Source organism: Coptis chinensis, chromosome 2 (assembly GCF_015680905.1).
Source record: "Coptis chinensis isolate HL-2020 chromosome 2, ASM1568090v1, whole genome shotgun sequence".
NCBI classification, from domain to species: Eukaryota; Viridiplantae; Streptophyta; class Magnoliopsida; order Ranunculales; family Ranunculaceae; genus Coptis; species Coptis chinensis.
The window spans coordinates 51,278,144-51,413,607 of record NC_141457.1 but is presented as its reverse complement, the minus strand read 5'-3'; the positions used below and the strand labels follow the sequence as shown (position 1 = coordinate 51,413,607).

Genomic DNA, 135,464 nt, shown 5'->3' with positions numbered 1-135,464 from the left:
TGTATTCTTTTTGAGATGTGTATACCTGCGTATACACGTTTATATATTGTATATAGATGAACTATTACTGTGCGTATGTGATGATTAATATTGTTGTACCAAGAAAACATGCATGTGTAGATTGTTTTCTTAAGGTCACGTTACTAATGATTAATTAAAATAATGGTGATAATTGTTATTTTTAATTTATGTAGAGGATGTCTTAATATAATGATGATCGTATTTCCACAACAAACGGATTTTTATTTTGTCTTATAAGTGTGTCGTGCCTATAAATTATGACATGATTGATTAATATCGTTAAATTAGTTTCACATGATTTTGGCATATTCGAGTATTTACTCTTAATTGTTTTGTTTCAGTCTATATGATTTTGATAGAGGAACATGAAAAATTATTTTTTGAATACGTGCTATATTTGATCCAGTTGCAAGCATGAATTAGGATTCAAGGGTTGTTTTAAAATTTAATATTTACGAGCATGACTAAATTAAATATAAAGTTTTATTTTAGTATCAATGACATGAGTAATTTTTGTTTTAAGTGTATCAGGACACTAATTTTCTTTTATGCATAATAATGAAAGACTCCATAATGTTTTATACCGGGATGAACTTTCTCCATATTATTGATTAGTTCGTAGAATATTATTTTTTAAGTAGAGATTTAGCGTGTTAAGAAACTACATGCTAATGAGAAATGATGTATTTATCTTGCGTTTAAGTGACAATAATAATTTGTTTTAATATAGGCTGACTAAAACTGTAATAGGTTTTGTAATGGCATGATGACATATATTCAGAAATTATTTAATAATAATTAATACCAATGTTATCTTGCTTAAGTTTAATCAACCTGCATTCTTGTATAGGTTCTAAGTTAATAACCAACGTTTTGTTCGTATAGCTTTACGTCCGAATCTCGGGGACGAGATTCTTTTGAGATGTATAAATTTTATGCTTGCCCGTGATATTTTAAATCGTATTTTTCTATTTATTAATTAAATTATTTAATTATTTATTTTCAAAATTCGTCGGACCGGACTCGAGATACGTGGGCCTGGTTTTGGGCCCGAGTCGGTGTTGGGCTTGGGTTTCGGACCCAAGTATATAAACACTTTTTTCTAGAAAATAAGGTTCATAAAATAATAAAAAATATTAAAAATGGAGGCAAAGATAAAAGCTGAATTTACGGAGGTGGGAGTGGATGCGACGGTTGGGACCTCGAGGAGGATTAATTCGGGTTTTAATTGGTGAGTAGCTATTTGGCTATTTCACGATTTATGGTTTTCGTGTATCGGGTATATTGTTTAATGTTTATGTTTATATATCCGCTTTCATGATATTGCTTTATTCGACGCGTCATCGTGTTTTGTCGATTTTGAATCTTGTGTTCTTGAGCTTTTAGACCGTCGAGCGATGGAACGTGGATACTTGGTTTCTTTGTTGATATAGTAAAACTTGTTGGGGTAGGTGGGTTGATATCGGTTTGTCGAAGCTCCGTCTTTCGACATTTTGCAAATTGCCGTTTGGGCTGTGTGTTTTTGGTTTAATTTGTTTTGTTGTGTTGGGTTAGGATGTTTGGAGTAGTGGGATTATGTTGGAGGTGATGGGGGTCGTGAGTGAGTCTTTGTTGGGGCGGTTTGGAGCTTGAATCCGTCAATGGCATCTCGCCATTACCGAGGACTTTGATTTTTGTGTATTAATTATTTGTGTTTGAATTTGTTTTGTGGTATGGTGAGTTGGTGTTTGATGTTTGGTGGTAGTGGGGATGGTTGGGATTTGCCGATTGAAGCTCGAAGCTCCATCAATGGCGGTCGCGATTTTCGGATCTAGAATTAGGATGATTTTTCGGATTTGTATGATTTTCGGTTTTAGCATTTACTAAAGTTGTAGGGGTTGTTGAAATGAGTCAAACCCGCTTGGGTTGGATGGGTGGCCGATTAGGATTTGTGGTGGCGGATTTTGGTGGTGTGGTGGAGGAGAGAATTGGAGAAGATGATGTTTGTTGGCGATTTCGGTTTGGGCCTTGGGCGAAACCTTAAGTTTTGTTTTGGGCTTTAGTCTATTTTGTTAGTTGGGCGAAATTTCAAGGTTTGGTTTGGGGCCAATTTTTTTTTATGTGGCGAAATTTCATTGGGAGTTGGGCGAAATTCGATTAAATTTTGGACCACATTAGTTAGGTTGGGCAGTTTCTTTTGGTTTTGTTTGGGCCCAATTTAATTAAGTTTTGGGACCGGTTCTAATATTAGTCTATGGCCCGTTTCATTTTGTATTTTAGGCCGAACCCCTTTAACCGCTTTTTGGGCGGTTTTAAATATTGCATGGGACCGGTCCATTGGACTTAAAATAGATCTACATGGGCCTTTTTTGTTTTAGACTTCGGGTTTAAGGTTTGGGCTTGGCGGTTAGGTCCGAACCATGACCTTGGCCATGAGCCATAGCCATACCTTTTTGACTTAGCCATGAACCATGGCTATGACCTATGAACTTGTCGAACACGAAAACGCGGTTTGACTTTGATCAGACACATTGACTTTGACCGGGACACGTTGACTTTGACCAGGGACGGTTGACTTTTGACCGGAGACGGTTTGACTTTGACCGGGACACGTTGACTTTTGACGGGGCGGTTTGACTTTGACCGGGACTGTTGACTTTGACCGGGACGGTTTGACTTTGACCGGGACATGTGGACTTTGACTTTTGACCGGGACATGTGGACTTTGACCTTGACCATGGCGTGTTGACCGTTGACCATTGACCGGTTGACTTTGGCTTGACTTTGACCGTTGACTTTTCAGGTTTTCACATATTTGATCATATGGATATATATAGTAAGAAAATATATTGATATTGTATAACTTGGTTGGTCATTATCTAATTAAGATTTGGCGTGAGTAGTGTGTAAAAAATATATAAATATTGGGCTTTGATTGTAGACTTTTTGGTATCCTAATTGTCTTACGTTTTATGTTGTATATTGTATGGACAAGCCATAAAATAAAATGGTACGAAAACACGCATAATTGGTTAGTCATTATCTAAGAAAGATTTGATGATGATGTTGTGTATTTTTGACGCGTGGCGATATTGAGATGTTAGGAGACATTATATTCGACGATCGTTATAATAAATAATGTATGCGATCACGTGGAAGCATTGTGACATGACATGATATAATACGTTATAATATATTGATGCAATATCTTGGAGAAATGTATATACACTCCATTATTTTATATGTGAGATGCTAAGTATAAAGATTGGTGAATATTTGCCCACCCGGGAAGTGTGGCGTTGTGCAATAATATATTGACGTGAAAAAAACGAAAGTGACTATGAGATATAATTGAGATGTTTCTAGATATTATGGCTTAGTGCAATAAGGTAATTGACTGCGACGCGTGATATAGTAGAAATGTTTATGAGTCATTAATGTATGACACTGAATAAATTACATAACGAAAATCCTAGAACCCGACTACCACAACTCATGTGATTGGCCCTTCCGGCGTTTGATTAATCTGAATGGGCCCTGACCTTCCGGCGTTCGAGTTAATTTCGAATGGCCCGGCCCTCCCGGCTGGCGTAGCCGAATAATTAAGCTTGATTATTCCGTCGCAAAATAGAGCGATGATGCGCATAATATTTTATCCGAATAGTGGCGGCTTACATAGATTTGGCTTCCGGTGTGAGGATTTACGGTGTCGCGGCATCATTTCGGGGTGGTTACGCGCGGAGTGGCTCATTATGTAAAGGGAGGCATGTGGATGTACATGTTGGTTGGGTTTGCGATTGTGGTAGCCAGGGAAACTAGGTAAGACATAGATCTGACGTGATTTTTAGGACACGCAAAGAAAACCTTAATTAATATAATTATGGTAATATATTTGTTAATGATATATCTCTAGATAGATGATTGTATATGTTTGGTGGTTAGTAGTTTAGTTAGAACCTAAGCGCTCGTGGAGGAACTAAATGCCTTTTATTATCGCGTATGGTATGTTGTTTAGTTGTTGGAAGTTAAAGGCCTCGATTGGAGGAACTACCCCCTAGATTATTGTACTTAAGTATGTTATATTAGTTGTTGAAAGTTAAAAAGCCTCGGTGGAGGAACTAAGCTGCCATTATGGATTATGTATATATTTGTATAAGTATATATGTTGTTTTAGAGCTACTCACACCAAAGATTTTATAATCTTGACCCGATTTGCATGTTTGCTTATCGGGTGTGTTCATTCAATGAACATAGTTGATAAGTCTTGATGAGGTTTAGTGATGAAGAAGATTGGTTCTTTGCTTGTGGTTTTGCGTTAAGCGTTGCATCTCGGGATAAGTTTTGTTTTCTCTTGAGGTGATATAGATTTTCAGTTGAGATAAGGTTATTTGCATTTTCATTTGTAAATTGTTTTATAATAAAGATGATTTAATTGTTTTAAGTTAAAATTTTTATTGGCTTTTAATTATCCGCGATATTTTAAAAACTGTTTATGGGCTTTTGGGAGTGGAGAGTCGTCGTCACACATCGGAGATCGAAGTGGTCGAGGGGACAAATAATGTTTTTCAGACTCATCGAAATCGAGGGGTGTAATGATTTTGTATCGAGCCTTTGGTTAGCTTAGACTAGGGTGAGTCTAGGTGATTCTCGGATCGTGGTTTATGGGTAGTGTTTAAGAAGTTTTATTTTCAAAACTATTTCCGCTAGTTGTTTTATTTTTACAAATAAAATGAAAGAGATATAGAAACAAAGAGAGTCAATATTTTTCTTGATTTGTTTGTACGTGTAATGTGTATATTTATATTAGTTACTCTTGTGGAGTGCATATGAAATGCTTTTATTTTTCCTTATCATATGAGGAGTGGTTATATGTGTAATATGTTAATTATTAATGGATTTGATCAAGATGATGTGTGCTGTTATAATGTTGTTTTATTGTTTGTGTTCATTTTCACATGGATTATGGATTAAGTGCAATAACATGTTTGTGAACTTTGTATTTGAGTATTATGTTATTATTTAAGAAATAATAAGATATTTAATCTATATTGCATGAGCTGCATTAAGTGATGACTTTATGACGTACTGAGTAAGGAACTAATTGCCTCGGTGTTGGAGGAACTATCTCGTCTCACTCATACACGTTAATGGATGAATAGTATTTTGAAGTATAAGAGATTAATCTGTTAGAGGTGATTAGTTAGAAATAGACTGAATAATATAATAAAATATATGTGTATTCTTTTTGAGACGTGTATACTTGTGTATACACGTGTATTCTTTTTGAGATGTGTATACTTGCGTATACACGTTTATTCTTTTGGAGATGTGTATACTGGCGTATACACGTGTGTTCTTTTTGAGATGTGTATACTTGCGTATACACGTGTATTCTTTTTGAGATGTGTATACTTGCGTATACACGTGTATTCTTTTTGAGATGTGTATACCTGCGTATACACGTTTATATATTGTATATAGATGAACTATTACTGTGCGTATGTGATGATTAATATTGTTGTACCAAGAAAACATGCATGTGTAGATTGTTTTCTTAAGGTCACGTTACTAATGATTAATTAAAATAATGGTGATAATTGTTATTTTTAATTTATGTAGAGGATGTCTTAATATAATGATGATCGTATTTCCACAACAAACGGATTTTTATTTTGTCTTATAAGTGTGTCGTGCCTATAAATTATGACATGATTGATTAATATCGTTAAATTAGTTTCACATGATTTTGGCATATTCGAGTATTTACTCTTAATTGTTTTGTTTCAGTCTATATGATTTTGATAGAGGAACATGAAAAATTATTTTTTGAATACGTGCTATATTTGATCCAGTTGCAAGCATGAATTAGGATTCAAGGGTTGTTTTAAAATTTAATATTTCTGAGAGCATGACTAAATTAAATATAAAGTTTTATTTTAGTATCAATGACATGAGTAATTTTTGTTTTAAGTGTATCAGGACACTAATTTTCTTTTATGCATAATAATGAAAGACTCCATAATGTTTTATACCAGGATGAACTTTCTCCATATTATTGATTAGTTACGTAGAATATTAATTTTTCGTAGAGACTGCAACGTGTTAAGAAACTACATGCTAATGAGAAATGATGTATTTATCTTGCGTTTAAGTGACAATAATAATTTGTTTTAATATAGACAGCTAAACTGTAATAGGTTTTGTAATGGCATGATGACATATATTCAGAAATTATTTAATAATAATTAATACCAATGTTATCTTGCTTAAGTTTAATCAACCTGCATTCTTGTATAGGTTCTAAGTTAATAACCAACGTTTTGTTCGTATAGCTTTACGTCCGAATCTCGGGACGAGATTCTTTTGAGATGTGTATAGCTGTAACGCCCGTATTTTTAAATACGTATTTTTCTATTTATTAATTAAATTATTTAATTATTTATTTTCAAAATTCGTCGGACCGGACTCGAGATACGTGGGCCTGGTTTTGGGCCCGAGTCGGTGTTGGGCTTGGGTTTCGGACCCAAGTATATAAACACTTTTTTCTAGAAAATAGGGTTCATAAAATAATAAAAATATTAAAAATGGAGGCAAAGATAAAAGCTGAATTTCTGGAGGGTGGAGCGCGACGGTTCGGACTACGGAGGATTCGTCGGGTTTTAATTCAGGTGAGTAGCTATTTGGCTATTTCACCGGATTTATGTTTTTAATTATGTATCGGGTATATTGTTTAATGTTTATGTTTATATATACCGCTTTCATGATATTGCTTTTTATTCGACGCCATCATCGTGTTTTGTCGATTTTGAATAACGCGGTTTCCGAGCTTTTAGGCCGAACGATGGAACTGTGGGTGCTTGGTTCATCATTGATATATAGTAAAACTTGTTGGGGTCGTGGGTTGATATCGGGCCGAAGCTCCGTCTTCGACAGCGTGCATGTAAATTTTTGCCGTTTGGGCTGTGTTTTGGTTTAATTTGTTTTGTTGTGTTGGGTTAGGATGTTTGGAGTAGTGGGATTATGTTGGAGGTGATGGGGGTCGTTGGAGTGAGTCTTTGTTTGGGGCGGTTTGGAGCTTGAATCCGTCAATGGCATTACCGCCATTCCGAGGACTTTGATTTTTGCGGTATTAATTATTTGTGTTTGAACCGTTTTTTGTGGTATGGTGAGTTGGTGTTTGATGTTTGGTGGTAGTGGGGATGGTTGGACTGCCGATTGAGCCTCGCTCGAAGCTCCATCAATGGCGGTCGCGATTTTCAGATCTAGAATTAGGATGATTTTGGATTGTATGATTTTCGGTTTTCGTGATTTACTAAAGTTGTAGGGGTTGTTGAAATGAGTCAAACCGCTTAGGTTGGATGGGTGGCCGATTAGGATTTGTGGTGGCGGATTTTGGTGGTGGTGGTGGAGGAGAGAATGGAGAAGATGATGCTTCGTTGGCGATTTCGGTTTGGGCCTTGGGCGAGAAACCTTAAGTTTTGTTTGGGCTTTAGTCTATTTTGTTAGTTGGGCGAAATTTCAAGGTTTGGTTTGGGGCCAAATTTCTTTTATGTGGCCGAAATTTCAGTGGGAGTTGGGCCGAAATTTCAGTTAAATTTTCGGACCACATTAGTTAGGTTGGGCCAGTTTCTTTTGGTTTTGTTTGGGCCCAATTTAATTAAGTTTTGGGACCAGTTCTAATATTAGTCTATGGCCCGTTTCATTTGTATTTTTAGACCAGAACCCTTACTTGTTTTGGGCGGTTTTTAATATTGCATGGACCAGTCCATTGGACTTAAAATAGATCTACATGGGCCTTTCACTGTTTAGACTTTCGGGTTCTAAGGTTTGGGCTTGGCCAGTTGGGTCCGAACCATGACCTTGGCCATGAGCCCATGAGCCATACACCTTTGACCTTAGCCATGAACCATGGCTATGACCCTGGACTTGTCGAACACGAAAACGACAGTTTGACTTTGATGGGACTGGTTTGACTTTGACGGGACTGGTTGACTTTGACCAGGGTGGTTTGACTTTGACTTTGACGGTTTGACTTTGACTTTTGACAGACTGTTGACTTTGACCGGGACAGTTTGACTTTGACCGGGGACTGTTGACTTTGACCGAGACGTTTGACTTTTGACGGGACACATGGACTTTGACTTTGACCGGGACATGTGGACTTTGACCTTGACCATGGCGTGTTGACCGTTGACCATTGACGGTTGACTTTGACCGATTGACTTTTCCAGTTTTTCACATATTTGATCATATGGATATATATAGTAAGAAAATATTGTTGATATTGTATAACTTGGTTGGTCATTATCTAATTAAGATTTGACGTGAGTAGTGTGTAAAGTATATAAATATTGGGCTTTGATTGTAGACTTTTTGACTGTCTAATTGTGCTACGTTTTATGTTGTATATTGTATGGACAAGCCATAAAATAAAATGGTACGGAAACCTGCATAATTGGTTAGTCATTTCTCAAGAAAGATTTGACAGTGATGTTGTGTATTTTTGACACGTGACGATATTGAGATGTTAGGAGACATTATATTCCTGATACGTTATAATAAATAATGTATGCGATACGTGGAAGCATTGTGACATGACATGATATAATACGTTATAATATATTGATGCAATATCTTGGAGAAATGTATATACACTCCATTATTTTATATGTGAGATGCTAGTATAAGATCGGTGAATATTTGCCCACCACCTGTGTGGCGTTGTGCAATAATATATTGCAGCACGAAAAAAAAAAAGCGAAAGTGACTATGAGATATAATTGAGATGTTTCTAGATATTATGGCTTAGTGCAATAAGGTAATTGACCGCACGTGATATAGTAGAAATGTTTATGAGTCATTAATGTATGACACTGAATAAATTACATAACGAAAATCCTAGAACCCGACTACCACAACTCATGTGATTGGCCCTTTCGGCGTTCCGGTTAATCCGAATGGCCGGGCGGCCCTTTCCGCGTTCGGTTAAAATTTGAATGGCCGCGGGCGCCCCTCTGGCGAAATTTAATAGTGCTTTGATTATTCCGTTAAGAAAATAGAACGATGATGCATAATATTTTATGCCGAATAGTGGCGGTGCTTACATAGATTTGGCTTCCGTGTGAGGATTTTACGGTGTCGCGATCCCATTTCGTGGTGGTTACGCACGGAGTGGCTCATTATGTAAGGGAGGCATGTGGATGTACATGTTCGGCGTTGGGTTTGCGATTGTGGTAGCCAGGGAAACTAGGTAAGACATAGATACGACGTGATTTTAGGGACACGCAAAGAAAACCTTAATTAATATAATTATGGTAATATATTTGTTAATGATATATCTCTAGATAGATGATTGTATATGTTTGGCTGGTTAGTAGTTTAGTTAGAACCTAAGGCGCCTCGTGGAGGAACTAAATGCCTTTTTATTATGCGTATGGTATGTTGTATTAGTTGTTGGAAGTTAAGGCGCCTCAGTGGAGGAACTACCTGCCTAGATTATTGTACTTAAGTATGTTATATTAGTTGTTGAAAGTTAAGGCGCCTCGGTGGAGGAACTAACTGCCGTATGGATTATGTATATATTTGTATAAGTATATGTTGTTTTTAGAGCTACTCACACCAAAGATTTTTATAATGTCAACCCGATTTTGCATGTTTGTTTATCGGGTGTGTTCATTCAATGAACATAGTTGATAAGTCTTGACGAGGTTTAGTGATGAAGAAGATTGGTTTAGCTGCTTGTGGTTTTGCGTTAAGCGTTAGATCTCGGGATAAGTTTTTTTTTTCTCGAGGTGATATAGATTTTCGGTTGAGATAAGGTTATTTGCATTTTCATTTGTAAATTGTTTTATAATAAAGATGATCATTGTTTAAGTTAAAATTTTTATTGGCTTTTAATTATCCGCGATATTTTAAAACCTGTTTATGGGCTTTTGGGAGTGGAGAGTCGTCACACCCGAGGAGATCGGGCGGTCGGGGACAAATAATGTTTTTTCCGAATTCTGTCGAAATTCGGGGTGTGACACAGATGGTACTCCAACTCCGGTTAGCGGAGAAGGTTCTATTATGTTATCTAAAACCCCCACTCTTGAATCTGTCTTAGTTGTTCCATTCCTTGCTTATAACCTATTGTCTGTTTGTCAAATCATTCTAGCACTTGCATGTACTGTGACGTTCTATTCATCCTTCTGTGTTTTTTAGGACATTTTGACTCAACAAGTCTATCTGGATTTAGAAAGGGGAAACTGTTCTATCCATCCTTATGGTGTTAGAAAGGGGAAACTGTACTATCTGGATTTGACAGAAACTGGAGAGAAATAGAAGAATTCTCTGGGGCAAGCTAATCAGGTCAATAGGGTCGAGAATGCAAAAGAAGTTGTGTGGTTATGACATCGTCGGTTAGGTCATCTTTCGTTTAGTTATCTTAAGAGGTTGCAACCTCAGTTATTTTCAGTTGTTAGTGATTCTGAGTTTCATTATGACATTTGTGAACTGGCCAAGAGCCACCGTATTTCTTATTCACCAAGTATTAATAGATGTCCTGTTCTTTTTATGAAAATTCATTCTGATGTTTGGGGTCCTGCCAAAGTTTCTTCATTTTCTAGAGTTCGCTATTATGTGACCTTTATTGATGATTGCACTCGCATGACTTGGGTGTCATTACTGAAACACAAAAGTGATGTATATGGGATGTTTACTATTTTTTTATAAAATGGTGGCAACACAGTATCAACAATCTATCAGGGTCTTTCAGTCTGATAATGGTGGAGAATTTGTGAATGGCCTCATATCTGAATTTTGCCGGTAAATTGGAATTCGTCATCAAACCTCCAATTCGGTACCCCCAACAAAATGGTTTAGCGGAAGAAAAGAAAAAAGTTGTTGGAAGTTGTTCGTGCTTCCTTGTTTGACATGAATGCACCTCGATCCTATTAGGGTGAAGTAGTGAAATCAGCAGCCTATGTTATAACCGTACTCCCTCATGGGTAATTGAGTTCCAGAATTCTTATCAGAAACTCCATACACTTTTGTCCATCTCATCCATGCCTAACTTGGAGCCTCGGGTGTTTGGATGTACAGCTTATGTCCATATCCCACAACCAGAACGAAGTAAACTTGATCCTCATGCGAAGAAGTGCATTTTTGTGTGTTATGCCGAGTTTCATAAAGGGTATAGGTGTTATGATCCCATTATTGACAAGATGCATATATCTCTTGATGTCTCATTCCATGAATCCGACCCGTATTACTCAGGCGGAGTTTCCCAGTCTTCCCTTCAGGGGGAGAGTGATGGTGAAGGGAATCCTGATGTCTTTGGGGAATTGGAACACTTGGAGGAACGATTTGAAGTTCCTGAAGCAGATATTTATCCTGTAGCAGTAGAGATAGAAACACATGATCCGGATGTATCTAAAAATGTAGCACATGAGCCGGATGTATCTAAAATGGTAGTACACGACATTTTCCCTTCTACATCAATAACTGAAGATCTCGATCAACATGATCCACCTCAGGTACCTCCTATAACCGTTAATGAATCTATTGGGTTAGAAAGTCTTGAACCTAGACAATCACAAAGAGCGAGTAAGGGAGTTCCTAAGAAACAATATGAACCAGACATCAAAGCCAATGCCAAATATCCTATAGCTAACTCTATGTCTAACCATAGCCTTTCTGAGTCACATGTACTTGTCATAAATCAATTATCTACTGTATCTATTCCTAGTAACGTGCAGGATGCTTCGAAAGATCCAAAATGGAAGAAAGTAATGAATGAAGAATTGGAAGCCCTTCAAAAGAATGTAACATAGGAGGTAGTTGATATGCCTGTTGGAATGAAGACTGTTGGATGTCGTTGGGTGTTTACTGTGAAGCTTAATGCAGATGGAACTATTAATAGATATAAGGCGAGATTGGTTGCCAAGGGATACACACACGTTATGGAATTGATTATGAGGAGACTTTCACACTTGTGGCTTAAAATCAATACGGTTCGAATTTTAATTTAAACTGCGACAAATAAAGATTGCCCCCGCACCCGACTTGATGTGAAGAATGCATTCCTAAACGGGAATTTGGAGGAAGAAGTATATATGGATATGCCTCCAGGTGTGAAGAACAATCCCAAAGATGTTGGGAAGGTGTGTAAATTGAAGAAGGCTTAATTTGTATGGCTTGAAACAGTCTTTAAGAGCTTGATTTGGAAGACTTACACAGACAATGAGAGTTTTTGGGTACAAACAGAGTAATTCTGATCATACCTTGTTTATCAAACACAAGGATGGTAAAATTACAGCTCTAATTGTGTATGTTGATGACATGATCGTTACAGGGGATGATCCGAAGGAAATAAATGAATTGCAGAAGTATTTGTCGGCAGAATTTGAAATGAAGGATCTAGGACAACTGAAGTATTTTCTGGGTATTGAAGTTGCAAGGTCTAAAAAGGAGATTTCACTCTCACAGAGGAAATATGTCCTAGATTTGCTTGCTGAAACAGGAATGTTGGATTGCAAACCAATGGAGACACCCATTGAGATGAATCATGGACATACTCGCCATTCATCTTGATCAAGTTCCTACTGATAAAAGAAGGTATCAGCGTCTTGTAGGAAGGTTAATTTATCTCTCTCATATGAGACCTGATATTGCTTATGCTGTGAGTGTGGTTAGTCAGTTTATGCATTGTCCTAGTGAAGAACATATGGATCACGATCTTTTCAGATCTTGAAGTATTTGAAGAAGGCACCGGGCAAAGGTTTACTGTTTGGAAAGTATGATATATTGGATATTGTCGGATACACAGATGTAGATTTGGCTGGTGATAGAACTGATAGACGTTCTACATCTAGATATTTCACTTTTGTTGGTGGAAATCTTGTACCTTGGCGTAGTAAGAAGCAGAAAGTTGTTGCCAGATCGAGTGTAGAAGCTGAATTTCGAGGTTTGGCACAGGGAGTATGTGAATTGTTATGGATCCGTACTGTCTTGATGGAATTGGGCTTCAAGCTTCAAAAACCTATGGATTAACATTGTGATAATCAAGTCGCCATTCAAATTGCACATAACCCAGTTCAGCATGATCGAACAAAACATGTAGAGGTTGATCGCCATTTTATTAAAGAAAATCTTGACAAGAAGGTTATTCGGTGTCCGTTCGTAACCTTAGAGGAGCAATTAGCTGATGTTCTTACCAAAGGTGTATCTCACAAGGTGTTTGACAGCTCAGTTGACAAGTTGGGCATGATTGATATCTATGCACCAACTTGAGGGGGAGTGTAGAAAGCGTATATAGCTTTTCTTTGTATGAGAGCGATTGTGCTCTTTCAATAAAGCCGGCGAAGGGCCTTGACGACTGCGCTGCAGGCATTCGATGTCCAAGAGCTAGATCATGAACCCGCCTCGTCTCGGTAAACAAGACAGCTTGCCACCGCTTCGTGTTTCTCAAGTCACCGACTGTTTTGTTTCTTTGTTTGTAACCTCTATATAAACAATTGTAACCTCTTTAGAATTCAATCAAGTAAATATACAACTGAATTGAATTGAATTCTCTGGGTCTACACAGTAGTTATATGTGCATTGTATATATGCTATTGATGATTATGAATAAAAGCAGACAAATTATGTTAGTAAAATGTTGGAGGAAGACTCCCCTTGAAGTGAATCAATTGTTCTACGATTAGGATCCTAATACTTTTCGCTTGCTGGCTTTGACGCAGTGAGAAGGAAGACCTTGAAAGAAAATAACATAGGAATTGCATGGAGAAGATGAATTTCAATAAAGTAGAGTTTAAAAACTTGAAATGACCGAACTTAGGGATTGCAATCCATCGTTCACTGTTGGTTGCACAATGCGGTAATCAATGGATGATACGTATATGTAAAGAACATTGCTTTTTGGAGAAGAAGTAAAACTCTGGAGAAGAGATTAATTAAGCGAGATGGGTGTAAAACTGAAAAGAATAATAATAATAAAAAAAAACTGTAATTTGAGAGGCAGATTATTATTATTATTATTTTATGAAAGAGCTGACAGACAAGAAGACACGAAACATGACCATGTTTATTTCCCTCCCTAGCGCAAGAGACCTCCCTACGGTGGGTCGGATGAAGAATGAAGAGCTAGAGTGGAAAATGAAGAGTTAGATGGTCAGTTAGTATCATATGTTTTATGAAGATATGTAAGGAAGATCAAGGTTATGTGCTTACCCGAGATTGCTGAGAAAACTTTAAGGTTCGGATTGTGGGCAATCTTGTGCCAGTCCTCCCCACTGTCCTTCTCACATCGTCTACGTAGTTCAGGATGGCAACATTCAATCTCAAGAGATCGAACATTGGTGAGGTATTGCAGTCCATCCGGCAACGTGGTAAAGTTCTTGCAGGACAAAATACTAATATCCTGAAGTTTTGTGAGTCTCCTGGTGGATCTGGTAGAGAAGTCAGGGCCTCACACTTGATTATTTCTGGAGTTTGAAGCGCAGAAAGGTGTCCTATACCATCTGACAAACATTTCAATTCAGGTAATGCACTAATTGTTAGAACTTCAAGGGAAGTAAGGCATTGCAGTCCAACTGGCAAGACTGTAAGGTTCTGACAGCAGGAGAAATCCACAGAGACCGAAGTTTTGTGAGACTCCCGATCCAATCTGGTATAGAAATCAAGGCAGAACAGTCCGTGATTGCCAAAGTTTGAAGCAGAGGAAGGTGTCGTATTCCCCCTGGAAAACATGTCAATTTAGGTAATTTTTCAATCTTTAGATCTCGAAGGGAAACGCCGTGCTAAAATTCCACACTTGACAAGTCCAGTTTGCGACATTGGTTAATTTGCAACTCCTGGAGAGTAGCTTGATGTCTCAGCACGTCTGACAAGTTTTGCAGAATAGGACAATCTAGGATGCCCAGATTTGTGAGTGAACTCCTTCCTACCTCCGGCAAAGACACGAGGTCACGACAAGAAATGACAGAGAGGGATTTGAGGGAGGAGAGATTTATCATTTCCTCTGGCAAGGAAGCAAGCTCCTCACAAGCGTGGATACGCAAGCTTGTAAGTCTAATGAGATTTCCTACCTCTGTAGGCAGAGTCTTAAGCTTGTTGCAGTACCAAATGAACAAAGTTTGAAGAGCAGTGAGGTTTTGCAACATTTTTTTTATTTTTTTCCATGTGGGAAATAGAGATTAGCTCCCTAAGACGAGAGAATTTAAGATAAGAAAGACAAGCAAAATGCAGACTCTTCAGTGATTGCAGTACCATTTCACTACAGTCATCCACTTTCAAATATTTGAGAGACGGTGACAGTGGAAGACTTGTCAATAGAGGACAATTCATGACAGTCAACCTGTTAAGAGAAGGGAACACGGTTACTTGCATGTGAGCGGCCTCCAGATCATCAGTTAGAAAAGGGCTCGATGGAAGAAGATGTGGCTTCAGATACCTCTGTTACATTTGCAACGCAAGTTCGGATAATTTCACTACTCACGAACATTTCAGTAAGTCGCCTAATATACAGCCTATGACATGAATTTTCAAACTGTCTCTTTCTTTTTAGTTTGAGTTTAAATATCTGCTACTTTTGTATACCAAATTATATTTTTTTTTGCCATTTACGCAAGGATAATCAATTTGGAGGTTTTCGATCTATTAGTTAGGCTTCATAATGTGCATCTAATTGTATTTACATTTTTTTTTTTTTTTTTTTTTTGCAGAAAGTTGCATTTTTTTGGTGCACTAATATAGTGATATTCTTCGTAGAAATGAAGAAGATTATCTGAACAAGCCCAATACATTTTATGAAGAGTTAATCGGTATGTACATGTCTTTGATTTTTTAATGTAAATATATAGGTGAATATTCTTAACGTAAGTTCTTAAAGACTTTGTTGTTTGGATTTCAATGAATGATTCTTGTTTGTGTTGGGTTGTGGAACCGTCGAGCTTTGCTCCGGTGTCCGTATGCCGCGTCACAATTTTTCTGCTTGGAGAGGGGAGCGCGACCCGCGCCCTGGTTGGCTTTGGAGGAGGCGCGACCCACGCTAAAGTTACTGGAGCTGGGCGCGACCCGCGCTCGGATTAGCCTTGGCCGAGGTGCGACCCGCGCTCATGCCTTCTGAAATTTTCACTGTTTTTCGAAATTTTGGCCCAAAGCCCATTTTATATATAAAGGAAATAGAATAGGGTTTTGAGATAACTTTTGAGAGATTCATTTCTTGGGTATTGTGGGAGCTCTATTGAGGGCTAGGGTTTGAGTGATGCCTCTTGTTCTTGATTCTTGATATCTCTTGTAAACTCTTCAATCTTTGCTATAAAGGAAACTCGGCTCTTGTGTGGATGTAGGTAACATTTACCGAACCACCTACATTTTTATGTCTCTTTGCATATTTACTTCCTTATTTATTGTTTGCTTGTTATGGGTGATGATAAATTAGTGGTTTTGCTTGTTTGAGTTTGTTGTGATAACTACCAAAGTCTTGGATGGGTGATTTCCTTGGTGTGATCTCCAAGTTGAAATCATTTGGGATAGAAAGTAGCTAGATCGAGGTGTGACTTTCTAGTGAAATCTCCCAACAAGTGGTATCAGAGCACGGTTTTGAATCATTGGAACAAGGTGTGTGAGGAAAGACTCCACCTTTAGCATTGAGAGCTAGGTGTTTGAAGAAATTCCTCTGAGAGATACTCCATCGTTGTGTTGGTTCAAGTGGAAATCATGACAACCGAAAAGAAAAGCTACAAGATAGAGAAGTTTGACGGAACAAACTTCGGCTATTTGAAGATGCAAATCGAGGACATACTCTATCAAAAGGATTTGATGGAAACATTGATAAGTGAGAAGACCGATGAGATTCCGCAAGACAAATGAGATTTGCAAGATAGAAAGGCATTGGTCACAATTCGATTGAGTCTCTCGAAGTCGGTAGCCTTCAATATTAAAATCGAGAAGACGGCGAAGTCTCTCATGGAGGTACTTACTACGATGTATGAACAACCCTCGGCCGCGAACAAAGTCTATTTGATCACCAAGCTATTTAGTATGAGAATGTCGGAGGGGACCTCCTTCAAGGATCACCTAAATGAATTCAACCAAACTAAGGACTAATTGGAGTTGGTTGAGATTACATTTAGTGATGAGGTGCTAGTTTTGGCGATACTTGGACAATTGCCTCCAAGTTGGAAGGCGACTATGGCGGCTATTAGTGGCTCTGCGGGAATGACCAAGTTGAAGTTTGAGCACGTTGTTAGTATGGTACTAACCGAGGAAATCCGGAGACAGGATTGTCCGTCATCTTCGGGGTCATCGTCATCTTCGGGGGTCAACTTTAGGGTCGGCATTGAGCACTGAAAGTAGGAGAAGAAAGTCAAACTAAAGAAAAAGTTGAGGGGGAGATCGAAATCTCAAGCCCCCCAATTGCAAAGCGTTGAACACAAACCTCGAAACTTAAGTGAAGTTGTATGCTACAACTGTGGTAGGCCTGACCACTATAGTCCCAATTGCCCGACACCAAGAAACAACAACACATTAATAAGAACAAGAAAAAGAATCAAGAAGCTAATGTTGTTGAGATAGTAGATGATGCCTTGATATGTTTGATGGAGCAAAAGAAGGAGTCTTGGGTACTTGATTCCAACGCATCTTTCCATGCTACCTCAGATCGAGAGTTCTTTGAGAACTACGCCGAAGGTGACCTTAGAACGGTCTTTCTCGGCGATGACCAACCTTGTGACATTGTCGGCAAGGGTGACGTGCATGTCAAGATGAATGGCTCGTCATGGTTATTGAGGGATGTCAGACACATTCCGGATTTGAGGAAGAATTTGATTTTTGTGGGGCAATTGGCAAGTGAAGGATTTGTTACAGTCTTCACCAGTAACACTTGGAAGGTCTCGAAGGGTTCAATGATTGTTGCAAATGGTAAGAAAGATGGTACTCTCTATATGACTACACATGGGTGTGAGTCGATTGCCGTGGTACATGGCAAAGAGGATCCGAATGTTTGGCACCGCAGACTTGGTCACATGAGTGAGAAAGGAATGAAAATCCTTCACTCTTCTAGTAAACTCCCAAACTTACAGTCGACTGAAATTGACTTCTGTGAGAACTGCGTATTTGGAAAGCAGAAGCGGGTGAGTTTTCAGAGAATGGGTCAGACTCCAAAAGCTAGAAGGCTTGAGTTGATTCATACAGATGTCTGGGGGCTAGCAAATGTCTCTTCACTTGGTGGAAAATTATATTTTGTGACTTTCATTGATGACCATACTAGGAAGGTGTGGGTCTATTTCTTAAGACACAAGTCAGAAGTATTTGAAGTGTTCAAGACTTGGAAGGCCATGGTTGAGAATGAGACAAGCTTGAAAGTAAGGAAGCTGAGATCCGACAATGGTGGAGAGTATGAGGATTTAGGTTTTAAGAAGTACTGTGCTGACAATGGCATCAAGATGGAAAAGACTTTGCCAGGGACACCTCAGCAGAATGGGGTTGCAGAGCGAATGAATAGAACACTGACAGAGAGAGCTAGGTGTATGCGTACACTAGCAGGCTTGCCCAAGAAGTTCTGGGCAGAAAGTGTTAGCACAACAGCTTACCTGATCAATAGAGGACCATCAGTACCTTTGGACTTTAAGATTCCAGAAGAAGTGTGGAGCGGAAAGGATGTGAACCTTTCCCATTTGAAGGTGTTTGGTTGTGTGTCCTATGTCCACATTAGTGACCAAGCTAGAAGCAAGCTTGATGCTAAGTCACTAAAGTGCACCTTCATCGGCTATGGCGGTGATGATTTTGGGTATTGCTTTTGGGATGATCAAAATTGGAAAATTATTCGTAGTAGAGATGTTGTGTTTAATGAGAAGGTGATGTACAAGGACAGAGATGAAGCACAAACCAAGGAATCGGGTACAGAGAGCGGCACAGAGTATGTTGAGTTGGAAGACTTCGATGTAAGTCGTGGTATAGTAGGAGCCCCACAGTCAGAGGATGACAGTAGTAGTGACTAAGAGAATAATGAGGATAATACACCACCGAGTCCATCTCCACCTTGTGCCCCAAGGAAGACATCCAGGCCACATGTACCGAGTACGAGATATCCGCCCTCCACCTATGTGAATTACTTGCTACTTACTGATGGTGGCGAGCCTCAATACTATGATGAAGCATTGGAGGTGAGTGATGCAAGCAAGTGGGAGCTTGCTATGCAAGATGAGATGAAGTCCCTCATCTCTAATGGCACATGGGAGTTAGCCAAACTACCCATGGGCAAGAAGGCTCTACAGAACAAATGGGTGTTTAGAGTCAAAGAGGAACATGATGGTTCCCAGAGATACAAAGCGAGGCTAGTAGTCAAGGGTTTTCAGCAGAAAGCGGCGTTGACTTCACAGAGATATTCTCCCGGTGGTGAAACCGAATACTATTGACAAGATTGAGTATTGTTGCTGTGGAAGATTTGTATCTTGAGCAGTTGGATGTTAAAACTGCCTTCCTCCATGATGACCTAGTTGAGGAAATTTACATGCAGCAACCGGAGGGTTTCATCAAGAAGGTTAAAGAGAATATGGTATGCAGGCTCAGAAAGAGCTTGTATGGTTTAAAACAAGCCCCTAGGCAGTGGTACAGGAAGTTTGATAACTTCATGCAAGGAAATAGCTACTATAAGTGCAACGCTGACCATTGTTGCTACTTCAAGAGGTTCGACTCCAGCTATGTCATCCTATTGCTATATGTTGATGATATGTTAGTAGCGAGTTCTGATATGTCAGAAATTGGGAGATTGAAAGAGAAGTTGGCAAGTGAGTTCTCTATGAAGGACTTGGGTGCAGCGAAACAGATTCTAGGGATGAGGATCAGAAGAGATAGGTAGAAAGGTATTCTGGAGTTGTCTCAGGCTGAGTATGTTGAGAAGGTATTGAAGAGGTTCAACATGGGTGGTGCAAAACCAGTTTGCATACCTTTGGCAGTCCACTTCAAGTTGTCTAAGGAACACTCTCCCAAGACTATTGAGGAAAGCAACTTCATGGCTAAGGTACCATACGCCTCTACCATTGGAAGTCTTATGTATGCCATGGTTTGCACGCGTCCGGATATAGCCCAAGCAGTGGGAGTTGTCAGTAGATTTATGTCTAATCCTGGCAAACAACATTGGGAAGCGTGAAGTGGATATTGAGATATCTGAGAGGTACTACAAAGAAATGCCTATGTTATGGAAGGGGTGTTGTGAACCTGCAAGGGTACGTGGATGCCGATTTTGCAGGTGAGGTAGATCGCAGAAGAAGCACTACTAGTTATGTTTTCACAGTAGGTGCTACTGCAGTGAGTTAGATTTCTCAGTTATAGAAGATCGTTGCTTTGTCTACCACAGAAGCAGAGTATGTGGCCGTTACAGAGGCAAGCAAAGAGATGATTTGGTTACAGGGATTGATGGAAGAGCTTGGGATGAAGCAAGAGAGAAGTGTGTTATCTGATGCGATCGAGTGCTATACATTTTGCTAAGAATTTCGCCTTTCATTCTAGGACCAAGCACATTGGTCTCCGGTATCATTTTATCCGATCTCTGTTGGAGGATGAGGTTTTGGCACTTGAGAAGATCCAAGAGAGTGAGAATCCGGTGGATATGTTGACCAAGACCGTGCCTACTGAGAAGTTGAAGTTGTGTTCAACTTCTGTGGGTCTTCTTGCTTGAAGACCATGATGGATGAGCTGAGTGTTTCATTAGTAAATTGGATTTGGATTGAGTTGTTACAATTGAGATGTGATGTGTATGTAGAATCTCGAAGGTTCCAAGTGGGAGATTGTTGGGTTGTGGAACTGTCAAGCTTTGCTCCGGTGTCCGTATGCCGCGTTCACAATTTTTCTGCTTGGAGAGGGGCGCGACCGCTACCGGTTATCGAGTCTCGACCACCAGGCCGGATTAGCTTAGCCGAGAAGGACCAGCTCATGCCATGCCTTCGAAATTTTTCATTTGTTTTGAAATTTCGGCCCAAAGCCCATTTTCTCACCTTTTTCTATGTGTACCTATATAAAAGAAATAGAATAGGATTTTGAGATAACTTTTGAGAGATTCATTTCTTGGGTATTGTGGGAGATCTATTGAGCTAGGGTTTGAGTGAGGCCTCTTGTTTTTTATTCTTGATATCTCTTGTAAACTCTCCAATCTTTGCTATAAAGGAAACTCGGCTCTTGTGTGGATGTAGGTAACATTTATCGAACCACCTAAATCTTTGTGTCTCTTTGCATATTTACTTCCTTATTTATTGTTTGCTTGTTATAGGTGATGATAAATTAGTGGCTTTGCTTGTTTGAGTTTGTTGTGATAACTAACAAAGTTTTGGGTGGGTGATTTCCTTGGTGTGATCTCCAAGTTGAAATCATTTGGGATAGAAAGTAGCTAGATCGAGGTGTGACTTTCTAGTGAAATCTCCCAACAGTTTGGTAGTCAGAGGGGTTTCAGAGGATCTGCAACAAACCCATGAGTGTAAAGAACAATAGGATAACTTCCTTTTTGAGTGTTTTTTGGTGTTTTCATACGAATCCATTTTTGTTCTTTCATTCCAGGTAACCCCCTAGAATTATCAACTAATGGGGAATAGAGGAAGATAAAAAAACTGAAGATTTCACATAGTACTTTTGATCGACAAATAAATCAGATTTATTTCGTACCCCTCGCTTGATAAGAAAATGGGTCATATATATAATTCCTCCACGATTGCATGCCTAAAAGAACAGTAATCATTGTAAATATTACAATCTTATAGTTGTTAAATATTAATCAGAATTCAGAGTCAGGCTGTAACTGAGAGATCGACCCAATTACTTTCCTTACTCCTGTAACAAGAGCTGTCATTCCCTTGAGAAAACACCTTCTTTCTTTGCTAATACTATTTGCATTTGCCATGTTTTAGCCAGGCATGCAACTTTTTAACTGATATACAAAACATGTTCTATGTTGTTTTCTGCCCTTGATAGTTTTTGTTGTTAAGTGAGGTTTAATGTTTGTTCCAGATTGTTACTTTTAAGTGATAGTTTTTTCTTTTAAGTGTCACTTGATCTTAAAGCGCAACATCATATAGACTTGGAGTTAATTTTTAGCTTTTTCTTAGAATGCGAAAGAAAAGATGTTTAAGTTACTATGTTATTTTCTCTCATTTCATCGTTAGAGTAATAACATTAGCTCTTAGCTATTGGATTCTCCCCAACGAATGTAAGTACACTTGATATATTTTACTTTAGTTAAGTTAATTAATAATCAATTCTGCTTTTAGCCTTGGGATGGTTTGTAATTGTATTACAACCTGCTGCTTTTCCTGTAAGAGTTAATACTAAAAAAAAACTTAGCCTCCGTTGATTTATGGCTTAATTAGTTGCAAAGTTAAAGTAAATATTAATTCAATTGAACTTTTGGTGTTTCAGCAGCCAGATGTAATCACTACCAGTTTTGAAGAAGTATCCTCGAATGCAAAGCCTTTCGTCCGAGAACTACGGAGATTCCCTAGGAGATTGAAAAAACTTATTGCAAGAATTCCTCATCAAGAGGTTATTTACTTTGTCTTGACCTATCCTTCGTACTTCCTTTCCAGTAACCCATATCTAGTAAATTCGTGGAAGGCAAAAATTTGGTATGAAAATTATTCCTCAAAAATCTGAAAATTTGGATTCTAATTCGTTTAAAAATTTGGCTCAAAAAAACAAAAAAATGCCAAACATATAATTCGTGTTTTATACGGGTATAATACGAAAAAATTCGGTCATATTTTGTTACAGTATAAGTTTAGAAGGTAATATTTTGCCCAAATTGTAGTGTGTTTTTTTTATTTAAAAAATATGGACCTTATTATTCAGCAATTATAAGCATGGATCATAAAATTCGAGCATTAATATGAAAAAACATATAAAACGGAGTATAACTAGCTATGCAGTAGCCCTCTTTTATGTTGGTCCTTTTCTTAGTTGACAGCCTTTATGTGTGTTTCTCTGTAGTCTTTTGATTGAATCATGCTCTAATCTTGTTGTTCACTTTCTTTGTGTTAGATAAATGAAGAGGAAGTTTCCCTGTTTGATATGCTGTGGTTATTGCTTGCAAGTGTCATTTTTGTGCCTTTATTTCAAAAAATACCTAGAGGTTAGGTGAATACTTTCGCTATTCCTTTTCCTCTGCTACTTCTGTTTTATTTATCCTTTTAACATTTTTCATTTTTGATGTAATTTGATTAGATAGTCTATCAACTGCTGGATTTTTTATACTAGAAATGTAATGCGATGTCTTTAGCTTTATCTCATACTAGATTCTGATCTATTATGCCATCTTACTACATGGATTCTCTGTCAATATGCTATACTTAATGTGATAATAGAATGTAGTAGGACGCATGAGATCGAGACATTCCTTTTAGAGTAACTACATAATCCATTTGTCTTGCCATCAATGTTTTGAAAACCGAACCGGTAATCGAACCGAATTTTTGTTAAAATGGTTCAACCAGGGTTTGACTCAGTCGGACCGATTGATGTTTATTTAGCAAAATTTTTAATAATTACAATAATAAAATGAATAAATACATGTTTTAATTCAATATTAATTGGTATTATATATCAAAATGAATTTCTTATACAAGAAACACATAGTAGCATGTTGGTTTGGAATTTGTACTATTTTGTTTAGGTGCTAGGTTCAACTCCCCACATTATCAATTTAAATATATATATATATATATATATATATATATATATATAGGGGATGGTTATATGAACTCCACTTAAAGTTACTCCAAACAAACTCCACCACTAAATACAATGAATTAGAAGTTAATTTTTGGTGGAGATGTTCTCTACATAATAGAGATTATCCTTGCAAAAAATCAATTCATTTGAAGATGTACAACCTCGTCAAATATCATTTATAATGTTTTGAAATTATCCAACGGCCCATATTTGTTTAATTTCGGTATAACTTTTGACAAGGTTAAACATATTCAATTAAGTTGATTTTTTGTGGGGGCGTTCTTCATCATATTATGTATATCTCCACAAAAAATTAGCTCTCAATTCATCTTATAAAGTCCACTATTAGAAGTGGAGTAACTTTGGAGTCACTATAAGGTGGAGTTAGTATAACCATCCCCATATATATATATATATATATATATATATATATATATATATGCCTAGCTCCTAAAAGGACCTTTAATAAGTACCAAATCTAAAACACTCACAACTTCACCTACAAAATGATTTAAACCCTAATCTTTTGTGCATATGATCTGCTTACTATAAAGAACATCTCTACAAAAATTCGACTCGTTTGACAATTTTTAACACTGGCAAAAGATGAATGCAAAAACTATACATTTCTTGACCTTTATATATATATATATTCAAAAGTGGAAAACAATTTTATCTAAGTTAGAGGATATCAAACGAGTTGAATTTTTGTAGAGATGTTCTTTATGGTTAGTAGATCATATGCACAAAAGATTAGGGTTTAAATTATTTTGTAGGTGAAGTTGTGGGTGTTTTAGATTTAGTACTTATTTAAGGTCCTTTTAAGAGCCGGGCAGTATATATATATATATATATAATAAGGGTGATCCGGTTTAGAGCTGAACGCCGGTTCAACCATGGTTTAAGCTTAGACCGAGAGTCCAACCAAAAACTCAAGTTTTAACTGACCCGAACAAAAAATTTACCGGTTTCGGTTGGACCCCGATTCAACCACTGGTCCGGTCCGGTTTTCTAAACACTACCTACCATTGTGTCAAACGTCAAACAAATTTTTTCTCTTATTCACTTAACTCCTCTAACATTTGTATATATTTTTTTATTGATATCTATTTAAAGTCTAGATTCCTTTGCCAACATCAAAAGTCTAAACTCCTCTAACATGTAGTAGACAACATAAACAATTTATACTTATTTCCTGAGATTAAGATGGATGTTACTTCACTATAGTTTCTTTTCTTTTTTCAGTAATTCTTTGATGTTGGCGGGATTCGAGCCCCAGACCTCTAGTATCATCACCCAAAAGTTTTACCAACTTTGCTAGTCGGCACCTGCATCTGTATCTGTGTTAGTTCTCCCTAGGGGTCGATTGGAACATGATTTTTGTTCAGTAGCATCCATTCCGATAATATATCACGCATGTTCAGCTTTTTCTTATTCGCTGCTCCAATTTTCCATTCCTTGTTTTGCCAAAGCTAAGAGGCAAAGATATTGCTACTGATATTGTTCCTGGTTTTGGCAACGATAGTTTTCTTTCATATATTATTTGTGCTTGGGCAATCGCCTGGATGCGGCTTGATTATGTCTAAACTTCTTAACTCCCATTTGATTTATTTGTATATTTACACTCTTTGAGTTGATGCATGTTTAGGAAGTCCTGTCCTTGGTTACCTAGCTGCTGGTATCTTGATCGGTCCCTATGGTTTTTCAATCATCTGTCATGTACATGGAACAAAGGCGATTGCTGAATTTGGAGATTAATTAGATCTTTCCTACTCTATGGTGCATTTCTGCTACCAGATACGGTCACTGGGGATATTGTGTTTGTCCTGCAGCAGAAGGAACACCCCAAGTATTTTGTTTGACCTGTACGTTGAGCACAGTTTGTCCCTGATATAGGCTCTCTGTGGATTCAAGTTCGTATTGACTCACTTGGATAACAGACAGCTCCTCATCAAGTCCAACCCTGGGGAAGTTGTCAAGCCTAGTAAGGGTTTTCGGATTAGTTTAACACCATTCATATATTAAAAAAAAAAAAATGTTCTTATACATGTTGAAACTGATGTACTGATGATTTCCTCTGACACCAATGAACAGATCAATTCAAGGCAATAAATGACAAGGGGATGCCTATGTACCAGAGGCCCTTTATGAGGGGAAAGCTATACATCCACTTCACCGTGGAATTTCCTGATTCACTGACAACCGACCAACCGAAGGTATTAGAGACAGTGCTGCCACTAAGGGCGTCAACTCAGCTAACCGACATGGAGGTAGATGAGTGTGAGGAGACAACTCTCCACAATATAAACATCGAGGAGCAAATGCGGAGGAAGCAAGCCCATTCTCAGGAAGCGAATGACAATGACGAGGAGAGCCACGGAGGTGCTCAGAGAGTTCAGTGTGCCCAGCAGTAGTGAACCATGATTTAAAACAACTATTTTAAGCAAGAACCTTTTGAATTATCCTGGAGTAGGCGAGTGGAATTGGGAGGTCTATGCCATTATGTGGATATGCTATATGCAATCTTATATGCAAGTATTGTATTGAAATTATGAAATTTTGGTTGCAATCTTATTTTTTATTTAAAATAAGCTGCTTCCAAATGTTATTCTATAATATATAGGCTCTAGTATGTTTTTGTAAAATGTAAGTAATTGCAGGGTGCGAAAGATAGACCAAAACCTATTATGTCGTCCAACATCCACATAGACTTCTGTTTTAGAGGGTTGCTCAGTGATTCCTAATTTCCAATATCTATATTTCCAGTGGATGCTATTATCAACTCGGTCAAAATAGCTCCTAGCCTTCTTCAACTTATTTCCATTTTTGGAATGGTAGGGTATTGGACACCTCATTTTCGCATCAGTATACTCTGTAGTCGGTACTCTCTTCTTGGTAGGAACACTCCTTACAAATATAGTTTTATCAAATGGTTAGATACTCAATTCAACCACGGACACAACATGATTTTGGAAAGAACCGACATTAGTATTCATTTTAACGTGACTAATTTGTTTTTCTTTTTTGCTCTTGATTTTTTCCCAATAAAATTGGGGTTAAAATAATAAATTGACACGATTTTATTTTGCTAAATTCACCCCTAATGACTCGAAAGTATGAGCCACAGGTAGGTGTAATCACGGGCGGGCGGGTCAAATAGTGATGGGGCGGGCGGGGGGGTCTAGGGATACAAATCCAGATGGTGGTGACGACGGGCGGGCGGGCGGCGGGTTGAAGTGTCATGTCTTAAGTACCATCACCGACACTGTTAGGTCACTTTATGGGGCGGGTTTTATGGTCATCCGAGTCCGGTGGAAATTATCATTTTAACCCAATTTCACCCAAAAAAAACTTTATAATTCTGCAAATAATATATTTCCAATTCACAACATAGAGAAAAAAATAGAATCAATCAATAAAAAATAAACAAATATAAAAAAACTTGAACTTGAATCCAAAATCATATCTGCAAATTTGAAACTTCTTTCTCGTGATTTACTATTTGTAAATTGATTATTTTCCATAGCATGATAAAATAAAGATGGGAGCGAGGTTCTATGGTACAAAACAATAAAATATAAACTAAAAGAATTCAAAATTAATACAAGGATGAATGATTCATCTTCTCCAAAATTCGAAAGTTGAATTTGAACTTTTGATATTTGCGAAATGTTCAAACTTGAATATTTGAAATTGATGTTGAACTCATAAGTTTGTGTTCATATCTCTCAAATTCCTACTAAAGTTAAAACAAAATATAAACCAAATACAAAAAATATTAGAGTTAGAGTCTTGAAATTGTGCGGGTCAACGGGATTGGGTCAACGGCTTTTGACAAGGTGCAGGTCGGGCGGCTTAACTGATCGGATTTGATCATAGGACCTATACCCATAGCCCGACCGCGTAAAAATGGTGGCGGGGCGGGACGGGTCTATTTTTGGGTCGGTGCGGGTTTGGGTGGCGGATGAAGACCGGGTACCCTACCGGATGATGGGTCAACGGTTTTTTTTTACACTCTTAACCACATGTTAAATTCTAGTAAATATACAAATTTACAGTCTCACTTTGTGGTTCTTTCCCTTCTTTGGTGGGAACATGTGAAATGTGCTTGTCATGCACTCATGTCATCGTGTCAGGTATTTTGGATGGCCAAGTAAATCTTGAGTACAAGCTTAGGACTATGCGAGGGTGCCATTACACTGGTATTTTCTTGAATAAGTTTTGTCATTATACTGTTAGTCCCGAGGAATTCCGACTTCTTGATTAAACAATTGTCAAATTTATTTAGAATAAATCGCAGTAATTTTACTATACACAAACTTTTCATTTTGGCGATGAAATTATAAATTAATCAATACTAGATTTCATGGCTTGTTAAATTAAGAAATTGCTTTAAAGATTACTCTTTCAACGCAAAGGTATACTTGGTTTTTTCTTACCGAACAAATTTTCTTTGTAGAGATTGTAAGTACCCTCCGTTCTACATTCATATCACTACAGCACACGTGTCCACACACCAGGTCGTACCTCACCAGCTCGTACCAAGCCATCAGGACGTAACAACGACCCAGACTCAGGTCGTCCCAAATCTCAATTACCGCCATATATGGAAGCATATGATCTATCGATCCTTGATCTCAGTCAACGCACCAATCAAGGAGACATTTACTTTGTAACATCAGGAGTAATGACGAATCATCAAGATAGCACAAAATATGGATCTACACTTGACAACGGCTTAGAGCAAATAAGGAAAGTCAGCTCAAACATCTATAAATAGAGAGAGATGAACTACGTAAGGCTTGATTTAAGTTTACCCAAGAAACTTGATACGTAGACAACTCTTGTCCCAAGAAAGAGTGCAGCCATTCCCTATCAAACACAACATTAGGTCTTTGAACCCAAAATATACACCTCTACATTGGCGCCGTCTACCGGTTTGTTTTCTTGAGAAAAACACATATACTATTTTCTCAAGCCCACGAAGCTGGTCAAGAAAACCACTATGGAAGCACATCTACAAGCTCTAGTAGATTAGGTCAAATTCCTCAGCGAATCAATCACCATGCTCCAGCAAGAGAACCAAGATGCGCGCGAGCAAACCACCTCCAACACCAACAACGTGACTCCAAATGCAATCGAGAACAATGCAGTTACAATCCTCACCACCACCACCAATTAACGACTAGAAGACTTCGCCCAGAGATTGTAGAAGTCAAGCGAAAAGGCCAGCGCAACCCAGATCGTTCAAAAGATGCTCTAGTCGTACAAGGCGTCACCATTCACCACTGAAGTTAGAGACAAGCAGCCTCCCTCAGATTTCATCCAACCAAAGTTCCTGTTGTACGACAGTAGCTCATGTCCAGGCCAGCACATAGCTCGCTTCAACCAGATCCTAGAGCTTTATAGCGTTCCAAACTACGACTACCTGAAGTGCAAACTCTTTCCAGCCAGCTTGAAGGACGGAGCATTAGAAGGTTCTACACGCTCACTCCTGATTCAATCAGCAACTTCAACAAGTTGGTAGAGACGTTCACAACAAAGTTCGTCTACAACAGGAAGAAACAAGCCAACCTAGACTCATTGTTCCAGCTGAAGCAAGCACACGGCGAGACGATCCACGCTTTCCTAGGATGTTTCAAAAAGGAACTCCTATCAATGGAGCCAGGCCTCAAGGATAGCTTTAAAACTTCTGCATTTACCAACACCCTCCTAGACGACTCCGACCTAGCAGGGTTTCTCATGCGGATTTGAAAAGTACATAAAATACGAAGAATGGATGACCCAACGCAAAGGCAAGGAAGCCCTCACAGTAAGCGACAAGCGTGGACCCAAAAAAAGCCATCAACACTCAGGTAACAACAACAAGGGCAGCAATTCCCACAAGCTATATCCTGAAGAAGATATATACAACAACTTACTTTAAGCCAAACATCAACAAAGTGATAGCAATACCAGAACGTCCATACTGCCATTTCCACAAACTCCACCACCATGAGACCGATGAATGTTAGAGTCTCAAACACTACCTCCAAGACTTAGTTGAAGAGGGAAAACTGAAATAGTTCCTGCCTGGAAGCGACCTCAGGCATAAGCTGAATGCCAACCGCAACAGAAGCAGGAGCCGGAGCCATGAATGACCTGCTCGCAGAAGGAGCAGGAGCAGAACAACCCGACGATCTAAATCTCCAGTCGGTCGAGGCACAACAGGAGACAACACTCCTCCGATCACGATGAGGAAAAGGTAATCCACATGATTACAGACACCTCCAGCAATGAGACCTCAAGTAGTGAAAAGCGCATACGTGTAGGAGCAGCCGCCCTACCAAAAATTTGATTTTCCCCAACAGTCGAGCCAGAGCATCCTCGATAGTCATCAATCATCGTTACCTAGCAACGTTTAAGACTATAAGTGCTAGTAAATGACCATCACAATTTTTTCGAGTTTGTCATATTTTATAATTGCAACTCTTTGACACTCATTTTTTGTTGGGAACTGTGTCCCATCATAGATGTCGGTAAGAAAAACCGTCGCATTGTTATCCGCGATAGTTTTTTGAAATTTGCTCGATGTAATTTAGCCGTTGGAAGTAGTAATTGTTGCAGAAACTATCACAAAATCTTCTATTATCATTGTTGACTTCTCTTAATTTCTTTTATCTGGAATTAAAACCTTTTTCATTAATATTAATATTTTTTATTGTTTTTTGAATAGAAGAAGCATAATTATAATAATTTTGAATATGGAATGAGGTTTAAGATCGATGACATTTTTTTTTTTTTTTTTTTTGAGACTACATACAAATACAACTTAATTTAGACTCTTTTAAATATATTCAACCAAGTTTTTGTTCAAATTCCAATAGAACACCAATATTAATTTGTTCAATTCAAGAAACATGCATTATTCACTTATATACTTATCGAATTAAACTTTAAAAATTGGTAATAATCATCTAGCTAGTTACAAACTTCGAGATAATTAAAATCAAGAAGTGATGATATTATTATTATTGTTAATTAATTATATGCAGTTAGGTACAGTTTCAAAGTTTAATATTGGAATCAAATTAACCAATGGGATAAAGCAATGTGAAGAGTTCAAACATCAACTATACAAAGTTTAAACTATGCAATATATATTAACCAACCTATAAGTTGTTAAAAGGCATGAGCATCACATCCCTCTTTAGTTCTAAAGTGTCGATTTGTAATTAATTAAGGATGTTGCTCCAAGTGACGTCCAAGTTTAAAATCCTATTTTTTTAGCGTCTCTCAATCCACTTGCCGGGAACTATAGGGTGTAGATAGTTATTTTTAAATCTATATAAGTATTTTTTTAAGTTTTTTCTACATGTACCTTTGTTCAAAGAATTTTCGGGGAATTGAAAATCGAAATAAAAACAAAAAATAATAGTGGATGTGTATGAACCCAATGTATTTTTAAAAATTTAACATAAATTGAGAAAGTCCAACCTTATTTACTATACCAAAATACAAAAGAACAAAAATGGGATTCTTTTCTTATATTAATACGAGAAATCTTCTTCAACTAAAATGATAATTATATCATACTTTTAAATTAAGTCAACTATTAACAATTTCAAATGGATCACTCCCTCTATTGAAAATGGGTAATGAGTTTTCAAAGGTATAATTGGTTTTAAAATTAAACCAATTTGTTATGATTTTTTCATTTGTTTTAATCATGATTCTTGAGCAAATCTTCAAAAGAGCTGTTGCGTATGGGGTGGTATCACTACACCATTTTTCCCTATTTGGAACGGACTGGAGCCGTTCCTGTTAGGTCCGTCGCTAAGATATGAACAAATTTACTAATTCGGCAGTTTATTTTTAACTGATTTTTGGCACACACCAAACAGGAACGGTCCCCATCCGTTCCAATTTGCCAAAATCCTGGCAGTATGTAAAAGTATAATCTTAATTTGGTATTAAATATGCTAAATATTTAGTTTTTTTTATGGGAATAATTAAAGTGAGTTTATGACAATTAATTGAAGTTTATTAAGAATGAAAAATTGTTAAAAACAAAGAGGAACGTGGATTAATAGGTTAATGAAATTTTCTCATAAAAGTCAATTTTAGGTTTCGCCTCTTGCCATAAGATGTGATTTCACCGTTGAGATACGAAGCAAAATACATCTCGATGCGAAACGACTGATGGTTTGTGAAGCCGCACATGTGTTTTAATGAGGGATATTGCTTTGAATCCCAACGTCTAAAGAAAAGCAACTAAAATGGGAAGTTAAGTTCCCATAAAACAGTTATGGGAACTTCCAATCTATCTTTTCTCTGTCTCCTCCTTCCCTTTCAACACAACCTTTTTTTTTTTTAATCTCTTTCCCCAAATTTAGATTGTGTATATCTACCGTCACTACCAGTTCAAGGTTTTACGTGACCATCGATCAGTATTAACCAGGGTTTTCTCTTTGATCAAGTAAGCACTTTTCTTCATTATTAAATCTTATTTTTAGTTGTCTAATTGTTTATAATTGCATAGATATATGCCTTTACCTATCTAAATTATGCTTGTTAGATATATGCCCAGGTACTTTTTCAAAATAAACAATAAGTGACTTCTTATTGTACTTTTTCTAACTTTGTTCGCTGGGCTCAAGTACTTCTTTTCAAAAAATTCTGTAGGTTCCTCAGTCACAAATCTTTCTGCACGGTGGGAAGTTGACATGGACTTACCTGGCATTGCTATAAATCCATACAACATTCAACAGATAAATATTCCATAGATTTAGTACTTTTTTTCTTAATTAGTATATCTCTGTAATACTAAAGCATCTTTTCCATCTATAGCATCTTTCAATAATGGCAGCTCAGAATCTCTAAGTTGGCCCAGTGACTGGGATATACAGGTCGATATAGCCTCATTTGAATCACTAGTGCTACCTGAGTTACATGTTAGTAGTTTATTAGTACTTCTAGATAGTGACTGTAATTTAGGAGTACAGGATATGTTATGGACCTGAGTTCATCGTCCTTAGTGATAGTTTATATTTGTGGGGAACTTCCATATCCATTCATTCATCCAAGACCAATCAGTAGAGCTTATTTCCTTGTCAGGATCTAATTCAAGGCCAGAGTTTCTATATACTTTGAGTGCTGTACGTTGACCTATATGGGATTCTCCAAGATGTCCAAGAGTTTAAACTCTACCTTTCAAGGAGAGGGTCTAGAACATTTAGGATATTCTGGTTATGAAGCTAGTGTTCATAAAATTAGCTATTGATTGTAAAGTCAGGATGAATGGGGTGGGTAAGCTGCGTTAATGCATTATCAGGTGTAGCTAATCGAGTATTAACCATTCTTGATTGCTTATCTATATAAACTGAAAGGAGTTGCCTTCTCAGGTCATTGACGAGGTTGGTAAAATGGAGCTGTTCAATTTATCATTCTTCCTTGCTGTTCTGAAAGTGCTAGAATTCAATATACCACTCTTGGCCTCCATACAGATTCCAAAGTTTGGTCATGACATACCTGGAGGTACTTTCCTTATGCTCATATTTCTCGATCCATGTTTTCGCATTTTGCTGCAAGTAGTTTAACATTATCTCTCACAGACATTATTATAATCTTTTCATGCATACCTTTTTGGCCCAATCGAATCCTTGATAAAACTTTTCCGCCCTTGGTTTTATTTTCCTGATTTATGTAACATGATGATGCATGTCTGATTAAAGTGTTATAATGTTTTTGACCTTTTTTTTTTATTGGCAAGCCAATTTTAAATGAGATCAGTAACTTTTGATGTTGGTGGGGTTCGAGCCCCAGACCTTTAGTATCATCACCCAAAAAATTTACCGACTTTGCTAGTCGACACCTGGAATGTTTTTGACTTTCACCTGTTGCAAGTTGAGCAATCATCCAGGAGCAACAATATCCACTCGAAGCTCGAGTAACAGGGGATGTCATTAGAAAGCAAATATATGATTAGCTGTTAGAGTGGCTACATAAGTACTAGAGATCTCCATAAAGGATTCATATTCTCTCGTGAAGTGTTATGTTGTCATTAAGGTGATAATTTGTCAATCTGAATTAATTTACGTTTTTATGACAAATGACTCGATATTTCTCTTTATTCTGCCTCTTATAAGAGGAAGAATATAAAAGCTAGATTCACTTTGGACACCAGACTACCAGAGGATGGCAAAATTTCGGAGATGTATTACCCTTTACGATTGTATTTTATATTTTTATTAAGCTTGTTTTTTAAAATTTATCGTGCATCGGGGATCTGAATGTTTATTAGTTTTCTTTGATCTGCTGATTGAACATTTGATTGTTCATATACCAAAAATCTTCTAAAGTAAAGTCACTTATATATTCTTTTTAATCATATATGACGTGTTATAGTTTTGAAGGCCATGTTCTCTGTATGCAGGAAACAATTCCACAAGGTTCACAGTATCTGTATGTTTCTTTTTTGTACAGGATTTCAATGGCAGGATAAAAGGTTTATAGGTGGATGCTGTAGACACTACTGGTGCTAGAGATGCTTTTGTAGCTGGAATATATTGCTGATTGCTGCTGATCTTTATGGCTGCAACAAAGCAGTCCGGTTAACAAAAGTGGGAGCTAGTATGTCAAAGACACGGCTCTTCCACTAGCTTTGTATTCAAAATGGCAGAACTAATTGGTGCAGAGCATGATCACTCCGTTGTAGGGGTATACTGTGAGTATCATATTGAACTAGATCCCATTCAATTGAGTGTTTATATATATATATATATATATATATATATATATATATATATATATATATATATATATATATATATATATATATATATATATATTCTTATGTGTGAAGTAGATCTTATTCAATTGAATGTTATGCTTTTCATCATCATCTATCCTTATGTGTGCTTTCAAGTGTTACATATATGTCAAACTATAAAACTAGGTCCATCACATCCTCTTGGTGTTATTTTCGGAGATTCAAGTTTTTGTTTGATGTCATTGATTCTATGACAGAGAACACTGAATCTTTTATTGGGTCATAGATTTCATTGCACTTGTTATTGATTAGGAGCAAGAGCATTCTGAAGATAAGCAGGCATACAATTACCGGTGCCATTGCTCTTCCCTAAACGTGTGTTTCTCATACGCCTTACAATGAGATGTACGTAGTTTTGCTTGACGCATTTAGCTTTTCATAACTATTTTTTACATTATAGGTAAAATGAGCAGATCACTTACTCAACCCCAATTAGAGAAACCTTAAGGTTGAGTTTTTACTATCTTCTTTATTTATTTTGTTTTACTTAAGATGCTGTAATGTGCAGTGCCTTTGTTTCCTTTCTTAAATACCAACTTGGATCAAAGAATGGCTTTTGCATATGACGTTTGCTTTGGGGAAATCACTTGTAGTTCGCATGAATCACTTGTAGTTTGCTTTGGGGAAATACTAATCGATTTTGTCCCAACTATTAGTGGGATTTCATTGGCTGAATCCCTCACATTTAAAAAGGGTCTAGGAGGTATACCTTCTATTTTTCAGTCTATACATTCTATTTTTCAGTGTACCACTTAGTATCCCTTTAAGGCTGAGGAGGTGTGACTAGAACCTGTAAGATATCTTTGTGTAAAATAAGTTTAGTTAAGTCTCGTCTCATTGAAACCAGTGATTTTCACTTGTGACATGCCATGCCCTTGGCTATGGTATATTTCAAAGTACCCAGTGACTATTGTTCCTCTACTGATAATGTGCGTCAATTACATTTTTTTTCCCATCTTATATACCTTGGAACTATATAACAATTATACATTTCTAATCAAGTGCCCAAGTCGTATAGTCTCATTTTCCTTAATTTGTGAACCACACATAGGTGTCATGAAGATGAGTTTGGATATATGCTTGTTGATAGTCTAAAGGAGAATAATGTGAACAACAGGCAAGGGAATGCGTTTTGATCCTGGTGCTGATATTCTAGCTTTTGTCACGTTTAGGTCCAATGGGGAGCGTGAATTCATGCTTTCACAATACTGGTGCTGAAGGTGCTTTTGTAGCTGGAATATGATTAATGCTGATTTTTAATTACTACAGGTATTTATTTTCATGAATTAGTGTGGTCGATTTTTTATGCATGCCTAAATAATTTTTTGCATGTAGACTTTGATCTGCATCAACTTCCCTTAAAGTCCAATTTTGTTGTTTTAGGCAATATTCCATGCTGAGGAGTATTTCACTAGCTATATGATATATAAATTTTGCTTGAACAAATTAGGAGATTCCTAACTATATTGCTTCTTATGTTGAAAGGTTAATGATTCATATCCTCATCTAATGTATACTAGTTATATAATATGGATGATATAGGGGCATCCAAATAGAAAGGTTGCAACAACAAGCTTTAGCTCCAAAACTCCAAGAGCTCTCGGAACAAATATTGTTCTCACTTGTATCATGTAAAAACTCGGTGCAAGGTATCCTAATAAATATCAGTATTTGCTTTATAAATGCACTCTTTTGTATTCAAGTATTTATATTTGTGTATTGTGAACTCAGATTGGAAATAACTTTAATTGACTTATTATACTGTTCAAATTGGTTGCAACAAATGATATTGGGCTAAAAAAGGTCAAGGGATGCACTGCAACAGAAGGAGCAAAGTGGAAGCTGCTGCAAGTAAATAATGCAGTGATGAATCTATCTACTAGGCTGAAGCTTTGCTATATCTCAGGTGTCTAGTTGTAAATGTGTTGTTGTATTTCTTCAATTATCCATTGATTTTGGGAGCTAAACATTTTGTAGTGTAGTATAAGAGATTGTAAATGTTTTGTACTTCTATGTCATGTACATTGATTTTTAATAAAAAAAAGGGTATTGGTTATGGAACTTTGTTTGAGGTGGTTTTGTGGTGTACGAATTGTTTTAATATTATAATCTTTGGCGACTATGCTTTAGTATTGGTTTATGCCGTTTTCAACAGCAAAAGCTCGTCATTGTTGAGAATTAATGACACATTCTGCAACAATTTATAAGTGTAGGCCATTCTGAGAATTACCGTTGGAAATTTTTTGGCTATATTGACCATTTTGAGTCGTCGAGATAGTTGTCAATATTTGCGAAAGAAATTAGCTGTTGGCAACTCCGATGACTTTAAACCATTGAAATATCTTGTTTAAGCTGACAATTTTGGGTCATCACGCTAACTGTTGGAATTCTTGACAAGCTTTAGTTGTCGTTCTGGGTCATGGTTGCAAACAGTTGCATAGGTGTCGCGGATATGGAAGCATTGCCAATGGTTGTAGTGACAATTTTAACCCGTCAATGATGCATTTGTGACACCACCTTCACCAACGACTTTTCTGACAGCCATAATTATCACGAAAGCCTTTTAGTGACAACTTTTAGCCATCGAATTATATCGAATTTTTGGTGGTGCGCGCACTGCAAGAAATCTACCACCTCTCCCACAAAGCTGAGGTGATCACTCTTACTAACTCTCAATCCACAACCTCCATATCATTCACCGAGGAAGATCTTGACAAGGTGTGCCTACCCCACAATGATGCCCTGGTATTGCACGTCAAGATCAATGGAAGGACAGTCAAACAGGTCCTAATCAATCCAGGTAGCTCTTGCGACATTCTCTTCTACCAAACATACAAAGATATGCACCTGTCAGACTCGGTGATGATAGAGTCAAATGCACCACTCTATGGGTTCAATGGAGACAGCACAGATGCCATTGGAGACGTCATCCTACCAGTCTCCATTGGAGAAAAGGAGGACATGGCCTGGTCAAGACCTTAACACACTTCAGTGTGATTGACGTCAAGTCGTTCTCTACACTACCATCTTAGGACGCAAGTGGATTCACAAGATCCAAGCAGTTCAATCAACTTTACACCAAGTCCTGCGATTCCCCAGACCCCGAGGCATCATAGAGCTCAGAAGCAACCAACTAGAAGCTCATCGATGCAATCAAGTCAGCGCAACAAGCATGGCCAAAGCTCAGGTTGTCCAAACAGAAAAAATCCCAAAGCCGCAAGATCCTCAAGCTTCCAGCACTCCAGCATTAACAGCAGACAAGCTTAAAAGGGAACAAACACAAATCGAACCAGGAGAAAAAGTCAATTTGGGCACAAATGATGACCTAAAATTTGTTTATGTAAGGGCTAATTTAGACCCCAAGCTCAAGGAGCAACTTGTCAAATTTCTATCTCTCAATAAAGATATTTTTGCTTGGTCGTATATCGATATGCCAGAAATCGACCCTCAGGTCGCTTGCCACAAATTAAATGTAGATCCAACTGTAAAGCCTATCAAACAACGACCTAGGAAACTAGCACTCAAATTTCAAAAAGCCATCAATGAAGAGATAGAAAAGCTCAAAAATGTTGTATTCATCAAAGGAGTCGAGTACCTGACCTGGCTAGCTAACATTGTAGCCATCTCTAAGAAAAATGGCTAGGTATGACTCTGCATAGACTTCACCAACGTCAACAAGCATTGCCCAAAGGATAGCTTCCCTCTACCAAGGATTGACATACTGGTGGATCAAACATGCGGACATGAACTTATATCATTTATGGACGCATATAGTGGATACAATCAGATACCACTCGCAGAAGAAGACCAGGAGAAGACGTCCTTCATAACCGAACAAGGAACGTTCTGCTATAACGTCTTACCGTTCGACTTGAAGAACGCCGGTGCGACCTACCAAAGGCTTGTCACGAAGATGTTCAAAGACTTGCTGGGCGACACCATGAAAGTCTACATAGACGACATGGTAGTCAAAAGTGAAAAGGACGGCGATCACATTTCTCACCTACAAGAAGCCTTTGAAAGATTATGCCAGAACAAGATGAAACTCAACCCAACAAAGTGTGTATTTGGGGTAGCCTCAGGGAAATTCCTAGGATACCTCGTCTCACAAAGACGCATTGAAGCAAACCCAGAGCAAATACGAGCTCTCCTTGAAATGCCAGAACCAACTTCCAAGCCCAAATTCACAAGCTATCTGGCATGGTCTCAGCCCTCAACAGATTCATCTCACGGGCATCTGAAAAATGCAGACCATTCCTGCAAATACTCAAGAAGGGCGCAACATTCACATGGACGGACGAATGCCACAAAGCTTTCAACGACCTGAAGGCTTACCTATCAACTTCGCCCGTCCTGTCCAAACCAAATGAAGGAGAAACAATAGGGCTTTACATTCACACTTTGCTTCAGAACAGAAGCAGTCATACCATCAGAACTTACAATCACAACCACACGTTCTGACATCGTCGAATCAGGAGAAAATGACAGCATCTTGGCCAAAGAAGTCGACTTCCTAGAAGAGCGAAGGGAAACAGTTGCAATATCCCTAGCTCGATACCACCAAACAATCCAACAATCTTACAACAAGAAGGTCGTCCCAAGATCTTTCCAATCTAGCGACCTAATCCTCAAAAAGACCCTAGCTCCAGCCAAGCTTGACCCAACATGGGAAGGCCCTTACATCGTTCACAAAGTCGTTGGAAATAGAGCATACTGGATCAAAACTCAGCTCGGTGATGTGTTTCCCCGACCTTGGAATACAGCTCTACTCAAGAATTTTTACTAATAATATGTCTCCAAATGTACCAATCAATTGAATAAAATTTCATCAGCATTTTGAGTATATATGTTATCCTTGCATTACATGAATACCACGCATCTTGCACGCGATGCCCGATCTGAGGTATCAAGATAGCCGACCTAGCACCAACGCCAGAGTTAAACACAACTCAACCAGAATTACCACGCGGTGGTTAATTTCCATTCAAATTCAATTTATGGTCCCCCAAAAGGACCGCAATCAACTTAACACCAACGCTAGGGTTAAGCATGATTTAATTGTAATTGCCACACAAAGGACAATTATCAATCAGATACAATCCCAGGGACCCCTAAAAGGACCACAAGTTAACTTAAGGCATTTGAAAGGGTTAAGTTTGGCTCAACTATAATTGCCACTCAAAGGCTAATTATCAGTAAAAAATTAATAAGAAGTTCCCCCAAAAGGAACGACTCAGTCAAAACACACACCTAAGGACACGAGGAAACCTAGGTGCCAACTACGCGTATCCATCAGGTCGTACACAAACGCTTACGACCTACAAGCATCAGACGACCTAGCAAAACATCAAACTACCTTCAAACATCTACTACTATGCAGCATAGGTCATCAAATAACAAATCACAGAGCAGGAGAAGCAATCACGACAAAATTCAAACACAATATCAATTCAAGACAAGTAAGTAATTTAAATATTTTTAATATAAATTTGGTTAGATACTAGAGGTCCCCCAGGTTATCTCGGGAAAATGACCTCAGCATCCCCATCACAAAATATGAGTTATCAGTATCAAAAAGAGATATAGTTCAAAAATTCATCTAACATCACTCAAAATTACAAGACAAGCACAATCAGTTGACACGGGGAAGATTCTCCATATTCAAGGGGTCCAGTGGGCAGCCCTCTTCACCAACAGGGCCACTAGCTGGATCACCACTAGCAGTCAAAACTTCTGTGGCAGCATCTTCAGTGGGCTGAGCAGCTGGAGTAGCACCTAGGTCAAATGGTAGATCAGGTCATCTACTAGCATCTACAACAACACTTTCCACATCTACTGTTGCAGCCCCACTGTTAACCGATCTCTTGAGGGTTTTGTACTTACGTTCTAGTTCCATGTAATCATCCACTAGAATGTAGACATCCCCACTCTCTACCAAATCGACCAGGTCGTTATATTCAGCTTAAGCTAATTCAGCAACGTCTTGCACTCGTTTGCTCTCAGCAATCCAATGCTGAACCTCCACTCTTGAAACATCAAGTGATGGTTGCAACAAGACCACCTGCCGAGCCAAATCCCCAACCTACGACCTCAGCCCCGACACTTCAGCCCGTTCCACCTCTTTCACAGCCAACAACTTGTCATAGGCATCCTTGCAAGCATCCAGCTCCTTCTTGTACAGGTCGGAGATAGTTGCCATCTCCTTCAGCTTCCTATACATGGCTAGAACCTGACAAACCAACAAAATAAGTCATAAACTAAAGCACCAACTCAAATCACGAAACATAAGTCAAATCGGAAAGACACTTGTAAAGCAGATGGAGTGATCCATATCTTTCAGATTCACCTCCAAATGCTTCCCATGCTCTAGCTGGTGCCTTTCACCATCCAAGGTAATACTCTCCAGCAACTAGTGAAGACTTGAAATTGCATTCCCTATTCTTCACTAGCTTTGTCAACCCACTCACTAGGTCGTAGTAGGTGACCATCATATCCAGGCACTACTATAGAAAAGTACATAGATAGCATCCCAAAAACACTATGAATTTTATTTGATAGCACTTGCAAAACGCTATCAAACACGATGCTATGCTTTTATTGATAGCATTGTCCAAAAAAAAGCTATTGATTTGATAGCGCTTTTTAGTAAATGCCATTAATTTAATTGCATTTTTTGTTAGTGTTGTTAATATATCTATAGCGTTTTGTGCTAAATGCTATCAATATGATTGCATTTTATTTTAGCTCTATTAAAATTTCGATAGTGTTTGTTATGAAAGTGTTATGCATTTCAATAGCATTTTTCTTTAGCGCTATCCCTGTTTTAATAGGCTTTTTTGTAAAATGTTATTACTATTTTAAGACATTTGAAATGTAACCACCTGTGCAAATATACACTGAAAAACAAAAATGCAATCGGATCCAGATGGATTCGAACCATCAACCTCTAAATTATTTGAGTGCTCTTGCCATTTTGAGCTTATAGATCCATTCTATCGCTAACACAAATTGACTAACTACTAGAAGAAAGGCAAGAGTTAGCGTAAGAAATTCATAAGCAAAGAAAAGTTATAACCAACACTGGTTCAATGGTATCTCTACATGACTAATGAACCATAGATATTAATAACAATATTTAATTACTAAAAACAATCATGTTCAAATATACTAACAAGTTAAGGTCAACAGGATATATGAAAAAGGTATCCACAACCTGAGTCCTTGTGGAGCCAAATGTGGTTGAAATTACTAGGAGTTGAGATTTATCTAATGCTTAAATAGGTACTAACCTCTCTTCCATTAACATGAAACCAAATGTTGACTCTTGCACGAGGAATTTAAATGGGCATATTTCTTCAAATATCACTTTTATAACATAAACAAACATCCATTATATTATTGCATGAAAATGCATGCACAAAGCAAATAGACATTTATGTAAAAAATAAAAATAAAAAAAATAAAAAAATAAAAAAAACACTTGCGTAGTCACGTGTCAGACTAGAGTCAAGATAAAAACAAATTATCACAAATTTGACATGAATTCACTTGCAACAATCTTAACCTAAAAGTTGCATAATTGTTTTTAAAGAAAATCATCAAAGTTGAGATAATGATAATTATATAGCAAAAATTCTACAAGAACATAGAATAGGAAACATCAGTTCAAAAATAATTGAGGAGACCAACCTCTTCTCTACTAGCAAGCAAGAAGCGAAGTATACTAGTTTGGATCTGCATCATTGGCATAATCTTCCCCGTCAATCTGCTCACCCTTAGCCTCGACAATCTCTTTGCACTTTGGTGATAAGTTCTTCAACAGTTCTCCTAATTACTACAACTGATTTTTCTGCTTTTATTTGTCGTGGAATTATCTTGCACAAAAGATTAATTAATCTGCATTGAACAGACCAACAACAAAAAGTTCAATTTCTAATTATCAATGACAACAACATAACTGAATTGATGTAATAACCACTGCCTTCCAAGCCATATACCAGGAAATCCAAGCCATTGCAGCTGGGCTTAAGCAGGCCCAAGAGATGGGTATAGAAAATCTAGAAGTCAACTCGGACTCACTGGGAGCCATAAACATTTTGAAAGGGAGTGAACGCAGCCCATGGTATTGTGCTAATACGGTTGCCTGTATTAGAAGTATTACTCGCTCCTTTGTTAAATGCTCTTTTAGCCATATCTTTCGAGAAGAAAATCAGGCAGTTGACTATCTCTCAAAATTGTATAGATCGCCAGATGATGGTGATGTAGTTTTCTCTCCTCCTCTAGATGAAAAGCTTCACCGTATTATAGAGGAAGATAGGAAAGGAACTTTGTATCCCCGTTTTTCTTCTAATACAGGTTGAGGTCCGCCATAACCTCTAGATTATTAAAAAAAAAAAAAAAAACCACTGCCTTCCAATATAAAGAATATACTCATGTAAAGTTCACCCCTAGTCAAGAGTTCCTAACGAATTTGGTAATAACTAAGGAGAATAAAACATCAGTATAAAATAATCATGCCATGATACCTTGTACAGAACGTGCAAATAACACTTTTAACACCTACACAACAGAGCTTCAACTGGTGAATCCTGAAATGAATTAAGGGGACAAAAAGAGGTGTAAATTGTGATTATATAGCACTCTTAAAATGAACTTATATAGCTCGCACAAATAGTTGGCCACACAAGCAGTAGAATCTTTTGAAGCAAATATTAAGACTAAAAACAAATGATATGATGATTCAAATTCCAAACATAAACAATAATGGCAGCGAAAAGCAACACTAACACAGTAGCACCATCTACTATCACCTTATTCTATTTACCCTTAGGATGCTTTAAAGGATAATCATCTTTCACTCTTCCATTTTGTAATTAATATGCCAAATTCTGCAAGAGCACCGAGCACCACACATAAAGTGAAAAATAATCAACTTGCTCGAACGATGAATAAGGTGCAGAATTAAGTGAAAAATAATCAACTTGCTCGAACGATGAATAAAGTGAAAAATAATCAACTTGCTCAACAATAACGCACGACAATGAAAGAAAAAGAAGTCTGATTTCAATCACCAACAAACGAATCCATTGGACCTCAACACGGAAATAATCAACAAAAATAAAACATAACTAGCAGATTTAGTCTTAAGAAACAAGACTGTCCTATAATGCAAAGGATCAAATGGTTGGTCTTGGTTAAGTAGCAAGGAAAGACTGTAAGAGGCAACTATGTCAATAGCAAGAATGCCCAATCAGGTCAACCAAACAAAACAATAATGTTTTGTTCCAAGTGCAATTAAACAAAATCTATTAAAAGGCTTTTTTCTTGTAGTGAAATAACACTCACATAATATAAAAAAAAGCACATGGAGCGCTATGATCCTTCTTCGACCTTGGTACCAACCACATTAATGTATGTATGTATGTATGAAGGCCAAATAGTGATCGAGGCAAAGTGGAGATGATCTGGGGAGTTTGGTACTAGATCTGGGGTGCTAACTGGATGGCAAAGTGGCAAGCTACCTCCAGCTTTCTTATTGATCGAGATCTGTAGTAAAAAGGTATGAGCTTTAGAAAGGAAACAACTTTGCAATTTTTTCCCCGTTTTTCTCAGTGTGATGGCTGTGCCTGCCTAAGGTGGTAGAGAATCCCAAAGTTACGGCCCTTCAGAGTTATTTCCGGAGATATACCTCTATAGGGATCAAAACTAAAAGTGAATGTATGTATGAAGGCCAAATAGTGATCGAGGCAAAGTGGAGATGATCTGGGGAGTTTGGTACTAGATCTGGGGTGCTAACTGGATGGCAAAGTGGCAAGCTACCTCCAGCTTTCTTATTGATCGAGATCTGTAGTAAAAAGGTATGAGCTTTAGAAAGGAAACAACTTTGCAATTTTTTCCCTTTTTTTCGGTGTGATGGCGGTGCCTGCCTAAGGTGGTAGAGAATCCCAAAGTTACGGCCCTTCGTGAGTTATTTCCGGAGATATTCGTGCCAACTATGTAAAGATTCCGGTCGTCCCAGTTTTGCTTCTCTTTTGCAAAGATTGGTGGTGATGATGTGGGTTAGCATATAAAGACACAATTGAAGTTAGGATTTAAGAGAGCCATCTCCGATCATATCCAGCCAACTCGATCATTTTCGGCCAACTCCGGATTAGTCTATATAAGAAGAAGATGCTTTTCGCTCCGATCGCCTAGTTCACTCAATCACTTTCTTTCACCATCGCGAGGGTCTCCCGATTTGTCTATTGCTATTGATTTTCCAGCTTCTCCTCATTTCTGAATATGTTTGCGGTGGAGATGTATCTTTTGTTTGCGTGTGATGGCATCACCGCATTTTGGGGAGAAAACATCGGTTCGACGAGATACAAATTGCTTTGCAGAGAGGAATTGAGGCCTTAATTAATCGATTTCCGCTTGTTTGGGGGATGAATCGATGAAGTGAGGGATTTCCATTGATAGCGAGATTTTTCCGGGTCATGCGGGTTAGTTCTTTTCCGGTTTTTGTCCGAGTTCATGAAACACCAAATTTGGATGATGTTGCCGCAAAGATTAATCGAGAGAGAGACAAGGCCGATATTTCCGTTGTAATCAATTTGAGAATAACTTTCGGATGGTGGTAAGAAAGTGATTGAAGTTTTATTCCTACTGAGTTTCGAGAAGTCGGGTGTGACCTATGTTGTGATTCTTTCTGAGTTTACATCAGTTTAGGTTTTGTGGTTTCTTGTTCAAGGCTTTGAGTTGTATGGGTGCTGATTTTAGTTTGTCTTGGTGGTTTTTCTTGATATAAGATGAGTGGGTTAGTAGGGTGTACTGTTGTAATGAGAAGATTTCGGTTGCTCAATAATTGCCTATGCTACTAAGACTGTACCTGAGTAACCGTTTCTTTGTAGTTGTATAATTGTGAGTTTGTTGGGCTTTGGAAGTTTACCTGAAGCAGACATGATTACATCCTCGAACTGGCCGGGAATGGGCTCTTTCTGAGGCCATTCGTAGTGTGTTAGCTTTAGTTAAGAAGTTTGATCCTGATGTTTTATTTTTAGTCGAGACTAAATTATTATATAAGAAGTTGAAGCATGTACAGAATAAACTGAAGTATCCTCAAGTGTTTGCAGTTGATCCTGTTGGAAGAAGTGGGGGCCTTGCTGTTCTCTATAAGGATAACATTTCTTTCTCGGTGGTGGATGGGAATAAAAATGCTATCTCGGCACGCTTTTAAATTATCTCTAATGTTTCATGGCATGTATCATTTATATATGGAGATCCCATTTGCTTATAAACGTATTGTTGTTTGGAACTATTTGAGAGATTTGAGAAATGTTCTTTCTGGGCCTTGGTTGATTATGGGTGACTTTAATGCCATTTCTAGTTTGTCTGAAAAGGAGGGTGGGAATCCCACACCCTCTAGGTATATTGATGAATTTGTTTCCCTGATGGAGGATCTTGAGATGGCTGATCTTGGCTATCATGGTCCTGCTTTTACTTGGTCTAATAATAGATTAGGGGCTGCTAATATAAGGGAGAGGATTGATCGTGTTGTTGCTAATGTTGAGTGGTTAAATCTCTTTCCTCTGGTTTCGGTGGATCATGTCACTACTCCTTCTTCTGATCATGTTGCCTTAGCTGTTTATGTTTTTGGGAAGGTGGATAGTGGCCCTAAACCCTTTAGGTTTCATGAGATGTGGACTAAAGACCCCTCTTGTATGGATGTGATTAAGCATTGTTGGCGGACTCATGTTCATGGGTCTCCTTCATTCATTCCGAACTCTAAATTTGTTGAAATGCAATCCTCTTTGAGGGTTTGGAACAAAACTTATTTTGGAAATATCTTTTCTCAAATTAAAAAGAGGTGAATCGCTCTCTCTTCTCTTTTGGTCGGCCCCGTTTCTCGATCTCGTCTTTGGTGGAGATTAAAAATATAAAGGAACATATCTTGGAGTTGTACAAAAAGGAGGAATCATATTGGAAGCAAAGACTCAAATACTTCTATGGTTTTGGAGGCTGATAACAATACTAAATTCTTCCATTCTAATGCTAGTTTCGTAAGCTTAAGGAATAGTATTGACAAAATTCAGACTCGGGTCCGGTCTTTGGGTTACTTCTAGATCGGAAGTGGCGCAAAGAGTTCATTTCATCTTTTGAGGATACTTTCGGACCTTCACCAAATTCAGCTCTTCTCCCTTCCCTTGATATCATCCTAGATTTGTTTGACCCTTGTATCTCTATCTCGAGAATGATTCTCTAACTAGATGTCCATCTAGAACTGAGATTAGAAAGGTGTTGAAGAGTATGGGTGGTTTGAAAGCTCCGGCCCTCACGATGGCTTTCCGCAATGTTCTATCGTAAGTATCAAGGCCGGTTGGGGAGGATCTAGTTAGGATGGTACAATGTTTTTTCAATCTTGGCGGGGTTTGGAATATACCTCAATCAAACTTACATTTCTTTGATTCCTAAGATTGATTGCCCCTCACATACTTCTCATTACTGCACCTATTAGCCTTTGTAATGTCTCTTACAAGGTTATTTCTAAGATCCTTGCAAAATAGGTCGAGAAGTTTCTTTGCCTAAGTTTATCTCACCTAATCAAGGGGCCTTTGCTCCCAAAAAAAAGATCTATTGGGGATAATATAGGAGTGGTTCATGAGATTGTGCATAAGATAAAAAGGGCTAAGAAGAATAAGTCGGGTTTGTTTGCTCTTAAAGTTGATATGTCGAAAAGCTTATGATCGAGTTGATTGGGGAGCTCTTCTTGCTATCATGGTTAAACGGGTTTCTCGAGCAAGTGGATAACTCTAGTGGAATTTCTGCATATCTACGGTGAAGTATAATGTCTTATTGAATGGGTCTCCCCCTTGGGACTATCACACCTTTGAGGGGACTTAGACAAGGGGATCCCTTGTCCCCCTATCTCTTCATCATTCTCACCGAGGCCTTGTCAAGACTTCTTCTTCAGCCCAAGCCGCACAAGATATCTCCGCATTAAGATCTCGAGGAGGGCACCTAGTGTTTCACATATGCTTTATCCGACGATCTAATTGTTTTGGAAAAACTTCCCTTTTGAAGTTCACAAAATCAAGAAGATTATGGACCTTTATTGTAATGGCACTGGTCAGATGGTGAACTTGGATAAGTCTGCCATTCTTTTTAGTGGAGGTACTTCTCGAGACACCCAAGAAGCTATTATGCATACCCTTCAAAGTGAGACCTATGTCCGTGAGAGATAAATACTTGGGTTCTCCCATTATTTTCTCGACATCAAAAATCCAAGACTTGAGTTTTTTCTTTTGGATAAGGTAACGAGGGGGCTGTCTCAAATTGGCAAGGAAAAAACTGCTTTCAAAGTGCAAGACTATCCTAGTTCAGCCGTTGCCGTGCAAAACCTATTTACTCTATGTCTGCCTTTTATCTACCTCTTGATATCACCTCTAAAATGGATAGAGCTTGTCGTAATTTCTCGTGGAATAATCCGATAGTAATGCTATTCATTTATGCACATGGGATAAGTTATGTATGCCTAAAGTCGGAGGGGGTTAGGGTTTAGAGATTCTCATCTCTTTAATCTAGCTCGCTATGTAAACTATTGTGGAAGGTTGTCTCGAGAAATCTTTATGGAGTGATCTTATGCTTGCCAAGTATGAGAAAGATCGACTCTTCATAATCATGCTAACCCTCCTCCAGGGGTGTCTCCTATCCGCAGAGGTTTACAAAAAGTTAAACGATTTGTAGAGTTTGGGGGCTATCCGGAGTATTGGGGATGGTGCTTCGCGGAAATTCGGACCGATCAATGGATTAAGGTAATGGATAAACCATGCTCTCGATTGACATGGTGGTGCCTCGCCACCTTTGGTGGATCTTAATCTTCTTGTTAATGAGTTCATTAATCGATGGTTCTTGGGATTGTGTGGGACTCGTGCTTTGGTTCCTAGTCTAGTTCTAAACTCTATTGTGAGTATCGGTGCTAGGCCATCTTCTTTCGATAAGTTGATGTGGAACCCCGCAGTTAATGGGAGATTTTCTCGTGAAATCGCTTTCAATTTTATTAAAGCTACCGGAAAGTAATATTGGCGGTGTTCTTCCTCGCTCAACAATCACATGATTTTATGATTATTTGGAAGCTGAAAATTCTCGCAAGAGTGAAACTTTTCTATGGAAAATTGCAAATAATCTATTATCTATTGGGGCTACTCTTGAGCAACATCATGTTCCCGTGGATAAGCTGGCGTGTTTTTTCGCAATAATCATGTCGAGGACTTCCAACATCTCTTCTTTACTTGTCCTTGGACTTCCGTGCTCTGGTTCTCCCTCTTGGCTGGGTTTAAGGGTGGATTGTGATGCTTTCAAAACACAAAATTGGTTTAATTACTTTTCGAGAGTAGACAAAGTGAGTTATGAAAATTTATCTCTATATGCTTTCTCTCTTATGTACAATATATGGTGGCATCGAAATGAGTGTAGGTTTAGCTTTATGAAACCTAACTTTATCTCTGTCTTAGAGAAAGCTTTCTATGCTTGGCAAGAGTGGACGATCGGAGAGTGACGTTTACGATATATCTCTTGAGGTTGGTTTACCTTGCATAGAGGAGAATTGGGTTGCTCCTCCTTTCTTCGGGTAAGGTTAAAGTAAACTACACCGGGTTTGTTTATGTGTGCTAAGAAAACAAGTGTGTCGGCTGTGGATTATTAGAGACCTGGAATGGAGGGTGTATTGTCTTGCAGCCTACGATCGAGTAGAGCTTTATCAAAACTGAAGCACATTTGTTAGCGGTGAGTTTGCGTTGAACTTGGCGTGAGTAAGCGGTACCGGGTGGAAGCTACTTTTGAAGGCACCATAAAAAGAAGTTACTAGGATTCGATGGAGCTGAAAAAAATTCAAATTGGACCTGGAATGCTATGATAGAAAGCATTCATGCCTCTTTAAGTTCTTTTTTCGCTTTTTGTTTTAGAACCACTTTCAGAATCTGGTAATTCTTGGTCAATGAGTTTACCGACCGGGCTAGATCATATGGACCAACGAACTTTTATATGTATTCTCCGGATGCTATTATGCAGGTTTTAATATAAATATATCTATGAAGTTTTTATCAAAAAAAAAAAATATATAAAAAATAAAAGTTGAAAGAAGAATCCAGAAGACCAAATAACTAACCTTCGGGATCACCAGACCAATACTAATAGTTAGAATATATGGCAACCAAGTCAAGCTTTGTATATGATACAACTTGCAGTTCCAAATCCATATGCTCATTTGCAGAAGTCTTAAATGAGGAAAAACATGGAAGTTGGAGCTTGTACCGCAAGTGCCAGCTACCCAAAAAGATTTGAACAAGAAAATAGCATGCACATCTAGCTTCTAGGTGTTGTGTATGTAAAGGTGATTGTGAAAACATTGAACATCAATACCCTTTCTCTAAAGGCACATGGGAATGTACCGAAAGTAAATTTCGAGTCAGACCTGATTTCTACTACCGACAAAAAGCAATAAGCAATTAGAGAAGGCAGCAAATTCAGTGTCCGTTGCTTAAATCTGCTGCCCTATGGGAGGCTACCATGGGTGGTATGTTCTAAAAACAGAACCATTGGTTAGTCCACTAATCAAGATTTACAGTACTTTGCTTTAGAATTCTAAAAAAAATACTTGCGAAAGTGAAGTAATTGGAGCAATAATTGACTGTATCACTTGCTCAGTCACAACATTTTGACTTTCACCCTACAAAGATATATTAAGATTGTCAATTCAAGTACACTATCAAGACAATACAACAAATATCAAATCAACTATTGTACAATGTTTGTTCGTAGTCACTTGTCTTTTGGGAGTGAATTCGGTGAAAGGCAGCAAGAGATTCAGTTATGACATATACTACTGAAGGATAATCGGTAGTTACTTTTGCTGAAGTTTAGCAGCTTTTTCCTGGATCAGAATGGGTTAAGGCCTGACTCGAGTCAACATTCAATTTGTGCTTGCCTATGTCTGCATCAAGAGTACCTACAATCAACAAGCAGATCCCGAAGCAGGTGCAGGACTCGAACAAGCAAGTCATTATTAAACTAAAAAACCCAAGTGCCAAACAAACCTTGAAAAATTCAAAAGAAAAAAAAATATATAACTAAGCAAAAGATACCAATGTGGTAGTCATGTAAGCAAAAAGATATTGATGCGTGGACTGTTGGGTCTCTAATAGCATTAGACTATTTGCCGCAGAGTCTGCTGGCCAAGGTTTCAAAGAGACACAGATTTGAAATTACACTCGAGAAGATTTGCTGGGTTGAAGTTCATATTTGGTACAATTAGCAAGTGCTCAAACAGAATAACGTAAAACTTTCTCCCAGCATAAACAAGAATCTATAAGAAAGCCTTGGCATGAGAAAGTCATTCAGAAAACCATTCAAGCTTGATCATTCCAAAGAACGTTATATTTGTCTTCTATTTTTCAACTGCTGGAACTCACTTTAAGTCAAAAAGAGGATACGAAAATCACCAATTCTTTTGGGACCTTCTTGATTACTATTAAAGTTGTAAGTTTATGTACTAACTCAAGTTCCTCTGCACTTCTTCTCTCCTTAACTTTGTCAAAGCAGATTTCTCTATCTTCCTTATCCACTCTTTGGTACATTTAAAAATCTTTGCAATCTCCTGGAGAGACTTGCATTGATCATCCCACAAACCAAATCGTAGAACCAGCACCCGGCTCTCTCTAGGATGCAACCATTGTAGAAGCTCATATTAGTCTTTCTGCATATGCTGCCTCATGACAACTTCTTCGGGACATTTTATCGATGTGTCTACAGTAAATTCCTACATCACAACCCACTTCTAGTTGGTAAAATGACTACAGAACAGGGAAAAAGTATAAAAGCACACATGTAACGTTGAATATTCTAATAAAATTCAGTATCAATGTCATTCTTTCAAAACAGTTGGAACATCATTGTCATTCTTTCAAGGAAAAGAAAAAACTGTGCTGGCAATCAGGAGCATCCAAGGGAATTCTTACCACCTTCATCAATTTTAATGTGATCATTTACATAGGGAGGCTGATAAGCACCCAAAACTGTAATATTAAACCCCGAGAGACATAGCATTTTGGTCGATTATGTGTTTAATAATCATGTAATAATTATATTTTTCGTACTTTTGCAGGTTTCCGCATTTAAAATGAATATAATGATAAAACATGCATCGAAGTACAAGAATACTGGGATATTTGAAGTTTCCCACTCAACCCCAGTGAAGCCCAACAAAGGTTGACTAGAGCTAAAGTTTCCAAAAGAACAAAACCCAGGCGTAATCCGGTCCACATATAAAGAAGCAACAAATTTCCGGCTCACATCCGATAAATCGGGTGCCGACGTTGGCTAGTGAACCGCCAGAGCTTACCAGTGGTGACAAACTCTACGAAAGACGTAAAGTTGTAAAACGCCAAAATCCAAGACTTAATTGGACATACTAAGTGGACCCACTATGCGGGCCCAAAAGACATGACGAGTCAGCATATGCAAGTGGCAAGTGATGGTCACAATTTAGTGCTACCTTGCAATGGGAGAAGACACGTACCAATTCAAAGTAGGTGGTTTGAATTGAAATTGGCTAAAGGACAAAACCTTAATAAGGTAAAAGACAATACAAATAGGTAAAGACAAAACTTTTCAAAGTTTTGAACGTTTCAATTAGCAAACAAACAAAAGCCAATTAATCCTTCACGAGACATCAGCCTATATATATGAAAGGGGGGTCTTCAGATATTCTCCTTCAGCATTCTATGCTTTAACTATACATTAGTTTTACTTTAACGTTTGTAGTTTCATTCCAGCACTTAAACTCTGTCATTTTCATTCCAGCAGCTTAAATACTGTAGGTCATTTTACCCTTAATAACATTCATTTCTTATCTAGTTTAATTCATGTCCTGCATTTATTTACTTAATGTATACAACAAGTTTTATTATTCCTTCAATGACCATGAGCTAATCCTCGTGGGAGGGTTATCTTTGCCAGGTAAGAATCCGGATTGACTCTTTAATATTCTAGAATCACTACTTAGGAATTAGGCATAGATTAGACATCCGGTCCCAAAATGACTGAGACTGTACCAATTTGGAGTGCCGATGCTCTCTCCGTATCAGCCTCGCGGCGCTTAATCTAAAATGTCTCAAGGCGACTTTTTATGGTGTCGACATACTCTCCAATTTGTCCAAATTGATGTGGATTCGAGCCAGGAGCTGAAATAATATTCCAAAGATGAAATATTAGTTCAATTCCTTATGCTAGTGCGATGCGGCTCAGAGATGTGGGCATGCGCTATGGATAGACGTCGTCTCCAAACACGAGACGAATTAGAGATGTAGTGATAATATAAACTGTTGAAAAATGATTCTTGCATGAGTATGACTAACTCTCTCCCTATTTCTCTATCTTTGTTTACCTACATATAAATCATCGTAGCAATTTACATTATTTGTATTACCGTTAATTTAATTAAAACCAACTAAAAAACCTAAAATCCTACTCACCAAAAGTTGTAATTTCAGTTGTGAACCTTTTCGAGCCCTAAGGTTTGGACGATCCCTTACTCGACCTATCATACCAAACCCACGTGAGTAAGGTAACTTGACTAAAACGAACGACTAAACGGACTTTGGACTTTGGACTTTGGACTTTGGTCTTCGGACTTTGGACTGTGGACCTCAGACTTAATCAAGAAAACCAATAAACATTCAATTAAAAGTTTTTATCAAATGGCGCTGCTGCACGCCGAAGGACTCTGGACTTAATGTAATAACTGGAACACATCACGTATAGGCCAATTTCCTTTTCAGTACTCTTTTGGACTCTCTTGTCCAGTTTATCCAGTAAGTTCACGAGCTCGGGAGTTAGTTCGATCGTGTACGAAGAATCGCGGGACGCCAGGTTTCAAATTCTTAAACTCCTCAAACTTTGTCGATGATATTATTTGGTTGTTACTATAACCTGTTTTACCTTGCATGTTTGTGTGTTGACATAAGAACTCTTTGCATATAAATGTGTCATTACATCTTCACGTTAACACGATTAATATGATTCGAATATATTTGGATGTATAGGTAGTTTCAAACCACCTGCTTAGAATATTTTTGTATGTGTATGTTACATCAATTCACGTACGCGGTATTCATTTGTATGAGTTCGTTCTCGACATTCCCCTAGCTCACATATAACTCACATATAGTTTCACGTATAAGTAATATAGATTTGCATGTGTAGACTTTCTGTGTAAACTAGTATATGTTAATTAGTTTATATTTTGGCATCTATCGTTTTTAATTGCATATTTCGTAATCACATCTCCATAATACATTAATTACGTAAACTAAAAAAATAAAAAAAAAGAATAAAAAAATAAAAAAATCCTAATAATTAAAATTTCATCTTAATTATCTTAATAACACCCCGCATAATACACCATCATAAATCATCATCCTATTCCATCAGTGTGTAGGAAACTTGAAAAAAATTGAGGTTGCCTAATTAAGGAACGTGCTAGCACGAACAACCTCCCTCAATTCTCTCAGGTGATCCAAGGGCGGAATATTCACACGTTATCCTAGCTTACCTGCTCAAGTTAGCAACAGCTCAAGAAGACGTGCTTCACCTCCCTCTTTCCTTAATTCTAAAACCTCCAGTCATAATTTGTTCCTTATGAGCTTTAAATTAAAATTTATATTTGTATGAGACTACGGTCTGGTAAACATAAGGAATTAGAACTTACATATCGTCGTCGAAAATACAATAAACAACTGCTATCTCCTAGACATAGTTCCTCCTTCGTAAACCAACCTTGTCAAACATCTCCGTTGCCGTCATCTCCCTTAATTATGGCCCAGGAAAATTCCACAGTCGAGGGACCCCTTTCGGATTTCTATACTGCCTTACAAGAAGGACCTGCTTCTTGCATTAAACTCGATGCTATTGTAGGTGATTTTCGAATTCCGCCAAACATTTTCGGTTTGTTACCTGTTTACCATGGTCTAGACCATGAAAAACCGTACAATCACCTTCCTCGGATGCAACAAGTAGTCACCACTTTCCGCCATCCGACTGTTACCAACGAACAAGTCTTGCTTAGGTTGTTTCCCTTCACCTTAGCCGATAAAGCTTCGGTTTGGCTCTCCGCACAAGCCGCTAATCGATTGACACATGGGCCAAACTCGCATACAAGCATTCATGATAAAATTCTATACTTTAAGAAAACTACAGAAATGCTTCAAAAGATTCAATTTTTCGCCAAAGACTTTAAATCCTTTTCGAAGCATGGAGCAGATTTTATCGACCGCTTCTCGAATGTCCCCATCATCAACTCGACACCACTGTATTAGTCCGTTCATTCTTTAATGGTCTCAATGACCATCAAAAGGAAACATTAGATATCATGAACGGCGGTTGTTTCATAGACAAGGGCGCTACTGAAGCATACACTTTTCTTGAGAAACAGGCTTCACGAAGCACACATTGGGGAAACACTGATTCTTCCAGATCTTCTAAAGACACTCCTACCAAGGTTACGTCTATGTTCGAGGTCAAATCTGATCCGAAATTAAAAAATCTAATCGAGTCCCTAAACAAAAAGGTCGATACTATTTCGGTACAAGTAAATGATCAAAAACCCAAACAGGTCATGGCTGCCAACGCTTCCCCATGTCCTCTTTGCTGAAGTCTTGAGCACGCCGATTCATATTGTCCTTTGGTACACGAGTGCCCACCCCAACCTTTTGAAGAGGCTTGTGCTTTCAACATCCCTAATGCACCTTGGCGACAACATCCGAATTTAGCTTGGACACCCCCTGCCCTGCCCAACAACAAGCTCCTCCGGGTGTCAACAACGTTCCTCTACGACCACCCGCGAACTACAATTCCTATCGTCAAGGAAATCCTCCGCAATTCCAGCAAGGGCAAAATAATTTTCCCAACAATGCAAATATAGGGTACCAAAACAACCGCAACCTTGTTCCCGCTAATCAAGGATATGGCTACCAAAATCAACCCATAAATAATAACCGTGAACTAGTTCCTGCTGCTCCGCTGGTACAATCCACAACCGATAACACAGCTGAAACTTTTCTAACATACATGAATCAACAGAATCAAATCCTAACTTCTATCCAACAGTCTCTTCAGCTGTTAGCTCAGGATAAAAGTCAAAAGGGCGTGTTCCCTGGCCAAGCAAATCCAAACCCTAAGCCTACAAACACTGCCTTTGAACTCAACAATGCAATAGGATCTAGTAATCCAAGCCAGGGTGAGGTAAATGCCATTACCACTCTTCGTTCTGGCCGAACTATCGACAATAAAATACGTATGCCAGACGAGGAATTGACGGAAACCACAGCTGACGTCCTTCCAACTACTACCTCGCAACCTATAACGGACGAAGTTGTGCCTTCCAATTCTACACCCACGTCCCTAGGGAAAGACGCCACTAATCCTTATGCGCGATTCTGCCCAAAAGCTCCGTTCCCTGCCCATTTGGTAAAGAACAAACGTGACGAACATTTCGCTGAGATCCGTGAAACCTTCAAAAATTTGACCATAAACTTACCTTTCCTAGATGTGCTTAAGCATTTACCCAAGCATGCCAAGTTTTTGAAGGACATGTGCACCACCAAACGACGTACGAATGTTCCTCAACAAGCGTTCGTCACTGAGTAGTTTCCCTCGATCACCACTACCAATGGTGTGGTCAAGTACAAGGACCCAGGTTGACCAACTGTACCATACACGTTGGGCGACAAGTATACCGCTACCGCACTTTTAGACCTAGGTGCCAGTGTTAACCTACTTCCCTACTACTTATTTAAGCAGTTAGGTCTTCATGAATTAAAACCTACTAATATGACTCTGCAACTCGCGGATCGCTCCACCAAGTACCCAAAGGGCATAGTAGAGAACGTCATAGTCAAGGTCCAAGATTTTTACTACCCAGTTGATTTTGTCATTCTAGATACTGAAGTGGCATGTGACTCCATTCCTATCATCTTGGGACGTTCTTTTCTTGCAACTGCTAACGCTCTCATAAATTGTCGGGACGGTTCAATGACATTATCTTTCGGGAACCTTTCTGTCGAACTCAACGTATTCAAATTAATGAAACAATTTCCCGATCCTATAATGGAGGGAGAGATTAGTTTGGTTGATAGTTTGGAACATGATTATTTCACAAACTCTTTTCCCCTAGACGAGATACACCAATTTCTTTATTTTGATAATCCTGAGTTTGACGATGACTCGTACATAAAGAATGTCCACGCATTATTAAAGTCGGTACCACTATTTGACCCTACTGCTGCGTTGCAAACTGATTCAGAAGAACCGGATTCGCTCTTTTCCATTGAAGAGATGATCCCTCGCGAATCCTTGATCCCTAATCCTCCAACTCCGGATTTAAAACCTCTACCCTCTTATTTGAAGTACGTGCATCTCAATCTCGATGGTAGTCACCCTATAATAATTTCTGCTCACTTGACTACCGACGAAGAGGCACGTTTGATTCATGTCATTCGTGAACACCGCTCCGCTATCGGATGGTCCTTAGATGATATCAAGGGAATAGATCCTAGCATATGCACGCATCGCATACATCTCGATGACGGCACAAGGACATCGTGAGAACCACAACGCCGCCTTAATCCCGCCATGAAGGAAATGGTGAGAGAGGAAGTTTTACGTTTACTTGATGCAGGTATCATGTACCATATCTCTGATAGCGATTGGGTTAGTCCTGTCCACGTTGTTCCCAAAAAGTCCGGCATTCAAGTTGTACAAAATGAAAATGGTGAGTGCATCTCCACTCGCATTCCATTAAAATGGAGAATTTGCATTGACTATCGCAAACTTAATGCCGAACACGAGAGATCACTTCCCTCTCCCATTCATTGACCAGATGCTAGAACGTTTAGCCGGTCATGCTTACTACTGTTTTATTGATGGTTATTTCGGATACTTCCAAATTGTCATCGATCCCGCCGATCAAGAAAAGACAACTTTCACGTGTCCCTTTGGAACCTTTGCATACAGACGAATGCCTTTTGGTCTTTGTAATGCCCCAGGCACCTTCCAACGCTGCATGCTTCACATTTTCAGTGATATGGTGGAACGTTATATGGAAGTCTTCATGGACGATTTTTCCATCTACGGAAATTCCTTTGACGACTGCCTATCCAACATTTCTAAAGTATTAACGCGTTGCGAAGAGAAAAATCTGGTACTCAATTGGGAGAAGTGTCATTTCATGGTTACCAAAGGACTTGTTCTAGGTCATATTGTTTCGAAAGACGGGATAGAGGTTGATAAAGCTAAAATTGTTAAAATTGTTTCGCTACCTTTCCCACGTACAGTTCGGGATATCCGTGCCTTTTTAGGCCACGCTGGGTTTTACAGGAGATTCATTCAGGATTTTTCTAAAGTTGCTCGACCTTTAACCAATCTCCTGCTTAAGGATGCAGTATTCGACTTCAATTTCAATTGCAAACAAGCTTTTGATACTCGAAAAACCGCTCTGACTACCGCTCCTATCATTCAACCCCCTGATTGGTCTCAACTATTTGAACTAATATGTGACTCTAGCGACTTTGCTATTGGCGCCGTACTAGGCCAAAGACGTGATAACAAACCCATTGTCATTTACTATGCTAGTAAAACTCTTAATGACGCTCAACGTAATTACACAACAATTGAGAAAGAGTTCATAGCTGTTGTCTATGCCTTGGATAAGTTTTACCTTTATCTAGTTGGAACATCCATCATCGTATATACTGACCATGCCACACTTCGGTACTTACTCGCGAAAAAGGACGCAAAACAATGATTGTTCCGCTGGATCCTTCTCTTGCAAGAATTCACCCTGGAAATCAAAGCTAAGAAAGGAACCGAAAATGTCGTGGCTGACCATTTATCAAGGCTGGTTGGTGACATTGATAGTGATTCTGAAGTCATTTGTGATTCCTTCCCAAACGAATATTTGTACTCTATTTTCTCATCTATATGGTACGCGGATATCGTTAACTACCTAGTTACTGAGGAAGTTCCTTCCTCTTGGTCACATCCTGATCATAAAAAGTTATTATCCACTGTGAAATATTATTTTTGGGATGACCCCTACCTCTTTAAGTATTGTTCGGACCAACTCATTCGTCGCTGCATTCCTGACTGGGAGCACACCGATGTATTATCCTTTTGCCATGAACAATCTTGCGGAGGTCATTTAAGTGGAAAGAAAATTGCGGCCAAGGTATTACAATGTGGTTTTTACTGGCCTACCCTTTTTTGCGATGCACACGAACATTGCATAGCTTCCATTCATTGTCAACACCTAGGTCGAATTACAAAATGAAATATGATGCCCCTCAATCATATCTTGATTGTAGAAATTTTTGATGTTTGAGGCATTGATTTTATGGGACCTTTCCCTATTTCTCAAGGTTTTCTATACATTTTAGTCGCTGTAGATTATGTGTCCAAATGGATTGAGGCACTCGCATGTCGCTCAAATGACTATAAGACTATCGTGAAATTTGTTAAAGAAAACATTTTTTCTCATTTTGGTGTCCCCAAAGCTATCATCAGTGATGGGGGTACACATTTTGGTAATAAAAGTTTTGGGTTTTTAATGAAGAAATATGGAGTTACTCACAAGGTTGCTACTCCATATCACCCACAAACGAGTGGCCAAGTGGAAGTCTCCAACAGAGAGGTAAAGTCTATTCTGGAGAAAATTGTCAACCCATCAAGAAAGGACTGGTCTCTCCGCTTATCGGATGCCTTGTGGGCATACCGAACAACATTTAAGACACCTATAGGGATGTCTCCTTACCGCATTGTTTTTGGAAAACCTTGTCATCTGCGAGTTGAACTTGAGCATCGTGCCCTTTGGGCCATCAAAAGCCTCAATTACAATATCATCGAGGCAGGCGAGAAGCGGAAACTGCAATTAAATAAGCTTGAGGAGATTCGGAGTGATGCTTATGATCTCTCGAAATCTTACAAAGCTAATATGAAAAGAGTGCACGACAAACACATTTTGTGTAAGGATTTTAAAATTGGCCAAAAAGTTTTACTGTACAACTCCAGATTACACATTTTTCCTGGTAAATTGAAAACACGACGGTCTGGTCCTTTCATTGTGTCAGCTGTGAAACAATATGGGGCAATCTCTTTGCTTAATCCACAAGATAACAGCGAATTTCAAGTCAATGGACAACGCCTAAAACATTACCATGAATTACGCTCACCAGATGTTGAACAGACTCTTCTTCAAGATCCGGTCTACACAGACTGGATGTTTCGTTTGGCGTACTCAATCTTGTTTCTTTAGAGGGTATGCCATTTTGGTAGCCGGGCCATCTTCTATCTTATGATCTCCATATTTCTTTGAAGTGTTTGGTTGCAAGCGCTGGAACTTTAGTCCACGAAAACTCTATTTCAGAACTGAGTATAAATGTCTTCTGCAACACGAGCAAACGTGCTTTTTGGTAAATGATGGGTACCTAAAATTTCACCTCCTTCCTTCTCTTCCCTTTTCTACTCTCTACCTCGCGAACTTCAACTAATCATTTGGTGTAAGTCTCACTCATCACTCATCACGAATATGGAATGGTCATAGTACTTTTGCTCGTAAACGACGTGCACGAAGGATGGGCTGGTGTATGCATTGTCAAACACCCTTCTGTCTAGGCCTTGACTTCCTATCCGATACTAGCCAGTTTAAGGTATACTTTTGTCTGACACCAGCTGCGTAGGATAATCTAAATTAAGCGCGCCCGTTTCTCCCATAGGTTGGGATTCGTCTTGAGAATCTGACGTTAAAAGACTCGATTCGTCTTGAGAATCTGACGTTAAAAGACTCGATTCGTCTTGAGGATTTGACGTTAAAAGACTCACCTTGTAGATATGTTTATATTGTTGCCTTTTCCCTTTGCATTAAGTTTTGCACATGAGATTCGTGTCTAACCTCGGATGTCGCATACTTGGAACACAAACGGGCAATGGATTCCACCAGACCAACCCTAGAATTGGTTACTTTGAGTTCCCCTTGGGGCGGTTTGAGGATAGCCATATGTAATAAGGGCAATTTTATTAGACCGTATCGCACACGGTCCAGGATGGTACCGTCCTGCCCCTAACCCCATAATACATAGAGGTAAAGCCACAGTCTGGCTGGATTGGGTTCGCTCCAGAGCCGACATGACAGTTGTCTATGAATTTAGATGGTGACTCTTCTGGACATCCAGTGTTCTTCACGTATATCTCCTTTGTATATAAATAAAATCTTTGTTTATAAATAAAACACCCTCCTTTTCAAAAACTCTTGTGACCTTTGAGAATGACTCATATAATTGGATAGCATTTTTCGTGCCGATCATTTCGATATCTCATTCATTCAATTCGGAGTCCAAACGAGTCGTAGGTAAGCGTTTAGATTTTTTTAGGCTTAAATCGGCCTTTATGCTTGATTTGGGCTTGGGAAATTTTTTGGCCCAACCAAAATATCGAAATCTCGGGCCCTTTAAACCCGACCACACGCGTCACCATCACTCATTTCTTCTTCCCTAAATTCCAGATCTTGCCCCCTCTCGTTTAAGTCTCGCACGAGACAGGCCCACGCTAAATCCAGGTATCGCGCGAGACTCTTACAACTCCGACCACAATTCCCTTCCGTCAGCAAGTCCCATTTCTCCCCTTCATCATTAATCAATAGCCAGCCTCTCCCTAAGACCAGTGATGGCCGGTAACAGGCGTATTTGTGTGGAGAAAATTTTTGGAAATTTATTTGAAAACGGGATGTTTGCTCCATTCTTTGATAATGAAATTCACTCTAGAGGATGGGAGTACTTGTTATATGCTAATGGAGGGCTTTATTCCAAGGATTTGGTGATGAAATTGTACGACAATGGGAGCTTTAATGGCGACCATTTTTGGGTTACCGTCGAGGGTGTGCGCCACGAAGTCACACCTGTTTTGCTCTCCGGGATCACGGGCATTCCTCTGGTCGACCACATGCTGACTTACAGCAGTTCGTGTACCCACGGACTTACGACCTAATGCTTGACACGCTAATCGAGGGAGAGTACAATATAGACGGAAAATGCGCATATCAACACTCGGTGTGACGGAACCAGTTGGCTGTGACTCAATGGCTGGGAATGAACGTCATTGGCACCTCGAAGCCCTCAGACATCAACAAGACCTTCCTCCACCTTCTCTGGATCCTCCAGGAGCGAAAGGGTAACTTTTGCATCATTACCTTTCTTTTTGATATTATTACACATGCCACTCTTAGATTATCCCCTCTTGCTGTTCTGGTAACGCAAGTTATGATTACCTTGGGTTTTCTGTCCGCCACCCCGCTACTCCCTATACCACAATATGAGAATATGCTTGTCTTCAAGAAATGCATACTGGACCCTTGGGAACCCATAACACCTAGGGCTGCCGAGCACGCTAGCGTAGGCTTATCTCACCCACCTTACTTTGATGAGACTGCCATGAGTAAGATGACCCAACCCATAGATGCCTTACGTGCTGTGAACAGTGGTTTGAGAGACATGTACACTCGCCAGGTATCGATGAAACGTACCTTGGGAAAGTTAAGGACAGATATGACCACTCGCCACGAGTCGATGACAGACAACATGGGCGAATTCCAGCAGGAAATGAGAGCTTCCATGATTGCATTTCAGGACCATATGCTTACTCGCCAGAACCAGTTCTAGCGAATGTTCATGGCAAACCAGCATCAGTTTCAGGCTTAGGTGATGGATACTCTGGGTGATATCCAGGAGCAGTTAGCCTCCATGGGAGCTCATACTGCACGACGTCGCAGGACTCCTGGTTCTTCTTCTGCAGCCCCCGAGGATTCTTCTGCAGCTCCTGAGGATCATCAGTAGCTAGTTTATTTTTCCAGTCTTGTATAATATTTAGGTCAGATATTTGATTTACGTGTTTGCATTTCCAGCTTAATAGTAGGTTATTTCCTAAAAATTTCTGCCTGGATATATTAGTTATTTCTAATATTATATTATATAGGTAGGAACATATATAATAATATTAGTAATAATAATTTATATAGATATATATAAATATATATACATATATATTTTAAATGTCACACTTAACAGCAAACTTTACCGTAAACTAACGTTTTATTAAACGGTCAGAAAACGGTCATGAAAACGCACAAAAAAACGGTTAGAAAATGGTCATGAAATCGCATCTAAAAACGGTCAGAAAACGGCAATTTTCTTTCTATAAATAAGTTCGACACTTCCTCCACATTCACTCATTTCATATTCTTCCCTCTACACTTCTTATTCTTAAAAATAGTTTTTAGTCCGCTCCAAATTTCAAGCTTCATGGATGCACTAGAAAAATTTGATCGAGCAGCGACAAATTAAATATGCTACTCTAGTCTTCATGCTTGTTTGTTTCATTATAGTAATGTTGTTAATGTGGCATATAGTTCTATCTAATATTTAGGTTTGTATTTCATTCCCCGTATCATTATGTTGTGTTTCCATACTGTTGTACGTTCTTACATCTTATTATGATAGTATATCTACATTTTCCTTGTCCTTCAACTTACGCTATCTAGTTAAAAAAAAATAAAATAAATAAAATAAAATAAAAGGGGCACTCCTTGTCACATGCCCCATTCTTCTCATCCACACTACATCCAGTTTTGCGCATATCTTAGAAGATACACGTGGTCTAACTACCCTGTGACACCTCGATCCGTATCTTTTACATTTTCGGATTGGTGCCTATTTATAACAAGGATAGACACTTCAAAAATCTAACTTCCCTTTTTTTTTTTCCAATTTTTTTTTTTATTCACCACTCCATCTTTAATGGCCCTCACTTGAAGTTTTGTGCCCGAGCAAAATTTTATGGAAAATTTCCAAAATGGTCTTTTTCATCCCTTTTTTGACACAGAAATATTACGTCGAGGATGGTACCCTCTTTTACATCATAAGCATGCATTTTATTCCAGGTAATTAGTCTTGTTGTTCTATAAAAGCGGTTATTTCCAAAACGGGCAATTCTTTGTCCGTGCTAACGGATGCGAGTGTGAATTGACTATGGAAATCATCTCTGAGGTACTTCAAATTCCTATTACAAACCAAGGAGTACACCTTCAGGATTCACCTTTCGACAATATCAGGCATCTGATGTTTGCAACTATCCTTCACGGCGAATATAACCGGAAAAACCGTATTGTTTATCAGCGATCTTTGCAAAAAAAACCAATTATTTGTGATCCAATGGGTAGCTCATAATGTGCTCAGCATGTCTAAGACTTCCGAAATAACCAAACCTCTCCTCCATCTACTCTGGGTCTTATAGAGTAACTGCAATGATTTTTGCATTATTAAGTTTCTCTAGAACGCGATCGTACGTGTCAGGAAAAAGGCAGCTCCTTTACCAACCATTGTGACACTTATCATGATACGTTAGGGTTTTTCTAGTACTTCTCCTCATACACCTCTTCGAACAGCTAACACTCTTACCATTCACTCAGTATGTAGGAACGGATTCTGGAACCCCGACGTTGCAAAGAACCATGTTGGTGCAGAAAACGGATTTAAGATTGTTCCACCGACAACAACTTCACCGAAAATGCATTATGCAACGATTTAATCCCATGGAAGGCCTTCGTTTAATTCAACAAGGATCGATGACATTATTCAAACGTCGTAACATTATCATCATTGCCTTCTTGAATTTTAGGACTGCGGACAATAAACTAAGAGGAACAAGCACAATTCTTGCACGTACCACAACCAGTTCTTGGCAAATCACACTCTCATAATGGAGAACCACGCTTGAGATTTTACCGCACGTAAAGTTTAAATGTTGCAATGTGTCACAATGCGGATTAACGGCATAGAAAATCTTATAAATGGATCCCTCCCACAAAAGGATCGGCCGCGTTTTGGGCCCATGACACCATTTAAATTTTGCAATTTTATATTCTTTGTCATTTTCTTTTTAGTTTTTAATTATAGTGAAATTTTCTTATGGTAATTTGTTTTTACTTAATTATTCTCATCATACTCTAATATTTGTTTATCCTTGTCTAAACAGGTCACATTTTTTTTCACACATTTTCTACAATGGAAGCTCCAAAGATGATTCCAGAACAATCCTTCCATTCGTTGCTGAATTCTCCTGCGTATGGACATCTCTTCAGAGATTTCATCACACGAGTTGGTTGGAACTCCCTTATTCTACACCCGAAGCAAACATATTCCCCAGGTTTGGCAACTTATTTTTATAATCACATGGAAGATCTACCTGCTATATAGGGTTTCCCTTTGAATGGATTTACAATCCGTATTGGTAACACCCGACACTCTTTTTACGAGCCAACTGTTGCTATGGCTCTAGACCTTCCTCCTCTTCAGCCATACCTCCCCATTCAATACATGATAGAGAATGACTTTAATGACTATTCTAGGGAAGATTTTGCTGCCCGGTATGGCGATGGCATTGCCCACGTCAGTGAACGTGCCGAAGCTGGCCGATGGCCAGACTTCACTATTCCACTAGCCAGTATGACCATGAATGTTGAAACTGCCATGTTATTTATTCATCTGAACATCATGGGGGATTGGCATTTTTCCACTGCTTCAAAGTCAGCTTGTAAGACATTCCATGCCTTGGCCCAACAACATACCGCCTTTGACATTACAGACCTAGTAATTGAGAATCTTAAGAGGGCTCGGTCTTTTCGGCAAAGACTATATCACCCCCGCCACATAAAGATGGGATAGTGAGGACGCATACTCCCACGATTTTATGCCACCTTTCAGGACTGGGTAAAGGTCGACTCTATGTGTCCAACAAACAAGATAATTTGTTCTTTGCGATTTCGGACATGGCGACGCCCTGCAAGGTATCTAAAGAAAGTTCGTTCTTTCCCTAATGATGATAAAATGATAGCTCATCTAGACAATGCAAAGAAGAGGAAGTGGAGCGAAGTCTCGAAAGCTATGATAGATTGGCGTGATGCAAAGGAATGACATTTCTACAGGGACGAGGCACGGATGGACTATCCCCCAGTTCAAGGTTGGGGCAATGTGAGTTGATGCATGTACATATTTGTTTTACATTTTGATGTGAAATAAATAAATAACCTAACAGTGTGCTACTCTAACAGTGTGCTTCTATTTTTATGATGTATAATATATAGTGTTACAATAAATTTCTGTGGAAGATGTCAGCTATATTTTTGCTCAAAGCTTCTCAGGTATACTCTTTCTTCCTCTTAACACTTTGAGGACACAGTGTCCGACTGTTTGGGGGTGGTGAGAACCTTTCGCAAAAATTAGGCATGCATAGTTGTATATAGTTTACTTGATGTCTAAATAAACGTATTTAGTGACAAATTCTCGTTTCCCTTTCTATGATGAAAAATATTTAGAAATCTCACCCTAGCATCAGAATTAGGACTTGTTCTTAGAAAATTAATTTAATACATATCCAATAGTTTTTACATCTTTTCATGAGCATTCATGCACTGACTATCATTAAATGTACATGAAGAAGAAGTTTCGGGACCCACGGTTAGACAACTTAGTTTCCATATCCCGTAAGAATCTAACCAAAAGCCTCAAAATGTGTGATATATGAGTAATGATACGAGGAGTAGTTCTTCCGAATAGAGAAGTTCACACGCCTACTTACTTGATCACTACCCAAATCCTAAAGAATTTAGGCCTTCTTTGGATCGATATAGCCAAAAATTCACACCTGTAAAAAAAATTTACCGCTAATCGCTCCACTGAACCTTTCATTAATCCTTTGTACTTCACCAAAAAAATCATTACCCATCTATTAACCACAAATAAATAAGCCTACCTAGATGATGAGTATGAGAAATAGGATGAAGTGCAGAAAAATGAAGAGAAAAACCTTGTCACAAATCAAAATCGGGCTTTTTGCTTTAAGAAAAGAAAAAAAAAAAAATAGGAATATGTTTCCAAAAATCAAAAGAAATATTAAGGTTAGAATTCCCCCCAAAAATAAAATCAAAAGGGAATACAAAAGCTTGAAAAATCCAAGTATGGAAACCCATGTTAGAAACTAGAAAAAAAATTAGGATTCTCTAGTATAAATATCTCGAAGACCTTATTCTCTCATACTTATCATTTTTGAATTTTCCATTCCAGTTTCTTCTACACTACCTCCTAATCCCCATAACACCTAATAAAGACATCTAGCTCAATTAGGAGTAGGATAGTGTGATAATAAGTAGTAGTTGTGACTTCTCAACCTCGGCTCCTCTGACTGTCATTGAGTATGTGAGGAAACGTGTGCCCACTGCACACTGGAGATAGCAAAACTTGAGTGAAAAAATAAGAGATCGAGAAATTGTGTTTCGACACATACCTGTGAGAACCTATTTAAGAACGCTATCCAAAGGATCCGAAACGCCCCCGCCAGACATTTCATTATAAGATCACCGTGATGCATGCTCATACGTAGATGTTTTGATTATTGTATGTATATTAACTTGAAATTCGAAAAGAATTAAATCCTTGTTTCCGCTAGTGAGATGTCTAGATACCGAGATTAATTAAGGAAACAAGCCTTTGTTATCGAAGTCGTTGTAGTATAAACGAAGTTTGTGAGTATCTTCTCGAAAACTCTCACGAGGTTATAACTCGGCCCACTAGGGAATTCCTAGTGGTTCAAGGCCTTGTTGCATACTGGTCAATGCAACTACACTGCGGAAATGAGATTTAGCTTAGGACAACACATTTTTACCACTTATCATTTTAATGTCTCCTCTTTGCTTGAGGACAAGCAAAATCTTCGTTTGGGGTGGTGTGATAAGTACCCAAACCGTAATATTAAACCCCGGAGACATAGCATTTTGGTCGATTATGTGTTTAATAATCATGTAATAATTATATTTTCGCATTACTTTTACAGGTTCCGTGATTTAAAATGACTATAATGATAAAACATTCATCGGCATGCGAGAATACCGAATATTTGAAGTTTCCCACTCAACCCGGTGAAGCCCAACAAAGCTTGACTAGAGTCAAGTTTCCAAAAGAACAAAACCGGTCGTAATCGGGTCCACATATAAAGAAGCAACAAACTTAACGGCTCACATCCGATAAATTGGTGCCGACGTTGGCTAGTGAACCTGCCAGAGAGCGACCGTGGCGACAAACTCTACGCAAAGACAGAAAGTTGTAAAAACGCCAAAATCGGCGCCGCCACTGGACATACTAAGTGGACCCACTCTGTAGGCCCAAAAGGCATGACGAGTCAGCATATGCAGGTGGCAAGTGATGGTCACAATTTAGTACTACCTTGTAATGGGAGAAGACACGTACCAATTCAAAGCAGGTGGTTTGAATTGAAATTGGCTAAAGGACGAAACCTTAATAAGGTAAAAGACAATACAAATAGGTAAAGACAAAACTTTGATTTTCAAAGTTTTGAACGTTTCAATTAGCAAACAAACAAAAGCCAATTAATCCTTCACGAGACATCAACCTATATATATGTAAGGGGGGTCTTCAGATATTCTCCTTCAGCATTCTATGCTTTAGCTATACATTAGTTTTACTTTAACGTCAGAGTTTTTCATTCCAAAGACTTAAACTCGGTCATTTTCATTCCAAAGCAGCCTTAAAATCGTGAACTCATTTTATCCTTAATAATAGTCATTTCTTATCTAGTTTAATTCTCGTCCCCGCATTTATTTATTTAATGTATACAAAGAAGTTTTATTATTCCTTCAATGACCATGAGCTAATCCCCCGGAGGGGAGTGGTTATGCCGCTTCGTGTGAGAACCGGATTGACTCTTTAATATTCTAGAATCACTACTTAGGAATTAGGCATAGATTAGACATCCGGTCCCAAAATGACTAAGACTGTACAAATTTGGAGGCCGATGTTCGAATCAGCTTCGTCGCGGCGCTAACCTAAAATGTCGTCGCGACTCTATGGTGTCAGACAGCTCTCCAATTTGTCCAGCTGATGTGGAATCGAGCCAGGAGCTGAAATGATATTCCAGAGATGAAATATTAGTTCAATTCCTTATGCTAGTGCGATGCGGCTTAGAAATGTGGGCATGCGCTAGGGATCAATACTCGACGTCGTCTCCAAACACGAGACGAATTAGAGATGTAGTGATAATATAAACTGTTGAAAAATGATTCTTGAATGAGTATGACTAACTCTCTCCCTGTTTCTCTATCTTTGTTTACCTACATATAAATCACCGTAGTAATTTACATTATTTGTATTACCGTTAATTTAATTAAAACCAACTAAAAAACCTAAAATCCTACTCACCAAAAGTTGTAATTCCAGTTGTGAACCTTTCCGAGCCCTAAGGTTTGGACGATCCCTTACTCGACCTATCATACCAAACCTACGTGAGTAAGGTAACTTGACTAAAATGAACGACTAAACGGACTTTGGACTTTGGACTTTGGTCTTCGGACTGTGGACCTCGGACTTAATCAAGAAAACCAATAAACGTTAAATTAAAAGTTTTTATCAGAGGCCATGAAAGAATTTTTATGGGGGAATTCTTCATGAAAGCTCTTAAAGGTGGTGATATTCCTTCTAAGCTTTCTACCATATGAAGATTCTTCAATAAAAAAAATGGTGGGTTTACCAGGAAAAAGTTCTCTACAAACAAACACACCTTAAACCTAATGAGCAAAGCAAACTCAAGACAATACACGACCATCACCATATTATAATATATATAGGATTAAAAAAAAAAAAAAAAAAATACAACACAGAGAAATAATATACCTAAAAGCATTTAAAGAAAATATTATCCTTACACAAAACAATAATCTTTATTATCCAAGCTTTCAATACACACTTAAAATACTCATTTATAGACAAATCTATACATAAAAAAAAAATTGACTCTTTGACACCGTCCAAACCTTCAAAACCAAGAACAGATTTAACCTTTGATAACTAAACAAACTCTTGATTAAAACCTTCGAAAACCAAATCTTCTAATAAAACTATAAGTTTAACATGCCTACATGTATATATCTGCAACAACTCCCCTGCCTTTTCTATAAAACTCATTATGTGAAACAAGAAGGAAAACAATTACAGCAAAATTGTTACAGCAAAACAGCAGATGTGATGCTACTGACTGCCATCTACTATTGCCACTTTGACTGTGATGGAATACATGGTGACATGGTGTTGAATGTGGCAGATAGTCATACATGTAATTGCACAGGGTTGGAAGTAATCATTGTTGCATTATATACCCATTGATATCATTCTAGGCCAAGGCGCCAAGCCAATCAAGACCCCTTAAATTTATCCTTCCCTTGGTCAATTTAAGCATCAGTACATACTCAAACTTGCATTTTAGCTAGAAGGGTATAAACAATAAAAATTAGGATTTGGCTGCGGTAATCTTGATTGGGCAATTGATACTTGTAAAAACAAGACTTAGTGGCCTAGTGGGAATACATGTTAAAGATTATAAAAAGTTAACTTCTAATTTTTCAATCAGAGAGTTTGATTTACTGCCATTTGTATGGTATGATGTACGATAATTTAAATAGATGCGTAGTAACAGTTTCAACTCCAGATTAATTTGTTGCAAGCATATCATGAAGTTTCATACTTACTGTAAGCTGCTAGTCCAACCATCACCCCGTGAGCTCCTTGTCTTCTTGCTGCATTGACCTACACAAAGAAAGCACAGATACCAGCTAGATCCAGTTAAACAAAAGAAAGAGATACTCTCAAGTCTCAACCAATGAAAAAAAAAGAGATAAGAGGTATCGAGCTAAGCAAAAAACCCCTTCCATCAATGTAATTGTATGGAATAAAGTTGAACAAAATAAGGAATCAAGAAAATGATGGGTTCAATCCAAGCATCTAAACTCTGACATCATGGAGCTAAAGCGAGCATATAACAAAGCATCTAAGCCAAGCATCATTAACTAGAAGAAATTCACTCAAGCATAAACAAGTATATAACAAAGCACTTCATACACCATATAACTATTCAATAGCTTGAGATAAATAGCTACTATTATTAGGGTAAAAACAATACAATCGCTATTACTAAGTTGTGAAATATGCATGCAAGATGATACGCACAAACAATCTTCACAAGTTCCTCATTAACAAAAACAAGTTAAGATAAACTATGATTGCTTGAAATGGAAGAGGATTGTAATCCAAACATATTAAATATAATATCACTGTAGGCCAAAGTAGTACTCGTATCAGTGCATCCAAATGATAGGCTGTGTCAATTGTCAATAGAGTAAAACCTAAACCAGTATCCCAGGTTGCAATCTCTTGGCTCTAGATTTACTCATTCACTAAACATGGCAGATGGTATTTATTAATAGTAAAATAATCTGTAAGAAAATAGTTAATCTCCTTAAGTCCCTAATACTCTTGCATGCAGGGGAGATATCCTTGGATGCCCCAATATACTATTTGTACTCCTTTTGTTAACTATATCCCTATCCCTATATAGTCAGACATTTCATTTCTTTTAAAAGTTGGAAGCTTAATTGACAAACGGGACAACAGATATACTTACTTCAAGGGAGGAACTTTTCGATTTGCAGCGGGACTTATGCCATTGAGCAATGCCTTCCGTGCATGTATAACAAAATGTTTAGTTGGTGACTGAGAAGCAACATTGTAGACAAAATCACCTATAATCGAAAATGGAAAATATATGGTGAAAAATCTTACAAACATTAGGGGAAAAGATATGCACCAAAGTAGATCCACATAAAATACGTGTGAGTGTGTGGCATTCAACATAAACAAAGCTTACCTATTTTCTGTTCCAATCATACTGATGTTCATCCATTGTTGAAGCTTCTGCAATCATCATGTGTCCTCACATCACATATTGCCTGACCCCAGAAGCAGGAGCAAACTGAAAAGACACTAATCCCTCTTTCGACAACTTAACGCACCCGACTGCACCCATAATGAACCATTCACACATCATACAAAAATAAACCATTCCAAACAAATCCAATCATGTAATAATACTAGAAGTACCACAAACTTACATCCAAAGAAGAGAACTCAAGAGCTTTGGGTTCAATAATTAAAGCTGTTTTTCCTTTATATATAGAATGCCCAACAAAAACCCTTGGTGGAAAAGCTACAAAACTAACAGTTAACTGGATATGCAAGGTCAAAGCTTTTATCATAAATGGAATTCCAGTGGTTTCAACAAGTTGAATTGATTGAAAACTAGAGTCACCACACACCTTGTTCTCCTTACATAGATTATTTTCTCAAATAATTCCACCACTTCCAACATAAGCCTGAATGCACTTAAATTTCGAAAAAAAAAATTAGTTAAACTTCAAAGTGAATGAATGGGTTAATTACCAAAAAAAAAATTAATGGGTTCTCTTCCTCCAATAATCAGAACCTATAATTGGTCATGAAAGAGATTATATCTGACAGTAAATCTAAGTTTTTTGGAGATTGAGGCATACCTTGAGCTTGTACAGACTCTGATTTGATTAGAAATCCGAACCAACTTATACAAGAAGAAATAAAAAGAGAAATGAAAGGGAAAACAAAGAAGAAAACGAAATTAGGCTGGAACAGAGAAGAGGGAGACAAAGATACTTACCATTCGTGTAGCAGAAAACGACCTTGGCGGCTAGGTCTACAAACCTCCTCCTTTGTTTATGTTTCTACAAGAGATTTATTTCTTTTTTTGAGTTGTTATTATATATATCTTCGTTGGTTTTGTATACGTGTTCCAACTTAATGTCCCGGCCTTCCCACGTGTAAAAAAAAAGGATTGCGTTTGTAGGAAAGAAACGCAATTGACCCGGGAACCATTCAATAAAAATGATAGCGTAACACTTACACATGCAATCTTAATTTTTTTATAGCGCTTTTTTACAAAAGTTATTAAAGAAAAGCTATCTATGTGCTTTTTCCTATTAGTGAGGATGTCAGACTCAGCAGCCTTGTCACCTGGGGCCGCACTCCCCGACCCCTTGCACTTCTGGACAGCTGGCTCAGTCTCACTAGCCTTTTTTTTTCCCCGGGCATCAGCTACCCCCACATCAATAACCAACTCCTTCAGATTAATTCTCTTTAAAGGAGCCCGACCTGAAGAAGTACGACCTTCCACCATACCAGGTCGTTCCTCGGACTCAGCTCGGGTCCTCTTCACCCCCTCAGGCTCAACCACCTCAGAACGCCTCTTCAGCTGAGGCCTCCAGAAGGGTGCAGGAGCATCACCACCTCCCCCAGCACTCCCACCAACACGACCAGCCTGGTCACTGTCACCCCCTCAGGTAATCTAGAAGTAGAACAATTATCAGCAACTCCTCCAACCGTTCTCACTCCAGAAACAGGTGCTCTCCTTTGATTCTCTCTCTCCATCCCAGTATCCAAGCTATAATCAAAGATATCAAACACGAGCTTGCGATCCCTTTTCTTTTGCTCCACCTTCTTCCGGTTGATCTTCTCTCCTCCACGCTTTTTCAAGTAATGTGCAACCTCCCCCAAGACAACTCATTTATTTTCCCAACTCAAACAAGCAAACCTTTCTATAGCTCTGATGCTCGTACGCCCACGAATAGCAACCTATGCAAAAACAAAACAAAGCTATCAGAACATTCAAAATATCAAATACAATACATATAATACGACCTATAAAATAACGACCTAACATCTCACTTTATAGTACGGTTATTCAACTCCCAATCAAAGGGGTTGTAATTACCTACAACCAATAATGACCTACGCCCCCAATCATCCTTACTCACCACCACAATCACAGTAGACTTCCCCTTCACGACCTACAAACTAAAGTTCATTGCAGACGATCTCTTCAAAAAGAAATGCTCTAGCACATCTAATAAACAGATGTTATAGCCCCTCTCATTCAGCAAATCCAACACATGGAAAACCCTCCAACTATTCCCTATGAACTGCCAAGGGGCTTTTCCACAAAAGTTCAAAACTTCCACAGTAAGCCGTGAGAATGGCAGCCTCATCCCAACCTTCAGTTGACCATAACAAACCACAACACCCCCATCTCGAGGAACGTAATCCATGCCAAACACATTCCTCTCTCCACCCAGGTCGTATACAGTCAGGTCGGAGTCCACCCAGCCAAACTCCTCCCTCAAAGCAGCTGTACAATCCACCGACCTAGGTACCACCTCCTCAACCATCGTCTCCAATGAGGAAAACGATGAGGCCTCACCTCTATTACGAGCCCTAACACCACCATCTTCATCACTCATAGTTCTCTCTCCACTTATCCAACTCAACCTCCCCACTTAAATTATCACTGGTAATAGACATTACGAAACCAAAAAGGAAACAAATGATCAAATTTTTAGATTGAAAGAACGCACCTGAAGATGAAAAGACAAAAAGTTTTCTTTTTTCTCTCTGCTTTTTCTTTCTTCACTTGTGTTGATAGAATGAGAAATGAGAAGCCTTCCCACGCCAAAACCCTTCAGTTGCACAAATCTCATAAAACTGACACAACGTTTTGCATTCCCACAAAAAAGCAATTATAACCTAGCCCATAAACCGTCGCGATTTGGGCCCATGGATCAAGTCCAACTGTTCCCACATATTTTTCAAAACCATTCAAACGAACCAACTGTATGACACGTGTTCGAAAGCTTTATTTTATCTTTTCTTTTCACACCACAGCTATCCAAAGAATAAATAAAATAAAAGGGGCTGTGTAAGTACCCTTTGTTCTACATTCATATCACTATAGCACATGTGTCCACACACCAGGTCATACCTCACCAGCTCGTACCAAGCCATCAGGACGTAACAACGACCCAGACTCAGGTCGTCCTAAATCTCAGTTATAGCCATATATGGAAGCGAATGATCTAGTGCGATCCTGGAGCTCAGTCAACGCACCAATCAAGGAGACATTTACTTTGTAACATCAGGAGTAATGATGAATCATTAAGATAGTACAAAATATGGATCTACACTTGACAACGACTTGGAGCAAATAAGGAAAGTCAGCTCAAACATCTATAAGCAGAGAGATATGAACTACGTATGACTTGATTCAAGTTTACCCAAGAAACTTGATACGTAGGCAACTCTTGTCCCAAAAAAGAGTGCTGCCATTCCTTATCAAACACAACATCAGGTCGTTGAACCCAAAATATACACCTCTACAGAGATACTCAACTTATAATACTTTATTTGATTCATTTTTTTAATGTTGCCCTGTATTGCTATACACTCTCCAATGCTGTTTTTTTTTTTTATTGGTTGGTAAATCTCATTTGGGAGGGGAGAAGTTGTACCCTCCCAAATTGTCAAATTGGTGATAGTTGGGATGCTATCAAATCGTTGATTTTGACCGATTTGTATTAATATATCAACGATATTTCTGATATAATCGATGATATTTTTGATATTTTTTGATATATTGACCTACAAAACAAAATTTTGACTGGTCAACAAAAATATATATATCCACTGATATATCGTTATATCCGATATATATCGGTTTTTGAAGGGTCTAATATATCACCCGACATCGAAATATTTGGCCTTGAGTTAAAGTAAGAAGTGAAAACCACTTGGCAAGGATTGTACACATAAATTATTGCTTCTCAAATATCCTGGTAATTGTTTTGGATTTTTCTTGAGCTTAAAGTCTAAAACCAGCCCATGTAAACTCGTATTATGAATTACTAGAGTATGCCCGTGCCTACAGCCCGCGAGACCTCAACGCGCCTACGGCGCTACCCCGACAACTCGTCGCGCCTCCCGTGCTAAGCAACACGTCACCCCTTCGGCGCAAGGCCAGCCCAATTGCCCATTATCCATAAGTACAATAGCATCAATTGGGCCAGCCAATTATGTAGTACCATGTCCAATGTTCTAAAAAATGCTAGGCGGTAGTTGGACGGTAGGGGAGCACTTACGCCTTCTAGGCGCTAGGCGGTTTTATTTATTTAATTAATTAATTAATTAATTAATTAATTATATATATATATATATATATATATATATATATATATATATATATATATATATATATATATATAATTATTTTTCTGGATAGAACAGGTTATATATAGATTTTGATAAAGGCCATTAGCCATTTAAAACAGTTTTTGCTAAGTTTAGATCTTGAAAATAATCATTCCAAAAAAGCCAAGTCCATACTGCTTATTAAAAGCCCAATTTAATCCTATCTAAGTATCTATGGAAAAAAGAAACAAAATAGCCCAAGCCCACATCCTTTATTAAAAGCCCACATCCCTTATTAAAAGAAACAAACCCTAGATCTTAGATCTGGGTTGCAGCCGCCGGCCATAGAAGAAGATGGTCACAGCCGACCACATCAATCCACCACCACTCGAGGAATTCAGGTCAGTCTACTCCATTTCTTCCTTTCTTCCTTCTTTCTTCTTTCTTAATCTTCCTTCTTTCTTAATCTTTTTTTTTTTTTTTTTTAAACTGAAAACCGTCCAGCCCCGCCTAGGCCGATTAATCCGCCGCCTAGGCCCGATTAAACGGTCCACTATTTTATCAACCGATTAGAGTGAAATACAATACGGCTAGGCATCGCCTAGGCTGTTTTTTAGAATACTGATCATGTCAAATTTGGAGGCCCAACAGTTTATAAACTCAGCCGCAATTGTTGACTTTTAGCTGATTTTTGGATATATCTCATGTTATTGATTGCACTTAACAAAATTGCACAAATCCTCCAAACACTTGGATCTGCCAAGTCATATTTTGGTGAAAAAGTAACCAAATTAGCTTGTTTAGTTTGTTAATGAGGACCTTTTAGAGGGCGATATAAACTTTAGGGGTATTTTGGTCTTTTGGGCCAAAAACAGAGAAAATCATGCAGAAAACACGAGAACACGAGGAGACAGCAGCCGCAAACCTTGAAACACCTACTAGGGCTTGCATAGAGAGAGAAGAAACAGAGCACGGAACACCTCATTCTGATGAGGAGGATTTGGATTTCATCAGGACCGCCATAAGAAAGAAGTATGGGGACGGATCACTGGAAAGGTTCAGGCAAAAGTTGAATGCAGAGAAAAATAATGGCAGTCGAGTAAAGATACAGAGTGAAAAAGAAAAGATTGATGATATTGCACTCGATATAGCGTTGAGGATCCATGAAGAAGACGGTATGGCACCCAACTCAGATTTGGACAAACTTAGGGGAAAAACAGGAATGGTTGGAACTGATGGTAGTGGTGAAAAAGGGCGAAAGATAAAAGAAGAACTACTAGAAAAACTTCTGCACAAAGAAGGAGTGGAGAACACATCAGAGAAGGATGCAAGGCTGAACACAGATACACAACCAAAATACCACAGTGAAAGCAGAGGTTTGGAAATAAAAACGCGAGAAACTGGTGCAGAGAATGAAAACACAGAGCATGAAACAAGAAAGAATCACAGCGAGAAGACGCCGCAAATGAAAAGCTCATGGGCAGACGTGATTGGAAAAAAGGCAGTTGGAAGCACTGAATTGTCATATGTTCCACCAACATTGGTTGATGGAAAGCCCGTTATTCATGTGAAGAGTTCTCAATTCACAGATTTCAATAGAAAATTTGAGAATTTGTTAGTTGGATTGTTTGTAGGGAAAATGATGCATTATAATTTTGTTAAGGATGTGGTTAGTAGAACTTGGAGAATAAAAAGTTTTGTCATGAAGCCATATGGGGAAAATATGTTCACATTCAAGTTTGAGACTGAAGAGGACAAGCAATCAGTCCTAGATATGGGCTCGTTTCACATTGCGAGTCAGCTGTTTGTAATAAGGCCATGGAGAACCTTTGTAGAGGCAGAAACAAGGGAACTAAAGACCATACCAATATGGGTTGTAGTCAAAGGTTTGCCAATGGAGATGTGGAACAAGGATGGCTTTAGCCAAGTGGGAAGCGCAATAGGGAATACCTATGTTTACGGATAGATTAACGGAGAATATGTCAAGAACAGCGTATGCGAGAATGTGCGTGGAGATTGACACAGACTGCCAATATCCAGAAGGAGTTCCAGTGATTCTAGATCAAAAGAGAGGGTCTAAAGTGGCGTTTGAATATAATTGGAAACCCCCGAGATGCATGGGCTTCAAGATATTTGGTCATCCGGATCTGCGCTGCCCTAAGAAGGTGAGCGAGGAAGCAGAACACAATTATAAAGTATGGATACAGAAAGCAAGTACTAATAAGAAGGAAGGGGAGAAAAGGGTGCAACAGCAGCAACCTCAACAAAAAGAAAAAGAGACACAACAGGAAGCAAACTCAGAACAACAAGAGGTCTATGAAGTACACAATATCGAGGCAGAGGCAGAATGGGAGTCCCCAAGTAAGCGACATAGATGCAAAGCTCGAAATTTGATAGAGGAACAGATAGTGCGAACTGATGAGCAGCAGCCAAAAGGGAGTCCAACAGAAAAAGGGCAAGACATAGAGACACAGAGAGATGCTATGAGGCAACAGACTATAGTCCAAGACAAGGGTATCGAGATAAAGGGGAAGAAGCAAATAGAGCAGGTGAAGGAAAAGGAAGCAGGAGAGCAGAAAGGGAAATGAGTGACCTCTGATGGAGATACTAACAATATAGGCAATAAGGTGAGTGGAAGCAAAATAAAAAAGAAACCAATAGCATCAGGAGGACGACAACAGATAGTGACTGCCAAGTACGGTCACTCTAAGCCTCTCAATGTGTCCAAATGAATGCACATATAGGATGTTGGAATATGAGGGGGTTTAACATGGGTTTCAAACAGGTGGAAGTGAAAGATATGGTTCGAAAGTTTAACTTGAGCATTATGGGATTAGTGGAAACGAGGGTAAAATCAGCAAAGAGAGATAGAATTTTTAGCAAAACTTTTACTCAATGGGCAATGGAGGACAACTATACACAGAGTGAATTGGGGAGAATATGGTTTTGTTGGGATCCGAGGGTATGCTCAGCTGTGCTACTAAGGAAGGATGACCAACATATAACTATGGAGGTGAATACAATAGCAGGAGAAGAGTTCATAGTCACGATTGTATATGCGAGTGTGGATATGATGGAAAGAAGGCAGCTATGGAGGGAGTTAGTGGATTTATCATGTACTATACTAAAACCTTGGATAATTCTCGGAGATTTCAATACCATTTTGAACTCTCAAGAAAAGGTAGGAGGACTCGAAGTGAGGCCTCAACAGTTCTCAGACCTTATGCATTGTGTCACATCTGCCGGCCTAGTGGATATCAAGTATAAAGGTAATTTCCTAACATGGAGCAACAAGCAAGAGGAGAGAATCAGCTGCAAACTTGATAGAGTGATGGTTAATTCGGAGTGGATAGATGAGTATGCAGACCATGAGGTTGAGTTTTTGAACCCAGGGGCTATATCAGACCATTCATCGATGGTAGTCACATCGATTGTGCAGAGAAACCAAAAGAAAAAGTCATTCAAATTCTTTAATTTCTGGCACAAAGAGGATGGGTTCATGAAAACAGTGGAAGAAGCTTGGCAGAGTTCTGTAGTGGGCAACCCAATGTTCGTTTTCATGAAGAAGCTGAAGGTAACTAAGGGAGCACTCATAGCATGGAATCGGGAAAGGGTTGGAAATGTTATTAACAGGGTACAAGAAAAAAAGAGGCAACTGGATGAGGTACAAACAGAGTTACAGCAGCAGCCCATGGAGCGAGGACTCATTAGAAGGGAAAAAGATGCCATAAAACAGTATGTACAAGCAGCAGTTTCTGAAGAGGGGTTCTACAAACAGAAGTCGCGCGACCAAGTTATCAGTGTGGGAGATAGCAATACAAGTTATTTTTTCAAATCGGTCCAAGCTCGCAGAGTTGCAAATAAAATAACATGTCTAGTTGATAGAGACGGTAATATGATGCAGGACTTTAACGAAATTGGTGATGAATGTGAACGATACTATAAGGATTTATATAGACCAGAGCAGATGCAAGGGCTGAATTTTGATGTGTTCCAGGAGATAGGACCCCGACAAAGTATACAAAACGCAGAATTGGAAGAGCTGGAAAAACCAATCTCAAGAGATGAAATAATAGAGGCGTTAGCAGACATAGGCAGTGATAAAGCGCCGGGCAGTGATGGTTTCTCTGCCTACTTCTTCAAGTGCACCTGGCGAATCATCGGGGATGAGTTTATAAAGGCAGTAAGGAATTTCTTCATTTCAGGTCAGATGCTACAAGAAGTTAACGCCACTTGTATCACACTTGTGCCAAAGGTACTAAGCCCTTCAAATCTAGGGGACTACAGACCTATAGCGTGTTGTGGAGTGATGTATAAGAGTATTACCAAGGTGATGACACGGAGAATGAAACAGATTATGCCAAAAGTGATCAACAGGAATCAGTCAGCTTTTATTACAGGGAGGAGTATCCAAGATAATATATTACTAACCCATGAACTGCTGCATAATTATCATAGGAATGAAACTCCTCCAAGATGCGCAACTAAAGTGGATCTCAGAAAGGCTTATGACACGATAAGATGGGAAGCGATTAATTTTTCTATGAAGAGAGTTGGAATACCCCAGAAATTTATTGAATGGGTGAGAGTATGTGTGGAAATAGCTACTTATTCTATCATGATCAACGGAGCGCCATATGGGTATTTTAAAGGCCGAAGAGGAATTAGACAAGAAAACCCCATGTCTCCTTACTTGTTTGTACTAGTGATGGACTTGTTCTCGGAAATTATGCACCACAGTGTCACACAAAACTAGTACAAATTACATCATAAATGTATAAATCCGATTATCACTCACTTATCTTTTGCAGATGACCTGGTGGCTTTCATGCATGGAGATACACTAACAGCCATAAAGCTGAGAGAGAATCTGAACAAGTTTAGGGGATGCACTGGCCTAGAAGTAAATGTTCAGAAAAGTCAAGTTTTCTTTGCCGGAGTAGATGAGTTGATTTGTACAGAGATTGAAGGGGTGCTACAGTTCCCAAAAGGTGAACTACCTGTGAAATACTTGGGGCTGCCTTTGATAACTACAAGATCGAGAACCCACATACAAATCGCTAGTCTCCAAAGTCTCCAAAGTTACGAGTGGAAGGGGAATCTGATCTGGAAGGGGAGATTGCAGTTGATTAAAGCAAAGACTAAATAACTGAGTGTGTAATCGGTTTGCTTCGCTTTTTATTATACCTCGTAAGACTATTGATGATATAAACAGTTGTGCGGGGAACTTTCTATGGGGGGGGCCCGATTGTACTCGATCCACATGCATTGATAGGATGGGAGAGTTTGTGTTATCCGTATGAGGAAGGGGGCCTTGGCATAAGGGATCTTCGAAGGTGAATCAAGCATCCAACATGAAGCATATTTGGAAGCTAGTGACAAAAGCAGAAAACTTATGGGTGGACTGGGTTCACAAGAACTTAATCAAAGGTAGGAATTTCTGGCACCTAGAAATACCTAGTGATTGCTCATGGAGTTGGAGAAATCTGCTTAAAGGGAGAAAGGAAGCAGCGCAAGTGGCCACATATCAGATCGGAGATGGCAGAAATACGAGATTTTGGCTTGACCCATGGCACCCAAGAGGAATTCTAAAAGATAAGTTTCCGCAAGCTCTCACTTATAGCTCAAGTGGACATCTCAATGCCCAAGTTTCTGATTTTATACAACAAGGGGAATGGAGGTTTCCAGAATACATAGAAAATCAGATAGGAGAGGTAGCTAAAGAAGCAAAAGACGAAGTAGAAATAATGGGTGGAGATGATAAAATTGTATGGACTGCCACGATTCAGGGAGAGTATAGTTTGAAAGATACTTATGATGGGCTGCGAGGGATGAGACCATCAGTAGCATGGTATCGACTGGTTTGGTATACTAATCGAATACCGAGACACTCCTTTATAAGTTGGATGGCGCTGCATAGAGGGCTCAAAACACTAGACAAGCTGAAGGAGTGGAAGAAAGTGGACACCGACAGCTGTATAATGTGCTGGACAGAGATCGAAACTGAAGAGCATTTGTTTCATGAGTGCTCTTATTCGATGGCAGTATGGCAAGGGCTGTTAGCGACAATGGGGATCAGCAGAGTTCAAAAGCTGGAACTTGGCGCGAGGAAACTGAGTGGGTTCAGAGAATGACAGCCAGGCAAAGGGCAAACAGGATTCGCTAAAGGTCGGTGCGGAATGGCTACATCTATTGGATTTGGAGGAATCGTGAAATGAGAGAATATTTGAAAACAAACAAATGACACACACGCAGGTAGTGCAACTCATATTATGCGATGTGAAAACGAAACTTCAAGCAATGGCAATCATGATGGATGAGGGGCGAAAAACAATACTTTCAAGACACATGGAATGTGGAAGTACACACAAGGCGAGGCAAAGCAGAGGCATTACAAATGGGAACGAAAGCAAACAAGGAATCCTTAACTTGAGTAATCGATGGCGCTTTGCAAGGGTCGATAGGTGGATGGGCGTGTAATCAGAAATGAGCATGGGCAGGTGAAAACGGCAAGAAAGGGAAGGTCGAGCAAGCAATCTATAGCGCTAATAGAGTTGCAAGGTGTTGAGCAAGGAATGAGAATGGCTATTGATCATGGCTTCAGGTACATTCATGCACAAACTAATTCAACAAATGTGATATCCTTTCTACAGAATGAGGGCCAATATCCTTGGCAAGCAGAAAAGATGATGAGAAGCATCAGTCAAATGAGAGAGCAGCTAGAAGAGTTTGACATCAGACATGTTTATAGAGAAGCCAACAAGTTAGCAGACGCACTTGCTAGTACTATACCCACAGAGAACTATATAGAAATAGATTTTAATTCATTCCCTGAGGATGTAATGAAAATCATCCACGATGATTCAGTGGGGAAACAATATGTAAGAATGTAACAAGCTGTAACAGATCTTTTATTTATAATAAAAAGGGGTAGGGGACCTCGATAACAACCTCGCTTTCCAATAAATAAAAAAAAAAATATATATATATATATATATATATATATATATATATATATATATATATATATATATATATATATATTGGTGAAAATGATTACTTACTATTGGATGGGGGTCTTTTGGGCCCCACACTTTCCTATAAAAGATGTAACACTGTCAAAGATATGACATACTCACATCAGTTTAACCTTCTTTTTTATATAAAAAATTATGACAATATTTTTTTTTGGTTTTTAATTAAAAAATTACTTGATTAATCCCTATTATAATACTTATATAAAATATATTATTCAACATATATTGGCGCTCATGCACTCTCCGGATCCCGCTCTCGCTACCGCACTATATGGTGACTAACCACTGAAGTTGACATCGAACCTTCTCGCAAATTCTTTTTTAAATTTTAATATATTATAATGAATAATATATTAGATCTAAATGTAATAAATTATGTAACATCAGCTTGAAGTCAATTGCCATTAGAAGAATAATAAAATTACCTGGCAAGTGGGAAAACATGTGATTCACGACCAATTGGTGAAAAGGACCTGAAGTTTTTTATTTTTTTTTTCGATAATCAAAAGGAGATGTCCCACTCTAATATCTGAGTCCTGGATCCCACCTCACTCTAATATGATTTTTCAACGAAAAACACATGTACTCGTCTTATAGCGATTAGCGAACCGCCTTGGGTAGAACCTTAGAACCGTAAAATTATGTTGACACTGTATACTGAATGGAATGGATACTTGTTTCTTTTCGATAAAAATCGGAATGGATACTTCTCTATATATATATTATAGCTCTCCCCTCATTAATTGAGGGAGAGTTTTGAGAGTGTCCACGTGGTCAAAACTAATTATGATAAAATAGGGAGAGCTAATTAATTGAAATCAGGAGCCAAAAAATTGATCTACTCTTTTTGTGCCGGTCTTTCTCCACTAACGAGAAGAGGTAAACCCCAACAAAAACCCCAAACTCTCTCACAAAAAAAAAAAAAAAAAAAAAAACCGGAAAATTGTCGACTAATAACATATTACGAGAAAAGATGGCAATTCACATATTCCTTCTCTTTTCTCTAGAAATTGATTTCTATCTCTTCTCAATCCTTAATGTTTAACAGATTTTGAAAGGCAAAAGGTTTTGCTTTAGTGTAGTTGAATCCATACAATTTCTCCAGTCGATGAATGATCTCAAGTTAATTGTTACTTTTTCTTCTTCGATATGTGTTTTTAGGACCTGCGTTTGGATAGTGGATTTTTGGTGTTGTATATGGAAGGAGAGAAGAGAAACAAGGAAACACTGAAAAGACAGAAGAATTTGTCTTTGCAGGTGTACAAGAATGTCATGTATCGGATAAAGAAAGAGAAGAAGAGTCTGCGAAAACTAAGAAGAGTCAATCAAAATTAAAACGAAAATCCAAGGTCCTCTTTCTTCTCCGCTAACTCATTCAAAACCCCAAAACCTCTTACTTCTCCTCTCACTCATTCACACGCTGAGTCGTTGTTAGACCAATTAATAATGAATTGAAGACGACCTCCTAGATTGGTCCTTTGATCACATAGTTGTAAGATACAAGGTCTGGTTTCAATTTAGCTTTCTATAGCCCCTTGAGGATCTCTTCTGCTTTCCAACAGTCTCCGCCACGTGCATACATGTGAACCCGTATGCTAAGACTGCTAGGAGGATGGCACTTCTTGCCGAGGTGGAGTGTGTTAAGGCTAAGAAGGAGAAGCTTGACAAGAAAAGGAAGGGTATATCCAAGGTATATCACATCTCAGTATTCATTTTAAATATTAAATGTCATGTGTACTAATTTTAAATTGTATATTACACTATGTGAGTGCTTGACATGTTTGTTTGGTTTTATAATCTTTTTTTCCATTTTATTTTTGATCAAATCACTATCTTAATATGAAGGCACCATTTATGGAGATATTGAAATGTCTTACAGCTAGGTACTCATGCTGATTCATAGCAATATATTGAGAGCTAGCAACGAACAGATGGTTTCTCAACTTCAGAGTTGAGGAAGTGCAGAATACGATACTAACTTATTGAAGTGGTTTGCGTATAGGAGAGAATAAAGCAAACAGTCGAGGTAGGTATGGTCTTTTTTCTCATTTGTCTAAGAAACTTATTAAGGTGTGGTTTTGACTTCCTGTTGGATAGTTGGAGTGTTTTGAAGTTTTGTTGTTTTAGGGAAATCCATCGTGGATAGAAATTAAACTGTATATTGAAAAATGACATGAAACGAAAAATAAATGATGGACCTCGGTGCTCCAGCATTTACCTTTATTAGCCGTAGATACCCAAAAATGTCTTGCATAACTCTTTGAAATGTTAAAAAATAAATTGCATGTATATTCATTACTCATATTGAGAAGGTATTAAGTTGAACATTGATCTAATAAGGATCAACTTTTTATGACAATTGGGATTTTTTTTGGATAAATCCCCTTTACGCGGTTTTTTGTTTCTCTTTTTGGGAAATGGACAACTTAAACAGTCGTCCACACTTGCGGATCGACATTTTTTAGCTGCTTCTAACTTGCACTTGGTCTCTTACACTTCAACCAATTTTTTTGATAACTTGGTAACTCTAATTTTGGACTGGTTAAAAACTTAGATTGACTATATAGACCTGTGGCATCTATTGATATCTTCATGTTTTCACTGGTTAAACTAAATTTATAACTTCCTGTGGATTCATCCTGCGACGTGCATGTGAATTTTTATACTGTTTCGGTCTAATCATCCAAATTGACATCCTTAATTTCATATTCCTACGAACCCGTTATATGAGATTGCTACGAACCCGTTTGTAGCAAATTATTTTTTACTCTATAATGTACTGCAGTGTCACGCCCATGATAATTGTGTTGAAACATACAAAAAGAAGAATTACAATCGATTGTATAGATTCAAATAGATCATATTGGGCAGACTCAGCCATTACAAATTATATAATCAAAGAGTTGTAATGAAACATAGGATAAAATGTCATACATATTTGTTTTTTATTTGAAATATGTTTGATGCCAACAGCAGGACGTCGATAAAATTTTCTTTATTTTTTACTTTCACAAATTATTCATTAGGATGTTTGTCCTCTGATGCATATGTCATCAAATAAGAGTTGTGTATATCTGAGCATTTGGCTTCAGACCACCTGCAACCATTTCCTTTAGAACTTCATTAGCTCATGAGAAATCCCCGCCACGACATAGTCCATAAATTATTATACTGTAAGTCACCATTGTGCACCTTACTTTCTTCCTCTTCATCTCATCAAGAAGCTGGAAGTCCATTCTCTCGACAGTTCCCTTTGACCAATGAGGATGAATCATTAAACGCTGTAGGGACTTTTACCTACACAAAGTAGAAATCTGGGATTAGTTTGGGCGTACCTATGATTGCTTTCGGCTCACCTGATCATCCCATCCTTGAAGAAGTACAAAGACTAGACATGAAACTCATAATAAAACGCCACCCTAGAATAAGGACCTTCCTAAGATGGTAGTCCCTATGCTAGTGATCCTACAACCCAAGAAGGTAAAGCCCGCGGTGTCGTGGCTTCCGAGACCTCGTGTTGTCTTTGTGATTGCACTTGGTCCTCTTACAAGGCAATGCACATGGCATTTCTGCAGGAATTAACACAAACGAAACAACGTTAGTTTTGTGTCTCTAACCTAGCTTTACACCTCCTCGAGCTGATTCAACTTCATTTGCTTGAGATTTTTCAAGAGCGAAGCTTGATTTGGAAATACATATTTGTTAGAGCTTAGAAATAATCTCGAATAGATATTAATTAGAACAACGAAGAAGTGGACAAATGAAGTAAAAGGCAGATCTTTGTTGTCCGAAAAATCGGATGCAAGATTAACAAAGTTACTCACCACCATGAGGTGTAGAACTTGAATATCTACGTGAAATCTTGAAAGAACTTGAGCCTTGAAGCGTGCATCCCTCATATCCTATAATAAATCATTTCAAGAAAAGAATAAAGAAGAATATGCATAACATTCATACTTTCGAATTGAAAATAAAAAATAATCTAAAATAGTTATGCTCACGAGAAAAAGAAGCGTGCCTCGGTCGCTATCTCTCGGAAGTCGTGAGAAAATTTCTCGAAACGGATCTTTCTATCGTTCTCTTGCCTCCATAGCAACCCTTCTGCAGAAGACGCTCCCGAGCCTCTGCGCAGTTGCTATCTCGATGCAGCTCGCCCGAAGTGCGGATTCGTAGAAGCCTTCTCACCTAATGACTTCTCTTGAGTCTCTCGACATGCTTTCTCTAATCTTTCACGAGCCTCTGCCGCCATTGCTCTTTTGACGAGCTTCAGCAGTAGCTCTCTCCATAGCAGCCCTTTCTCGCCCTTTCATGAGCCTCAATATATCGCCCTCTCGCGAGCCAGCGAAGTTGCCCTTCAACAGACCATTCTATCTTTTTCTCTTTCCCTTTGTATATCCTCTTCTAATTTTCTCAAACGGTCTTTTTCCCTGCTCTCTTTCTTTTAGCAGCCTTCCTTCTTCTTTTTCTCTTTCTTCCTTTCCAGCTAGTTCCATTAAGTTTTGTCTCTTTCCTTTCTATGTCTTGGTCTGCGCTTTTTGATTTGATTGTTTTATATTCCTCACCAATCGGGCTGAATTACTTTCGCATTCATACCATTCTCAACACACGGCCCCTCCCAAAAAAGCTTCTTTGATGCTTTTCTTTCTCTCCTTACAATCCGAAGTAACCGAAGTTTTTGTTGAACACCTCTTATCTTTCTCTTCTCAGAATCGTCTCTTCAAGTGTTCCTGTTTTCTTCTCAGTGCCATCTAACTTGGGATTTGGTACAGCCATCTTATTATTCTCACAATCATCATATTCAGGGGAATCCTCAGCTAAGCATGCTCCCCTTAACTGCTCATTTGCATCCTGTTCGCGTGACAGTTCAACTACTTTCAAAACATTCCCGTTCTCTCTGTGTTCAGAGGCATGTTGAGAAAAGTGTGTAGCTTAGGCTGAACATGAAGTCGGCATTAGAAAGTTAAGAGAGATCAAGGCTTAATTGCTTATGAAATGTGCTTATAAATTATTGAATAATGATGATGACTTTGTTTAATTCATAAAGGTCAAGTATGCCTAGAGATAGTCAATTCCATGAGGTATTTATATGTGAAATCATGTGAAACTATGATTGTGAGCTATACAAATTTAGATTTTCATGGAAAAACTTAAATTTGTTCTTGAAAGATGGTTGAATCCTCTACATAAGACAAAGGGAAGGAAATCTTAACATAGCAAGTGGTTTATTCTACATTTGTTTGTGTGCAATAGGAGCATAATTCTTAACTAAAAATGTCGTGTCTCCGGAGTGTCCTTGCCGTGTCTCAGTCGTACCCGTGCAACATAGGAGCATATGCTCAGTGGATTTTGGTTATAGGAGTTTTAATGTATTGGGCTTTTTCTTATTGTCAAAAGTTTATTGCAAATTCTAAGGTATTGTTTATCAGAGAGCTCGAGGAACTAGTAGAGACTACCCTAGCATTATACAAAGTTATATAGGCTTTTTTGAACAGAAATGTTTAAGTGCTTTACAAGTTGTAATTCACTGCAAACCGACAGCCAGAGCCCCACAACCTTATCGGCACGCACGCACGCACACACACACACACACACACACACACACACACACACACACACACACACAGATGCCTAGAATAAACACATAAATTTTAAAAAGATGAATAAATTACAGGATTAAGTGGAGTATCTACACCCTTGCCTTCATGCCACCCACATTTATCCAACCAGATGGGTGGATGAAAATCAGTAAGGCTAGGTAAAAGGGACACTGCGCAAGCAATCTCCTAATAATTAAGGTTTCAAATCAACCCGCGAATTTGAGATACCTCATAGAGGGAAGACACATAAAAGTGTTTGAATTCGGGATGCCAAGAATGAGGTATGATAATCAACTAACAAAATATAATAAGAGCCTACTACTGTTTAGGCAAACCAAATAAGGGAGTTCATGGATGTCATTGCACAAGACAACTGACCTACCATAACATTTTACAGTTAGAACTGGTTATATTATTAAACTTCATTCCCATATTGTTAAGAAAATAAAAAACCATAAATTAATTACAGGTGAAAACTGATAGACAGTTGCACCTTCAGTCGACTCAACTATGACAGACAAGTATGAAGATGGAGATACTTCAGGTCAGTTCATCTTATCTATTTCCTTTGCTCGAGACTAGGTATCTCTTTCAGATTCATCAAGTAGGAAATTTGCAGGCACATCTTGGATTTGGAATTGCGGTATCTTCTTTGCAACCTCAGGAATTCCCTTTCTTGAGGAGTTGAGAAAGAGGGTCGTATATATGGACCTAACTATGGCAAGCCAATAGTCAGAAAGAATTAGCTGAGGTTAGTTTATCTCATATATTTTGTTCTTATAACCATTACTTAAGTCCCAAGTAAATTAATTTCACTACCAAACTGCAATGCTTTGTTTTGCTGATTATGAATTTCTACATTGGGAACTTGCACAGTTGCACTCTGTCCTTCATGATGTTAGCCTGTTAAATTACACGTTACAAGCAAAAAAAAAGATTGAAGATTCTTTCAAACGTGATGGAAGTTTCAAGTCTCAAGAGATTTGGTCATATTGAAGAAAGACAGCACATTTAGCCATTGATCCCACCTCTTAAGCCGATGAACTGCTACGGTTTTGGGTCTCAAGTCAAGTCCTATCACCAAGGTGGAGGGAAGAGACCCCTAACTTTGTTTTGACATCATTTGATTCAAACTTATCCTGTCAAAAGTACAATAATTCCTGAATGATTCCTATTATGTGTCATGTTGTCTGTCGAGTTCCAATCCTATTGTTTTATGAGAATGAAAACCTCCAATTGAAACGAGTGTTTCTCAATTTACCCACCAGAAATATTTTTGTAATGCTTGGTGAAATTAAAATGACATGTAAAGTTTCATGGATCTCACGGTTCTTCCTTTCGAATTTTGCAGGGTCAAATGGTAACATTAGTTGAATATATGTCGCTTCAGATCGTGCATTTCATTAATGGAACTTGCAGAATGAGAATTCAAGAAAAAGGTTATCATTATCTGACCAACTAGAGACGGAGTTGAGAGATCCTCCTTTAATCGATGGCGGACCCACATTATTACCGGGGATAAAATTGGGGCTTATTTATGTTACGACTTCAAAATTCAAATAGTAATTGTAGATTTTGGTGGTCCTAATTCCTAAACAATTGGAAGGCTATAAATAGTGAATCAACATTTGGCACTTATCGTTACATAGTTCCATTACCTACAAATAAAATAAAAAGACAAAAGACCACGCTTTTCTACAAATTCTAAGTAGAACATTTGATGTTATAGACTTGAGAGCATATGATAAGCGTCAAACACCGCAGAGTGTCAAAAGTCAGCATCGATATAAGTTAAACAGATGAAGATTTCCGGTGTTATGGCAAAATGATAAATGAAAGCATCTAGACTCGGAAAAAAAAAAATGTCACATTCTCTTACTAGGAGTTCATGAATTTGAATTTATACCAATTGACAATGGCTACTACAGGCCATGTTACAAGCATGACTAAAAGAAAATAAAAAACCACATTGTTCAAATCTCTATACAAAATCATATCTCTTCAAGATGAAGAAATGATCACCAAACTGATCAGATAATTTCACCCTAAGCTCGGAAAATCATTAGTGTATGCGAAATGATGATCTAGCACCATGCATATATGCAGCGAAACAGCCAAACCAAAAAAGATACCGTAATGCATAATTTTGCTTTGTTGTGATCCATATCTCTTCAAGATGAAGAAATGACCACCAAACTGATCACATAATTTCACCCTAAGCTCGGAAAATCATTAGTGTATGCAAAATGATGATCTAGCACCATGCATATATGCAGTGAAACATCCAAACCAAAAAAGATACCCTAATGCATAATTTTGCTTTGTTGTGATCCATTAAAATGCACAACTTATTCCGTGCTATAGTGCTATAATGGATTAGTTAATTGATATGTATTAGTTATTGTATATGGATATGGATTAGTTAATAGATATGGATACGAATTAGTTAATGGATCAACAACAGAATTCTTATGATATACAACTGCTGTCATATTAAAATATATATAAAGACATCAATATTCACAAAGCACACACCATCATTGAAAGGTTTACGAATTCCTTCCACTTTCTTCTACTGAAGGTTCGTTTTTTTTCCTGGACTAAAGGTTTTTCCCTGGTACACCATCTTTGAAAGGACTCCAAATTCTTTCCATTGAAGGTTAGTATTTTTAATCACACAGCAGTGTATTTTTGTAACTGTTGGGAGCATTCGACTAACATCATATACTTTCAAGGAGCCATTATCGACCCTAAAGAATGAGTCTGTTATTTCAATTAAATCAAAATAATGTCGCAAGGATTCATAAAGTTAAAAAATCTACAAGCCTTTTCGTTTTACGGATAAGAAAACTCGAATTTGAGCAAAGAAGGAAGAAAAATTCTAAACATCAACATGTCTACCAAACATTCAACAACGGTTTAAACTATAAACAAAGGAACTAGAAAGCACGGATGCACGTCATAGGTCATGATCCGATGTGCTACATTAAGATCTCCTATGCAAATTCAACGGGTTATATCATAGTAAGATGATACACCTCATTCAATAGAACGAAGGAGGTCGGATACTCGGAAGTAATATAGTAAGGTTGGCTACCAGTTGCGAGATTTCCAAAAGTGTACTACAGTGGATTGTGTCTCACGCATTTGCATTTAGCATGATAAAATTCCTCCTTGAGTTGGTCAATAGCCTCAAAAACATAGATATCTCCTTTAAACTAGGGATTTCTGCTTAAACAAAGAGGGTGTCCGAATTATAATGAGTGCTAAACAACAAAATTTCTTATAACTGTTATGTAGATCATTATATAGATCACAAGTTGTTCACAAACCTTTGATGGATGTCTTTTAAGCCAACAGAGCTACCACATTGTTCGGTGTTTACAAGACCTATAACCAACAACACTTCCATTCTCATGGTTCATGGCAACTATTTCACCATCCAAAGTACCAAAACCATGAGACTAGGATCGATGGATGGTACTCAAATTGCCTTGGGCCGAAATCTTTTAATTTCTTCCCGATTCTTTTGCTTAGCTTTGGCACCGGATCAATAGGCGGCCATTTGAAGAACCCACTTTAGCGGCAGAAATTGACATGGAGAAGAAATATTGACTTTTAAGAAGAGGAAATTGTGACTTTACATTGGAACATTGTCTCGACCGCCTATATAAATGATCCTTTCTCACGCTTCGCAATATACTAACAAGATTCTCCTTGCTCGCCGGTTGTAAGGTAAGCATTCATAGTAATCGAAAGCACGAGATAACTTTGGCGGCTCTCTATCTCAGTATCGGTTATGGACAAGTTGTCCAAAACTTCCAAACGAGGCAAAGATGCTACCATGTATTCTCTGTAGTGTTTCTCAAAACAAATTGGAGAAGGATGATGTGGCACATATTTCTTTGAAGCAGCATCTGCATCACCTACAGTTTGTCTTGAATTGAATGGGCCAACCAAAACCGATCCTTCTGCAGGAAAGAACATGCTGGAGTTTTCCTGCCAACCAAAAAAAAAGATCCATCAGCCAAATGCAATGTTGTATATAGTTCTGCTGAAATAATCGAATGTACTATACCTCATTTCTCCATGCGGTATGTGTACAACTCAGGAAACATATTGGACAATAGATCGTCTAATCCCGGTCTCTGTTGTGGACTTGAAAATTCCACTTCACTATCATCGGATGATTCCTCGGTTGGGTTTTCAAGGGGATTCTGGCCCATAATCAAGGCATCCAAAAATAAATGCCTAAATCTTCCCTCTCTAAGATGATATTGTGAATTTTGAGTTTCTCGACCGTCATTAGCAAGGGATGGTCTACCAGGAGAACAATTTCCTAGATGATCCAAATAACTAGAGTTAGAAGCAAGAATAATTTTTCAATGGATGATTTAGAACATGGTCCAGTATCATTGCAACACAAACAATTCTGGAACCGGAGTTCCACCAGAGAATGTAGCTTTGATAGTGCAACACTGGTTGTCCAGAGAATATTCATGTAGCAATTCAAATTGAAAGAACACCCTCCTGGCATCTCAGTTCTCAGCTTTTTCAACCTCTTCAACCTCTACAAAATTCAAAGTCCTATCAAAGTTCTTAGTTATCCATGTTAAAAATAAAGACAAACTCCAAAACAAGAAAGAAAAAGATCTTGATAACATACTGCTGCAATGCAAGCAACCATGATAGGACCAAGAATTCTTTCAACTCTTGGATATAGAAGAGTTTGAGAGATTAGAAGTCCAGCACCTAATAATAGATAAACAAGTAAGTAACACTACCACATGCACAAGAAATATCACTAAATTCACATATTTGTTTGATTCTTTGCTTTAACTGACTCCTTTTCTTTCCAGGCTTCCAGCAGTATTCTGTTCTACATGATTTCGGTTGACAAGAATTTATCCAGCAGAAAGCGATGGACACCAACAACAATCCAACTTGAAAAACTGCATCAAGTATTTGATCAATTCAATGGAAGTCCAAATAAAGAGATAATTAACAATTTGAAAGCTGAACTAAATCAACACGGTAATGTTTCAGAAAAAAACATAGTTACTTGGTTTCGCAACATGCGTGCTAAGTTGAAAAGAAAAGCATTCATTAACGCAGAGAAAGATTCGGATGAAATTCAAGTAGAGATTCAAATTTCTCCAAAGAAGACCAAGCCTAATAATATGGAAGATACTTCTGGTGACATTGTTCCTTCACAAGAAAGTATGTCTTAACTTACAACAATTCTGACAAGTACTTTATATATTCATCATACTAATATTACTCTTAAATTGCGTGTCAAAGATCAAGTATCAGTTAGAAAAAACAACAACTACAAAGTCTACCCGGTCAAAAAGAAAACAGAGGAGGAAAAACGAAGAGAAGTTATAAATCTAATCGTCTTAGTAGAATGAAACGCGTTTTGGTAAATATTTTCTTCTTATGTATTCAATTTATTGTTCTTATAGCATCAAATACTTTATTAAATGACATATTATTATTTTTTAAACAATATTTATGCCCGGAACAAGTGAAGAAGAAGCTAAAATAAATAGAGCTAAACGAAAAGAGATGCGTTGAATTTGAAGAGCATTGGAAACGATAATTACATTGACGATGAAAGTGATGATGATTACCTATCACAAATGAGTGGATCAGATTCCGACATTGAAGTGGACAATGAAACTGAAGTTTCCATTTCACGTGGAATAGATGTCTCACATAAAAGTAATTTTCTTACAGCAATGTTTTATATTCTTATTATAATTAAATTCTTTAATTTTAATTAACTTTTTGCCTTGCAGGAAGTTGTTTTGAGCCTTTGGATTTTGGATGTCCAACATCCATATGTTCTCACTGTGGAGCTATTGTCTAGTACGAAAAAAGGAATGATAGGAGCAAAAAACCTATTAATCTTAAATTCTCCATATGTTGTCAGAATGGAAAGGTTCAATTGCCTCCATATGTTGTCAGAATTTTGTAATCGTTAAATTACATGGAAAACATCAGCATTTACAACTCAATGTTCGCGTTCGATCACATCTACTGGTGGACAAGTTCAGAGCTCAATTAATGATGGAAATGCACCTTTTGTTTATAAAATAAAAGGGCAAAATCACCACAAAATTGGAACATTGCTTCAAGCTGAAGGAGTACGTCCAAGGTTTGCACAGTTGTACATACATGATACTGAAAATGAAATGGCCCACAGGTTGAACTCTCTTAGTAAGAAAATTGTTAAGAGGAATCCAAAATATGCTTTAGATTCTAGCATTGTTCAAGGATTGATAAATATGTTGAATGTTACCAACGAACTCACCAAGACTTATAGAATGGCAAGGGATAGATTTAAAGAATGTTATGTGGCTGACGTCAGCATACAATTGATTAATAGAAGACAAAAAGATAGAAGACTTTATAATTTGCCATCATCAAAAGAGATAGCTGGTCTAATCGTTGGCAATGGTGATGAATTTAACGAGCACAGAGATGTTATTCTGGACAAGAAAGGATTTGGCTTGAAGAGAATCAACGAATTGCTACCAAGTTTCATGGCAATGCAATATCCACTTTTGTTCCCCCATGCTGAAGATGGATACAGACTTGACATTCCATGTAGAAACAATGCAGTAGTTGGAAAAAGAAAAAATATTAGCATGAGAGACTATTATGCTTTTAGATTACAACTCAGACGCAATGAAGGCCAGACTATAGTTCGTGGGAAAAAATTGAGACAACAACTTTGTGTAGATGCTTATACAGCTGTTGAACAAAATATAATGGATTGGGTTCAAAATAATCAACAAATGATTCGGGCAGAATTGTATCAAGGATTAGTAGATGCAGGTTGTTCTTTGGTGACACGAGGCCCGGTAATCTTTGTAGGCAAGCGGTTAGTTTTTCCTTCATCTTTCACAGTGGTCCGCGGTACATGGTGCTGAACTATCAAGATGCCATTGCAATATGCAGGCACACAGGTTCCCCAGATCTCTTCATTACTTTTACATGCAACCTTAAATGGCCAGAAATCCAGAAATGTATTGACATGATAGCTCCTGGTTATAAACCAGAAGACTTTCCTGATATTGTTGCAAGAGTTTTTGAGATGAAATTACACGAATTGATAACTGATTTACAAAAGCGCAAGAAATTTGGGAAGGCTTGGGCAGGTAACCTATATACTATACTGTTTTAAATAATTTAAAAAGTCATAATATTTTATGAACATATTAATAAATACGGGTTTTGTTAATGTTTTGCAGCATTATACACTATTGAATTCCAAAAGAGAGGTACAGGTATCTTTGAACAGATAAATTGCTCTAATCAATATATATTACAAAAATAAAATCAGAGATTAACTAATGAGTTTTATCAATGTCTGCTACTTCCCTTTTAATTTGAATGAGTGATTAAAATAATTTTCATATCTCATAGCTATGTATAGTTACTAATATTATTTAGAATAATCTAATATAACGCCACCCGTTTGTAGGACGGGTTCGAAAACTAGTTGTATTCAAATTGCTGGGCATTTGCCGTAACAAGAAAAGAAATAAGCCAAAAAAACCCCATATTCCGATTTTAAACCTAGCTAGGCCATCGGCCAGCCGGGCTTTGAAACCATTGATAAGAACAGTATAATTACTAGAAAAATCTGATTTCAAATTTTAATTATTAATAAAGACTGACCTTGATTTTTTATGTTTCATTCTTTCTAATTTTACCCTTATCTATATTTTAGAAATGAATGGAGAAAATAGATGGAGCGAACACAAGATTGAGCTAGTGCCTACTTTCTCTATTAGATTTCATCTCAATTTAGTTTAGATTTTGTTGGTTTCGTTAAAGAATTGATTTTTTTAAGTAATTCAAAATTGAATTTATCGTTGGGTATTATGAAGGTATGCACAGATTGTGCATACAATTTTCTTCTGATGCTTGGTATGCACTAACACCTGTGCATACCCTAAGATTGTATGTGCAAACATATGTGCGTACCATTTTCTTGTGATGCTTGGTATGCATAGACATATTTGTATACCTAAGGTGATATGTAGAGGCACCCATGGATACCATTTCTTGTAATGTTTGGTATGCACAGATGTCTGTGTCTACATGCAGTAGTATGCGCACAGACACTTATGCATAATAATTTCTTTTAATGCATATATTAGTATGCATGATGTTTGGTATGCACAAACACGTGTGCATACCAAACGTACTCAAATTTGTATACCTCAAATTTCCAGAAACAAAACAACTACAACAACTCCATTTGTATGGTATGTATGCACAATTATTAGCGCATACCATGGATTATATTTTTATGTGAAAACTAAAGTAACACGCATCTATGCAAAATAGTATGAACAGTTAATCTACATCACTTTCTTCTTGTTAATCAAATTCAATTTATCCATTTTTCATTATTTTCTTCTTCACTATAGTCTTTGACTTCGATTTTTCAGAAACCAATAACAATTTTGTGGTTGTCTTGATCTTAAACTTGAAATTTGTTGTGAAAAACTTCATTTAAATTGAGTTTTGTGAAAAAATTTGGGTTTTTTTTTAGGGCTAAAAAATTAGAGATTACGATTTTGAGAGTTTTTGAAATGAAGGAGTTCCGGGGTTTTGTAATTAGTTATTAGTAGGGGTGACTTCGGATCGGATCGGATCGGATCGGATTAACCTCCTTCGGAATTTTTCCAAATTTTTTTCGGAACCTAATATGCTAGCCAAATCCGATCCAATTTTTTTTCGGATTCAAAATATATTTCCAATTTTGAAACTTTTGGAAATTTTGGAATAACTCGGAAATTTCAGAATACTTGGTAAATTTTCAAAGATCTCTTTACTTTCAATTATTTTTGGAATATCATACACCAATGTTCATTGTAGGGAGAGAAAATCATGTCCACAACACCAATGTACCAACAACAATACGCACTTGTTTACTGAGAAAACCCATTTTCATTCAAACAAGTGATCCAAGAAAAAACGAGAAAAAGAACCTGCAGCTACCAATAGCAAGCATTGCATTCTGTTGAGGTCTGGGTATTTGTAATGTTCCAATCTTTTTTCGTGTGTGGAAATTGAAGCGTGAAGTGTTTGCATAAATAATGGATTATGGTCTTGGACTCTAAGTAGCTTTACATAATTATCTATTGGAATTTGGCTTTTGGATTAGTCTGGAAGTCATTGTATGACTCAATGACATTTTTTTTCATATCATTGTTGTTATGGCAGACGGTGTAATGATTAAAGTGATTGATTCAAGTGGGGAAAGGGGAAGTAACGGCTAGGTTATGTTTTTGTTTTGTTTTTGAAAGTAAAAAACCAGAAAATGAATGAACGGTCGAGATCTAATCAAGTGGATAGTGAGAGAAGATATATTTTCGGAATAAATTGGCAATAATATCGGAAATTTCGGAATTTTCGGATCGGATCGGATTTTAGAATTATATCCAAATCCGATCCAATTTTTTTTTCGGAATTTTCGAAAATCGGAAAATCGAAAAATCGGCCCATGAAAACTATACCCAGAGCCAGACCAATTTCAGGTCGGATTTCGGAAAAATCGGAAATTCGGCAAAAAGAGACACCCCTAGTTATTAGGGATACAATTGTATTTTAAGTACAAAGTCAACGAATGTCATTTAGAGTGTTTTTTTAAATGTTGGTGGTTTTTTGGGTCTATTATTTCGGAATGAAATCCTCAACATGTGATCCATGTGACCATGTGGCCACTTTCTCCTTAGGTACGATCCTCGATTCGTGTGGCCTTTCAGTTTAATAGTCTTAATATTTCTAATAAAAAACCGCGGTCATTCGCAAGAACTTACTAATTCCTTAATTTACTCTAAAAAATAAATAAAATGTATTGACCATCGTTTGGCTCATATATGGTAAATTAAAATATGTTTGTGAATTGCAATGTTGATAACATGGAAAATAGACCCTTATTATTATTGTGGTATGTTTGTTGCGTCTGCACTTTACAGATTTAATATGGTTCATTTTGGTAAAGTGACCTTAAACGTGAATGATAATTTGCTTTGTTTTTCAGTCATGTTGAAATAAAGTAATAAACATGCTACCCAGAAAATAATAAAATTATTCAAATATTATCATTGTTCGCTCGGCGTTGCTTGTAATTCATTTTCATAGTAAAATAATGGGTAAATAATCATAGCTGACTTGACAACGTGGATATTACTAGATCTATTTCGAGTTTTGCTTTTTTAGTATGTACGTTTGAATAATTTTCATATACATTTGTCTACTCCAATTCTCCAATATAGTCCAATAAGATATTTTTTCCCCCAAAACGATGGGTCCTAAAATTATTGAATATAGGTTATATAGCAACCACCAAACTTAAGGCTAAAGCAACTTGCTCCCACTCATATTTTCTCTGTGGTCTAAGAAATTTCCACATTTTGCTGTCTCCATTTCTTGTTTTATGGAAGACATTAGCTTCATTGTTGGAGTCATAGGTGAGAACACACAATTTTTGCTATATTATGCACTTTTAGTCATTATTTAGCTTGTCATCAGCTAAGGAGGGAGTCTAATGATTTAAATTTCTTGATGCAGGCAATATAATATCAGTTCTGGTCTTTCTTTCTCCAGTGTAATCGCCTCTTTCTCTTCTTTTTTGGTTTCTTCTTGTTGGGGTTTTAAGTTTAAGCAATGATCTCCATATATATTATGCTGAATTAGTTGACTTGGATTAATGATCATATAAGTAATGTGATTGCAGAGATACATTCTGGCGAATCGTGAAGCACAGATCGACGGAAGACTTTGAATGCCTTCCGTACATATGCACATTTTTGAACTCATCATTATGGACTTACTACGGAACCATTAAACCCGGAGGCCTGCTTGTGGCAACTGTTAATGGTTTTGGCATGGTCGCCGAAGCAATTTACATCATTATTTTTCTCATATTTGCACCCAAGAAAATAAAGGTACAGTACTATTAGTACGGCCTACCGCCTACACCACCAAATCACCAATCTTTAAGTAATGTAATTCTAATATGCTTATCCTTTATTTTAGGCCAAGACTGCAATCCTTGCGGGAGTATTGGATGTGGGATTTCTGTTGGCCGCAGTACTGATCACTGGTTTCATGCTGGAAGGAGATCTACGTATCGATATAATAGGATTAGTTTCTGCAGGCCTAAATATTGTTATGTACGGGTCACCCCTAGCAGCCATGGTAAGGACTAGAGAACACTCAGCTGTCAGCTCCCTACCTTTTACAGTTCATGGCTTAAATCAAACTAGCAAACATGCACTCTCGATGAGCGTGGTATTCAGAGTAGAGATAAAAACAAAGACTAAAACCGGAAAATGGAGGCGAGAGGTGGTGTCCAAGAGACAGAGGAGAGGCCGGGTAGTAGACACGTCTGTAGAGATTATCTATGTCGGTGGTATGAGGTAACGAGGAGAGAGAAAAATGGAATACAGAACACTAGTCGATAATAGTTTGGGTCATTTCAGTTAATATGAAGGTTAGTAGGGGCAATACGGTACATTCAAGTAGGAGGCCGTCTGAATTTCTACTGCTAAACCGCCCTCGCTAATTAAAGTTGTTAGATCTAAAATAATTAACTTAACTTTTTTCATTTCGTCGAGTGACGTCATGTACTCATGTTATATATTTCTTGGATAGTTGGATCCATAAAGAAACTCCATTAGAGAGTAATGACTAATGAATGTCGAAAACCTCACTTAGCTAGAGAGAACTGAATTAGAAAATAGAAACTAGCTAGTGTATACGTTTGATTACTTCCTCTATTTTTCCTTGACCATTTGGCTTCGAACTGTATGCAAAGTCTAATGTGAAATCTTAAGAGTCACCTAATTAAACTGAAGCATGCAATATAACTTTAGTCGTGATGCAGTCATGTAGCATGTAATGAAGGAATCTAATTGGGTGTGTAATGTAACATGATGGTGACAGAAAACGGTGGTGGCGACAAAGAGCGTGGAGTACATGCCATTCTTTCTCTCATTTTTCCTTTTCTTGAATGGAGGCATCTGGACTTTCTATGCTGTTCTTGTAAGAGACCCATTCCTTGGAGTAAGTTCCTACTAACCTCGATCTTACTTTACATTTCTGTTGATATGTTTCTTCCAAAATAAAGCTATCAGTGGTCCTAAGCTAAATTGAAGGAAACTTGGGTGTTGGGTGTGCACAACCCGAGCTCAACGGATGTAGTAGGTCAAAACGTACATATCCAATTTGGGGTGGGATTGAGCTAAGATTTGTGAATTAAGGGATTAAAATTTGGGGTTTTTAGACCTGCACCCCAATTTGAAAAAAGAATTACACTTGCCCCCAGTAGAGCTAATGCTGTCAATGGGTTTTGATAACCCAATAATCAACCCGAACCAAAACGATAAAAAACGGTTTGGGTTTCAAAAATTTAGTTTGACCTCCACCGAACCAAATCGATAAAATTTTGGTTTGGTTTCAGGTTTGCCCTCTACCAAACCGATATGAATCCGAATCGATAAGATTATATTTTAGTAATATTTATGATTAATTTTGTATAGGTTTTATCAATTGTGTGTCTAAATTAATTGATTTGATTTAGGATTTAATTGATTTTATAATTTTCGGTTTGGGTCAGTTCGGTTTCGAGTATCCAATTATCTCATCGATTCGGTTTCAGATTTTCCAAAACCGACCCAAACCGATCCACTGACAGTCCTACCCCCAGTAATAAACGTGCATATAATGACTAAAACAAATGTGTACTACTGTTTCTTAAGCTTGGGAGACATTAATGGAAATTATTCAATTGTAATGGCGATTTGGGAGCATGTCTAATAACACATAAGAGAGAGAGAGAGAGAGAGAGAGAGAGGTAGGTTTCTAATTGTCTTTTCTTGCTACCAATACCCTTCTTGTCATCACATGTCTAATGTATTTAGGGCTGGTCATCGAGCTACTCAGGTCGAGTTTTGCTATACTCGAGCTCGACTTGAACTCGCCTTCAAGTTTAATATTGAAGCTCAAGAGAGTCTAGTTCTACTAATAGTTTGAGCTTGACTCGTTTTACACTTCGAGCTCGAGTTCAGTTATGCTCGATTGAACTCGAACTCGAGATCAAACTTGAAAAAAATGTATATAAAACATTAAAACTAATATAAATTGTAAATTATATTTGGGTATAAAGTATAAAATAGCGTATAAATTATAAATTATATACTATGTATGGGCTTATAAAACGAGTAGCTCGCGAGCTACTCGAACTGGAACTACTTGCTATCTAGAATGAGCTTTAAATTAAGCTCAAGCTCGACTCATACTTTTGTGCGGATGAGTTTGAGTCGAGCTTTCGACGAGCCGAGCTCGAGTTACTCACGAACAACTCGACTCGATGACCAGCCCTAAATGTATTAAGTGTTTGTGATCGTTAGATTAGATAAGACGAGATGTCGACACGTGTCTCTTTTTTTCTCAAACATGAAAATGAGTCTTGAATTGGGAAGTAAATGGTTATTTTGGTAATTTACAACGATAAGGGTATTCAAGATATTTCACTGAGATGCGTTGATTGAGACGAAGAGTTAGTCTGGGGGCAAGCCTAATTTCCTTGATTTTTTTTTTTCCGGGGGGTGCAACTCTAATTATTTTTTCAAATGGGGATGCAGATCTAAAAGACCCTTATCGTTTCTAATTGTCTTTTCTTGCTACCAATACCCTTCTTGTCATCACATGTCTAATGTATTTAGGGCTGGTCATCGAGCTACTCAGGTCGAGTTTTGCTATACTCGAGCTCGACTTGAACTCGCCTTCAAGTTTAATATTGAAGCTCAAGAGAGTCTAGTTCTACTAATAGTTTGAGCTCGACTCGTTTTACACTTCGAGCTCGAGTTCAGTTATGCTCGTTTGAACTCGAACTCGAGATCAAACTCGAAAAAAATGTATATAAAACATTAAAACTAATATAAATTGTAAATTATATTTGGGTATAAAGTATAAAATAGCGTATAAATTATAAATTATATACTATGTATGGGCTTATAAAACGAGTAGCTCGCGAGCTACTCGAACTGGAACTACTTGCTATCTAGAATGAGCTTTAAATTAAGCTCAAGCTCGACTCATACTTTTGTGCGGATGAGTTTGAGTCGAGCTTTCGACGAGCCGAGCTCGAGTTACTCACGAACAACTCGACTCGATGACCAGCCCTAAATGTATTAAGTGTTTGTGATCGTTAGATTAGATAAGACGAGATGTCGACATGTGTCTTTTTTTTTCTCAAACATGAAAATGAGTCTTGAATTGGGAAGTCAATGGTTATTTTGGTAATTTACAACGATAAGGGTATTCAAGATATTTCACTGAGATGCGTTGATTGAGACGAAGAGTTAGTCTGGGGGCAAGCCTAATTTCCTTGATTTTTTTTTCCGGGGGGTGCAACTCTAATTATTTTTTCAAATGGGGATGCAGATCTAAAAGACCCTTAAAATTTTGGCTGAGTTAGGTTAGGTTCAAATTTAGGAAAATGAATGACGAAGAATTAACCGTTGCTTGAAATCTATGGATCATGTCAATTAGCACGAATTGAGAGTTTTGAAATGACAATTCATAGTTGACTTGCAATCTGCAAACTAACCTAATTAGCTCGAGTTAAGTCGATTAATACAAGCGAGTATGGATTGAATTGCTTGAGTAGAAACATACCTGATGGCTGATGCCTAACACAGATTGAATATAGGAGTTAGGTCTTAGTTGAGTATGTTTTGCCTGCTAAAAACTCAGGTAAATCTCGACTTGGCGAAAAATCTCAATATCACGTTCAGTCATGCGTGAATTAGCCCAACAGATGGAATAGGATAATTGGCACATATCCAACTGGGTTGGGCTCAAGTGAGACTTCCCTTCTTCATAATTTTTGATAATTTGGCATGGTTACACACTTAAGACACCCATTCCCTACTGATTCATTTGTCGAGACTTCCCTTCTTCATAATTTTTGATAATTTGGCACGGTTACTGATTCATTTGTTATGTTAGTCTCTTTTTCCTTACAACTAGATTGAAATTTGTGACATTGCCCAAAAAGCAGGGAATGGTTGTCTTAAATTCATTTGAGTTGCCAATATGCATCTTTTAGAAACGAATATAAAGTTGTATGTTTGCAATATTATATCGAATTAGTTATAATAAAAGTTGGCATGATTTTGGTGTACAGATACCGAACGGGACTGGATTTATATTTGGAACTGCTCAGCTGGTGCTTTATGCGATTTACAGAAATCCAAAACCACATATAAGCGGATTAGAAGTGTTGGAGGAAGGGTGGCAACAGGAAAAACTCCTTCCACACCAACGAGTAGAACATCTCAGTAGCCATCAATGAAAGTGAAAGATATGTAACGGAGTTCTGTTGTATATATTCTTCGTGTAGGGAAATGGTGGGGATGCTATGGCATAACGGCAATTTTTCCATAAAGCTTTTCAGGAGTCAAGACAAATCTAGATACAAAAATTTGGAGACTCTTCGACCTGAATTTGAAAGAACAGCCGCCAAAAGGAAAAACTACTTGTTAGTGGGGATTATGGATTTTTTTTTTTTTTAAAGTGAAAATTTTATTAATAATGATAACGAGTTTTACAAATAATTAGGACAAACGTGCAACAAACTGCGCCGCAAGTCCTTTCTGAATGACAAATCCTATCCTCCTAAAAACAAACTCGTTAGAACCAACTGTCATTATGTTGCAGTCCATAACTTTCTGCAATCTCTTAAGGAGCTCAACAGACTGTTGTGTTAAGAAACCAAAAGTGTCAAAACTGAAAGGAATGAAACAATGCTGGTTAGCTCTACAAGCCTCCTCGTGTTTCTCAATTTTTTCTGCCACTGCTCTATTAGGCTTCTCCCACCTCAAAGACTCCATTCCCAAGCCCTACCAATGGAGAGGCTTCAGTTACATCGACACATGCATGCCTCCCCTCAGACCAATTATAGATCAATACATCTGCAGGTCGAAGTGTCGATCTCCCCTCATTCGGATCAGTGATAAAATTCACAGGAGCCTCCTTCTTCACTTGTACTCCAGCCCTCCAAAATGCATCACATAAACTATCTCTGACATGATCATGTCGGTATTTGAAACCTGGGAAATATCTACAATGTGCTGCATGATCCCCAAAAGCATCTAGTCTACTCTTTTTGCAAACAGAGCATAGACCACCATCAGAGTACAAATGAATCATGAGACGATACCGGAGAATAGAACGATACTCTACCGGTGACATACGCTGTCCAAGTCCCTCCATCGGAATAGCAAGTAGGAAATCCTTTGCATGTTCTCGACCGCAAGCATCCAACGATTTGCGCCGACGGCGGAGATAACACAAACTCCCTCTCAAGACCAAAGAACAATCTTACCATAGAATGCTCCGCCAAAACTTTTGTGGTTTTGAGGGGACGGTAGCATTCACGACCATAGAACCGAGGTCAAAATCGGGTGAAGAGAGACTCAATGCACTGCTAGCAATATCAAGAATCTCATCCAAAGGTACTGGGCCACAACTCCTAAGAATGTGGTTCTGAAGCTCAGAAGTCTGACAGCGGGAGGCCACAAAAGCAAAAGTAGAGACATCAGTGGCACAATAAACACCTAACCCACCAAGACGTAACGGGAGTGTCGATAAACGCCAACGCAAATCACCGAAGTCAGGACCATCGAAACCACTGATACCACCGGAGAACAACTGCGGAGATGTCGATCAAAAGTCTTAGCTGCCTCTTTAAACAGGGATGGTGGGCAAGTACGAATCGTAAAGACCAACTTAGAGAGCCCTGCAGAAGCACGTAAGAGCGCTAACTCACACTGTGGATCATCCAATGTAGCTAAATGGTCCATCAAAGTCATAACCTTTTCAACACGCTTGCGAGCAAGGCCCATGACAAAAGATGAATCAGTGCTGACCGCACCTCCAAGCAACCCGACCCCCTGCTGAGGATGTGACAAAGCTGAAGGAAAGAGACCGGGAGTGGAACGACGTGGATCTAGTGATGGCCAAAATATCTCAGTTTTAGCCACATTAAGAACCAGCCCGTAAGAAGGTCCTTCTTCTTGAATCATACCCAAAACTTTCGCCACCTGTTCTATATCTTCGATCAGAGTCCCATCATCTAGGTACCAAGCCTGTAGCAATAACTGACAACTGAATTGGATCTGTAGAATCAGGGGATGCAACACCAGTGCAAAGAGAAGGGGACCCAAGGGGTTCGCCTTACCCTAAAGATGTGAGACCATATGTAGCCATCACCCAAATATAACCTCGCAGGTTGACAATACAAGTACTCGACCCAAGGGGCAATAGCTGGGCAACGGATATGAACCTCTCTCAACATGGTAGTCCGATCAACCATGTTAAAAGCATTCTGAAAATCTACAAGCAGCATCGAAAGAGAGGTAATGTCCCTATTAGCATATACTATACGATTCACAGTATGCAGAATCGCTTCTGCTCCACCAGAAACACCAACCCCATACTGAAAATCTTGTAAGTACCCTACCACATCTTTGGAAACTCCTTTCATTGCAATCTTGGAGACCAGACGACGCCAAACCATACCCACAGCTATAGGACGAATACTATTATCCGGCTTAAGAAGTGGAGTAAGCGGAGCACTCGCTATGAATTCTGCTAATGACTGTGGACATCGTCCTTGTAACCAAAGATTCACCACAGGGGTCAATGCATCAAGCAAATCAGACGATATAGCTGCTGCAGCACCACTCATGGAATCCAACAAGTGCTAAGCTCGGAGACCATCACGACCACAAGAAGTACCTTTCGGAAACGACTTAATGCATGACAATAGGGTGTCTCGCTCTACCAATAAAAGGGGCTCAGCAAAAGGAATAGTTGGTCTCATAGGTGGTTGTCGCATTGGGTGTTTTTCCTCTAATGCTTGAATATTCTCCGCCGAGTTAGAGGCAACCCCTGATGATGACAACACTTTTACCACTATAGTAAAATGTCCATCGACAACTTTCTGTAAGCATCGACGCACATTCTGAGTGGAAACAGATCTCTGGGGTGGCTGGATTGAAGGAGGCTCTACTACAAACTCTAAGAGGCGAAACAATCCACCAGGCTCGTTCCATATCGACAAAGCATGGAGAATCTGTTTCTACCGAAGGTTTTTCCTATTACCGGACCGGCGTTCACGCGATTACGTGGCTGAAAACCCGTAGAGTGCAAAGACGGAAGAAGGAGAAGACGAACCCATGATATGACTGAACTAGAATCAGCCGTAATATCCCAGAGAGCAGACTTCAATGCACCAACAAAGGCCAAACGACAAGCACGTGGTATACTTTTCACAATGCAAAAGGGTATACAGAATGCACTATCAAGTAACGTCTCATCAAGAGAGGGAACAACACCCAGAGGTCTCAGGATAACACTAGCGTCTCCTTGTGATGAGAGTGCAGGTTGCATAGTCATAGGGATGGGCGGTGGTTCTGGTATACCGATAATAAGACATCCCAACTCCCCATTATCAGTCATTTCTGGTGGTTTTATGATGCCTTCTGAATGACGACATGGTATGGTTAAGGCATGCATGCTGAGACAGTGGCCACATATCCATTTGTTCACCGTTTTCAAAAAGTTAAGAAGGGATAAATATAAACTTATGTCCTCCTTAATTTTATCCCGCAGTCTATCTGTATCTCCCTGGGCACTCAAGTGTTGCTTCCTAATGTGAGTCTCGATATACAAAACTGCAAACCCGCCACCACCACCACCACTGGCCCCGTCTTTGCACTTGTCAAACTCACGAAAAGGGCAATGCACATGCTTTTTCTGAGAGAGCATGATGACGACACCCTATGTTCTAATAAACCCAAAAACAGACGAAACCAAAACTAACCCACAACAAACAGGAGCACTGCCATAAAACGAACCCAAACAACAAACCAAGCATCGAAACAAACCCAACTCTATCAAAACCAACAAACGACAAACCTAGCCTCGAAGCAAACCTAACTCCATCAAAACCAACAAACAACCATACCTAGCTAATCAATTAACCAAACAAAGGCTACAAAAACAGCAAGGAAATAAAAACAAACCATCCTGACTATTTTTTATTTATTTATTTATTTTTTTTATGAGAAATTAATCATGTCGATGACTTGCAAACATGGTTTGCATATGCTATGTGGAATCAAACAAACAACTTATGAACACAATCATGAGCAAACCATTTGAGGCCAACTTTAGAAAATCGATAAAGAGCAAATCACATTTAAACAATGAAACTAAATTGGCAAAGTATATAAATAAAAGAGATTCAACACATTACATTGGCAAAACCTTGTAGGTAGTCAAGCTAGATCAATTTGTTACAACAAAACTCAAGAACTTTTCATTTGCTTATAAAATGAAGTGTATGTACGAAAGTTTCCTTTTCATATCCAGAGTAACTCTCTTCCAGCTTGAGCAAGCTGATAACTATTCTCCGAAAGCCATAACAACCGTTCTTCAATCAGATTCCGACCATAATTCAAAGAGTCATTCTTAATTGCATATTTAACACCATCCAATACAAGTGAGCACTCTGCCCATATAATTAGTAGAGCCTTGCAGCTCTAGGTGTATGTATTGTTCCCTTATATACCTGCTCCAACTAACCTTGCATTGGCCATTGTAGAGGAAACGAAGAACACTACATATGTTAAAAAGTGCAATACAACCTGCAGAGATATGATAACCATGTATTTATAAAATTAGATTAAATATTGTTTTGAAAGTTTTTGTTTAGATCTATTCGTAATTTGTGTAGTAAAAGTTGAAATCTAATGCTCTTCAAATCAAGATGCAAACAGAGAATAATGGCATACACCTATACTAATTGAGAGCGAATTTGTGGACATATTTGTCCACAAACAACAGCTTCTCATTAGTCCAAACACTTTGTAGGCCAGATAAACAGTTTTTTCGGGTAGGTAAATAGTTTTTCTGGGTAGCCTCTCCACCAATCAGCACATGAGGTCTTGTGGACAACAAATACTTGTATGTCCACAAAATTATTCTCATACTAATTTGTTTTCCAAAACGGCTCCAATAATTCATATAGAAAAACTCTCATTGTTACCATTTGCATCCAACTTTAAAGATGTCCCTACTTTTTTCTATCTCTATTGTCCAGTCCCACATGTTACCATGAAATATATTTTAAATGACATCACGTACTTTCAGTATTATACAACGGAAACATCAATCTATCACCTTCTCAGAGATCATTGCCAAACACATCAGGTATTTAGAATGAAAAAGGGGAAAGAGTATGTAATTGAAATTCTTGAATTGTGATTGATCTCAATTTCGCTGCAAAAGAAAACTTTTAAACTCAATAGATAATGTAAGACAAAGATGGAAAGGGGATTAAAGAAAGAGATTAAGAAACTTAAAAGATACATATCTTACATTAGTAAAAAGTGAATGTAGCTGAAGGGAAACACGGTTAAAAATGATAGGTCATGAAACTCAAACTTAAATTTCATTAGTACAATTTATGAGGTGCTTTTTCCTATGAACCTCCAACATATTAGAGGGAACAGGGTATCCAATTTCAATAGTAGAACTTGGGAAATAGTTAGAAATTAAAAAAAAAATCAAAGAAACTCTTTTATAACGCAGGGTGTACAAGACTCACTTGCCTTGGTATATATACTGGTTTGTGATGCATTGACTTGTTTCAAACAACACTCTATAACTTATCGTGAGGCCCTACTTGTGTGATAAGTTGCGCTTCAAGGATCTTGTCTACGTTGAACATTGCGTGAACTGAAGATTGAATGCATATAATTTCTAATTAAGGACAATCTTCGAGAAGTATTAATTCTACAAAATGAAACAGAGGAAAACTAACTCCAACAACAACGAAAAATTCAAGAAAATTGATAGGAAAAAACCTTGTAATAACGATAACAACTTGATCCGGAGATTTTGCAAGGTACTGTATGTTTCACTTCATATATTCCCATCTCCATTAATCAAACCTTCTTTAATTTAATTTCACAACCTACAAATGAAAAAAATGAAGGCAATGAGGATATGTACCAAGTCTTTGCTTCCAATTGTTTTATTTATTATCAACAACTTGGTCAAGCATACTAAATCTCCAATAAGGCTCTCAAAAAATTGTTATATAATCATTGTTTTGATTTTTCCTTCCATATTATCCCCAATGATTTGCAAAAAAATTGATCCAACAGTTAGAGTTGGCTTGGGAACACAATCATATTTTTTGAACCTGGATTCCGATTTCGGCAAGTGAACTATCAAAACGATCAGTGCGACGAGCTCTAAACAAAGACGGAACTTTGTAAAAAGTCTACATTCAGATCCACCACTGGTCAAAGCACATGAAGCCAACCACGTGGGCCCACACAAATTAGTTTCTCCATTATTGTGCAAGTAAAGAAAGTCAAAGAAATAATTGGCACATGACACTATGCCACAAAACAAGGACCTAACATGAGTAAATGGTGAAAATAATGGAGGCAAGAATCTTCATTAGAATAAATAATATAATGGAGACTTTTGTGCACATACAAGTGTCATTTTCTTTGGTTGGAAAATATATAGGAATTCTTGAATCATTCATGTAGTTAGCATTCCATTCCTAGTTTATATTAGTTTTAGTTTAGAGAAAAGTTTGTAGTCTTTAATGGAGTACGTCCTTTCCATAATTTTAATAAACTCTTCATCTGCTTCTTTCAATTCAATTAGTTGTCTTCTTTTAATCTCTCTTCTTCTTTAATTCATCAATCATAGGATCATGAGCTAAAGTTAATGAAGCTGATGTGAGGAACAAATTATATTAATTGTGTTTTAGTCATTTGTTTAGGACAAATAGGCTAGAGTTTATATCCTACCACAAAATGGCAGTTGGTGTAGATTCTAGTCAGGAGTTGAAACAATTTCTCATAGATGAGTTATCACTTAAACTTCTCATGCTAGTAGTATGATCTTAGAGATGAGATTATACTGTTAAGGATCGAAACTCAATTCTTTATCAGGGTTTGTCTATGAATCCTAAGAAAGATTACAGATACAATGAACTGGATTTTATCAGTGGAGGTTTTCCTTTCTATGAGTGGATTTAGCTCTCCACAAATCTCCCTCATTTTCTTGTTTAGTTTTTATTAAATCAATCTTTGTACGTAATTAAAGAAATTAGTGTAACGTAGTTTAAAAACAATCAAACCAATAAAAAAAATCCTTCTCTCTTTCACTAAGTGTCACGCCCCGAGACCCAACACACATCCCGAGGACGTGGAATGAATCTCGAGGCCGACACCATCCCGATTCTACCAAAATTTCGGCAGAGTTTCCTTTGTTTAATCAACATTCGTAAACCCTAAAACCTGTCATAGCCTGGAAATCCTAAACTACAACCTTCCAACAACCATATATATACAAACCAACCTTCTAAACAACATTACATCCATCCACCAACTGTGTAAGTGTAACTGCTACTTAAATACATCAAATATTACATCAAAATGAGTGAAGCTCTCTCTATATATACAACCAAAATGACTAGACTATCTCTATACAACCCAAAATATGAACTTGACTCTGTCCTTGTCAAGCATAAAGGAATCCTCCCAAATCACCATAACCGTCATCACTAGGGTTAGGGAAAACCTCCTCCGCAACTGGCTCGTTTGAAATGTTAAGTAGGATGAGCAAACAACTATGCCCAGTAGAAACGCACATAGCCAATAAATAGTTACTTATAGAAAACATTTAAAACATGCAGGGTTTCCATAAAAGTATTCAAATATCGTGACTATATATATATACATCACTAACTAGCAGAAATCATCTCGACATGCTTCATTGATATACAAAATATAGTTTTTCACAATCATCATACAACTATTGTGGCCGCTGCATCCTATTAGAATGGTGAGGGTACGACTGGTACTCAGCCCAAGTCACATGCAAATCTCGGTTCAGTACTTTCCAGTGTGAACCATGCACCGTTGTTTTCCTGATTTTACCGGTAGGGAGCTGAAATGTCGTTGTTGTGTTCGTATTACACACAAAATCCCCAAAGCTTTTAGGGCTCGGGTGGGCCTCGCGTGACCACGACCCCATGCGGCCGTCACCTAACTTACGGTGGTCAACCGTTCGACGACCGCAGACCGCGGGATCGACACACATCCAGAAGTGGACTAAACTCTCACTCCTCGCGTCTAAACCTCATCGAGGTAACGTGTAACCCCACACAAGCTAATCACCATACAGTGTGACATGTACAAGCATGGTTATCTAGAAAAGTAGAAAAGGAATTCCCGGACTACATCCAGTGATGCATCCCTTTAAAGGTGGCCCACCACCTCGAAAAGGTGTACACCACAGTTTGAATCCTAGAGTTTAATTGTCGTCTCCGAATTGCGACAACAGGTTCCTTCTTTATAGGAATTCACAATTCCTTTTCTAAATCCCTCGTGATAAGCATAGTAATATCTATATATATATACTGTGATTATTACGATTGTTTTCAAATACTCTAGTTACATATTTAGTTTTTTTTTTTTCTTTTAAAACTGTTGATTACGTAGGTGTGAGTTCTGGATTTCCCACCATCGAGTAAAACAACCTATGACTCCCCAAACGGGCGGTCATAGTAAATAACAACCGATGATTCCCAAACGGCGAATCATCGTAAATAACCCAACCATCCCGAACAATCCGTAACCTCCCACCTAGTTACAAACAGGGTAATCCTCACCAAGATACAAAATCCATCTCTCGTCTCCTTATCGAGACAAGAGACGAAACCCTTCCCAAAACTAGTTTTTCTCTTTTAACAAAGAAAACAAATCTCCGCTACCCGATTTTACCAAAAACCATTTCACACCTAAAGTTATCTATATATACGCTTTTATATCGAGGAAATCTGATTGCAAAACATAAATATCATATATACATGCATGATTGATAATGCTAACTATCTATTTCCTATTTAAACAATTCAAATCATGCATGAAAATAAGGCGGACCATATATTGGTATGTAGGTTCCTACCTTAGCAAGCTCCGTTCTCTCCTCAAGCCCACTTAATCGAATCAATCCCGCTTTTAACCAAATCCACTCGAATTCACTCCTATAAAAGATATATATATATCGTCGATTATTAGAATTGATCGAACAACGAGGAATTCTTATCTAGTGTAAGCCGAGAAGAAATCTCGGACGTTAAGAATTGGGTTTAGGATAAATTTTCATCTAACTACACGCATCAGAGCTACAGGCCATTTCGCTTTGTTACTCGACAGGGGCTCTCAGTAGTCATTTACAGCCACTGTAGGACCGCACGTCAATGCCAATCATATCTATCAATCCCCCTAACTATTATGATTTTTCCCAACTCTAACTACAACAAATTCCACTCTTCAATTCACATTTAATCCAATACTACTAAGTGTGTGTTCTTTCTTACTCATTCGATACTCAACGTGATCTTAAAAAATAGATTGAATATTTAAAATTCTTACCGAGTCAGCCGATCCCTCCTTAGTTTTCGGCTCCACCACTATTTCACTCCACTCTAGCTCCTCCAAACTGCCACTGCCGACCTTCAACACCCCCAATACAATCAATTTCAGCAATACACCCTCAAGCTATCAAAATTGAAGCTAACTATTTATTTGAAACGAATTTAAACTCACCTTTCGCGAAAATACGAAGCCAATTCCAAATTTTTTTGAATCCCCACACTTGATTTGAGTGTTGTTAGGGATTGGGTGTTCGAATTCTTGGGTTGAATCAGTTGAATTTGGGATAAGGGAGTTTTCTCTCTCCTAGGTTTTCAGTATTGGCGAATTGGGGAAGAAGGAGAAGTTAGGTGCGATTTTTGGTTTCGCGATTTTTGGTTTTCCTGTTTCGCGATTTCGTTTGTTCTATTTGGGCCGATATATTTAGGCCCAAGCCCAATATATTCTAATTAGGCTTAAGGTCCTAATACTCCTAACCACCAACTCGTTTGACGTCGCGTCGTAATTATTTCTCCGGCCCATCCCGCTAAATTTAATCTTCTATATTCTATCTCACCGCATGCTATAACGATGACCCAATCATGCGTGTAAGCTGTTAACTCGTGCCAGCTTCGAACGCAGAAAACCGCTAACCGACATTTTTGGTCAAATTTTCGTATAAGATTTGCTTATCTAACGGGGCTTAGGAGTCGGAGTTAAGTTTCATTAAGTTACGTACGTTTGAAATATAAACCCGACGACCAATTTACATAAATGACCCTAGATTTAATATGAAATTTACAAAAATACCCTTAACGAGAATTTGAGTATTTACACTAAGATTCTCTAATTACTAGCCCTGTAATTTGATTAATATGCCCAAGGTCTATGTATAGGAATGAACCCTTACTAGAATTTTAACTCCAACATGTAACGTAAGTGTATGTTAGTGTCTGTTTTGAGTCACATCATACATACTCAAATTTGCACTTATCAAAGGACATTTACTATGAGGACTTCTAAGGCCTAAGCAACCAAATAAGCTTCTTAATGCTCATTTCAGCACCAATCCCTTTCGTAGTGCTTGAATACCAATCCTCTTTCTTAACGATTGCTTTACCAATCCTTATATACAAAGAAATACATTCATGGAAACATAACCGAAAATTTGATTCCCAAAGAAGCTTAAAGCGGGTGAAAGGAATTGAAAATGCATAAGAGAGCAAACAAAATACACCATGAAATCCATTTCGAGTGAACTAACCTATGAATTGTGACAATTCCACCGAAGTTCAATCGATTAGTAGCAACACGGCGTGCGCTAATCATCTGTGGGAATACAAAACGTAGGATTTAGTTTAGATGATGCAAAATAAATAGGAGAGAAATGAGAGAAAAAAGAAAAAAACTAACGACAATGATTCTTACTAATTCACAAGTATATAATGAAAACGTACAATAACTACCATTTTCGACGCAAGAGTGTGTCTCAAGAATACCAATTGCTGCAACAATTCCTATCAAATTTTTCGAAAGATATTTGTTTTTACTGAGTCGTTGCACGCTCTTAGTTGCTTAGCAAGAACTATATGTTTTGAGACTGAAGAGTCAAAGAGAAAACTGGAGAATCATTTTGCTCGAAAAAGGTCTTTAACGAAGAGAGAGAAGGAGAACGTCTTATTTCTTGTTTCTTCAGTTGAAGAATCCCATGTTCTTGAATGGAATTTAATGGAGGAGTAATTGATAAATTGAACTATGCAGCTAAAAAGGGAGATAAGAATGTAAAACTAATGCGAGTCTTGGGAGTGGGGGCTTAATGATTGAATTTTCATTTATTCATAAAACTAACAAAGCCATTCGGTTATGCACTACTTTCAAATAACGCATTCATAACCGTAGAGTATCATTATTTGCCCAACAACCTTAATAAAAGTACAAAATAGCCAAATAGATAGGAAATACATTAATTGAAATTAGGCATCCTATGTGCATAATAAAAACCCTCATTAAAAAGGTCTATGCAAATCCCCACCACCCTTTGTCTTTCTCAGAAATTGCCCGTGACTTCATCATGTTTAATTTCGTAATCTAATTTAGTACCTCATTTTAAATGTTAACCTCCACATACATAAAAATTTTAATTTGATGTATGCTTCCTATTTAAATTGTTTTGGCTTCTTTCCGTTGCTTTGTTCAAATCCCATTTAAATTGCTTTGTTCAAATGATCGTGTACAATTTGAACAAAATAGTGTAGTATGCTTGCTTTAATTTGGAAACATGATGTATAAACTATGTTCTTAAAGCTACACAAACATAAAAATGAAATCATAAGTGAATAGTTAGAAAACATAAACACATGTAATATTAGTCAATGTTATATCAATTAAACGCCGCCCAGGCCACCTCCACGAGTGAACCATGTAATATATAAACAAAAAGATAAACAAAATAGTAGTGTATGCATGTTTCAACTATCGATCTATGTATTCTCTAATGAAATTTATGTTATTTGTACCAACTTTAACATAAAATCTACAGTAATCACAAAGAGCGCGATTCTATTCAGACTTCTTAAATAACGCCATAGGGATTCGGTTCAGCTTATCTACTAAAAGTCATTTGAGATTTCTTGGGTGAACATGAATTAACACATTTAATATGAATTTCATAAACGAAAGAAAACAAAAAAAGCGAAAATAGTAGGAAAAGTAAGAGAGGGAATACGAATGAAGATTCTTTCCAAAACCCAATCTTACATGTTCCATTCTCTATATTTGGGTTATGCCTAAACCATTACCAGTTTACCACCAACACCAAACCATCACCGCCACAACCTTGTTCTTTCTTATTCTTCTTAAAAACTAATAAAATTCGGTAGTGTAATTTTTTTTCCAATATATTGTTTACAACGTATATGGTTGAGTCATATTATTTGGACAATGTTCCTAGACTTCTTGAGCTTAACCCATTTGTGAAATTTGCCATTTTCTTCCTTTAAAACCTAACCGTTTTGACATTGAATATGAAAAGTGCAACTTAAGTTATCCTTGGCTCTAAATCTACCAATTGTTTTTCTTAGATTTTCAAGAATACTTTCATGATTATTAATTAATCCATCAGAAAAAACTCAAGTGTGCGGCTTTTGTAGACATAAATGATGTTTTTGATCTCTATTTGGTTACTCATACTTTTTTTCCTATTTTTTTGGCTATTTATTTGGTTAGTCCAATTCTGTCCATATTTTTTCGTTTTAAGTTATATATCTATTTTTGGTTAGTAACGTGAGGGAGTCCCTAGGGAGCCAATCAGCCAACTATGGAGTACGAATAGATTTTTCTATTCACAAAAGGTGCCCACATTAAACTCAATTATTTCCTAACCTAAATCAATTTAATTACTACCCGTATAAAGGAAAGGACTCCCGTAAGTCTTAAATTCAGGGAGGATAGAATGATAGATTTTATTTCATTAATAGTTGGAACTTAGGACAATTATTGGGTCATTAATTACGAATTTGTTTCCTATTTAAACTCTTATTGTTTTCTTTCATTTGGAATCCCACGATTTTATCAGATTTTGGAGTCCCAATTTATTTGTATACATATCTCGAGGCATTAAATTATGAGGCCATATCTTCTCCGCGCCGGGTGAAAAAGTCAAAGTTATACACCTTACAAAAATATATACACCTGTCCAACTATTTCACACCCAAAACGAAGGGTGGTAATGGAGTTAGGAAAAAAAAAAAAAAAACCCCACTAAAATGGAAAGATTATGTGCATTGGAAAATATATTATGGAGATTGGTTCTGAGCGCCAGACCACCCGTGCTAAAAATGAATCTCAAAGTATCGGTAAATTGCATGACTCAAGTTACTTACTTAATCTTTCCTCCACTCCATCCATTGAGCACTGTGAAACACTGGAACTCCCAATATATTCATTATCACTTCTGTTCATTTGAGTTTTTTCAGGAATGCCCAACCACCAAAGTCAATAAAGAGTTGCATCAGTGCATCCTCCCATATACCTTCACAACATTTCTTCAAGCATTTCAGCAAACCAGATTACCTTCACAGATCACAACATCTCTTTAATGGCGAGTCACTGGTCACAAATTCCAGACCACCTTCTAAAATTAATCACTAAACTCTTAAACTTGGATGATCTGGTTCGGTTCATCAGCTGCGTTTGTAAACCATGGAGGTCACATGTAACACCTTTACTTTTTCCAAAGCTTTACTTCTACCACCATTTGGGACAAGACCCTTAGTTTTTTCAATATTCAAGATGGAAAAACTTACAAAATTCTTGGGTTGTTCGTCGAATTTGTGGGTCTTGTCATGGCGGTCGGCTTATTACAGTTGGTATATCATTCCTTTACCAAAAAAGTAATTGAAAGTGAACCATTACTTTTCTCTGCACAGAATCTTTCCTTATTTTTAGTGATTTGTACTTTTGTGGTGATTTATTTTTATTTTTTTTGTTAGCTTTATAACACCGTTGGTACCCTTCGCGTTGGGTGTGAAATAATTGGACACGTGTCGATATATTTTTGACACGTGTAAAACCTTGACTTTTCCACCCGGGAGGAGAAGATCTGGTCTCTTAAATTATATCTAAACCATAAATTAACTTTGGGAGTTTCAAATAGGACCACTACTTAACTCTTAAATTCCTCGAGATCAGTCTTACCTATTATGTTAGATTGATATATATTTATTGGTTTATATATGAGTTATTTTTCTATATTCGTTTCTTTTGGAAAAGTAAAAATGGACCTATGTTGTGTTGTTTGCTTAATATGTTGCTACCCAAAAAGAATCGAACAACTTTGAAACTTAGAGCATTGGGTAATAAACATTCTTCAAAAAAATTCATCTCTAAATGAAATCTGAAAATGGTAGCCAAATAAGAGACTTGCAAATCCACAAAATATAATAAAAATTATTATAGTCATGGTTTATGATTCCGGACAGAATCTTAGAATTTTGCCAGATATCCTGAACAATACACTACCAGAATTTTCCTGAATTTAAATATAGACATGACCACGTGAGAGATGTTTTGTATGACGTGGTTTGGTGGGCTAGTATACAGGTGAAGAAGGATGCCTCATTGATTCCTTACAGGCCCTGTACATCAACGCTCTGCTAACCAGCAGATGTGTTGATTTATAACTGGTTTGAGGGTAAGCATGCATGCGTTGACGTTATTGAAGTGTCTCCATTGGTGGGGTTTAAGAATGGAGATTTATGTGTAGGAAAAACAGCTAATTAATAGCGTGCAGCTGTAGTGCAGGTGGAGAAACATGATGGAGCATGTGTTACTAACCAACACGGATAGTTTCGCCCCATTTGCCTTTGATACATACATTTGGTTTTTTAGCATCAGAAGTAGTTGAGATGCTTAGAAGGGTACATAAAGTAATGGCCGGACAATAATGTGATGACAGTAGGTTCCAATGAATATGTGTTTAAAAAGATTGGGTTTGCTATTCAGAAAGGTCTTGCAGCTCAATTTGTTGCACGGTTGACCTCCAAATCCTTTGTATAATTTATTTCAGAAATTTAATAAAATATATTCTTCTAAAAAATTAAAAAATAAAATAAAATGATTAAAAAGTGAATTAATAATTAAACATGGTTTATTAACCAATTTTAAAAAAATAACTAACCCTAGATATGAGGATTTAACACACTAAAATATTAATCAAAATTAAAAGTTTTTAAGTGAAAAAAACGGAAAAAAACAGTTTTGACCCTTCAACTTGGACATGATTATTAGCGGAGACCCTGAAGTTCCATTTAGGCAATTTAAACCCTGAACTTGAAGAACGTAAGCACGTCCGTTTGGGACACAAAATTCCGGTATCTGAATTTTCATGTGTGGAATTTAATTTTAATGAAGTGTAATCCAATCAAATTGAAGCAGGTGATTGGGCAAGTGCTGAGGTGTCCACATACTCCTCACGTGACACCCACAATCCCACAACATTACTCATCTCCAACGGATATCTGCAATTAACCCATCTCCCATTTCTCTCCAACGGTCATCTTCTATAAAAAACGAAATTTTCCAAGTTTATTTCAATTGAATAGATTTTCTCTAACATTAAAAGTGTGTTTGTTATATTGTGTCTTTAATTGAAAGTGTGGGTTTATGTAATTGTCTAATTCAAAATTGTTATATTCTAGGTTTCTAACAGATATACAGTGGGGAAATCTAAAAGAATTGTTGAGAACCACTTGCTCTAAAAGCTCGAACTTATAGAAGGAGGCTTCGACATTGTATATACAAAGGGTCCAACAGATGGTAAGGTACATATGGTTAATACTCCACAATGGGATCGGGGGTCACAAACATACGACAACAAGAATTAATCTTGTGGAACGGTTTAGTAGTTAACCTATATAAATGATACTCTTAACAGATATATAATAGGGAAATCTAAATGAATTAATTTTGTAAGAGAACGAATAAACGATTCAATAGTTGAGCTATAATGGTTGTGTCAGGTTAATCATAACTCATAGCGAATTTTCTGTACATGCTAGATAGGTTGATATTGATGGGTGGGAGATTCTAAACTCACCGTAGAGATATTGATCGAGTGTTCCTTTATCGGCGATTGCATAGACTAAAGCCGTTACATTTGCACTGTCATGATAAGCTGATAGCTCCATGATATTTCGGTGAAACAACGAACATGTTACTCGCTTCTCAGCTTCAATAACGCCAGTTGGATCACCATTCATTTTAACCATAGCATGGAAAGAAGGGTCCCTGAGAAATTCGTCATACAGCTTAAATTGTTCATGTTTACTAATGCAACAGTCTGGATGGAAGCCACCTGTTAATTCTACAATCTCTTCCAACCTTAGTTCCAAAGGTTGCCTGAGAACAAGCATGGCCTCAGAGAATCTGTCAAATGAGATATTATTATATAAGGAAGTTCTGGCTCCTGAAGGTTTGAGCCTTTTGGAGCCACTAGTCCCTTTTCCTCCTTTGAGGATCTCCTTTCGACCACTTTGTTCAGGGTAGTAACTAGGACCATTTCTAGGGGACTCTACCTTTGCTAAATTTAAAGATTCCTCTACTATTGGCTCGATTGTCGATGGGGTTTCACTTTCCTCTGCAGACAACTCGAATGATACAGCATCTTCAGTTTCTTCTTTAACTTGATTGATTTTTAATGGATATCCATTTTCATTAGCATATCGCTTGACGGTTACCTCATTTTCAACTTCAGCACTAGTGTTCCCTGGAAAAGATGGATGGAAAAACCGGTTTTTAACTCTGGTAGTCGGCAAAGAATCACGAATATGTGGTTCCTCTTGTGATACTGTCTCCTTCAGAAGCTTAAGAGGTCTTGGATTGGAAACATGAGGCTCCCCTTCTGGCTGTACTGGCTGCCTCAACTGGTCAGATATTATCCCCTTACCCCTAAAATTTCCTGAAACAGCACTTGGAGTACAGGACAACCTATGTTCCTCGGCTTCCTCATTGTCATTAACTACCGCTGTGTTGAAATCGCCTCCAAGACGATTCTTATCACCACTAAAACACCTGCAAAGGTCCAGAATTTTTTGCATTTGATATCAGTTTAATCTTAGTAACTATTATCCTTTTTATAAAATTGACTTAGTCACTATCCATACTTAATATACGGACACTTCTTGATTTTTGAATTCTTATGTCTTGTGTTTTCGACCGCTATTGCATTGAATTTCTCGTTCTTATTTCGTATTCTATAATAACAAGTGGTAATTTTAAATTATATCTCTGTTTTTTTTTGCTTTAGAGAGAGAGGGAGCTGTCCATGATTATCCAGGTGGCCTTGAAACTATTTGCCTCCTCGATCATGATTGCCATCGGCCGGATTCCAACTGCAACCTTTACCTGAAATATCACCTGCATAAAACACATTGTCTTAGATGGAAGCTATTCATACTTGTCTTAAAGGCACGGTAAGGGAGTGATATCCTCCTTCAAGAATATCAGGCGCGTACTCAGCATAATGGAAATACCACACTGACCTGTAGAATCAGATCGCATCCCCAAACTAAGAGAACGTTTCAGAACAGTTCGCGCCAGCACGCGAACCAGGCTATAACGTGACTCAGCTTATCTTCTAGAAGCAATCATGAACAGAGATGCACATGTACAAATCACTCCCACCCGCCATCGACCAGCTGCGCCGCCAAGCTACTTGCCCAGACTAATAATCCACATCATCACAGCAAACCTATAAAGACAGTACTTGCACGCCTCCTTAATCGAGACCCCTCATTTGTGATACACTTTACACGTGGTGGGCGAAGATTCACTCTCAACATCTATAAATACCCCTCCTATGAACTACGCCAGACCTGATTCTTCTCTCCCTTCTGAATCGAGAGCAAGATACGTAGGCAATTCACTCCTAAGCCGAACTCGGTCCCAATAATAGCCCTTTCCAGTTCCCATCCAACCGTATTTGTAAAAGAAAGCTGAATCACGCCTTTACATTGGCGTCGTCTGTGGTCTCGATTACTTGAGACATCATCTTCACACAAACCAAAAGAACCAAACACCAAAAACAAAATATGTCAAGCCCACGAAGCATGGCAAGCCTCGAAGCTCAAGTTCAAGGCATCGCAAACTAACTAGGCTTAACCAACGAGAGCATTTCCTTGCTCAGGCAAGAAAATGCTGCTTTTCGTGCACAAGTTGACGCTCAACAACAGCCAGCTGGTAACGTTGGTGAGAACGGCATCAACGAAGTTAATCAGCAGATTAATGAGCTGTCGCAACGGATCGACCAGAGCGCAGTACGCAAATACGTGTCCCAGATCGTCCAGAAAATGCTCAAGATATACCGCGCCTCCCCGTTCACCACAGAGGTACTCAGTAAACCCTCTCCTCAGGATTTTGTCCAGCCACGTTTCCCAATGTACGATGGCAGCACATGCCCCGGCCAACATGTAGCCCGCTACATTCAAAGCCAGGCCCTTTACAGCTCCCTGGAGTTTGACCATCTTCATTGTCGGCTCTTTCCCGCCAGCCTCAAAGATGGCCCACTTGATTGGTTCTTTTCACTCGAGTCGGATTCGATCAAAACTTTCGGCGGCTTTCATCGACCGTTTTGCCGGCCGAAGACGCGTAATACGGGCGTAAAAGCAGATCTGGATTCACTCTTCCAGTTATCATTTGGAGAGAATGAAACCATTCGCCAGTTCCTAGGTCGGTTCAAAGCCGAACTATTATGCATGGAGAGTGACCTCAAAGAGTCTTTTGCCACACTGGCATTCTCCAACGCCTGTTGGGTGCGTAACACAGACCTCTCCAGGTCACTGATGAGATAGCGCCCGAAACCCCGCGAGTGAGTCGATGCTCGGGTCGACAAATATATTAAGCAGCAAGAAGGTTTGCGACACCACGGTCTATCAGACGACCAAGAAGTCGCGGCGATCTCTGACGACACTCCACCTGCCAAAAAACGGTCCAGGTCGCAAGCACCCAAATCAGGCAACCGCTTGGATAACAACAGAGAGTTCGCTGTCCTAACACGCTCTCCCAGCTACATACTGGAAAAGATCAAGCGAGCCTCATACTTCCAGCCTAGCGTACGGCAACCCGCAGACCGACCTGACATGCCTTACTGTGCATTCCACAAAGCAAAATGTCACGAGATCGACGCTTGCTGGGGGCTCAAACATTATCTCCAAGATCTTATTGAAGCTGGACAGATAAAACAAGATACACCAACAACATTGTCAGAAGGACTTAAGCGCCAAGCTTATGGCCCGCCGAGTGCGTAGCAGATCTCCACCCCGTCGGGAACACCAAAACATCCAAGCTCGCTCCCGCAGCAGAGGACGCCCCATCGACCGCTCTCTTCATGATCGCCGCCCGCACTCGTCAGATTGTGACAACGGCAGAACCATCCATATGATCACTTTTCCAGATGATTCTGTTACTTCTTCCAGAGAGAAACGAAGGCGTGTCGGTGCTCTTCAAGAAATCTATCATTTTTCTTCACAAGCAGCACACGCCCCGCGACATTTGGGTCGCCATTCAGGGGATATCACCTTCACAGAGGCTGACCTCACCAAGGTTTGCCTCCCTCACAACGATGCGCTTGTCGTTCACGTCAGGATCCACTACTAAAAAAATGGTTTATAAGCTCAGCTAAAAGGTGAGATGTTAGAGTTTTTACCTCGATTTTCTAGGAAAAAACAGCCGAGGTAAAATCCACTGAGATAATAGAGTTATATAAAACCGAGATAATAAGCTACTAAATTATCTCACAAGTCTGACATCTTATCTAAATATATTATCTTGGTTTTCTAAATAAAACCGATATTATATAGATTAAAACCGAGATGAATTGTGTTTGAAACCAACTAGTATAAAAGAAAATTAAGATGTTTTTTTTATTGAAACCGAGATAATATCAAAATATAACCGTGATAAATTCTTTTGGAAAGAGAGATCATTGGACAACTTTTTATCTCACCCTTTATTTAGCCGACATAGTTTGTCATTTTTTTTTAATCGGTGTTGATATTGCTCATGACAACCATCAAATAAAAACCACTCTCCCAAACCACCACATTCCCTTTCATATTCATAAACATTGACACTAATCAACAAAAACAACCCAACATAAGTAAATTCTTTGAAGAATCTAATTTCATTAAGATACGAACGAACAATGTCGAACATGAACTTCACTTTCGAAGAGTACAAGTGATCAATCATTTATAGAAACTCAAATATTGTATCAACTAATCTTCAAATTATAATAAGACATGTTGTAAACCTTTCTAAATATATTCAGGAAAGGAGACAGATGGACGAACCGGCCAATAAAGTCCAATGGCTTTGCAGCTCTATCCGATGTTCTCATCGAGCTCCATTGAGAGATCAACCTTGCCAACAACAACACATGTTCCCCTCTAGTCTTTGTTGCATTCTTATCTTGTTCTGTTGATAACGAATTTGTAATGTGAGAGGCCATATGATCAAGCTTGACTTGTTCAGCCATTGCTTCCAATGCTTTGAACTGGTATTACTCAAAGAAAAACTTAATCAAAACGGAAAAAATGCCTAGCATATCCCAACAAATCCCCATACAAGAGACACTTCCTTTGCAATAAATTGGTCAATAGCATTTTGCTTGTACTCGGGTGCTTGTGCCTTTGTAGGCAAATTTAGCTTCGAGAGATGCACTCTAAATTTAGTGTAGTCATTTAGTCAACTAAGTAGGAAGCATGAATTCTATGATTTCTCATTTATAATACTCAGATATGAACTAAATAACTCAGGAAGGAATCTAAGTTATGTACTATAGATAAATTAGTATATAAAATGCATCTTTGCTTTTTTCTTTCTACTAATAATTACTCTCCACATTACAGATTAAATACGAATCCTTTTTTATATCAACCAACATCAAAGCGCAGTACCTTTAGTGAAGGATAAGGTAGATAAACACTAAAGACATACTCACTAAAGCTATTAGCAGTCCCTCTAAAGGAGGTATGTACTTGGAATCTGATGGAATGGAATAATCTGTAGTTCCATGGAAGAGGACGATAGGAGGCAGAAGTGAAACTGCACTTGTGAATCTTAGGTCTTGTACTACAAATTCAGGAGAAAACCTTCCCAAGGACTCATTCCCTTCCATTATACTGTTATGACACTCTAAAAAGTCAGCTTGTATTCGACGACACATTAGTAAAGATATCAATAACTAACTAAAGTATAAAAGTGACTACCTGAGAAAGATGGAGCGGTACAAACCTCGTTTATGGAAATGATAAACTAAGCTAAGTAAATTGTACCTATGCTATGATAATCAAAGTTAACTTAATGAATTAATAGATATTCATGCATATACACAATAAAGTAACAATACTTGAATTCAATAGTGCAACATTATAAACAAGTAACAACTAAAACTATAAAAGTGTCACTTGTTATGGAGACACAAGTGTCCTCCAGTTTTCATAATCTTATCCTATTTACATATTCATACTTCTTGTTCAAAAAATTATAAAGTTCAAACTCAGTAACTAAGACTAAGATTTGAGGATGAATTCCAGATTATAGCAAGTTAAAGGCTCTACTAGAAGTCTGACAGGCAATCCTTTCACAAGCCTTTTCTCTCATAACTAAGTCTGCTTAGGCTAAGCTCAGTAGAAAGGGCAGTCGTTGAGGTCTAGGTGAATTAATTAAAGAGTCAGCCCATATGCAGAAGCTTGTCCTGGACAAGGATTCTGACTTACTCAAAGAACGAGGTGTGCTTGCATATCCTTTAATTAAGCACTAAACTGGAGAGCACCATCAAATCTAAGTCACGATTTACAAATATTTTCATGTTAAAGTTTGATAGAGTGTGTTTGAGGCCCACAAGACTAAAGCTATTCAATAATTAAAATCAGATGAGATACATATCAAATTTTCCTAATAGTATATACATTAGTTACTAAAGTTCAATTCGCTCCAATCCAGATCCCACTACGAAAACCACTTCCTTAAATCTTTTTATTATAGAGCCATGGAAACTACAGGATAGGTGGGACAAGAGCTTCAATAAGATGCAGGGCGCACACAAACATTTGTTATTGTACACACACAAACATTTGTTGTTGTACACACACACATTCATATTGTAGCACAGATAGACATACTAAATGGCCAAACAAACAGTTAGAACATTCAAGCCTAAGCCATAATAGTACTGCATCCCAACTATCTTCTAGAGACGAGATCCTATAAGGATGCTAAGGGTCATTTTCAGATGAATAACTAATATACTGCAGTAAGAAAGAAATAGGTGATTAACACAACATGTTATCAGGAAAAATAGACATCAACTAAAAAAGGTATAACATGACAAATGTTGTACACACATGCAAACTGCAGCACACACACCCACACATTAGATTCTCCTTGAGAAGGCAAGGCAAATGGACAGTAACATAAAATAAGACCTAGAGTATTGGACATGAGGTGAGGTGATAAACCGCTTGAACTTACAACCACCTAATCTAACATTTGCAAGAGCACTAGCCATTAACATATAGTAAATCACAAACTCGTGAAGCCAATTAATAACAGATGAAAATTTGGAAAACTAAATGATTACCATCTCTTCTTCGAGACCAACATAACCTGATCTACTAAATGTGATGATACTAGTAAATTGGATAACTATTTTAGGCCCCTACATACCATCACAGTCAATTGTACCTCCATCATTAAAGGAAAACTCAACAAATAAATTAACTGAAAACAGATGGCTATCAGATAAAAAAAAAAATAATAATCATTTAATCTGTTGCATTCCCATTTAATTTCACAAATTGTAAGGCAAAGTTATAGGAGTTTACCAAGCTAGAAGTAAATAGCGCTTAGACCAATTCCCAGATGCTTAGAATTGGGAAGTAATGCATTCAGCAGCTAGTGTTGAATTTGAGTTTAACCTCTTCGATCGCACACAAAAAAAAACTGGCGAAATACACAAGTAATTAAAAGTAAGAATGCAAATTAGTAAATGTGAAAAGATACTTGGTTTTGTTGTTATACACCACCCCAAGATTAGATCATCGGTTTCTGAAAAATCAAATTTCCATACATGAAAACCAGCGGTGTTGTTGAACTGCTTTGGAGTTGAAATGGGTAGTGGGAATTGTTTTTGAGTTTGTGCGAGGTGAAGAGAGTTGGCAATATATAGTGAAGGCGAGATACTTGGGAGCACAATGTGGCGGTTGCCATCCTGAGAGAGTGTGAGACTTCCATTATGTAATCGTGTCCTCCTTTTTTGCGATTCCTGTTTTCTATTTTGCATATCTATTCCGAGATATTAGGTATAAGATCTATTATCTCAATTGAGTGTGAGATATCTGGTATATAATATCAATTATTTCAATTGAGTGCCGAGATATTTGGTTTAATATTAGTTATATCAGTTCAATGTGAGATAAATTCAATTTCCTATTATATCAGTTCCACAATAGTGAGATAAATGAAATTTCTTATTATATCAGTTCCATACCACCAGTGGTAAAATCCATATATTTTATTTCGGTTAAGTAAGAGGCGAGATAACAGGTTTATACTCAGAGTTAGTACCTAAGTTATGGGATATATTATCTCATTTACAGGACATATTATCTCTCTTATCAACAAAACCGAGATAAGGCTAATTTTAGAACCGAGATAAAAACCCTTTTTTTTAGTAGTGATCAGCGACTGGACAGTTAAGCGCGTCCTGATAGACCCTGGCAGCTCATGCGACATTTTGTTCTACCACACAATTCAGGAGATGAACCTACCCAAGTCAGTATTCATAGATCCTATCGCTCCTCTTTATGGGTTCAATGGCTCCAGAGCCGACCCAATCGGTGACATTATACTCCCAGTTTCAGTGGGATCAAGAGAGGATAAAGTCAGCTTCAACACGCATTTCAGCGTTTTGGACATCAAGTCATCCTACAACGCCATCCTAGGATGGCGTTGGATTCACCAAATGCAGGCCGTACCGTCTACACTGCATCAAGTCCTCCGTTTTCTAGGCCCCCACGGCATGATGGAGCTTCGTAGCAACCAGCTCGAAGCTTACCACTGTAATCAAATCCTCTCAGCAAACAAGACCGGTGAGGCCCCAATCAGAATAAGAGATGAGCCCACCAGCTACACTATGGCCAAATACCGGTCAGGTCGAGGCAACACACCAACTCGAGGCCGAGGCTCCAAAAGAAGGCCTATCCATCCAATGCGGACCTAAAAGTCGCCAAGGCAGCCACTCATTCACTCGTCAAGACACTAGAGATCGCTCCCGTAATCAGTGCTCCACCTGTTAAGACCACTGAGGTCGCCCCACCAGATCCCCTACCGCCAAAATAGCTTCTACAGCATAATCCAGCCTCTGTTGTCATATCCACAGAAGTCATCCCAGACTCTGTGGTCATAACCACAGAAAACGCTCCAACTCCTGCAGCAACTACAATCACTCATCAGACCAACAACACATCCACAGAGCTCAACCCCCCAGAGGACGCTCTCCCAACACAAGCTGTGGCACCAGCTGACGAGAGGCAGCGAGTGAATCTAGGAACGGAAGACGACCCTAAGTTCGTCTATGTAGGGGTTAACCTCGACCCCACACTCAAGGCCCAGCTTGTAAACTTTTTGTCCATGAATAAAGATGTTTTCGCTTGGTCGTATATTGATGTGCCAGATATAGATTCTAGCGTTGCCTGCCATAAGTTGAACGTCAACCCTAGCACCAAACCAGTTCGACAGCGACCTGGGAGACTATCACTACGGGTCCAAAAAGCAATCAATGATGAGGTCGATAAACTCAAGCAAGTCGAATTCATCCGAAAGGTCGACTACCCAGATTGGATCGCTAACATAGTGGCTATTCCAAAAATGAATGGCACGGTCCGCCTCTGTGTTGACTTCACCAATGTCAACCAAGAAACACCCAAAGACAGCTTCCCGTTACCAAGGATTGACCGACTTGTGAACCAGACCTGTGGCCACGAGCTCCTCTCCTTCATGGATGCTTATAGTGGGTACAACCAAATACCACTTGCGGAGGATGATCAAGATAAAACATCCTTCATTACAGAACAGGGGGTTTATTGCTACAACGTTCTCCCATTCGGCCTCAAGAACGTTGGAGCGACGTATCAACGAATGGTAACTGACATGTTCCAAGACATGTTAGGAGATACCATGGAAGTATATATTGATGACATTGTCGTTAAAAACAAAAAAGCAGGTGACCACCTCGAGCAGGCGTTCTCCAGGTTACGTCGAACCCGCATGAAGTTGAACCCAGAAAAATGCCTTTCCGGAGTGTCCTCCGACAAATTTCTGGGCTATCAGGTTTCATAGCGTGGGATCGAAGCTAACCCAGATCAAATCCGTGCGTTCTTGGATATGCCCGACCCGCAGACAAAGAAGCAGATACATAAGCTATCAGGCATGGTTGCTGCACTCAACCGATTCATATCTAGGGCATCAGACAAGTGCCGACCGTTCCTGCAACTCCTCGAAAAGGGTGAGTAGTTATCATGGAACGATCAATGTCACCAGGCCTTCTCCACTCTCAAAGAGTATCTCACAACACCTCCCGTCTTAGCCAAACCAACAGACGGCGAAACGCTGGGGCTGTATCTAGCAATATCAGACTTCGCTATTAGTTCGGTTCTATTCAAGAAAGACAACAACTCAGAAAAACCAATCTACTTTACGAGTAAGACACTAACTCCAGCCGAAAAGAACTACTCTTACATCGAAAGAGTAGTTTTAGCACTGTTATACTCTGTACGGAAATTCAGGCCATATTTCCAGGCACACCCAATCAAAGTACTTACCGACCTCCCGTTGAAGAAGATACTTCACAAGGAAAATAAAACAACTCGCATGGTGGTTTGGGCCAAAGAGCTCGGCCAACATCACATCGAGTTCGTCCCACGCACCTTGCAGAAGGGACAAGTCGTGGCTGATTTCCTTGCCGACTTCCCTGTGGACGATCTACATTGGGAGCTAGAGACAGACATCCTATCCCCCAAGCACAACGACAAAACTGTTTGGCTCCTCTTTTTAGATGGTTCTAACAACCCCGGTGGAAGTGGCGCTGGCGTCGTATTAGTATCGCCCGCCCGAGAAGTAATGGAGAAATTAGTTCGCATCGACTTTGCGACCTCCAACAATGAAGTGGAGTACGAGGCAGTAATTATGGGGCTTAGAATGGTGCTACAGCTGGGTGTACAAGAACTTCAAGTCTTTAGTGACTCGCAACTGGTCGTTCGCCAGATTGCTAAAGAGTATACTACCCACGAAGGTAACCTTTCTAAATACCTTAAAGTTGTTAATTAGTTACTTCTATCTTTCAAAAGGGCCACCATGCACCACTTTTTGCGTGACGAGAACCGCCACGCAGACAGTTTAGCTTACTTGGCTACTCAAACACCGAACTGCGCCCCGAGACAACTCCTCATTGAAGTAGTTGACCGACCTGCCTACCAAGTATAGCCCGTCTTAGAAGTCAGCGACCTATGCCCACTCTCTGAGGATCAGATGAGCCAAACATGGATGCAGCCCATCATAGAGTACATTCAGAAAGGCACACTCCTGGCAGAACAGTGTAAAGCCAGGCAGATATCATATCAAGCACGTCGCTATTGTGTTCTGAATAACAAGTTGTTTCGAAAATCTGCTGGAGGACCTCACTTGAGATGCTGATAACTATAAAATGGATAGTCTACCTACGAAATGAACGATGAATTCACAACGTAAGTAAACTAAAACTATCTTTTACTAGTCTATTATCAAAGCTTCTACTCTCGATGCGAATTGCACTAAGTGGAGTAGGAAGTTCGTTCCACTCCTAGTTCCCTAGCATGGATTGTTTTCTAAGTCTAAGAAATCAGTCTTAAGTCAATGAGAGCTTTACGAAGGGGAATTAGACTACAATGCAACTACCCACGAAATGCAACTAGTCGACTATCCGACAACTAAGGGAATGCTACGTTGATTCGATGTTAAGGAGTTAGAGGGGATTGATTCCACCTTAACTCAACTTAATCCACTAGCGACGAGTAAAGTCGTAATCGAATTGAATCGCCACGCTGAGAACAATCGGTTCTTCCTAATCCCTAATTACACATGGCATTTCTACCAATTAATAATTAGCATGTGAGCGATTAAACCCATTCTCATGGTGAACTAAACGTTTCTAGAGTGGAAAGGAAATTATGACAATCTCCAGATAATTGGAATCAAGCTTTCATCAAGGTTTCTCAACCCCTCTAATAATGGAGGTTTAGCCTTGAATCATTCATAATCATTTCCATTTAAATTAAATCTAAACATAGTATAAAGCATTGAAATTTACTTAATTAAACAATAATGAAATCTAATTTAATGACTAAAATGAAATAAGGACAGGAATTGAAATTAGATCTAGAATTGGAAATGACAAAATCGAAATTGATAAAGAATACTACTTTATTGATCTAATCAAATGAAGAACAAGATTCAAAGGTTTAATCTAATACAATGAATTGAAACTAATTAAACTAAGTTCTAAAACTAATTAATGGAGGCTAACTAATCTAGGTCTAACTATCTACCTAACCTAACTGCCATTAACACTGAGTCAAGCTTTTGTTTTTATACATCCAGATCCAAAAATCGTGCATGGGCTTGGAGCCATGTTTTGGGCCAGAGAATCAGGCCCAAAACCCAATTCTTTCAGTCCAAAAAGGCCTCTTCAGCTACAGTTGGCTTCCACAGACTTTTTGTCCACTTTTGCTCCTCTGATTGGGTCAAGGCTTGGACCATTGCGAAGCTCTTTCCGAGCCGGTCGTTTTGACCTAAGGTAGGCCTCAATCCGAGGTCCGAGTCCAAATATATGGCATTCGGAAGTTCTGCTGACTTTTGCTCCTTTATCTCGCGAAAGTGGCACATTTCTGCACATAATGGACTTTGAAGCCTGAAATGCATAAAAACACGTAATCAGTATTAACTCTTACTTATTATTCACATAATTGGTCTAACAGTATGATTATTAAGGGGTTAAAACTACAGTTTTGGGCTCTTATCAAACCACCCCAAAGCGACATTTTGCTTGTCCTCAAGCAAAGATGAGAAATTAGAATAAGTGACCAAAATGGAGTTCTAACTACTCTCGTTTAAGCTAAGTCGCGATTGCATTGACCATATGCAACAAGGCCTTAAACCACTAGGAATTCCCCTAGTGGACGAGTTATAGCCTCGTGAGAGTTTTTCGATGAAGGTACTCACAAACTTCATCTATACTTCAACGACTAAGAAAATAAAACTATTGTTCCCTTATTCATGCTCAACTATCTATACATCTCTCTAGCAATTGAATAAGAATAACCAAGTCAGAAACCTAAGCTAATATATGCATAATAATCTATCATCTACAATAAACATATACACAATGAGTAGTACTATAAAATGTTTAGCGGGTTTGTTTTAGAACTTCGGAATAAGCGCCCTTAAGTAGGTTCTCACAATAATAGTCAAGAAACAACACTCTGATTTTTCCACTCAAGTTTATTTACTCCGATTAATGTCTGTGGGCACACTTTTACCTTACAATCTCAATGACACTGGGAAGTTCGAGTCGATCAAACACATCTGCCACTTACTATCACACTAACCTATTCCTAATTGAGCTAAAGGTCTTTATTAGGTGTTGCGGGGATTAGGAGATGGTTTAAGAAGGAAGGAAATGGATATTCTAAAGGACAAGTCTGAGATAATAGAGTCTTCATATTATGTAACTAGAGAAAACCTTGTTATTTACTTTTGCTTCTACACTTTGTTTCCATCCTTAGCCATATTTTTCTTTTTCTTTTCTTTGGCTTTTGACTCCCTTTTATTCTATTTTTGGAGTTTTTATTTATTTCTATTTTTTTTCTTCTCCTTGGATGGAAACTTCTTTTCTTTTTCTGAAGCAACTAACTAATTTTTGTTCACACAAGTTTTTCTCTTCTTCTTTCTTCACTCATTCTATTCTCAGACTTATCTTAATTGGGTAGGTTGATTTCTTATATATATATATTTTTTATTTTGTTTTTGTTTTTGTAACAGGGTAAAGGACTTGTGGTTTATGGAAGGGCTAATGAAAGGTTCAGAGGGGCGACTAGCGGAAAATAATTAATAGGTTTGAATTTCTGGCTATATCGATCCAAAGAGGGCCTAAATTCTCGCTTAGGATATGACATAGTGATCAAGCAAGTGGACGTGTGATTTCTCTATCCGGATTTTACTTCTCCTTGTGTCATTTCTCAAATGTTTAGCTCATATAAAGGCTTTAGGCTATATTCTCACAGGATTTGTAGAATAAGTACTCTAGCCTAGATTTGAGAAACTTCTTTGCTAACAATCATAGATACTCATGTCATATATTTATAGATAGATGTAAAGATTATTACCTATATATTAACCTAAGTTTCTAACAATTATTACGACGCAATGACCACTCATTGAGACTTCTAGATTGTTAAGAGCATGGAGAAAGAAACAATACCAATATTCCTAAGTGTATAGCATAACTTATTTATTTATATTTTTAAATTTTTGAAATTTTAACTAGAAAACAAATGCATATTATACATATTTATATCCTTGCAGATGTCTTAATTACACGTGTTTCTATGCCCCCAAAAACAAGAAGCATGCTTTGTCCTCAAAGCATTTAAATAAAAGAGGGTAGGAAAAATACCATTCAGTGGCGTGAAATTCAAAACATCTGCAAAACAAGGTTAGAACGTACTAATATAGGAAATAAAAACTGACGTAACTCTATAAGAGTTCCACCCATTATGGGGTTAACAGAATTAAATTGCTTGGGACATAAGCGGACACTAATGAGAAACTAAAATTTACCTCCACTCCATTTGTTATTAGGTCATATTCGTCATCCTCTACTTCTATAAAGAAGTGAGGCTCCTTCAGCGATCTGCCATGCTATGATAATTTGCGGGCTTCACGCCATTTATCATCTATGGTTGCTAACCTATTAAGTGCCACTTGGTCCGATAGGGTGTAGGGTGCAACTTTGGTGAGGTTGTATCCGCCACCCTTGCCAAGTCATTGCGCGGAAAGATCGAATAAGACTATTGGTCGCACCGCGGTGTCTACCCTAATCCAATCCGTGAAAGCGTGTACAAAAAGCAGGAAAGAAACATAGCATAATACGTGAAATTAGAGCGGGCATAAGAAGGTACTTATGCCTCATGGTATGGGCTCGTGCTAAACTAGACATCAAAGTTACGGGAAGGTCATAGAACCGGCGTCCCGTGGCTAAAAGCAAGGAAAAACGCTGCAAGTGGCGTCATTCGAGGAAGAAAAGCGCCATTCCCTAAAATGTTTAGCATAATCCAAAACATAACAGTTCCTATGTTCATGGGACGGGCTACCAAGGGCAACGTTATAGTCCCCTTTGGTCCTCAATACGGAAAATGAAAATGCCCCATAAGCCTCGTGCAAAGACTCATAAGTGTAGACATGCATATTATCGACCTAATAGCACCATGGGTCTTGTATCTCGGCCGGGCATAGCAAGTCCAAGAACAAATGCTAGCAAGAACACGGTAATTTCCATTGGTTCATCGTCAATGTTGATGGAGAACATGCAGTTATTATAAAAATAAGATGCAAGTCTTTGGAGAATAAAGTTCACCCGGTCTTACCATAAGAGGTTCCGACCAACGTATGTGATCACCTCCTGTGAAACCAAGCACCGTGAAGTAGTGCTTTGGAACAAATCTTGAAAGACTGTTCGGTATTATTATAGGAGATGTCATCTCAAAACTACGCTCTGGAACGCTACCGCGAAAACAACCGGGTACTACGGCGTGGAAAACCGGAAAATTTCTGGTCCACGGAAGTCGGTAGCGGCGAAAGGCCTCAACTAGAATGAGTCGCTCTTTTGTATTTTGGAATCCAGTGTTTTAGCGCGAGTCGCTTTTGACTTGAAGCTGGCGTGGCTCGAAAGCAAAAATTTTCTGTCGAGGAAGTGTAGAGAGGCGAAGGCTCCTGCGGGAAGCGTTGGCTGGCCATCTCGAAGTTGCAGATTTGCAAAAATGGAGGCGAAGCGTGGGAACCGCGGGTGTGAAAGGTGCGTGATGGAGTTTAGGTGTAGTGTGAGTTGTGAGGATAGATTGTATCAAGTTTATATAGGTTTTAAGTTGCTAAAACGGATCGGGGAAGTTGCAAAAAGTATTTTGGCGGTTTAGGAAATCCTAAAATTTCCAAACCCGAAAGCGGAAACAACTCATTTTCTTGATTCTAATTCAAACCCATTATCTTTTAGGTTGATTTATGATTGAATTTACCTATTTAATCTAGATTTCATCCTACAATGATTCTCAATCCTAGATATGCCTAAGCGGCCATCATTTCACCTTACTCCGCCAATAAATTCTAACACTAGGGTTATATATAAAAACAAAGCTTGAATTGATAAAACCACCCCCAAACAAGTTGGGAAGGTGGGATCAATATGAAACAACCACACATCTGAAAATAACCCCTTATATTAAAATTTCATTGAGTACCTTTCACTACAAAATTCAAAATACGAAAATAAAAGTTACATTACAATAAAACAACAAAATAAATAAAACAACAACCACTATCAATCCTCGGACTCTCTAAACACCTCGCCATCGGTGGCGGAGGGCACACTCTCTAGTGGTGGCTCCCGGGCTCGAAGGTCCGTCCAAAGATCGTCGCCCGTCGACGCGACGCTCATGCCTAAATAGTTTGTGTCCTCGAGGCGAGTCGTATGATGGTGGGAAGCATGCAAGCATGTCCACTCTAAACCGGGCTTTGGGCCTCCATCTCGACCCCGCTGTTCCCATCTCTCATCCTCTCTCGGGTGCGGATCTCGAAGTTGTGATGAATAGTAAGCATTGTCGAGTCCGGAGGTCTGACAGATAGTGTTTAGTGAACGATGCCCCTATGAAGCACAGCCATGCGTTACGCATCGAACCAACACACCTCGGAAGGCATCCGCATCAAAGCGGTCAAGTCTTCCTCATCCCGGAGGCATCGATGTCCCCGACCTCCTCTTCATTCTCAGCTCCACCATCCTCTTCTTCTTCTTCTCTATCCTAGCCCTCCTCCAAACTTGTTGGACACACTCCCTATAGATCTGGCGTGTTACGGTGCGAGGGTAATGTAAATCCTATCGGCCGGAGTCGCTTTCATCT

At 38.3% G+C, this 135,464-nt stretch overlaps 4 protein-coding genes, 6 long non-coding RNA genes and 1 pseudogene across 30 annotated transcripts; 8 read left to right on the top strand and 3 right to left on the bottom strand.

Moving 5' to 3' along the window:
- The first annotated feature begins 14,652 nt into the window (after window positions 1–14,652).
- On the top strand, window positions 14,653–15,853 carry LOC147516456 (uncharacterized). Its single transcript, XR_015213676.1, has 2 exons — window positions 14,653–15,485; window positions 15,702–15,853. It is a non-coding gene; the product is annotated as an uncharacterized LOC147516456 (long non-coding RNA).
- A 6,442-nt stretch (window positions 15,854–22,295) lies between these two features.
- LOC147516455 (uncharacterized) lies at window positions 22,296–25,672 on the top strand. The gene is made up of 3 exons (XR_015213675.1): window positions 22,296–22,509; window positions 23,005–23,095; window positions 25,343–25,672. It is a non-coding gene; the product is annotated as an uncharacterized LOC147516455 (long non-coding RNA).
- Window positions 25,673–25,958: 286 nt separating this feature from the next.
- On the top strand, window positions 25,959–33,661 carry LOC147516454 (uncharacterized; annotated as a pseudogene).
- A 542-nt stretch (window positions 33,662–34,203) lies between these two features.
- Window positions 34,204–36,553, top strand: LOC147516453 (uncharacterized). Its single transcript, XR_015213674.1, has 3 exons — window positions 34,204–34,399; window positions 35,677–35,773; window positions 36,047–36,553. It is a non-coding gene; the product is annotated as an uncharacterized LOC147516453 (long non-coding RNA).
- A 9,203-nt stretch (window positions 36,554–45,756) lies between these two features.
- Window positions 45,757–46,353, top strand: LOC147516452 (uncharacterized). The gene has a single exon (XM_086593276.1). The coding sequence runs from the start codon at window positions 45,757–45,759 to the stop codon at window positions 46,351–46,353; it is 597 nt and encodes a 198-aa protein (XP_086449402.1).
- Window positions 46,354–50,068: 3,715 nt separating this feature from the next.
- Window positions 50,069–72,257, bottom strand: LOC147516451 (uncharacterized). Of its 11 annotated transcripts, none has more exons than XR_015213669.1 (7): window positions 72,167–72,256; window positions 72,027–72,070; window positions 71,589–71,858; window positions 71,345–71,493; window positions 71,102–71,219; window positions 70,170–70,227; window positions 50,582–51,296 (listed from the first exon to the last, which is right to left on the bottom strand). It is a non-coding gene; the product is annotated as an uncharacterized LOC147516451 (long non-coding RNA). The 11 variants fall into 11 exon arrangements; XR_015213673.1 differs by having other exon boundaries at window positions 71,589–71,849; window positions 72,167–72,233; XR_015213670.1 differs by having other exon boundaries at window positions 71,589–71,702; window positions 71,793–72,257.
- Window positions 72,258–83,302: 11,045 nt separating this feature from the next.
- On the top strand, window positions 83,303–89,792 carry LOC147516450 (uncharacterized). Of its 6 annotated transcripts, none has more exons than XR_015211042.1 (6): window positions 83,303–83,438; window positions 83,721–84,249; window positions 84,439–84,585; window positions 88,626–88,700; window positions 88,776–88,907; window positions 89,033–89,427. It is a non-coding gene; the product is annotated as an uncharacterized LOC147516450 (long non-coding RNA). The 6 variants fall into 6 exon arrangements; XR_015211041.1 differs by lacking the exon at window positions 83,303–83,438 and adding an exon at window positions 89,508–89,544 and having other exon boundaries at window positions 83,445–84,249; window positions 89,033–89,241; XR_015211043.1 differs by lacking the exon at window positions 83,303–83,438 and adding an exon at window positions 83,445–83,624.
- Window positions 89,793–92,551: 2,759 nt separating this feature from the next.
- Window positions 92,552–93,239, bottom strand: LOC147516449 (uncharacterized). Its single transcript, XR_015213662.1, has 3 exons — window positions 93,001–93,239; window positions 92,823–92,908; window positions 92,552–92,726 (listed from the first exon to the last, which is right to left on the bottom strand). It is a non-coding gene; the product is annotated as an uncharacterized LOC147516449 (long non-coding RNA).
- Window positions 93,240–93,798: 559 nt separating this feature from the next.
- LOC147516448 (uncharacterized) lies at window positions 93,799–97,458 on the top strand. The gene is made up of 6 exons (XM_086593275.1): window positions 93,799–93,867; window positions 93,958–94,027; window positions 94,163–95,045; window positions 95,123–95,322; window positions 95,416–95,451; window positions 97,403–97,458. Exons 1-6 carry the CDS (start codon window positions 93,799–93,801, stop codon window positions 97,456–97,458), a joined length of 1,314 nt encoding a protein of 437 aa, XP_086449401.1.
- A 1,042-nt stretch (window positions 97,459–98,500) lies between these two features.
- On the top strand, window positions 98,501–103,806 carry SWEET17 (Nodulin MtN3 family protein). The gene is made up of 6 exons (XM_086589052.1): window positions 98,501–98,652; window positions 98,753–98,789; window positions 98,919–99,129; window positions 99,221–99,382; window positions 100,130–100,249; window positions 103,377–103,806. The coding sequence occupies exons 1-6, from the start codon at window positions 98,619–98,621 to the stop codon at window positions 103,542–103,544; spliced, it is 732 nt and encodes a 243-aa protein (XP_086445178.1). The 5' UTR covers window positions 98,501–98,618; the 3' UTR covers window positions 103,545–103,806.
- A 3,681-nt stretch (window positions 103,807–107,487) lies between these two features.
- On the bottom strand, window positions 107,488–120,334 carry LOC147516446 (uncharacterized). Of its 6 annotated transcripts, none has more exons than XM_086589045.1 (4): window positions 119,300–120,334; window positions 113,969–114,033; window positions 109,126–109,235; window positions 107,488–107,904 (listed from the first exon to the last, which is right to left on the bottom strand). In XM_086589045.1, the coding sequence occupies exons 1-2, from the start codon at window positions 120,297–120,299 to the stop codon at window positions 114,026–114,028; spliced, it is 1,008 nt and encodes a 335-aa protein (XP_086445171.1). In that variant the 5' UTR covers window positions 120,300–120,334; the 3' UTR covers window positions 107,488–107,904; window positions 109,126–109,235; window positions 113,969–114,025. The 6 variants fall into 6 exon arrangements, with proteins under 6 accessions (XP_086445171.1, XP_086445177.1, XP_086445172.1 ...); XM_086589046.1 differs by lacking the exon at window positions 107,488–107,904 and adding an exon at window positions 108,821–108,997; XM_086589047.1 differs by lacking the exons at window positions 107,488–107,904; window positions 109,126–109,235 and adding exons at window positions 112,309–112,334; window positions 112,726–112,806.
- Between the last annotated feature and the right edge of the window lie 15,130 nt (window positions 120,335–135,464).

Coding starts and splice junctions, on each gene's coding strand:
- LOC147516448 (XM_086593275.1), top strand. CDS start 93,799: ATGAGTGGATCAGATTCCGACATTGAAGTGGACAATGAAACTGAAGTT. Junction 93,868..93,957: donor CCATTTCACGTGGAATAGAT/GTCTCACATAAA, acceptor TTTGCCTTGCAG/GAAGTTGTTTTGAGCCTTTG. Junction 95,046..95,122: donor GTAATCTTTGTAGGCAAGCG/GTTAGTTTTTCC, acceptor TGCAATATGCAG/GCACACAGGTTCCCCAGATC.
- LOC147516452 (XM_086593276.1), top strand. CDS start 45,757: ATGGAGATCCCATTTGCTTATAAACGTATTGTTGTTTGGAACTATTTG.
- LOC147516446 (XM_086589045.1), bottom strand. CDS start 120,299: ATGCAAAAAATTCTGGACCTTTGCAGGTGTTTTAGTGGTGATAAGAAT.
- SWEET17 (XM_086589052.1), top strand. CDS start 98,619: ATGGAAGACATTAGCTTCATTGTTGGAGTCATAG. Junction 99,130..99,220: donor TTGCACCCAAGAAAATAAAG/GTACAGTACTAT, acceptor CCTTTATTTTAG/GCCAAGACTGCAATCCTTGC. Junction 99,383..100,129: donor GGTCACCCCTAGCAGCCATG/GTAAGGACTAGA, acceptor TGATGGTGACAG/AAAACGGTGGTGGCGACAAA.